This window comes from Alligator mississippiensis, chromosome 5 (genome assembly GCF_030867095.1).
Source record: "Alligator mississippiensis isolate rAllMis1 chromosome 5, rAllMis1, whole genome shotgun sequence".
NCBI classification, from domain to species: domain Eukaryota; kingdom Metazoa; phylum Chordata; order Crocodylia; family Alligatoridae; genus Alligator; species Alligator mississippiensis.
This window is the reverse complement of record NC_081828.1, coordinates 3601228-3714943: the sequence shown is the minus strand read 5'-3', so window position 1 is coordinate 3714943 and position 113716 is coordinate 3601228. Positions and strand designations below refer to the sequence as shown.

The 113716-nt window shown below is 49.9% G+C and overlaps 5 protein-coding genes across 15 annotated transcripts; 4 read left to right on the top strand and 1 right to left on the bottom strand.

Moving 5' to 3' along the window:
* Window positions 1-6867: 6867 nt before the first annotated feature.
* LOC106739540 (fatty-acid amide hydrolase 1-like) lies at window positions 6868-35247 on the top strand. Of its 4 annotated transcripts, none has more exons than XM_059727798.1 (15): window positions 6868-7132; window positions 8958-9071; window positions 12412-12555; window positions 13360-13493; window positions 14622-14828; window positions 15602-15642; window positions 20447-20571; window positions 21531-21656; window positions 24141-24238; window positions 26579-26678; window positions 28858-28898; window positions 31744-31783; window positions 33335-33443; window positions 34668-34813; window positions 34911-35247. In XM_059727798.1, exons 1-15 carry the CDS (start codon window positions 6941-6943, stop codon window positions 35037-35039), a joined length of 1746 nt encoding a protein of 581 aa, XP_059583781.1. In that variant the 5' UTR covers window positions 6868-6940; the 3' UTR covers window positions 35040-35247. The 4 variants fall into 4 exon arrangements, with proteins under 4 accessions (XP_059583781.1, XP_059583783.1, XP_059583780.1 ...); XM_059727797.1 differs by lacking the exon at window positions 6868-7132 and adding an exon at window positions 8386-8764; XM_059727799.1 differs by lacking the exon at window positions 6868-7132 and adding an exon at window positions 11187-11250 and having other exon boundaries at window positions 8960-9071.
* Window positions 35248-42455: 7208 nt separating this feature from the next.
* Window positions 42456-67832, top strand: LOC102568858 (vitamin D3 hydroxylase-associated protein). Of its 2 annotated transcripts, none has more exons than XM_059727789.1 (16): window positions 42456-42566; window positions 43555-43812; window positions 45516-45629; window positions 46796-46939; window positions 49207-49340; window positions 49709-49915; window positions 53033-53073; window positions 53799-53923; window positions 54222-54347; window positions 55044-55141; window positions 57163-57262; window positions 60039-60082; window positions 63174-63213; window positions 66177-66285; window positions 67206-67351; window positions 67607-67832. In XM_059727789.1, the coding sequence occupies exons 2-16, from the start codon at window positions 43603-43605 to the stop codon at window positions 67739-67741; spliced, it is 1773 nt and encodes a 590-aa protein (XP_059583772.1). In that variant the 5' UTR covers window positions 42456-42566; window positions 43555-43602; the 3' UTR covers window positions 67742-67832. The 2 variants fall into 2 exon arrangements, with proteins under 2 accessions (XP_059583772.1, XP_006267412.1); XM_006267350.4 differs by having other exon boundaries at window positions 43484-43812.
* Window positions 67832-90232, top strand: LOC102569094 (vitamin D3 hydroxylase-associated protein). 3 transcript variants are annotated; one of them, XM_059727783.1, is made up of 16 exons: window positions 67832-67914; window positions 72941-73402; window positions 75348-75461; window positions 77115-77258; window positions 79103-79236; window positions 79714-79920; window positions 80813-80853; window positions 81235-81359; window positions 83467-83592; window positions 83977-84074; window positions 84444-84543; window positions 84790-84833; window positions 86979-87018; window positions 87719-87827; window positions 88735-88880; window positions 90020-90232. In XM_059727783.1, the coding sequence occupies exons 2-16, from the start codon at window positions 72968-72970 to the stop codon at window positions 90149-90151; spliced, it is 1995 nt and encodes a 664-aa protein (XP_059583766.1). In that variant the 5' UTR covers window positions 67832-67914; window positions 72941-72967; the 3' UTR covers window positions 90152-90232. The 3 variants fall into 3 exon arrangements, 2 of the variants coding, with proteins under 2 accessions (XP_059583766.1, XP_006267413.3); XM_006267351.4 differs by lacking the exon at window positions 67832-67914 and adding an exon at window positions 68984-69077; XR_009462298.1 differs by lacking the exons at window positions 67832-67914; window positions 86979-87018; window positions 87719-87827 and adding an exon at window positions 68984-69077 and having other exon boundaries at window positions 90020-90106.
* Window positions 90233-91723: 1491 nt separating this feature from the next.
* Window positions 91724-104850, top strand: LOC102569324 (vitamin D3 hydroxylase-associated protein). Of its 4 annotated transcripts, none has more exons than XM_059727784.1 (15): window positions 91725-92093; window positions 92335-92448; window positions 94296-94439; window positions 94716-94849; window positions 95512-95718; window positions 96245-96285; window positions 96469-96593; window positions 98123-98248; window positions 98838-98935; window positions 99930-100029; window positions 101142-101185; window positions 102755-102944; window positions 103459-103567; window positions 104380-104525; window positions 104652-104850. In XM_059727784.1, exons 1-15 carry the CDS (start codon window positions 91884-91886, stop codon window positions 104778-104780), a joined length of 1917 nt encoding a protein of 638 aa, XP_059583767.1. In that variant the 5' UTR covers window positions 91725-91883; the 3' UTR covers window positions 104781-104850. The 4 variants fall into 4 exon arrangements, with proteins under 4 accessions (XP_059583770.1, XP_059583767.1, XP_059583771.1 ...); XM_059727786.1 differs by having other exon boundaries at window positions 91726-92093; window positions 102905-102944; XM_059727787.1 differs by lacking the exon at window positions 104652-104850 and having other exon boundaries at window positions 91724-92093; window positions 102755-102904; window positions 104380-104498.
* Window positions 104851-105327: 477 nt separating this feature from the next.
* On the bottom strand, window positions 105328-111736 carry NSUN4 (NOP2/Sun RNA methyltransferase 4). 2 transcript variants are annotated; one of them, XM_006267347.4, is made up of 6 exons: window positions 111615-111732; window positions 111143-111456; window positions 109529-109683; window positions 108769-108923; window positions 107964-108088; window positions 105328-106296 (listed from the first exon to the last, which is right to left on the bottom strand). In XM_006267347.4, exons 1-6 carry the CDS (start codon window positions 111711-111713, stop codon window positions 106020-106022), a joined length of 1125 nt encoding a protein of 374 aa, XP_006267409.2. In that variant the 5' UTR covers window positions 111714-111732; the 3' UTR covers window positions 105328-106019. The 2 variants fall into 2 exon arrangements, with proteins under 2 accessions (XP_006267409.2, XP_014462480.2); XM_014606994.3 differs by having other exon boundaries at window positions 106072-106296; window positions 108017-108088; window positions 111615-111736.
* Between the last annotated feature and the right edge of the window lie 1980 nt (window positions 111737-113716).

The following is a 113716-nucleotide window of genomic DNA, read 5'->3' as shown; positions in this document are numbered from 1 at the left end:
GTCATCCTGGAGACCACACTGAGGTGGGGAAGGCTAGGGAGAGCCAAAGCCATGTCCACCGCATCTCCCTATCGAGGGAGAGGAACACATCAAGGGCTGGAGAGACCAAGAATCAGGCCACACTCCAGCTGTGCTTGAGCCTGACAGCTGGACAGCTCGGAGGGGGCCTGGGCACATGCCCACCCCACTGCTCTCCATCTTGGGTGTGGGTAGAGGTGGTCAGTGGTGCTGGGCTCAGCGGGGAGCCTGTATCCACCTGGGTTATATCACACCAGGGCTCAGACCTAGACCTCGGGAGCTCCAAGCACTCGCAACTCCGGCCAAAGAGGTGAAGACTCACATTTAAGCATCTTCTTCCCAGCGGCTCTTGGAAAGCTCCTTGGAGAGTGGCCACGTCTGCCATCTGGCCACACAACGGTCCCTTCTATACACCCTCCGCCAACCCAGCTTTTCCAGCACTGGGCTACAAGGCATAAGCACATGGGACTGTTAGCAAGGGTCAATGCAAAACCACACAGGTTGCAAATGTCTGGGGAAGGGAGAGGGGTCCGAGCGACATGGAAAAACATTGTGTGTCACTTTTCAACAGCCCCGAGGTGAACGCAGTGGAGCTGAGGCCCAATTTTGGCTCAGTTCAACGGGATCAAGCCTTAGCTAGGTGCCTCTTTAGAAGCATCACCTCTTTCGCAGGCCTTAGACTGCTGCAGACCAGCGAAATAAAAATCCCCGTCAACTCTTCTGTTCATTCGGTGAACCAGTTCAGACTCTGCTATATAAGAACTATAGCACTTTTCAGCAGTAGGCCTCCACGTGCCTGGTAATGAGGGGCAGCAGCATTGTGCCCGTTTTGCAGACAGGGAAACCGAGGCACAAAGAAGTGAAGTGACTTAACCAAAACGATCTACCAGGCTGGTGGGAGATGGAAATAGGAGCCAGGTCTCGTGTTCTGCTCATTAGAGATCCATTGTTGAGGATCACGGAGTTATTCAAGCTGATGGGACAGCAGCGATGTGTGCAGTTAAGGGGTAACATGGCAGGCCCAGCATCTTATGGATGCAATGATCAACAGCCAATGCTACACGGTGAGGCTAAGAGCCAAGATTGGCTTAGTTTGAAATGGGATCTTAAAAAAAACAAACAAACCTGAGGCTGTGGACACGAAACACATGGGTACTGGGATCGTCTGTCCTTACCCAGTATGAATGTGGGGGAGACACATGACATGCAGCCCTGCACTGAAATAAGGGCCTTGTTATACATCGTTCTTCAAGGGGAATCAGTGTTAGTGTCGGAGTAGTTACACCTTCTGGCTAAAATCCTTCCCTGTCCCCAACCTGCACAGCTGTGACTTGCCACTGCCTGCAGGGGCCTGCCTAGGAGCCACAGCTGTGAGCTGTCCACCCAGGGCAGGAGGCTGAAGGGAGGGACACTTTAAAAATAAAGGAGAAGCTCTACTAATATGCCAGGGACTGGGGCTATATGACTCAGTTTCAGACTGAAGCCAAACCAAGCGTAACATCATTGGAGTGAGTTAAAAATCATCTGCAGGGCTGTGAAATAGGAGCTTTGCGGCCAGGAGCAGCCAGCAGACAGCAGCATTGTAGAACAAAGGATAGCGTGATTGGTCGAACATCAAGACCATTAGAAAGAAGAGACAGTTGTTAGCACCTGGGGTAGGAAGAGTTTAAAAGGGATCAGTTAGATTATAATGAACCGTGAAGTCAAGGGACTCCATCTTGACTGCCTGGATAGAAACGCTGCTGCCACTGCCAGGCAGTTGGGTTTAAATTTTGGGTGGAGCAGGAATCAAAGGGAGGTGCAAATGCAAGCCCCTGGATCCGTCCCTGTGCCTGTTCCCTCGGAAGTCACAGATGCAAACAACCCCAATGCCAGAAAGCTTTTGCCATGGCAGACCACACTTGAGGGGTCCTTTTCCCCCTCGTTCTCTTCAACATCTGCTTAATTCTTTGCTGGTATTTCATTGTTTTTTAAACGGCTGGGAAGAGACACACAACACCAGTTCCTGCATTTCACTGGTTTCCCAGTATTATAGAAAAACCCAGCATTGACAAACAATGACACGACGGGGTAAAGCTGTTGCCCTTGAAAAAGCCCTTTTCTGAGACCCCTACGCTGGGGCAGGGGGGAACGGATCTGAGCTGACAGCTTCCGTCTTTTTAAACACAAGCATATTTTCCAGTGGAAAACAAAGAAGGGTTTTCCCTGAAAATGTTCAACCAACCTTCTTCCTGGAAAATTACTTCAGTGCCATCTTCTCCCGTGGAGACTTCTTGAGGGCGAAGACGGCACTTAAAGAACAGGAACTTGGACACTCGAGACCATCCATTAGAAACTGCAGAAATCGAAGACTCTGAAACCATCTTGTTTCTTTTACTAGGGAGAGAGAGAGTTTTTAATACTTTCTCTGACCTGTATTACTTTGATTGAGAACCAAACCTGAGGTTAATGTCGATTGTGTAATGAACTGCACACGATGCTTTTCCGCCCTTATCCATCACAACTATGAACCCCTGGAAACGTTGGGAATTTGCTCAAGTTTCTCCCGGAAGTGCAGAGGCCTCACTGCAGTGCTAATTAATTTGTTAATCACTGCTCTCTTAGGTGCCCTCTGGGAAATTTGCCGTTCTCCTTATAAAGGTATTACTGTCGCAAGGTGCTATGGTCACATAGGGGAACGGAATAAAATACAATGTTTTTAACTGGGACGGGGATAGATGGTCATTAGAACAGATCTCCCGGGGCTTAAATCAAAATTGGGTATCTTTGCCAGTCTGATGCACTTCAGCTCCAAGTCAGATTTGACTCAAGAGTTTAAACCAATCTATTTACTCAAAACATTCATTAATCACTTCTAAGAACATCTAGATCTTTGGAGTCCCTCTGCCATTTCGCAACCTGCGTTGTACTTTGCACTCTGTGCCTGGGATCCTATGAATAAAAACCACACGTGCTCTTAGGGCAAAATGCAAAGGTGAAATCATTCCTAATAAAAGCTTTGTCGGCATACCTGGAAAAAAAATAAGCAGCTTAAAAAAATAAAAAAGAACTCCTCTGACATGCTATCAGTTTGAACCCCTGGTCACCATCTCCTGATGTCTCTATGTAGACCCTTGCCTGGATTTTTGGAAGCAAGGGGTGGGGATCGTCTTGATTTTGTACCTGGAAACCCCACTTGGTTTTGTCACGCTCCCTAGTCCACGCCGGTTGAGAAATTCTGCGCAGAAGAACCAGATGCTGCCAAATCTGCCCCTACCGGGGCACATGGGTGAGGAGGAGAGAATCAAAAGCCCCAAATTCACTTAACCCTTTGCTTTCACACGGTCTCCCTCTTCTCTATCATGTTTGAAGAGATGAAAAAAAACCCCCACAACAATAGTTATTTATATGCAAAGCCAGAAAGCACTATTGCGATCAGGGCTGGATTAGTGCATAGGTAAACAAGGCATGTGTCTAGGGCCCTATGGGAAGAAGGAGCCCAGTTGTGCTTATTTTACATATTATAATTACTGAGTGTATATATATATATCTCATAGATAGATAGATAGATAGATAGATAGATAGATAGATAGATAGATAGATAGTATTAAGTAGGGGCCCATGACTTTGTTTGCATAGGGCCCACTAAAGGGTTAATCCAGCCCTGATTGTGACCATCCATTTGGGCATCCTGCATAGCAAAAGAGAGCAAACTCTACCTATTTGTTTCCAAGTTATTCAGTAAAGCAGATTGTGTAGAAAAGAGTCTGGTCTTGACTTCAAAAAGGATGGCGCATTCTGTGCGCTCCCAGCCAGCTTGGCCCTTTCTATTAAGAACTTACCCTTAGGGCTCATTAACACCGACTGTGTGTCAGGTGGAGGCATAGGCAAGCTTCAAAGAGCTCAGCACGGAGCGAACAGAAGGACTTCTGCAGAAGGAGGATTGTCAAGTGCTTAGGGAACTTTAAACAGGGCTGTCTATGGGGTTTAGGCACCTCCTGGGTTCGGTGAGGGCTGAGCAGAGGTTGTCAGCATCACCACTTCGGAGTCTACCATCCCCTCCCAAGCCCGTTTCTGGCTTTAGTGACACAGCTGGGAATGGAGCGTGGCTCTCCTGAGTCCCAGCTTAGCATCCCAGCAGCCAGCTGCTCAGCAGAGATCCTAATCCTTCTTCTGTCCCAAGGGACCTTAAACATGTCCCTTCATCTCCACCTGCCTCAGACTCCCCCCCTCTATAAAGCTGCAGCAAGTCTACCTTTCCCCCCTCCGTTGCTGTTCGGAAAAGCAGGCAGAGACCCCCCAACAAAAAGGGTCCCAGGAAATGGAGCCTCTTGATGACTGGCTGGGAGTCACTTCAGGTAGCAATCGTTTGGTTCTCAAGGGCCACGTCTACACGTTCGTTAATCCACAGTAGTTACTGCGCATTAATTCAGTACTTGCTTAATGAAGTACTAAATAAGTGTGCAGTGACTACAGTTACTGCGCAGTCGTGCCAGCGAACGCCTTTTGAGTGCTGCTACAGCGCATTAGCCTGATGATACGGTGCAGTCGTGTATTAGCACCGTCTGTGCTGTGACGCACTACCACACCGTGTGATTAGGCTACTGCACATTATGTGTCTCTTATAGACGCGGCCAAGTGGTCCTTTCCATCCAGGGATCTGCACGGAAGGGAACACCCCCCTCTCCCCCCTCCCCACACACACACTTTTTGAGGAGCAAATGAAGGATGAAGAGGGTGACCCTTACCCCGGGGCACGTGGAGTTAATACCGGAGCTGTGCACAGAATACAACTAGCTAGTCCAGGGGTCTCATCTATGGGCTGTGTCAGTATAGTTCCAGGGGGCAGGTGTCTGCATCACACAAACCCACCGTGGACCCCCAGGTCAAGGGCTACACCAGCCTGAAAGGCTTCCTCAACATTACACTATACCTATGATGCGACCGCACTCCGAAATGGGTCGTCCCAGCCTCCTCTGCACCTCTTCTACTGAGGAGACAAGCGTCACCACTCAAGCGAGGCCTGACTCGGAGGTCAACGGCTCCATGTAGACCAGGGTGCTTGTGCCCAAAAGTTTGCAATGAAAGAACTGTTTTCTTTGCAAAAATCTAGTTGGTCTAATACAAGATAGCACCTCTACCACAAGTTCGGATTCCCTTTGCCTTTAGACCGATGCGGCTACAACCTAGCCGGGGTCGTCTGACCCCAGCGCTCTTTCCTGCCCAGGGCAGGGGTCAGACTCGATGACCTACTGAGGTCGCTTCCGACCCGAACATCTATGAATCTATGGATACCTGACACAACGGTTCCAGGTATCACATAAGCTACCTCTGGGGGGTTATTCAAAGGGAAAAGGCCTCTCTGTATGCAGGGGGGCTGGACAATGATCTGTAAGGTCCTTTCCAGCCCCTAACAACTACAAAGTACAAAGCGCAGAGTGGAGACAATTCAAGAGCTCCCCACTGCAAGGAGCCGTGAGGATCATGATATGTACGGCTAGGGCTTGCTGAGACAAAGCTGATGGCTCCTGGAGGGATTCAGTTTGCTCTCCTTACTCCACGCAGGGATTAAGGCAGGGTAGGGAACGCTCCGTGAGGACACACGTTGCTTAGCCCTAGATCCACCAGCCCTGGAGCATTCACCGTGGGTGCAGCGACGCAGAACAGATGCAGCAGGTCAGGCCTGAGGGGACTTTCGAATCAGAGAGCCCTGGGAAAAGGGTAAAGGGCCCATCAGGTTTTAGCAGCAAAAAAACCCTCCAAAACCTTCCACCTCGTTGGCATGGTCGTGCTACCTGAGCCACACAGCAGGACATGAGATGAGCAGAAATCCCTGCCAAGCAGCACCCCGAAAGCCGTGTCTTCGACTCTCTGCATTCCCCTTTGAAATCCCGGGGTTGAAACCATGGGTCCCATGTAGCTGTTTGCATGAAGAGCCTTTTCGAGAGCATGGTGCCAATCCCATACAGTTACCAGCTGAAGGTCCCACCTAGCAAAATAACTATAGTCTTCTGACCTGAGCCTTGGCGGTAGCCTCCTGCGGTAGCCTTGTCCGTGGTACCACAGGAGAACGGAGGAACCAAAAGGCAGAAAACAGCAGCAAAAGCCCTGCTGCCAGCCCAGCCTCCACAGCAGCTCTCCCTCCTGTTGCTGAACTGCGAAAAACCCAGGCAGAAGGACATCCCCTTGCACCTCCCAGCTGCTTCTCACTGCCTTGCCTTGCCCCTGGGTGGGCCCGTGCTGCACTGGATGATGATTTGGACTCTCCACGATTCCCTTGCCCCCCGCTAAAATAAAAAGGTATAACTGCCTGCAAGGGGTTTCTTCTTCAGAAGATGTTAGCAATGGGCCAGGTGCCAGAGAGCATCAGGAACCTTGCTGTGGGCTGCAGCGCCTGCATCTTCCATTGCCAAGAAAACGAGGAAGGCTCATTTCCCCAGCAGATGGGAGGAAGGGAGCTTGCTCTTTTATTGTTTTTCCCGTTGCTTCGGTTTATGGCAAGACTGGCTGGCCAGGGCGAGTCCTCCGTAGCGCTTAGGAGCAGCTGACAAGGTGCTGGGGGTCGGGTCGAGCAGCAGAGCCCCTCTGCAAAGAAGCACCAGGGGCTTGCCAGCTTCTACCTGGGAAGAGCAGTGCCTTTGAGAAGCCTCTTTGCAAGCCATCTCTACCCCTGTCTGCAAGACCTCGCAGTGTGCAGGCAATCTGGGGTGGGGGGAGAGGCCGGGGGCTTCCAAAGGATGGCACTGAGGAGGAATTAAAGAGGATCTGGAGGCTTTTGCAGAGGCAGAGAGATGCCTCCATCCCCCTGTGGATGGCAGCATTTCACCTGTGCCTTGGAGAGGCTCCAAGATCCCTCCTGCGGGCTCCCTGCCTCGTGATCCAGGGCTGGGAAGCGGCAGGGACAGGTCCAGTACCCAGGCCTGGTGCTCTCTGTGGGAGCAAGATGCCTTTCCCCGGAGAGACGTGGCTCAATCCCTACCTGGGCACTGCGGTGCTGTGCTGCTTGGTGGTCACCATCTGGCTGCTGCGCTGGAAGAGGAGAGCAGCGCTCTGGAAGCAGGTGGAAGAAGCCAGGAGGAAGAGAGAGCAGAGGCTGGAGCGGATGCAGAAGGCTGCCTTGACATTTAGGGAGCAGGTAGGTGCCCCCAGCAGGGCTGCCATGAACCCCCCCAGGAGAGACCACAGGCTGCCCAGCACCCTGCACCCTCTCCCAATGGGCTGGAGATGACCCTTCCCTTAGTCCGGTGATTCTGTCCCCTGGGGGGCTGTGAGAGCCTTTTAAGGGGGTCACACAATATTTGGGGTGCAGCTACACACAGCTGTGGGGGCATTGCCAGTGGATCAAGGGCAGTGATTCTTCCCCTCTATTCAGCACTGGGGAGGACACATCTGGAGTCCGGTGTCCAGCTGTAGGCCCCCACTACAGAAAGGATGTGGACACATTGGAGAGAGTCCAGCGGAGGGCAATGATAATGGTTTGTGGACTCGGGGGCATGACTGGGGAGGAGAGGCTGAGGGAACTGGGCTGATTTAGTCCGGAGAAGAGACGACCGAGCGGGATTGAATAGCAGCCTTCACCTCCCTGCAGGGGGGTTACAAAGAGGATGGAGCTGGGCTGGTCTCAGTGGGGGCAGAAGACAGGACAAGGAGCAATGGGCTCCAGCTGCAGCAAGGGAAGTTGAGGTTGGATATTAGGAAAAACTCTCTCACCAAGAGGACAGTAAAGCACTGAAGCAGCCTGTCCAGAGAGGTGCAAAAAAAAAAAAAGTTTTAATATTGCAGATATATGGGACTGGCAACGTTATCAATTGAGGATGAACTATTTAAAGACATGGATACCACAGATATGATAAAGACTTTTGCAACAAGTCTGATTATTATTATCATTATCTCTGGTAAAAGGGGTTGCTGTGGTCCCCCAGCTTTACCTGTGCCAGGTTAGGGTGGCAGGTCTGTGTTGTGTCAGGGTTGAGGGCAGTCTTATGTAGAGTTTAGATTATGGATTGTATGGGATGGTTTGGATAGAGATGATCCTGCCTGATGGCAGGGGGTTGGACTAGATGACCTCTGGAGGTCCCTTCCAGCCCCACTTCTCTATGATCCTATGAAAAGGGATCTGGGTCCCTACTGAATTCTCCAGAGCTTCTCTGGAATCGTAAGGGAAGAGGTGATTCCTGGGGCAACTGGTAAAGGATGAACCATGCAAACTTCATGGCTTGTTTTCTTGGCACCTACTGCATGTTTCTTCACTGCCTTTGACCCTACACATTCAGGTTGCTATCACGGAATCAAGCTGGAAAGAACCCAGCCCATTGTGGGAGCCAGAAGGCATGCCGTGGGTAGGAGGAGTTAGAAACCTGCAGGTCTAAAGTCCTGGGGAAGGTACCGGAGACATCAGAACAGCTGGAACGTATTCAAGAACAGCCCGATGCAGACACAATCAATGCAAACTGGCATAATAGATAAGGAAAGCATACAGCAGAGGAGATCAACTGTTCTGGCAGGCGTGCCACCGATTAGCCCTTCAACCCTCCCTAAATGCCATTCATCCTCTCCCCCATCTGATCTGCTGCTCTGCTTTCTGCCCCATCTACCCCTGTGCTGCCTGTCCTCTCCCCAATTGTCTGCACCAAGGCTACCTGTGTCCCTTCTGGCTCAAGTGCCACAAGTTGGGCACCCCTGGCCTCTAGGATGGTCCAGCCAAACCTCATTTAATAGGGATGTTGTATCCTGGCCTCCAGGATGGTCCAGGCCAACCTCAGGGGTGGTATGTAGGTTGTCTTTATTGCACGTGTATTTAACTGGGGCAACACAGAAGGATTGTTTCACCTGCTGCTGAAATGCAGATGCTTCTGGGGTGGAACACAGCAGCTCTTTCAAACCTCTGTGCTGTTGTACGGTATTTCTTTGACCATAAAGTCCAGCTCCTGTGTTTTCTCCTCCCTCCCTCCCTCCCTCAGAATCCTGGGGTAGAAGCTGATCGCATCCTCTCTCTCCCTCTCGTGGAGCTCTCTGAGGAACTCAGGAACGGGTCTCTTCCTCCAGAACATGTCCTTTACACCTACCTGGACAAGGTGAGAAATGCATGTATTTGCAAGGCTGGTTGTCCCCCATGTTATACCTGACTTGAGGGTCAGGGGGAGGGAGGGACAGGTGTCTAAAAGGAGGATGCTCTTCACTGCAAACAGAGCCAATTCCCAAAGCCCCCTACATTGTCTAAAGTCCAACAGAGTGAATGCTTTGGGTTACCCCAAATTCAAGGTGGCCCCAAAGAGAGGGAGTTGTAATGTTTCTGCCTACAGAATTAAGAATCCTTGTTGGGTGGGGGATTTCTACTTGTGCTATATGACAATTCCTACTCCCCTGAGGTCATGATGCTCCTTTCCTGATGTGGTGTGTCCTTAGCCTCTTCACAATCTGACTCCTGGCTTGTTAGGACTTGCATAGTTGTTCATTACTCCCTGCTACAGAAACTGCTGGGGAGCCTTCAGCAGCTTGGGAGAAACAAAGGTCAGCAAACCATACCTGTGGGTTTGCATATAGACTCAGACCATGCTAAGGGCACTTATAAGATGAGCGATCACATGTTAAAGCTCATGCTAAGTGCCTTCTGAACCCCTCAAACTTACACCACTTCAAGAGAGGGTTAACTCTGGGCTGTGCGACGTAGCTTCTGTGAGGGTAACTTAAATGTGCTCCAAGGAGGTAAAACAAGCAAATTGCAATTCTCTGGCATCCCAGGTTGCACTACTCCCAGCACCCCACCACCCATAGCAGGGATAAGACCCAGGCATCCTGGCTGCTCACCAGCTCGGTAGTGGCAAGTCAGAGCGATGCAGGAAAGAAATGGTATTAACTTCTAATGTGCAACTGCTCACAGCATGTGCTAACTTTAACACTGGCTAACATTACACAGATTTAGCATGTCGAAGTGTAACGTGTAACTTCACCCTCAGTGAAATCACCAGTGAGACCTCACCTTGACATCCGTATCCATGAGTCATATGGGTATGAGTTATCTGGGTTAAGTGAGCAGTATTTTATGGAGATGTAAAGCACTTTGGGTTTTTTGTCTTTTCATTGTCCTCCATGATCAAGAGGGAGGGAAAGAGAATAAAAGAGCATTGAAAAAGGGCTGGGAGACACTCAAGGCTGAATAGATTTACTGTATTAAAACCATATAGCTAAAATAGTCAATAGCTGATTCATTACGATGATTATAAAATGAGATTCTCAAGAATCTTATCAAAAGCAAACTCCTGGTCTGTGCCACACCAGCCGGTGCAACACTTCATAGCTCTTCTGAGATGCATCATTTTATATAATTTGCGATGTGGCCCAATGTTCTTTCCCTTGTGACCTTTTGGCATAGTTAGGGGGAAAATTGTCCTCAGTAAACCTGTCCCAAAAACCTGGGGAATTTGGCACTACAGTGAAATCTGGTTAATCACTCACTAGCATAACTCAGGACACTGTGGTCTGCCAATGTATTTAATCCCTGCCAGAGTCCTGTGATTTGTACACAGAACAATTTGGCTAATTTGTCAGCTGTTAAAGCGATATTAGTCTTGCTACATGGGCTCCCAGACTAAATCACAGTGGCGTTTGCTCCTGCTAATTAGTCACCAGACCAACCTGGTAGCCTTCTATGACCACAGGCGACGACCGGGTGAGGGGACTGTGGGTGCTCGACTACCTGGGCGATAGCGATCATTGCCTATTGGAATTCACCATCCAGCACAGAGTGGCAAAGGCCTGCAGTAAGGCCGCAGCCCTGGACTTCAGAAGGGCGGATTTCATTGAGCTAAGGAGACTAGTCAGGGAGGCACTGAGGTCCTGGAGGGGTGGGGAGTTGAGAGTTCAAGACGAGTGGTTGTTCCTGAAGGAGACGATCCTCCAAGTCCGAATGGTAGCAATCCCAACATGGATCAATGGGGGAAAGAGTGCTCAAAAGCCCCCATGGCTCACCAAAAGCATCCAGGAACGTCTCAAAACTAAAAGGGAGGCATACACCCGATGGAAGGGAGGGTCTATCACCAGGGAGGACACCTACAGGCTGGAGAACTCCCTTCTCATCAGTGCAGAGGCAGAAAAGGATCTTGGAGTCGTTATAGACTCCAAAATGAACATGGGCCACCATGTAGGGACACAGTCAGGAAGGCTAACCGCACCTTGTCATGGATCCACAGATGCATCACGAGCAGGTCCAAGGAGGAGATCCTCCCCCTCTACGCGACACTGGTCAGGCCGCAGGTGGAGTACTGCATCCAGTTCTGGGCACCGCACTTCAGGAGGGATGTGGACAGCACGGAGAGGGTCCAGAGGAGGCCACCCGCATGATCCGGGGGCAGCAGGGCAGGCCCTACAAGGGGAGGCCACGGGACCTGAATCTGTTCAGCCTCCACAAGAGAAGGCTGAGAGGGGATCTCATGGCCATCTATAAACTTACCAGGGGGGACCAGCAGGCTATGGGAGAGTCCCTGTTCCCCCGAGCACTACTGGGAGTAACAAGGAATAACGGCCATAAGTTGACGGAGAGCAAATTCAGACTAGACATCAGGAGGCGCTACTTCACGGTCAGGGCAGCTAGGATCTGGAACCAACTTCCAAGGGAAGTGGTGCTCGCTCCTACCCTGGGGGTCTTCAAAAGGAGGCTAGACAGACACCTTGCCGGGGTTGTTTGACCCCAACATCCTTTCCTACCATGGCACGGGGTAAGACTTGATGATCTGCTCAGGTCCCTTCCGCCCTTACCAACTAGGAAACTATAAGTTTCTGCCATGCATCTTCAAGCCAAATGGTGCCCACAAAGCATTAGATATTCTTCAGCTTTTCTGGGCTCTTCTAGCAGACAATCAAGCAGTCAGTTTTACAGAAGTATCTTCTCTTTTGGCCACAAGTGCAGAGCAAAAACCTTTGACTAATTATTTTACTCCATCATCATATCATTTCTATAGAAAGCAACCTCATCAAGAGTTTGTCTACATCATCTTGGCAGGCAAGGTTCTTTGGGTAGATGTGGTATCTTTTATTAGGCCAACAAAATAGTTGGGAAAAAGCTCTTTGTAAGCTTTCGGGCGCAATAACCCTTCATAGGGAGTCTTCCCTATTCCTGGAGAAGGGTAATTACACCCAAAAGCTTGCAAAGAACTTTTTTCAAGCTACTCAGTTGGTCTAATAAAAGATACTCAAAGAAACTTGCCTGCTTATGTTCTTAGACCAGCATGGCTACAACCAAAAACTCTGCATCATCTTATAATTGGGTAGTTAGGCATTACTACTAGTGCCCTTAGAGCCGCAAATCAACCAGATTTTACTGTGTTTCTTGCTCAGAGGAAACCAGCTTCAAAATTCAGCTGGCTTCCGCCTCCAACCTCTATCCCCCTCCTGACGGGCTTTGTCATCTTTTCAAAGGCCTTTCAAGTGAACAAGGACATCAACTGTCTGACTGACTTTCTCCAGGAGTGCGAGTCTCAGCTTCAGGAAGTGAAGAAGCAGGAGAAGAAGGGCTTGTTGTACGGGATCCCGGTCAGCGTGAAGGATTCCATTGAGTGCAAGGTATAGCACGCATCGCTTTTGTGGCTGAAATTCTCAGAGGAGATCAGTCAGTTTGGACATTGAGATGGATTGGTATCATCTTTAGATCTTCATGGTTTCAAATCTCAGTGGTAATCCCCGCTTTTGACCTATATGAGGATCACAGTGGTTAAGAGAAGTCTTCCTGACAGTTTCCCTAGGGCAGGTCATGCTCATGAAACAGTCTCTCTGTCAAAAAGTTCCCTTCTCGTTAAGAACCAGACTGCAGGCATGTGAACGGCATGACTCAGAAAGTGGTATCCTAAGGACAGAGCTATGTCCAGGTCACAATATTCCTGTTTGCAGTATCCCAGCAAGTGGGAATATAGCCAATTTTCACATTGTCACGTGCCTAGCCAAGCCAGTTACAATACCTTTCTTGGACTTGCACAACCTATGTGACAGGTTGTCTCCATAGGCATATCCGTTTACTCAGTGCTTATTAACACAGTCCAACCGCATCATAGCCAACCCCATTCATCACCAACCCCCATTTGAACAATCCCAACAGCAGAGAAGGATTTCTTTTCGCATTGTTATGATGCAGCAAATTGGTTCTCGCTTTTATACTGAAGGTTCTCCTTTAACGAGCTTTTCTTCTGGTCCCATTGCGGGTGGGGAGTCGTTATGTAGAGCTTGTACTGTGAAAATATCCCAATTCACATTTCATTAAAACCACACCACAGAACTAGCTCCTATGAGTACATGGTGCCAATCGTTGCTCTTGAGGCATGAAGGAGGTTTCAAATCGGGCCCGGCTACCTGTGTCTGCTTTCTGCTTTTCAGGGACATGATTCCACAATGGGGTTTCTGAAGAACCTCAATCGTCCTGCTGCCGAGGACAGCGTGGTGGTCCAGGTCTTGAAGAGACAGGGCGCCATTCCCTTTGCGAAGAGCAACGTACCTCAGGGCTTGCTGAGGTAAATTGGAACAACTTTCGAATGGATCCAGTTTTCATGGGCAAAGCAAATATCTTCTGCCGACTTTTGGGCCAGGATTATTTTGACCTAGATTTTTAATCAGTTAAAAAGTTTCCTAAGAGCTGCTAAGGACACATCTTGAAAACATTCCAAATGTCACTGAAACCGTAATGGGTGGGGTCAGCTATTTCTTTTCCCCCTCCAATTTCCCCTATTTCTCTACCACAGGGGTGGGCAAAACGTGGCCCAGGGGCCACATGCAGCCTGCCTGGTCATTCTATCCAGCCCGCGGGGCCCCTACAAAATTTAGAAACTTAATATTTATCTGCCCTGGGCTGCCTGTCACGCGGCCCTCGATGGCTTGCCAAAACTCAGTAAGTGGTCCTCTGCCCAAAATAATCGCCCGCCCCTGCTCTACCAGCGACGATTCCAGCTGTGAAGGTACTCTAATTTCAATCAAATAAAGGAGATGTTATTCACTCTACTATTACCATATCTCCTTGCATGCCATGTGCCCTCAAATTAGATATGCACTGTGTTTTGGGAAGGCTGAATGAAATACAAAGATTTTTCTTGTGTCATGGCTAAATCCTGACCACGGGGGATCCTGACCACATGGCTAAATCCTGGGCAGAGCTGCCTGGCTAAAAGCTACTGCCAATTTGGCAGCAGCTGTGAAAGGGTTAAAATGAACAATGATGCTGAACAGTGCACGCCACCCCTCCCCTCCCACGCCAGGCAAAGAGAGCCAGTCCCAGCAGGCATTATAGCATCCCTATGCATCATTAAGTGCAGAAATTTGCTTCCTTGCTTAAGACAAGCACCTACATTTTGGAAGGCACATTTTTGGGGGGGAAAAGGTACACGTGGCATGCAAGTAAATACAATATTTTTCCCATTTTAAGGCCTCCCCCCCCCAGTAAAAAACTGGGGAAAAAAAGACTTAATGACAAACAGCTTCTGCTTGCACAACATATGCCTTTTTGACAAATCTCAAGTAAAAAATACTACACTGCAGAAATTTCTCAGCCCTATACCAAGGACCTGACTAAAGGCTCCTTTGGACTTCACTGGTCTCCAGACCAGATCACGAGGTACGTAAACACTGAAGCTTCTTTCTCATTCTAGCTATGACTGCAGTAACGTCATCTTTGGGCCTACAGCGAACCCTCTGAACCACACCAGATCGCCTGGTGGTTCCAGCGGTGGAGAAGGGGCCCTGATCGGGAGTGGAGGATCCATCCTGGGCATTGGGACTGATATAGGAGGGAGTCTTCGAGTCCCAGCTGCTTTTTGTGGGATCTGTGCATTTAAACCCACTGGGTCCAGACTCAGGTACCCCAGACACCTTGGTCCTTTGCCCTGGCAGCAACCTGGGCTTCAATGAAGATCACTCTAAAGTGAAATCTCAGTGAGAGGGTCAGGAATTAACCCATGGGTAGGAAGTATCCATGCCTGGTAGCAGCCTGACAATGCCAGCACGTTCAGTGAGAACATCTTTAAGGATATTTTCATGCTAGTCTTTTATAGACGAGCTTTCTGCAACTCAAAGGTCTCTTTTTCCCCCAACTAAAAAAAGGGACCCAGGCAAAACTCTCTTCCAGTGCAGTTCCCTTCACCCCATGTGTCCCTATGCAAGCAGAGGTTTGCATTTCCAAAGGAAACCAAAGGCATTAGGAAGACCACTTCTATTACTGTAGAAGATGAATAACTAGTTTTCCCTTGGGCCTCTTTGCAAGTTCCCAGCTGAAAGCTTTAACGTTCAGTCTTTTTTTCATATGCCAGGGACTTCAACCTAGGACATTTCAGTCCCAGATAAGAATGTTTTTGGGAAAAATGTCCTGGCTTGGGACTGCGAGAACTTTGGCTTTAGTTTTTGCTACCTAAATCTTTTTCAACCAGGCCTGAATTATTTTTCCCTATAATCTCAGGATCTCTGTTTATTTTGGGGTTATTGCAAGCTAGAACACACATTCTAGTCTGCGTGTTTGTAGCATGTGCCAAGGAAGGGCAAATGTCCCATTTGTTGTCAGTCTTACTCACAACCACCCTTCCCTGTTAAAAGCAATCTTTCTTCTGCTGTTTGTGCTTCTGTGTTCTTTCCACAGCCAGAAAGGAATGGTTGCCATTCTTCGGGGGCAAAAATCAGGTAGGATTTTTACCACCAATGGTCTCCTGAAAACTAGAATCATAGAAAAGTAGGGCTGGAAGAGACCTCTGAAGGTCATGTAGTCCAACCCCTGCCTGAGGCATGATCATCCCTATCCAAACCATCCCATACAAATCCACTGTCTAACCTAGTAGTGACACTACACAGTCAACCCTGACACAACCACAAGATATAGCAGCCTAGCCTACCACAGGAAAAGGAGGGGGACAATGCCAGGAAATGGGCACATCTACACATGCGTTTAATTTTAATGTGCATTAAGCTAACGTGCATTAAACAATTTTTGGCAGGTGTATACACGTGCAGAGACTTGGCACTAAAGTTAGTGCCAAGTCCCTGCAGCCCTGCCATGTGCCCCTAGTCACCTGGGCAGACCCCGCACTAAAGTTAGTGCCAGGTCGCATCTACACGTGCATTAATACGCTTTGACTAATCACACCTAAATTTGATGCCTGAGTTCCTCCTGTTTGTTCCCCATACTCCGAGCGTTGGTAAAAAGGCATTTAAGGCCTTGCATAGCTGTGCTTGCCACCCCCCAATTAGGAAGACTATCCGGACCCCTGTTTCTTCTGCCAAAGGCTTTGTGGTCTCTTTCAGGAGATCAAAAGAAGAGCCTGGCAAGCCAGAGCCAGAGAGCTTCCTTTGGTATCCTCTCTAAAAGCGATCTTGGATGTATTTGGCTTGGGCTTGGTTGACCATGCTAATGATGTATGGGGAAGTGGGACCCAGCAGGTCTCAGAAAGCAGAAGGTCTCGGACCTCTACCCTTGGTCCTCTGCCCAGTACTTGCTACCATAGCCATGTGACCAGGTTCACCCTGACAGCGAGTATGTCTCTTTGTTAGGCTACTGGAAGTGATGTGTTGGCAGCATGCCTATGGAGACAAAAATGGAAAACTCCAATCCAAAGACACATGGATATTTCCATCTTACAACTGGGGTTTTTTTGCTGAGAAGTGTACACCCGTTTTAGAGCAACAGCTACTGTGCCCATCACAAACATAGTTTGCTTAGGTTAGCAGTTATTTGAGCACTAGTCTGCAAGTGTGGCCCTTCTGGTTCTACACAGCTGGTGTCTGTGAGATATTACCCACTTCCCCTTGGCCTGGTTCAAGAGCATTCAACTTGTTCATGCTCCCAGATGTACGGCCTACTCATTTTGGGTTTAGCGTGCTTGAAGCCAGGGAGCAGTGTAGACATACTCTTGCATGCTTGGGTGGTGAGTACCCAACTACATAGCATGAGTCTCATCTGAAGAGTAATACCCACATTGGCTTGGATTGAGTCATTTTGCCTTGTACACTCTGTCTATACAAAGGGAAACCTTGGCCTGTGACCCTCAGGGAAAGGTGTTCTGCTGTTTTTACCATTGGTTTGTTCTAGCAAAAGTCAAGTCAGTATAAAACACCAGATCTGGGTAAGCCTAAAAGCTATTCTTCCAGGAGAACAGATCTGAACTACTTGCAAGAGCCATAGACACATCTGAAGGTGTCCTGAAGAGTTGCCTCTTCTCTTTCCCTAATCCTCCACTTACCTTAACCAGCACCGGCTTCATGTCCCTTTCCCAGGCCCAGCTGTGGGGCTTGTCTCCTTGCAATAGAATTGGTCGTGGGGCTGGAGCTAAGTCCACCTCTTTCTGGAATTCTCATCTGATCATAGATCATAGATTCATAGATTGTAGAGTCGGAAGGGACCACAATGGATCATCGTGTCCGACCCCCTGCCCCTGGCAGGAAAGAGGACCGAGGTCAGATGACCCCACCTAGGTGACTATCTAGCCTCCTCTTGAAGACCTCCAAGCTAGGTGATAGCACCACCTCTCTTGGAAGCCCATTCCAGATCCCGGCCACACTTACTGTGAAAAAGTTCATCCTAATATCTAACCTAAATCCACTCTCAAATAGTTCACACCCGTTGTTCCTAGTCACTCCCTGGGGCACCTTAGTAAACAGCGCTTCCCCTATTCCCCGTTGACCTCCCCTAATAAATTTATAGGCAGCCACAAGATCTCCCCTCAGCCATCCCTTGTGGAGGCTGAAGAGATTCAGCTCTCTCAACCTCCCCCCGTAAGGTCTATCATGAAGGCCACTAATCATGTGAGTGGCCTCCTCTGGACCCTCTCCAGATTTCTCGTGTCCCTCTTGAACTGCGGTGCCCAAAACTGGACGCAGTACTCCAACTGTGTCCTGACCTGTGCCGCATAGAGGGGGAGCATCACCTCCTTTGATCTATTAGTCATGCACCTGCTAATGCAAGGCAAGGTGCGATTGGCCTTGTTAATGGCCTCATTACACTGCCGGCTCATGTTCACCTTGGAGTCAGTTATGACTCCAAGATCCCTCTCTGCCTCCGAGCTGCTGAGAAGGACACTTCCCAACCTATAGATGTGCTGGGGGTTCCTCCTTCCCAGGTGGAGTACCTTACATTTATCTTTATTAATGCTCTCCACACCCTCGTCCAAATCGCTGATGAAGATATTAAATAACATCGGTCCGAGGACTGAACCCTGCAGGACCCCACTTCCCACCTCCCTCCAGGCTGAGAAGGAACCATCCACCACCACTCTCTGGTGCGGTCCCTAAGCCAGTTGGCTACCCACCTGACCATGTAGGCATCCACTCTGCAGTCTGCTAGCTTCCCAATGAGGATAGGGTGCAAAAGTGTGTCGAAGGCCTTCCTAAAGTCCAGGAAGATGACATCAGCCTTGGCTCCCATGTCCAGGCAGTATGTGACCTGGTCATAGAAGGCTACAAGGTTTGTCAGGCAGGATCTACCTGTGACAAAACCCATGCTGGTTTCCCCTCAGCATTGTTTCCCTTGCTGGGTCTGCACAAATGTGTTCTTTGATTATTTTCTCTAGCATTTTCCCAGGAATAGAGGTAAGACTGACTGGCCTGAAGTTACCTGGCTCATCCCTTCTCTCGTTCTTGAAAATGGGCACCACATTGGCCCTTCTCCAGTCCTCAGGGACCTGGCTGGAGCACCACGAGCACTTGAACAGTTGTGCCAATGGCTCAGCTATGACACTGGCCAATTCTTTCAGCAGCCATGGATGGAGGTCATCCGGGCCTGCTGACTTGTACCCATCCAGCTCCTTCAGGAACTCCTTAACTATTTCAGAACTAACTGTAGGTAGACTGGTGCCATGTGGACATCCATCAATGATCGAGGTGGGGGGATTGGCTTGGTCGGTACGTAGAAATACTGAAGCGAAGAACTCATTGAAGAGCTCTGCTTTTTCCTCACGTCAACCACCAACTTTCCTGATTTGTCCTGTAGGGGCCCTATGTTGTGCTGAGCTTTCCTTTTGCCCGCTATATACCTGAAGAAGGACTTTCTGTTGTCCTTGATTGTTGAAGCCAGCCTCAGGTCAAGCCCCGCCTTGGCCTGTCTGACCAATTCCCTGCAATTCCCAAGCCCAACCCAAATACATCCAAGATCACTTTTAGAGAGGATACCAAAGGAAGCTCTTTGGCTCTGTGTTGCCAGGTTCTTCTTTTGATCTCCTGAAAGAGACCACAAAGCCTTTGGCAGAAGAAACAAAATGAGTATTAGATTCCTCCAATAGCATGCCAGAGAGAGAGATTCCTCTTTGGTGGCTGCTCCCTGCTTCCATTGCCTATACATCTCTTTCTTTGCCCCCAGACTCTCCTGGAGTTCCCTGTTCAGCCAAGGGGGCTTTTTTGCTCCCTTACCTCCCTTCCTACGTAATGGGATAGACTTCTTTTGAGCCCCAAGGATCACTCCCTTGAGATACCTCCAACCCTCCTGGACCCCCATTTGCTCTATGTTCTTGAGTTGCATCCCTTCACTAACTAGCCTTACTAAAGTTGGCCCTTCTGAAGTCCAGCACCTTAGCCCCACTAGTTACCCACCCTTCACTGGATAGTGAACTCAACCAAGTGATAGTCACTATCTCCCAGGCTACCATGAACTCGCATGTTCCCCATGAGATCACCCCCTGTTGCTAAGACCAGGTCAAGCAAGGCGTTACCTCTGGTGGGACTGGACACCACCTGGGATAGGTGGAGGTCCTGCACACAGTGTAAGAACCTCCATGAGTGGCTTGTTTTGGCTGTCTGCTCCTCCCAGCAGATATCTGGGTGGTTTAGATCTCCCATGACCACTGCCTCCCTCGCTTGTGTGGCATCTGCTAGCTGCCCGGAGAATATAACGTCTAGCTCTTGATCCTGATGAGGAGACCTGTAGTAGACCCCCACAACCAAGTCCTTTTCCCCTGGCCCCCCCTGGATCCTGACCCACAATGCCTCGTGTTCCCCTCCTCCACCCCCGCCTTAACGGTGGAAGACATATACTGCTCCTTAACATAGAGTGAAATCATGGGATTTCTTCATGTATAACAAAGACTCCTTCCAGCTTTTTAACCCCATTGAAGGAACATTCTGTACAGCTCAGGAATCTTTCTCATTTGCAAATCAAATGGGAAAATAATGCAGAGCTCTTGGGTTTCTCCTACACTACTTTGTATGATGAAAACATCCAGAGTCGCTGCAAGGACTGAGGGAAGAAGGAAAAGAAATCCTCATGCTTCAGGGCACCAGTAAACCTCAGAATAAAGAGCATCAGAAAGATGATTCCCTGGACGGGGGCTATCCCAGAGTGGCCGGCCTGTTCTGAAGTAGCTGGTACTAGCCACTGTCGCAAATAGGATAGAATAGACCATGGGTGTGCTTCTGCCCAACAGCCCCCACATAGTTTTCTCCCTTTGGAGGTTCGTGGGGACCTGATGCTTGTCTGCACAAATGGTCTCTTGATTTATTTCAGCAATACCAGCAATCGGGCCCATGGCACGGGATGTGGACAGCCTGGCTCTGTTCATGAGGGCACTCCTGTGTGATGACTTATTCCGCCTAGATTCTTCTGTGCCTCCAATGCCCTTCAAGGAGGAGGTAAAGTCCCAAAAAGATCTCTGTAGAGGGAAGAAGGGGTCCAGGAGTGTACCACTGATGAGCAGCTATTATTCTACACCTTTGAGTACAGAATGATAACATGGGAGCAAACTAAGCTTTGCAACCTCCCTGAGGGTAATACTGTATTTCCTTGTATACAGAAACTGCCATTACCATATTTCCTCACTCATAGCACGCACTCCAGTTTCCAGCAGCTACACTTGGGAAAAAGGGGGGTGTTGTATGCAAGATCACGTGGTATTATCCTCCCTGTTTTTCCAGTTTCGAAAGTGAGACACACAGGGTGTGTCTACATGTGCATCGTTCCTGTGTAGTAACTTAGGTTACTGCACAGTAACTGAAAATCACTGTGCAGTACAGGTGCACGTCTGCATGTGCATGCCCATACTGCTCAGTAAGTATGGTGACTTACACTGACTCAGGAGTAAATTTGCTACCTGCATTATGCAGGTAGCAAATTTACTCCCAAGTACTTACTGAGCAGCAAGGCACGTGCAGATGCCTTACTGTGCAGTAACCCTGTTTGTATGGACTGACTTGCAGTAACTTTACTCCCAAGTCAATGCACACACAGCATTACTGTGCTGTAACACCTACATTTGTAGACGCCAGGCTAAAAACCATTTATTGCACAGGAATTTACTGTGCAGTAAGTGCACATGTAGACATGCCCACAGAGAAGGACTTAGTTGCTTGAGCCTTTGACCATAAGGCTCTGCCAATCTTTTGCCTTAAGCTCTGAGTTCCTTTTTATACTCAATGCACCCCTGGCTGTGAATTCTCTGCTTTTCAAAGCAACAAGGGGAACCTATTGGGTTGATTTTGCTAAGTGTATTACATTCCCAGTATTGAGACATTAGAAATGACTGTTCCTGCCAGTTTTGAAAGCCTTTCTTTGGTTCCTGACACCACAAATGACTCCCTTTCTTCCACCCCAGGTGTATGCCAGTTCAAGGCCTCTCCGCATAGGGTATTACGATACAGATAGTTTAACATTGGCCACTCCTTCCATGAGACGTGCAGTTCTGGAGACCAAGAAGCTTCTAGAGGACGCCGGCCATACGGTAATCCTTGGAAATATGGCACTGTCTGGGAGAGGGCACATGAGCATCAGTCATGCAACAGGACCCCTATGGTGCTTGGTGCTGTAAAAGACTTCTTGGTCTAAAGACTTTTTGGTCTTAGACAAGACAAAGATGAATGGCACAAGGAGGCAACGAGGTGTTACTGCTCAGCATTCAATGTCTCGTGTGCCATCTTGGCATCCATGGGAAACTTGCCATTTACATTTAAGCAGGCTTTTAGAACCTCCTTGACAGGGTGCATAGAGGTGTGACTGAACCATGTGGACACCCCTTGAATTTACAACAGAGTCAGACCATACTCATACGTGCCAACCCATGGCACATAACTGCAAGGTCAGCCTGTGATGAAGTCCATGAGGCTTTGCTGCTATTAATACTAAAGCAAACACATATGCTTTAAAATGTTGCAGTTGGACTGGAAGCTGTAACATGGACAAACCCCATAGGTTCATTCTGTAAGTACCTCAGTGAAATTATCACTTTTATATCAACAGATTTGTCTATTAACTTGTGCATCTCGTGGGTGGGGGTGTGTTTCATAGTTTCATAGTTGTTTCACAGTTGGTAGGGTCGGAAGGGACCTGAGCAGATCATCAAGTCCGACCCCTGCCATGGGCAGGAAAGAGCAATGGGGTTAAATGACCCCAGGGAGGTGTTCGTCTAACCTCCTCTTAAAGACCCCCAGGGTAAGAGCCAGCACCACTTCCCTTGGAAGTTGGTTCCAGATCCTAGCCGCCCTGACAGTGAAGTAGCGCCTCCTGATGTCTAGTCTGAATCTACCCTCTGCCAGCTTGTGACCGGTATTTCTAGTCACTCCCAGGAGTGCTGGGGGGAACAGGGACTCCCCCAATGCCTGCTGGTCCCCCCTGACTAGTTTGTAAATGGCCACTAGATCCCCTCTCAGCCTTCTCTTGTGGAGGCTGAACAGGTTCAGGTCCCTCAGTCTCTCCTCGTAGGGCCTGCCCTGCTGACCCCTGATCATGTGGGTGGCCTCCTCTGGACCCTCTCCATGCTGTCCACATCCCTCCTGAAGTGCGGCGCCCAGAGCTGGACGCAGTACTCCAGCTGCGGCCTGACCAGTGTCGCGTAGAGGGGGAGGATCACCTCCTTGGACCTGCTCGAGATGCATCTGTGGATGCACGACAAGGTGCGGTTGGCCTTCCTGATTGCATCCCCACACTGTCGGCCCATGTTCATCGTGGCATCAATAATGACTCCAAGATCCTTGTGGGGGTGTGTGCGGTCACTGAAAAACAGAACTTTCTTAAAACCCTCTAGTGCCTTTTCACAGAATGATAGACAATGAGGGCTGGAAGGGAGCTCAGGACGTCACATCTAGTGACAACCCCCTGCTCCAAGCAGGACCAGCCCCAACTAGATCATCCCAGCCGAGGCTTTGTCTACCCGGGTGTTGAAAACCTCCAAGGATGGAGACTCCCCCACCTCTCTGGGCAGCCTGTTTCAGTGTTTTACTACCCTCCTCATGAGACAGTTTTCCCTAATATCCAACCTCAACTTCCCTTGCTGCAGCTTGAGCCCATTGCTCCTTGTCCTGTCGTCTGCCCCCACTGTGAACAGTCCAGCTCCATCCTCTTTGCAGCCCCCCTGCAGGGAGCTGAAGGCTGCTATTCAATCCCCTGCAGTCTTCTCTCCTACAGACTAAATAAGCCCAGTTCCCTTGGCCTCTCCTCACGAGTCATGTAAACTCAACTCGTTTGGAAGAGTTGAGTTTAAAAGAATAGTATGTGCTAAATATTTTTTTCTTTTAATTTCCCCACGGAGAAGGTTGTATTACAGTGACAGAATTCCAGAGGAAACAATAAAACCCCAAAAAACAAACTTGAACTGCTGAACAGATCCTCTTTCCCAGCAAACCCCTTGTGACTTTAGAGGAATTTCTTTCAAACCCTGCTCATTTCCCCAATGTGTGGGAGATTGCATACGAAAATACTCACGTATGACATCAGAACTCTTGTTCCCGGTCTTGCTTCCAATGTGCTTTCTAACAACAGCACAGGGTGCATGGATCACTTGATGCCTGTACACCTGTTTTTATGATGGCCTAGGCTCTCTGGTGGAAATCAATACCACTGTATCCAGATCTAAAATGTCTGTGGACTCAAGCTGACAACTGTGCAGTGCTGAGTAATTAGCTTTGGAAATGGTTCCTATCCCTGTTTTTCAAATGCTGGGTGTAAACAAGCCATTCAAACCTAGAAGTGCTTAGTTAACTTCCGTCAAAAGTCTACATTTTAAGTAAAAAACTCACTGGCCCGCCCAAGCAGTATCTGCCAGCCTTTCACACTCTCAAACCCTGATACCATCCCAGGCTGCAGCAGCCAGCTGGACTAATAGCAAGAGACATGAGCCTTTGATCATTTGCATTTGTTCGTCTCTGTTCTGTGCGGCTCATGGTGCTCTTATCTCTAGACTCACTGCCTTTCCCCTTGTTTGCTTTTTTAGCTGGTGCCTTTCAAACCCCACTTCTCAGAGGACTTTTTCTTTAATGTTTGCCTAACGGGATTGTTTGCAGATGGAAGTTCCACATATGTGGACAACTTGTAAGTACAACCTTCAGCAAGTGTGTGTGTTTGTGTGTGTGCACATGCACACATCTATCTCTAAGTAAGTGCTCAGGCATATAAGATGTGAGTAGGCAATATTTTTCCTATGTTTAGTTCAATATAAACAGGGATAAAGGACATTCTGTGGGTCAAGGCCAAATGACAAAGTTGGGAGGGGCAGGGAAGGGGCAGCCCATGAATTCAAGTGCTGGATTGGTATGTGGTGAACCTGAGTGGAGTGCTAGCACCATTAGGCAAGTGCTAGCCCCACTAGGCAAGGCAATGAATTTCTTTTTGCCTCTGTTTCCTGTTTGTGAGGGAAGGATCAGCTCATGGGGTTGTGAGCAGCTCCAAGAATGTGGTGATGGTGGCTGGCAACCACCAAAAATGAGCACCTCCAGGGCTAGGGACAGACATTCAAAAAGCCTGAGCCTGAATTGATTCAATCATTGCAGAGCCACTGGCGGAAATATTCGAACGCTCGTGGCACACGGGCCAAGTCCCGGAGGACTGGAAAAGGGCTAACGTGGTCCCCATTTTCAAGAAGGGGAGGAAGGAGGACCCAGGCAACTATAGGCCAGTCAGTCTCACCTCCATCCTTGGTAAAGTCTTTGAAAAAATTATCAAGGCTCACATTTGTGAGAGCCCGGCAGGACAAATTATGCTGAGGGGAAACCAGCACGGGTTTGTGGCGGGCAGATCGTGCCTGACCAATCTAGTCTCTTTCTATGACCAGGTTACGAAACGCCTGGACACAGGAGAGGGGGTGGATGTCGTATACTTAAACTTCAGGAAGGCCTTCGATACGGTATCCCACCCCATACTGGTGAACAAGCTAAGAGGCTGTGATGTGGATGACTACACAGTTCGGTGGGTGGCGAATTGGCTAGAGGGTCGCACCCAAAGAGTCGTGGTGGATGGGTCGGTCTCAACCTGGAATGGTGTGGGCAGTGGGGTCCCGCAGGGCTTGGTCCTTGGACCGATACTCTTTATTGTCTTCATCAGTGACTTGGACGAGGGAGTGAAGTGTACTCTGTCCAGGTTTGCAGATGACACAAAGCTATGGGGAGAAGTGGACACGCCGGAGGGCAGGGAACAGCTGCAGGCAGACCTGGATAGGTTGGACAAGTGGGCAGAAAACAACAGGATGCAGTTCAACAAGGAGAAATGCAAAGTGCTGCACCTAGGGAGGAAAAATGTCCAGCACACCTACAGCCTAGGGAATGACCTGCTGGGTGGCAGCAGGGGTCTTCAAGAGGAGGTTAGATGAGTATCTAGCTGGGATCATCTAGACCCAGCACTCTTTCCTGCTTATGCAGGGGGTCGGACTCGATGATCTATTGAGGTCCCTTCCGACCCTAACATCTATGAATCTATGAATCTTTTCAGGTTAGTCTAACCTGTCTAGGCTGAACCAGCTTATAACATACAGACATCCCCTGTGGACTGAAGAAATGCAGGCACATGCTTGCAGTGGATCAGGCTAGAAGTTGGGGGGTGCTAGAGTAGCCCTCCCTTCCCTTCCCCAGTGCTGAGCTGGGGGGTGGGGAGGCACGTGGCCAGGCCCTGACAGGACCTCTGGTTAGGGAGAGGTGTAAACCCCCACCGTGGCCTGCACCATCTCAGGCTTTTCCCGCACTGGCTGCACTCTGAGGCAAAGGTGGGGTGTGCAGTGCATGCATCTGTTGATGATACAAAGCTTTTCAGTCTCCCAATCTCTGACAGGGCTGCAAACCTGCAGGTGGGCTAATAAAACCACAACACTGAACTTATGTTCTGTTGCAGGTTTAAACCAGTCTCTGATCACTTCAACCAGTCTGTGTGTAATGCCTGTCCCTAGCCCAGAACACCAGCAGGTTAATTTGAGTTGGACCGTGGCTCAGTTGATTGGTTCAGGGATGTTACGTATCCAGGCACAAATTCCTGTTGGAACCAAATAGGTTTGAGTATCTGGAGCTACTGCTTTCCAAGGGAGAACGTCCTGGTGTTAAGAGGCTGGAGAAGAGGCTCAGTGATAAAGCAGATGAAATGTCCCACCCTGGCAGCAGAGGGGCGAAATACCACTGATACAGCTGTCAGTGGGCACTCAGTTATTTGGGCAGAGGATTTGAAGTCAGACAGATGTGATGCTGGATATCCCTATCCTGTGTGCCCTTGACTTAGGTGGGCCGTCCTGCCCAGGGGGCTGCTAGACTCAGGTAGCCCAGTGACCTTGAGACACCTAGAGAGCTCAGCTGAGAAACGTGATCCTTTACTATACCCTTCCAAGAGGCAGCTAGTGAAAGAGCTGAGGTGGTAGCTACTGCCTGCTTCAACAAGTGCACTGTTCTCTTTCAGCAAAGGGGAGTTGAAGGAACCTTATGCCAGACAGTTTCTCCTGATGACCAAGATGCCTGATTGGTTTAAAAAATTCATATCCTGGATCACCGGACCAATAGTAAGATGTGTTTAACCTGCATTGACTTCTTAGCTGGCTGGTGACTAACCTGAGTACTGAGAGGATGACTCAGGGGCTGTCTTCCTGGCTGGATGCCGTGGGCTAGCTTGGGCTTTTGGAGCAGGATAGCCATGTTAGCACTGCGCTCCATCTGGGCAGATATCCCCTGATTCTCACCTACCGCTTCATGTGGCACAGTATTGCACTGCATAGACATCCTCTTTTTTTACAGCTCAAAGGCATCTTACTACTGGCATAAATTCAGCACCATCACTATCAGGCAGTGATTGTCAACCAGAAGAAGTGCTCTATTGGGCATAGACAGAAGTGACAATTTTCACCCAATCTGGCCACAGAAAACAATTTATTACTGTGACCAAACACAAGCGCACAGCTACAGGCAGCTTCAAAAATGGTGCGCTGGGTGAAAATCTGACCCCTCCCTGGATGAGGTATCACAATAAGGTGTTTCAAAGTGTAATGTCTTCTGTAACTTCTGTCTGTGCTGCGTGTGTCCTCTCTGACTCAGTTCTCATTCAAAGAGCTCCTGAGATAAATATCATACAAAGGGAAGAACAGAGTTAAAAGACAAAAGGAAAAGCTAATTTTTTGATTGCCTTTCACAGGCAAGGGAATAGTAACTATATTCCATACATGGTTGGTTCACTTTTGAGCTTGACTGATTTCCAGCTGAGTTTTTTTTCCATCAGGTGAGAGAGGAAGTCATTCCACTAAGCCAATGCCAGGGATTTTTGTCTGTCAGTCTCTAGGAGAACTTAGGACTCACCTTGTGTCTGCATGAGATACACAAAGAGTCATGGCCACCTCTAGTCTACTTTGAGTAGAAAAATGGGTTCACCTCTCTCAAATAGGGGGAGTAAGGCACTTTCTTCTACTTAAACACAACCCATACCTAGTGCTACATGAAACACTTGTCTCTGAAGTAGGTAGAATAATGTAGAAATGGGCTGACGGAGGGGTGGGAACAAATACCAATAACTTTGTGGGCGAGTGTTTTTTGTCCCTCAACAGAGTTGGCTGAATATGCAAGGCCATATTTCTCCCAGTGCATGGTTAATCACATGCCTGGAAAGAAATCAGTTCAACAACTTGGGGAGGACAAGGGAGGAATGTCCTTTTAATCTTATTTGTTGTATTTGCAATGACACCAAATTAAATTCATGCCATTTGAGGTTTCGAGCAGCACTCGGCCCATCTTTGCTAAAGTTTCGCCATAGTCACAGCCCCTTGTAGGCTGGGTGTGTTGCTGTAACACATCTAGACCCCAGCCTGGTAGTTCTGTAAAGACACTTCATAAAAAAGAATAGAATCATAGAAAGTGAGGGTGGGAAGGGAGCTCAGGAGGTCACATCTAGTCCAACCCCCTGCTCCAACATGGACCAAGCAGGACCAGCCCCAACTAGATCATTCCAGTCAAGCTTTTGTTGAGCTGGCTTTGTTTAAAACCTCCAAGGATACACACTCCACCACCTCTCTGGGTAACCTGTTCCAGTGCTTCACCACCCTCCTAGTCAGAGAGTTTTTTTTCCCAATAGCCAACCTCAACTTCCCTTGCTGCAGCTTGAGCCCATTGCTCCTTGTCCTGCCATCTGCCCCCACTGAGAGCAGTCCAGCTCCATCCTCTTTGCAGCCCCCCTGCAGGGAGGTGAAGGCTGCTATTCAATCCCCCTCCATCTTCTCTTCTGCAGACTAGCCCAGTTCCCTCAGCCTCTCCTCACAAGTCGTGTGTCCCAGCCCCCTAACCTTTTCGATTCCCTTTGCTGCACTCTCTCCAGTGTGTCCACATCCTTTCTGTAGTGGGGGACCCAAAACTGGACACAGGACTCTGAAAGTCACTGTCCCAAAGAACATCCGGTTCAAATGGACCTGGCAGACAATCAGTGAGAGCAATGGAGTAGGGGTGTTCTTTCCAAGGTAACATAACCAGAAAAGAAATCAAGGGATCCTAACCCTTCCAACAAGCTGGAAATGACATTGTCTCCCTAGGCTGACAACAGAACCCAGGAGTCCTGACTCCCATCCCCTGCTCACACCAGTAGGCAACCTGCCCCATCCATAATTCATATTTGGTTTAGCCAGATTCATCTGAGATGTTCAATAAATGAATTAAACATACAAATGTTCATGTTTCATGTCCTCCTTTTTTTCTTCTTCTTAGATACCTCGGTTATCAAAAATATTGGGAAACCTGGTGACCAGGTGAGTAACTCCAGGAGGGCTGAGTAAATGTATAAGGGCACAGCTTGACATTTGGGGTTTAACAATTAACACCATAACATTATATATGTAAATCAGGCTTTTGTTACTTAAAATAATAATCAAACCAGCACACACCAAGGGAAGCTGCTACTAAGTGGGTGTGTCTGCATGAGACATTTACTGCGGAGCTGACTAGTTAACGCTGCAGTAAATGTTTCAGCGTCTTCACGTGCGGCCTTCTTAGGCCACAGTAAACTAACAAACTCTGCCGTAGGATAGTACTTGTAAGTAATGTATGTGTAGATGCTGACCCAGCTGACTGGAGCATCCTCGTGGCCCAGCCAGCCCCTCCACAGCACGTTGAGCCAGATCTGTTCCAACCCAGCTTACCGTGCTGCACTCCCCAGCACGCATTCAAACGCAGCGCCCAGGAGCATTAAACTCTGGCGCAGTGTGCACCAGAGTTTATTTTTGCACCTTACTTGCACATGTAGACGCATTCAATTGGTTCCTCAGAAGAAACCCAACTCCTAGCCATGCCAACAAAACTTCCAAGCTTGCCGCCACAGGAGATTTGACAAACAAGTCCTAGTCTTGTGAAGAAATACTCTTCTCAGTGGATTAGTGGTTGATTTGGGTCTATGCTGCCCTCCCCGAATAAGGTGTAGTGCTGTGTGCAATGAAAAAGTGATTATAAGCGATTATACATTAAGGAATAAAACTGTTCCCAGGGCAATATCCCAACACTGAACCCCTCCTGCTAAATTCCTGCTCAAATAGGAAGGCCTTATAGCACTCATGAAAGATATCCAGACTTGCGCTATGGCAAGACTCAAGGGGAAGGAAGTTCCAGGTTTGAGGTATGGCTACTGAGGATAACCTCCCAAAGTGAACTTGCCCATTCATGGTGTTTGTGGGAGGTCTCTCTAGGCTGACCTTAGGTATCGTGATGGTGCATAAGGGAGGAGACAGTTCCTTAGTATGACGTCGGCGGGCCTCATGTCCGGTACCGCCCTTCAACCGGTAGCCCCTCCCCCTCGTCCCGCCTGCCACGACTTTGATGTTATAGGTGATTCGAAGTAGGGGTTCAGTGGAGATCTTCTACTAGAGGGGCTTACCTGACGTGGGGTACTCACAGTTGAGGTCCTCCGGTGTTCCATGGGGATCCGCCACCCCTACACCCTGTCCACTCGCCAACCGGTCACTGGCTGATGAGATGGTTGTCTGCTGTTACCTGCAGACCTTCTTGCTGGCAGGCACTCCCAACCGTAGGGTCCGAGGCCAACGGTCGTCTTCAGTCAGCCCGCCTTAGACTCTGACTGACCCGGCTGCTAGCTCAGGTTATTTCTCTCTCCTCTCCCCTGATCTCAGAAATAATATTCCTCCGGGATGGGGAGGCTTCCCGGATCACTGCCCTGGTCCCGGCAACCCCTGGGGACCACTCCTTCTGCCCCTGCCAGAGTTTCCGGCTCTTCCCTCAGCTGCTGGGTTGACGCCGAGTTGCCTGCCTGAGACTCTGGCTCCAGGGAAGCCGCAGCAGCAGCGATGTGCTGCACACCTTCTCTCTCCCTCTCTGGTTGCCCTCACCGCAGGGTTTGCTGGGGTTTTTAAACTCCCCACGCCTGCCACTGCAGCTGCCACCATTGGTGCAGCTGCTCCCCTTGCCGGGAACAGCTGTTTAAACAGCCGGCGTAGCACCGGCTCACGTGGCCGTAATGGCGGCTGCGGCTGCGGCTGCTGCTGTGGTCCTGGCTCCGATGCCGCCGTCCCTCCCAAGGGTGAGTAGCTCAGCCCGGGGCTTTCTTGAGAAGGTGCTGCTGCCCCCCAATCCTCTCCATGCCCTTCCTGCGCCCGTGACAGCGGCATGCCGCCGTCACGCTTAGGGATATAGGACCCAGGCCATTTAGGGCTTATAGGTCAAGACCAGCACCTTGAATTACACCCAGAAAGCTATTGGAAGCCAGTGCAGACTGGAGCACTGGAGAAATGGGTTTTTTTCTGGGGACCCAACCCTCTCCTAAAGCAAAGCACCTCATTCTGTATCTGCTACATCTTCCAGAGGGTTTTGGAGAGGTTGTAGTAGCCTCTTCTGTAGAACTGGGAGAGTCCCCTGGCGCCTGCCTTCCCATGTTAATTGATTTCCTAGCTCATTTCTTGTCTGTCTCAGGCATTTGAATGGGTCCATCCCCCTCATTTCCCAGGAGAAGAAATACATATTCTGTGCATGGTCCTGTCTTTGTAACTGCATCTTAGACTTCCGCTTAGTGAGTTTAGTCATCAGAGTGGGATTTCTCAATATTCAGAGTTTTGCTAGAAACAGTTAGTTTCTCAAGGACAGCAAGCACTCTGTCTGCCTGGGTAAATGGAGACATTACGGGAGTCAGCCATGAATTTGGTGTTTGAACCAGGCATGATGAAGAAGCCTCTGATCTCCTTAAAATCATAAAAATCACAGGAAAACAGGGCTGGCAAAGCCCTCAGGAGATCATATCTAGACCATTCCCCTGCTCCAGGCAGGATCAGCCCTGACTAAACCAGCCCAGATGAGTGTCTGTCCAACCTGTTCTTAAAAATGTTCAAGAATGGAGATTTCCCAACCTCCCTGGGTAGCCGGTTCCAGGACTTGACAACAAGATCAATGGGTGAAAGACTCCATGATCTCTGATGGGTGCACTGATGGAGGTGGGAAAGCTAAGGTAGCTTTCAGACAACTGTGGGTCATCTGACCCCGTCTTGTTGGGGGTCTCCTGGGGTTGCCCTTTGGGAGAGAGAGAGAGCGTGTGCATGAGAATGCAAAATGGATGAACTATTTTGGCTTCCTTTGCTTTTCTTTTTGAATGTTTAGGTCTGTGAAGGAAGTCTGGGCACTTCATAGTGAGATTGAGGTAATGTACCAGCCAGAATATCGATTGATGTCTCTCGGTAACTTTGGCTTGATATGGGCCTTATGCAGCAACAACTGAAATCAGTAGGAGGGCTACCAACGGGTGTGGGCAGGTCCTAAATACATGGTAGTCAAAGGTGCAGTATAGACAGAGTGCAGCATATTTTGGTTTAGCTAATAGGTTTTGGTAGGGCTGAAACTACTTTCTGGAAACTGAATTGGGTGGGTGAGGTTCCCTAAGGGCCCTTTAAATGGAAGAGGGATTCTTCAGAAACAGTTGAAGAACAAAATTGATGGATCACACTTTTTTTTTTTTGTCCAGCACACCTACAGCCTAGGGAATGACCTGCTGGGTGGCACAGAGGTGGAAAGGGATCTGGGAGTCCTAGTGGACTCCAAGATGAACATGAGCCGGCAGTGTGACGAAGCCATCAGAAAAGCCAATGGCACTTTATCGTGCATCAGCAGATGCATGATGAATAGGTCCAAGGAGGTGATACTTCCCCTCTATCGGGTGCTGGTCAGACCGCAGTTGGAGTACTGCGTGCAATTCTGGGCACCACACTTCAAGAAGGATGCGGATAACCTGGAGAGGGTCCAGAGAAGGGCCACTCGTATGGTCAAGGGCCTGCAGACCAAGCCCTACGAGGAGAGACTAGAGAAACTGGACCTTTTCAGCCTCCTCAAGAGAAGGTTGAGAGGCAACCTTGTGGCCGCTTATAAGTTCATCACGGGGGCACAGAAGGGAATTGGTGAGTATTTATTCACCAAGGCGCCCCCGGGGGTTACAAGAAATAATGGCCACAAGCTAGCAGAGAGCAGATTTAGATTGGACATTAGGAAGAACTTCTTCACAGTTCGAGTGGCCAAGGTCTGGAACGGGCTCCCAAGGGAGGTGGTGCTCTCCCCTACCCTGGGGGTCTTCAAGAGGAGGTTAGATGAGTATCTAGCTGGGGTTATCTAGACCCAGCACTCTTTCCTGCCTATGCAGGGGGTCGGACTTGATGATCTATTGAGGTCCCTTCCGACCCTAACATCTATGAATCTATAAGAGTGCAGCATATTGGTTTAGCTAATAGGTTTTGGTAGGGCTGAAACTACTTTCTGGAAACTGAATTGGGTGGGTGAGGTTCCCTAAGGGCCCTTTAAATGGAAGAGGGATTCTTCACAAACAGGTGAAGAACAAAATTGATGGATCACACTTTTTTTCTTGCATTACAATTTTGCCTAAAGGACTTGGTTACTTTTGGGCTTCATTGTGTTAAGCATTTAGGCATGGCAAGAAAGCCATTGCCTTCCCTTCCAATCTGAATTCATAGGGAAATGTCTGAGAAGAACCGTGCCATCTTCTTGAGTCAGGTTTTGATCTGACCTGAGGGGTGTTATTTTAAGGGCACTCTTTGGGTAGCAATCTTTCTGATCCTAGTGAAGCTCAACTCCAGGTATGAGCAAGCTGGGGCTGGTCCTGCTTGGAGCAGGGGGTTGGACTAGATGTGACCTCCTGAGCTCCCTTCCCACCCTCGGTTTCTATGATTGTATGTTTGGCTCTTAGGAGTATAAGAGAGAATTCATGGCTGACTGGAGGAAGCTGGATCTGGATGTGATGCTGTGTCCCATGTTTGGCCCTGCTTTTAAGGCTGGATATCCTTCAAAACTCTCAGGTATAAATTCATGGAGCAGGAAATGTGCCGGTGCACTTGAGGCTCATGTCCAGTCCTGACTCTTTGGGTGGATCAAGGAGCTCTAAGGCTTCCTGTGGATGGATGGCCTTTCAGTTCACTGGAGATAATAGAAGAGCACTTTTCAGCTTCATCTCCACTCCTATCTCCCCACACTTCCTAAGCCCATCTCTCCACTTAGCTGGGATCTATCCAGGACTGTTTCCCACTTAGCAGCAGGGAGGCACCAAAATACCTTCTAAAATTAGGTCCTTAAACCAATATGGGAATGGGGGCTCCTATGTCACTTAGGCACTTTTGACAATTTTACCCATGATGCTTTGGTGATAGCTCACCCTCTCCAGCTTGATGTGGTACTTTAATACTGTTGATGCTGGGCAAAATGTTCTGTGCATGGCATAGGTTTGGGGACAGATACCATACCCCATCCTCATAACCTAGGACTTGGACAGAGTAGTGTAGCTGAGAGAAGAACCGTATTTTCTGCCATACAACATGCCTTTAGAATAAGATACACACCCCGGTTTTGAAAGGATGAAAGAAGAAAGACAAGCTATTTCCTTGTAGCCAATAAATAAAGCTAAAAACAGACCTTGGGTTTATCCCAGATCTGATCATCCTGGCCTTTGACCTGCATCAAACCAGGCGATTTACACACACAACTTGAATGGCAACTGACTTGGATTAGCACAGACTATCCTGGGGGGAAAGGGCTATTGTGCTTCTTCCCAGGTGCTTAAAGTGGGACAATGAGTTTGTACATCTGTAGGATCCCGGAATAAAAGGCCTGGGGGAAATCCAACCTCTGCTTTTAGCCTGAGTCATAGCAGCTAATGAACTGAGTCTGCTTATCATTCTTCTCCCTGTAAACTGTACTTTCCCTTTTGCCTTGTAAGTGGCAGATACTGCACTTACCGCATTTCTCACATGTAATGCGCATTCCAATTTATAGCAGCTGGTTTGGGAGGGGAGGGAAGATGCATGTTGGGTCCTGGGAAGGTGTTATCCTTGGAGGTAGCGAATTCCACAAGAGAAGATGGAGGTCGAGGGACCCTTTACCATCTAGAGCTCCTGCCATGCTCCAGTTGTGCTCCTACAATATCTCCGTCATTGCTCCCTCCCCCAAAGGAATGATTTTCCAGTGGGGAATGCGTCATTTCTCCGGCAGAGGTAATGATCAGGACCTGAACACGTTCTGTTTTACAGTGCTTGTGAGCTATACTATTCTGCATAACTTCTTGGACTTCCCTGCCGGGGTCGTGCCCGTCACTACAGTGACTGAAGAGGATGAGGAAGCACTGAAGAGCTACAAGGGATACCATCACGACTGGTATGACAAGCTGCTTGTGAAGGTTTGTAGCTGCCTGGCCTTAGGATGCTTGTGTTGCCTTCCGCCTTGCCTTGACTTCGGATGTCAAGCTGTTTCCTTCTTTGTGTTTCCATGGACAGGCTACTTGTGGAGCTGTGGGGCTGCCCTTGGCAGTTCAGTGTGTGGCTTTGCCATGGGAAGAGGAGCTCTGCCTTCGGTTCATGAAGGAGGTGGAGAGACTGACCCAACGAAAGCAAAAGCATCTGTGAACAACGTGCACACCGCAGCGCACAGGATGAAGAAGGCCACCCTCCTCCTCAGTGCATCCATCTGTTTCAACCCGTAGGGGCACAATGTCTGTCTGGTTAAATAACTCAAGGATTGCTTTTGGTTGGTGAGGTAGCGTTTGTCTATCTGCTCTGTTCCCTGGGTGCTCTCCAGGGACACGCGCTCTGCTAATATACTAATACACACTTGGCTAACGTCTCTCATTTGAGGTTCTCCATAGCAATTAGACACGTCAACTAACTACACCTAAGAACAACCCCTTGTGAGGTGGGGAATGGGGTCTATGCCCAGCTAACTGGATATGACCAACGTGTGGCAGACCAGAGACTCCAATTCCAACTCGCTTTATGCTTTCTCTCATAACTCCTCTAAATACCACTAGTGTATTTTCCTACAGGGGTATAGAGGATGCACCTTGTTTTTGACAGGCAGGATGAAGAAAAACAGATATTCCCTGTAGAAAGTGAGCAGCAGCAGACAAGGAGCTGAGTCTGCCCCCACACCGACTGCCAGCTCTGTGCATTGGAGGGGCATGGAGGGTCCAGAGCCATGTGCTGTGTCCAGGGCTGTGTACCTAATCTGGCATGCCGGACCATGTCATCTGGCTGAGGGCCTAGACATTTGGCAGCACGGGGGCAGTGGCAGTTTTCCCGTAGCTCCTAAAATCAGGGCAATTAACACTGCTACTGCCCCCGCACTGCCAAATTTCTGGACACGTTGGGATCCAGTTTTCTCACAAATAATGCACACCCCAAGTTTCACCAGGTGGTTTGGGGGGGGGAAGGGTGCAAGTTGTATGCCAGAGAATACGGTACTCCATCTTCAGGTGAGGTTGGTCACTGCAAGTCCAGCTGGGAAGCCACAGAGACCAGTCAATAAAAGCATTTTTAATAGGGGCATATCCAGGCCAACCTGTTCCCATATCTACTCTACGTAGGGAGCAGGTCTCTTGGGCAAAGCCAGCTTGCTGCCGCTACAAACCTGAAGTAAAGGAAGTGAAGTTGACCCAATGCATTGCATGCAGGTCCTTGAAATGTCCAAGCTATCGTCCCCAGCTGGTGTTGGATGCTGTCACTTGGGGAGGTAACAGTACCAGGTAAAGTTATTCTAGGAGAGTAAGGAGGAGAAACTCTGATACTAAAGTGATGGGTGTGCAAAGGGCACACCGCCACCCTAGCTATATATCCATCCCATTTATCCAAAGCAAGGTCTGGGGGGGAGGTGAGACTACATGGTACGCAGCCTTGAAGGCAAAGGCAAGATTCAGTTTGATAAACCATGCACAGGGAGCCAGCGAAGGGATTGAAGATGGGTGATGTAGCCAAAGCAATGGGCAGAGCAGGGGAGGACAAAGCTAGCGTGGGAAACTCATGGAATGGGGGACCTGATGCAGGCACACGTGAGTTACTTGGCCTGGGGAAGGGGAAAATAAATAGGGGCTGAATGGGCAACAAAATATTTTGGAGGAAGAAAAAAATGTGTTGATCACAGGCTGGCTGCAACAATGGTCCCTAGGTCACAGGGTGGGGTGATGGGAAAGCAGGTAGCAGAGGCAGTTTTAGAGAAGATACTATGTCCAGCACACAGACCGCCCACAGTTGTACTAAACTTAGTTCAGGGGTGGGGTGAATGGAAATAGAATGGGCCAGTGAGACTATTCCATTCTTAATCCTAATTTATTAAATATCTCAGCAATGCCAGTATTTAAGCAAGGCTTTAAATACAACACTCAGCTTCTAAGCAGTAACAGTCAACATGGATATTCTTCTGCAAGCCTTCGGATGAATACAAGGAGTGCACCTGGCCAGGCATCCATCACCGCGCCGGGATTTGAGTATCTATTGTTTCGTTTCTTCCCTGTGTATCACTCTCCCCCAGCTTCTAAGTTTTTTTCCTAGGTTTTCATACACTTTTTTACAGATTTCTTCTGTATGTCCCATGTCATAAATATCCACCAGTCATTTTTCACCGTGGCTGTTTTTCTATCAGGCTGCTATCTCCATTCTGCTACTGCTAAGCCACGTCCTCATTCAACTTTCCTTTCGGATGTGGACCATGACCCACTTGCTTTGCTTTTAGTTAGTGGTGTTAGTTATGTCAAGGCACAAAATGAAGTGGCTTATGCTAAGCATTTTGCTACGGTGGCTTTCAGGCCTGCACCACAGGGAATGGGTCTGGAAGAGACGAGTATCTCTGAGAGGCATCAGCTTCTCCAGTGCTGAAAGGAGCAACTCGGCAGCTTTCTTCCCACGTGAGTGTGTCCCCTTTCCAGGGTCCAGAAGGTCACCATGTTGACAGCCACTCTGTTGTCTGCCACCCAAACATCATCTCCTCAACCTTCATCCTTCAGGCCTGACCTCGGCTGTATCTTGGTGCTCTGGCACCCACCCACTGGAACAACCTAGGTGGCATTTGATAAGAGACGCAGGATGGTTCAGCAAAGCAAAGGAGCAATGAGATACTGGTGGTGGAGAGGTGGAGACATCCTCTATTTTACTCAGCATGAACGTGGAGAAAGGGTTGGGGGGCCTGGGCTCTGAGCAGGCTGCAACGAAGATGGTGCTCAGACCCTGGCGATGCCTTGATATGCCTTCCTTTAAAGAATAGAAGTTGCCCTTTCACTGGCTTGCTTGCTATTCCTTGAAAGGGAGGCACCGAGCTAAGTTAAGCAGGGGCAGGGCTCTCTGTCTTGGCATTTCCCTGCTACAGCCGGCTGCTAGAAGTAATGGCGCACGTCTCTGCCAGTTCTCATGCATGCACCAGGGAAACTCGGGAGAGTCTCGGTCGCTCTGTGAGCCGCTGCAGAATACCTCTGTTGCTTACGCAGGTGTTTTGTCTACACCACATCCCTCTCCTGTGCATGCACAACTCTCTCCCCCAGATTCAGTGGTGCTTTCACCTTGAGCCAGTTGGCTTCTTCCACGGTTGGAAGTGAAAATCCTACGTGCTGCTTTCACTCATTTCCTCTACAGCAGCAATTCTCAGTCTGGGATGCCATGAGATCTTTTTAAGGGTGATAAGGGCTGCCGCACAGGCTTAGCACTATTAGGTGTGCAAACACTTGCACACAATTCACAAGAGAAACCCAGAGATTACAAATAGGAACCCACCGTGTCCAAGCCATTCTCCCTGCTGGGGTCCTTCTGAGTTCTGTGCAACAGAGGGATTGCTCTATTACTTTCCCACTGTCAAAAAGTGAGGGAAAGCGAAGAACTGGCATTTTCTGAGGGGGACCTTGAGAATAACAAGGGGTGTCTGGAGTCTAAAATGGTTGAGAAGCAATGCTCTACAGCGAGGGCACTAGCCAAGTCAGGGCCTGATCGCACGGCATCCTTGGCGTGTGCTAACTGCACTTAAAGCACTAGAATCCGAACTTCCATACAATAAAGAAACATGCAAAGTGCTTTTGTGTCGCTAAATTAAGCCTTTTCCTGTGAGGACTATCTCCAGATCATACTACCTAACACCTGTTGAATTAACATCAGGCTGCTCTAGGGAGGCAACACTATTAGGAGACTCATGCATTGCTGAGGCTAGGACTGACAATCCGTTCTTCTTTGCTCCCTGATCCCTCCTGAAACACAGTCAGCTCAAGAGCCCGGGGTGGTGAGAGGATTGTGTGTCAACTCTTTGTCAATCCCAGCCCCCGCAGCACACTAAAGCCCTCCAGCCTTCAATGGCTCTGCTGCTTAGGATGGGTTGTATTTCAATTGTAGGAAGCATTGCTGTGTGACTGCTCAGGAAACTTTTTAACTCATAGATTCATAGATGTTTGGGTCGGAAGAGACCTCAATAGATCATCGAGTCCGACCCCCTGCATAGGCAGGAAAGAGCACTGGGGTCAGGCACCCCCCAGGTAGGTGCTTGTCCAGTCTCCTCTTGAAGACCCCCAGGGTAGGGGCGAGCACCACCTCCCTTGGAAGCCCATTCCAGATCCTGGCAACCCTCACTGTGAAGTTACTTCTGATGTCCAACCTAAATCTGCTCTCCATCAATTTGTGGTCATTGTTCCTAGTTACTCCAGGCAGTGCCCTAGTAAATACAGCATCTCCTATTCCCTGCTGCCCTCCCCTGATGAATTTATAGGCAGCCACAAGATCACCTCCCAGCCTTCTCTTGCAAAGGCTGAAGAGATCCAGGTCCCTCAGGCTCTCCTTGTAGGGCCTTGCCTGCAGACCCCTGACCATACAAGTGGCCTCCTCTGGACCCTCTTGAGATCTCTGCATCCCTCTGTCTGCTTTGCACTCCATCTTTCTCTCCAGCCAGGATGGCAGCAGGCATAGGCTGTCACCAAGCTACCACCACTGTTGACAAAAAAGGCCCCAAGGCAAGTGGGTGTGTTTTTATAACCTTCCTATCAAGGGTTCATGCTTCCCATTGGTTCCCTTGAGTCACACACATGGTTCTTCATGGGGAACCTCATAGGAGGGCCTGTGTTGAACTGATCCCAACATCCAGACTGCTGTCTGGTGGTGCCACAGCCCAGGTCTCTACCTATGATCCCAGAAGACCTGGGTTCAATTCCTAGGGAGTCTGACACAGTGAAGTGACTGATGTCCAGGGATCCTGGTTTTCTCTAATTTAAAAAACTCCCCAATTTTCAGTTAAAAAAGTAACCCCAAATCCACATTTTCCATGATTAAAATGAAACACCACTATATGTATATCTCTATATGAGTGGTGTTTCATTTAAATTATGGAAATATGTGAATTTGGGGTTACTTTTTAACTGAAAATTGGGGATTTTTTTTTATCGGAGAAAGCCAGGATCCCTGCTGATGCCAGTGTAGGGCTGCACTTCATTGCATGTCCAATTCACACTTTGTCACACATCATACCAGTGTCTGCTCCCCTGGACTAGTGTCTGACCAGTCAGACTGTCCTTACCAGGATAGCTAGAGCAGGATGGGCTAATTTGGGAGAACCTGTGGACTGACTGCCATGCACATTAACCAATTAGATAGTAAACCCTTTTGAGGTAGAGCCAAGTTGTCCTATTGGAAAAGACCCAGGACTATACTGGGCACTGTAAAATAATTAGTACCATATCCTGAAATAGCAGAGGAGTAAGCTCTACTGGATATGCTCCTCCCTTGAAAACAGAATATGTCTAATAGCTTTTTGGGGTTCACTCACCCCAGGAGGCCAGAGGTCAAACCAAACTTGGAAGGAACTCATCCAAAAACTTGGCATAGGACAATGCATGTGTGTTTGCCGTGTTCAAATTTGACCAAGACCAGAGTTAACTGCTCAAGCCTGAAACAGACCTGGGGTTACACTAGACTGCTTGATTTCACTTCCTTCCTGGCATGTTGCCTGAAAAATACATGAGAGTCACCCCACTATCAAAATAGTGACTTAGGTCCAGGTAAGCCTTCGAGTGCCTGAGACTGCAGGTGGGCCTGAGGCTGATGGGGGTGGAGGTGGGGGAGCAGCGGCAGGGAAGGAGCAGCAGGGAAACAACAGGGTAAGTCAAGAGCCCCTTGATTGAGAGCATCTGGGTGAGTGACCCAATGCGAGATCAGAGGCTATCAGACCAGTGTTCTGCGAACTGCCCAGTGCTCGCTCAGATGAGGATAGTGGGAGATACCCAAAAGGCTGCATGCCTGCTGGCCAGGGAGTTATGGGATTCAAGACTGAGGACCCCCCCCCGGGATAAGGCAGGGTGAGTGTGGCCCCAGGGAAAGGACGGGCAGTACGAGCGAGGCCCAGGATGAGCAGTTTGAAACAGACCTGGCGAGAGTCAGTGGAGTGAGAGGCCTCAGTGAGAGGGAAGTGGTACAAGTGTGGCCATAATAAGGCAGAATACGAGAGACTTAACACTGTGCTGAGTTGGGCGCGGCCTCAGGCCAGATCAGAGCACAGCTGTTGGAAACATCTATGAAGTATGGGACATGTTAAGGAGTGATAGGAGCATGTACTTACAGCTCTTAAACATCAGGGGCCTCGAAGGGCGGCCTCCCGCCTCATTAAGACCATAATTACTTAACAACAAGGCGTGGCAGGTGAGAGAGGCAGGCAGTGTGCCCAGAGGCAGTGGGAGACCAGCACTGTGTCTGGTTGGGGACCTCCCATGTTTGCCACAATAACTAAGACCCGATCCACACCTGGTACTCTGAACCTCAGCTTCAGGGCCTGCACCTCTGGTATTGCATACTGTCAGTTCCTGAACCCTGACTCCCCATGCCCAGGTTGTACCCATGACCCTCTGTGGTAAAGTTAACCCTTTGAGAATCAAGTTACACAAGCATATAAGGCATAGGCCCACGGCTCTAGTTGCTTTTTTCCCAGGGTAACTCTTTGCTCAACTGAAATAAGTGCTTATCATTTTCTTCCATCAAATAATAGCCAAGCACTGTAACAGCAGCTACTGCAGGCAGCACACTCTGTAAATAGTCATCTGTCTGCTTCATGTTCACACAAACCGGTGTAAATGACACTCATATAAATATGTTATTTGTCTGTACCTTGGGATATGGGATACCTGACTTCGATTCCTACCTCAGCTTCTTGGGGAACTGAAGTACAGAATAGATTAAAAGACAGGCATTGGTCTGTAGAAGAGACCTAGTACTATGTCTGGGATGACGCAGTTGGGGCTGGTCCTGCTTGGAGCACAGGGTTGAACTGGATGTGACCTCCTGAGGTCCCTTCCCACCCCCATTTTCTATGATTCTCTGATTTTATTCTATATACCCAGCCAGGAGATCAACCATCCTTGGATGTTTTGAAGACCTGGGTAGACAAAGCCTTGTCTGGGATGATATAGTTGGGGATGGTCCTGCTTTGAGTAAAGGGCTGGACTAGATGTGACCTCCTGAGCTCCCTTCCCACCCTCCATTTCTATGTCCATAACCTTTGGAGCCAGACAGCTGTTGTTGACAAAAATCTGGAGGCAAAAATTAACAAACTTGCAGATACCAAGGGGTTAAACATGTTTGCACTGGAGTCTGGGTAAGACAGAGCGTCTACTCCTACTGTAACCGCTAGTTAATGGTTTTAGGTAGCCTATTAATTATTGTGAGAGCTGTGGAGATTTGACTTCAAGAATCTGGAGTTTGAACATGGCAAGCTTAGAGTTGTTCAGGGCACCTCTTGATTTATATAGAGGGAAAGGATGGTTCATGTGAGGGCACTAGCCAAGCACTTGCAAGCTGTGGGTTCAGTTACCAGCTCTGCTACAGCCTCCCAGCATAAACTTGGAGAAATCTCCTTATTTCCATTGGTACCATAAGGGGAACAGCACTTCCCTGCTTTGCAGGGGGGTTGTGTGTAGCAGGATGCTGCTCCTGCTACTTTAAGAGGAGGCAGGCTGCCCACAGCCTGCATGTGTGCCAGTGGGCAATTAGGAGTCATATGACCTACAAGGGCTGGGGTATCAGGATATAAGCCTAGAGCTGAAGCTGGGCAGGAAATTTAGCCCTGAGAGCCATGGGGAGAGGAGCTCCTGGGTAACATCTGAGTTCGGAGAAGAAATATTGGTATTTTGGTGAAGGGACTAAGAGGAGGTAAGGCAGTCACAGCTGGCCAGGGAGGGAAGGGCCAGAGGGCTCATAGCCCAGAGAGGGGCTGGTGTAAAGATGAGCCAGAACCTTGTAGCCCATAAGGGCAATTATAATTGGATCAGGACGTGTGACATCTGTGCAGCATGAGCATGGGTACTGGGGAGGATGGAGCCCATGTAATTGGGCCTTAAGGTAATGAGCAGCGACGTCAGCACTCACAAGAAAAATCTGACTTGGGAAAACCTGAGCAGCCTCCCTTTTTCTAAAAGTATCATGTCATTAAGTCATGGCAGGCGAGGAGGAGGAGAGAGCCAGGTTGGCAAGGGCTGTGGAGTCTCCAGGGGCATCATAGCCACCCTGGAGTGGGACTGTTACATGGGAACAAATGCATGGGAAGAACTGGAGTGGAGAGGAAGCCAATGCAAAGATTATGGGGAGAAAGAAGGGATTTCAGTTTTCAACTTCCCAGCCCCAAAGTTCAGGGGTGTTGAGAGCTGGGGACTCATCTGAGTTCTACCTCAGCTTCTTTCTCATTTTGACTGGGTTACCAATGTATTTAGTTATGCTCTGAATCTCCCAAGGTCTCCCTTTTAGTCCTACCCCAAACCCTATTGGATCTGCAGAAGACAAGCAGTTGGTACTAGGGCTGTGTGACTGAGTCTTGATCTGAGAACCAAGAAGTTGGAGGAGTCCACCATGAAGAGGGAAGCTCAGAGAGAAAGGGGCTAGGGACAGCTCCAGTCACTGTGATGCTATCACTGTTCCCATTGATATTGAATTAGTTCAAACAAGATGAACCCAGGGAGGACAAAATTAGGTTGTCATTTGCCTCTTGCCCAGCCAGGGAAAGTTCAGCACCTAGTCTAGTCTGGTTAAATTTAAAAAATCCAGTCTTGAATTGCTATGCTCCACTGTTTCAGAATGGATCGTCTCGGACTGCCCTCTGGAGATGATTAAATAGCACACCCCTTAATCACCTGTTTTCTACCAGCGTGCGGATGTTCAGGGTACTGCCGGGTTCCAGGGAGAACGTCTCACCATGATCCAGGAGAAGCTGAGGCAGCTGCTGCCTGAGGTTGAGGTAGATCCCCGTGCCATCTCAGCCTTGCTGTGTGGTTCAGCCACAGCCATCCTGGTGCTGAAATGGGTGGGGAGGAGACGGATCCAGGAAAAGATGGAAGAGGCAAGAAGGACACGTGATCTGGGCCTGGAACGAATGGAGCAAGCGGCTTGGAAGTTTAAACAGAAGGTAACTCTTTACTTTTACAGGCCAGTGGCTTCTTGTCACCTGGAGAACGTGCAGGGAGGTTGGCCTGATCTGATCCCAAAAACCTCCGTAGGGAAGGAGCAGAGTGCCACACTCCCAGCAGAACCTCCCTGACATGTCAAGGTTGCAAACCACTGTTCCCTTCTATCTGTGACAACCTATTCCCCAGCAGTCCAACACCACCCCACACAGCTTCATCTCTGCTCTGTGCCTCCCCTCCCACTATGGGATGCAAAGCCTGTGTCTCTGCTCAACACTTGCACACAGGTAGAAAGCTCTAGGTTCCTCCCACCTAAGAACACACCTGGCTTTTAGATGCTAAAGTCCTTCGATCCAGGATGTCAAACCAGCTGCAGAGTAATCCTGGCATCAGCCTGACCACACACCAGCACAGTCTAGCACACAGGGCCATGTTAACAAGTCCACATGCTCCCCACAGATCTGAAAACTTGGCAGCAGGGGAGTGGCAATTAGCACTACCAGCATTCCCTCACCACCAAATTTCTGTACCCATGGGAAGCCCTGTGGGCTGGATGACGTGGCTCCAAAGGCTGGATTCGGCCTGCAAGCTGGAGGCCGAGCACCATAGAGTTAGTTGGGTGTTTGTGGTGGTATAGTTCTGTATTTGTTAGCAGGAGCTTGTGTGTCGGCAGATTCCTTAGTTCTGCTAAATGGTCTTTTTGTTTTAATACTCTTTTTTGAAGTTATCGTGCATCTAGTTGAAACCCATTCTGCTAACATAGAGCTCATCATCTATCAGGAAGATGGCTTCACGGGGCAATTTAAAGTCATTTCCATTATTCCAGGGCCCAGCTTGGTACCGTTTCGCATTTCTTTCTAGGACTTTGTTCCTTGCTAGATTTTTGATTGACAGGTAGTTGTTGTTTTGGGGGGGTTTTTTAGGAATACTATATTTTTAAATCATTTATTGTTTCTTTGTTTTTTCTACCACAGACTTCTTGTATTGAACGCTTATGTTTTGGGAAAGAAATAAAAAGTCAGCAATGGTTTTGATGTAAAATAATACCTAAAAAATATTGCAAAATATATATATTTTGCAAAGTGTACACACACACACACACATATGCACGCGCATGGTTAGACTAGGTGGTCCTTCAGGTTCCTCCCAGCCCTGTGATTCTATGATACTAATACAGCTACTTCATGTCGTGAGGAGTCCCTATGCTGTACTAGCAGTTTCCCTATCTGTAAAGTGGGAGCAATGATACCGACCACCTTTTTTTAAAACAGATTGAGGCTTATATCAAGGATGTACTTTGTCCAAGAAAGGGCATTATTTCTAATCAGCTGGGTGGATGGTCATCCCACTGAGGGCTCTTGCTTACTGATGTACAACCATGGTGTTGTTTTCCCGATGCCTTCCTTCCCTATCCCAGACTAAAATGCCTTCCTGGGGGTGAACCTATATGGGATCCAAGAGAAGGAATCTTCCATGTCACTGTAGGAACACACAAAGCTATTTAGGAGGAAAAGTGCATGAATAAATCATTGGTAAGGGTTTCTGAATACTCCTGGGTGTTGATTGGAAGCTTATCCAAGGAGCCAAACTCATCCATGATGAAACTCCACGTTTCCTCACTTACACCAGAGTCATGTGGGTGCAATATGAACACAGCCCTTGACTCGAATCCTTCCCCATGAAGTGATGTTTCTACACCTTGCAGAACCCAGGAGTTCAGACCAGTTTCATCCTCTCCCTGCCGCTTGTGGAGCTGGCTGAGAAGCTAAAGGAAGGTTCCTTGTCTCCAGAAATTGTCCTCTACACATACATAGATAAGGTGAGTTCAACCCCATGTTCAGGCAGGAAGGAAAAGCCCCCTGGTTTCTGGGGGGCCTAGTAGACTTGGGTGGGGAGCAATGGGATTTCCTCAGTGATGGGCATGAAACCCCAAGATAATTCATGTCGAGGTCTAGAATTGGCAGCAGTGGAAAATGGATCCTGCACGTGTTTGCCCAGGTGGAGGTGTGCGTGGAGGAGGCACAGATAGGAAAGTGAGCAGGCATAAGGCTACACCCACGGATGGCTGGTGGGGCAACAGGGACCTATCCCAAGGCCTCTAGATCTAATAGCATGTGCTTGAGATAAAAAGACCCAGCTCACTTACCAAACCCGAAGCAAGGTTACCAACCTTTGTATGTGGTTCAGCCAGAAAAGGAAGATAGCGGGTCCCACAAAGAAGTACCACTTACACCATCCAGCTACGTGCTGGGGAGTGCTGCGTTATGTGGGGGTTGGTAAGGAGATACAGCCTGTGACCTCTACCTCACCAAGGCGACTTCAGCCTGGAGCAACCAAAACCCAGTCTTGCCAATCCTTGACCATCAGAAATTGGAAGCAAGACTCTAAAAGTTTTTGAAAAAAAAACAGGTTCGTTTTAGTGCCTTCTAATGCCTTATTTCCACATTTTTCTTGGCCTACGAGTGGCTATAAATGCATTGTTTGTTTAGAAATGAAAGCTGGAAGTCTTATGCCCATGAGACCAGGAGTGTAACTGGGCAGGGGGTGGCAAACGAGGCACCAGCCCTGTGCACCGATTTTAGAGGGGATCCAGAATGGTGGGGTACCAGCCCATGTACCGTTAATCTCCTTATGCTTTCCCCACCCCACCCCAGGGCATCTCTGCCCAGGGCACCAAAACTCCTAGTTTTGCCTCTGCACATGACTCCAGGACTCGGCCTTTGAAAGAAATGAATATATTGAGGGACTCTATCAGCCCCAAGTCTTCACCCTCATAATGGCCTATGGAAAAGGAATAGAGTTGGCCTGGAGCACAAACCTGCCCTCATAAGAGACCCCAGTGAGTATCTTTCTTCATGGTCTCTCCGGAAGGACTATAAGACTGACTATAAGGTCTGGCAGGAGGGAAGCCCAGAAATTTGCAAATGTTTCAAGCTGAAATCTATCTTTATGCCCTGCTCCTGTTCTCCGTGTGTCCACCCACAGGCCTTGGCAGTGACCCAGGAGGTGAACTGTGTGACGGATTTCATCCAGGGTTGTGAGGAGCAGCTGCAAGAACTCACAAAGCAGAAGGAGAAGGGTTTGCTGTACGGTGTGCCCATCAGCATCAAGGACCACATCGGCTGCAAAGTAGGTCTCCCCTTCGTATAGACTGTTTCTCTGTCTCTCCTTCCTATAGACTGTCGAATACTCTGTCATGAGCAAAGCCGCTGTGGTGCCCATTACAACCTGGAGTTTGAAGGCTTTTAAAAGGAGAATTTTGTGCCCCAATGAATAATGGTTAAACTTTCGCACTCAAGAAACTAATAATCGTTAAAGCCGACCTTTGGGCAGCTTTCACTGAGAATTTTTAATCATTGATTAGTAGACCTTTACCTCTTACCTCTGTGGAAAGGACAGATCTTCTGGGCCAAATACTTAGCTAGTATTAATAAGCTAGCAGAGCTTTACTGATTTACATCAGCTCTGTGTTTGGCCCCTTCTCTAACACAGAAAAGTTTGCTTTAATAGGGTGCGTCTACAGGAGACACTTAATGCCCGTTGGACTAATTCTACTGCGCATTAGTGTGTCATGTAAAAACCGTGCTAATGCCCTAATGCACAGTGAATTAGTCCAATGGGCATTAGGCATCACCTAAGAAGTGTTCATCTCTGCTAATGTGATTGTGGTGCTATTGTCATTAATTATTATTAATACTTATTAAGTATTAATATTATTGATATTAAGTATTAAGTATTAATAAGTATTATTAATACTTGTTATTAAGTAATAACAGGTACTAACTTAATGCACCATAATTACACCATCATTGTGCATTAATGAACGCACAATGTGGACGCACCTATGGTTTATTAATCCTAGTGCTGTATAGTCCAATTCCCTGCAAGAGCCAGATTAGCTGTATGTTGTGTCTGCATTAGACAGGGGAGGTGGGGATTGAATCAGCTGCTTTTAACGGATGGTTATGGAGACCCCATCCTCCAGCCAGTAGAGCAGAAGCCATGGTGGGATTACAGCCTAGTTCACATGGAAAAAAAGAACTTCAGCAAGAAATGGAAACTTGTGAATACAAGAAGCCACGGAAATGAGACTCACATGAGCAAGAGACCTCTTGGGATGGGTAGTATCATGAACTGGATTTCACCAAACTGAAGCAAGGGGCTTTGCTGTGTGCGCAGAGGCATATGAAGATGGAAATATTGACTGGTTCCAAGATGAGGGTGCGGAGACTAAGCTGTAAGCAAAGGAAGCAAAATGTATATGATGCTTGATATCTCTTGAAAGTCACCTGGGAGTCCATAAGGCTAAAGAGGCTCTATACCAACCAGCCAAAAGGTGAAGCTACCAAAATTGAGGGAGACAACGTTGTACAGTTACAACTCCAGGCTGAGATACAGCGTGCCCACTCCGTGAACACTACCTCCCAAACAGGGAGTCACGGCGCCACATTAACGTGTTGCTGCACATGTGCTGACACACCTTCAGCCCAATCCAATCCTGGCTGCTCTACTGAGCATCAGGACCTGAGGTTTTCTACTTCCAGCCCATTCAGGGGCTGCAAGGACAGGAAATTAGCCTGCAGCAATCCCACAAGTCCCTGTGCCTGACTTCCAGTCCTTGTGCACCCCACTTCCTGCCTTTCCTGCCTGGAGGAGAGACAAGTAGTGGGAGGGCTGATTCCTGCTCAGGAAGCAGGAAGTTTCTTCAAGTAGAGTCCTTAGACTGGACATTAGGAAGAACTTCTTCACAGTTCGAGTGGCCAAGGTCTGGAACGGGCTCCCAAGGGAGGTGGTGCTCTCCCCTACCCTGGGGGTCTTCAAGAGGAGGTTAGATGAGTATCTAGCTGGGGTCATCTAGACCCAGCACTCTTTCCTGCTTATGCAGGGGGTCGGACTCGATGATCTATTGAGGCCCCTTCCGACCCTAACATCTATGAATCTATGAATCTACTAGGAAGCAGTCTGTCCACTGCTCATCTCTCCTTCTGTGTTTCATGCTCAGATACTACAAGACTGTACAGATGAGGGACCAGCTCAGAGAGGCCAGGCTTTTGGGGGGCAACCCTCAAAGTCAATCCCAAATTGCTCCTGTAGAAGAAGGCTGGGCACGTGATAGCAGACACGACCAGCAAAGAAGGTGGCAATATCCACCAGTTACTTTGCATGGCTGTTTTGTTGCTTGCTGGTCATGTGGCAAGGCCGCTTTCCTGCATTTGCCCTTCATCAGGGTTAGCTGCATGACGCAGAGCCTCAGACTTTAGGGAGGGGGAGTGTTGGCCTATTTCCTTTCTACTGACATGGCTGAAAAATCATATCCTGGCAGGAAAAAAGAATCAAAGAGTTCCAAGCCCATTGCCATGATGTGTCTCATGAGCTTTCTTTCCCATTCCCCAAAGGGACACATCTCTACTGGCGGCTTGGTGCAATTTCTCAGCAAAGTGGAGGAAGAGGACAGCATGATCGTCAAGGTGTTGAAGAGGCAGGGGGCAATCCCGTTTGTGAAAACCAACGTCCCACAGTCCATGATAAAGTAAGCGCTGGCTCTTACCATGTACCACTCCTCTTTCTCAATGACAACCACCTCCTTGTCTCAACTCATTGTGCAGATCAGACATTGGCTCTACCTCCTTTTCCCTCTTGATACGATTTCCAGAGCTGGCTTAGCCTACCTGGCCTGTGCATATAGTACAGGAAAGGGAGATACAACTTGCCTTGATTCTTAACCCCAACCACTTTCACTCCCATCCTTTAATCTAGCTTCATCACCAAATCTTTCACAGGCTGATTTGCCTCACCACTGTTGCCCACTCTCTTGAATCTTGAGCCCCTGCTCTGAGTCTTATATTTGTGCACCTTTAAATGCAAACAGCCTTAAAACCTGCTTTGGACCTCTCCCAGCTACGACTGCAGCAATGTGATCTTCGGCCAGACAGTGAATCCTCTGAACCATAAGAAAAGCCCCGGTGGCTCCTCTGGAGGGGAGGGGGCACTGATCGCGGGAGGAGGGTCCCTCCTGGGCTTTGGCACAGATGTTGCCGGGAGCATCCGCCTGCCCTCCAGCTTCTGCGGGCTTTGCGGGCTCAAGCCAACAGGCAACAGGCTGAGGTAAGCTGTTTTAGTTGCAAAGGAACATCTCATGATGTCTGTTTTTTCCTCAGCTAAGGAACAGGGTATCAAACACTCCCAGGGTCACAAAGCCCGGCTTTCTTGACCATGCTATTCCTAGGGGGTGTCCATCAGAAGCTGGTGGTGATGCTGGGTGGTTAGCTTGGAAATAGCTAATGATGCATAATTACACTATGGACAGCAGATTTGTGGGCTGCAGTTGCTAAGAACTGATTCAGGACCTCCTTCTCTCCGGGAATCTCTCCAGTCTCTACTTGTCAGCAAGGAAAGGCTCGGAGGGCTGCTTTGCTCCTCTGAGCTGGAGTGCCATTGGTCTTGGTAACAGATGAAATTGCACCCATGAAATAGAGGAGCTGATACAAAAGTCTGGCTGCCCAGTGCCTCCAACTTTTCCAGCAAAGTCATTCCCAAGCATTTCCCATCTCCAACTCCCATTGTAATTGAGGTTCAACAGGACAAGCTGTGCTCACTGCACCCATGCATTGCACAGTTACCCTTCTCGCAGCAGTCGGTGGAAGACACGTTCTGCGTGGACTTTGGCTGCTTTGGCACGTGCGGGACATTGTGCTCTAGAAATCCATCTGCATGTTTTTAATTTGCTTTAGTTCTTGTGTCAAGGAAACCTAGTGTTACTGGAATAGGCTTCCCTCAGAAGCACCCACTCTGGATACCTTTAAGAAATGCTTGCTGAGGTGACCTGACCCCAGCTGATTTCCTGCCCCTTGAGCAGGGGGCTGGGCCTGATCTTGCAAGGTCCCTTCCAGCTCTAGTGGCTATGAAATCTATTAAATCTACTGGAGTGGAGAGAAGATGTCTAAGTTGGAGTCACAGAAGCATTTCCTTCCACCCACAACGGCATCGAGTGTGACCAAGGGAAAACAAGTAACTGAGTCACTGGGTTCAGGGACTCCTGATGCACCATCCTCCTAGTGGAAGCGACTCATGATGTGTTCACTTTGGCCTCTCCCAGCTACAGACATAAAGTACCCCCAACAAATGGAGGATCTTTAGTACAAAAACCCAAAAGCAGCAACAAACCCCACTACAATAAAGATAAAGAAAGAGCAGAGGGGGCAGGTGAAGTGAGGGGCAAGGGCACTGCCAATGCATTGGCTACTGCTAGGGTGTGGGATTGTTAGATTGAAATATTATGATGGTCCTGGTTGCAGAGGGCTGTGCTCTTGGCTCCTGAAGTAGGCAAAAACCTCTCAAGAGTCCTTGTCATCCTAAAGGGGAAGGAAGGGGAAATCCTTCCTGACCACAAATCTGCTGATTGGTTTAATCTCTTATTCTTAGAGCAACATCTAACCTGAGAGGTGTCTGAGTACTGTATGGAGCACCATCACATTCAAGCCACTCTCCCATCTCTAGCCATAGCCAGTGTCTAGTGGTCCAAAGGACAGCAAAAAGACCTCAAAAGGACAGAGGGAGAAAGAAATGGAGTGATGGAGAAGTGCAGAAAGTGTGAGCTTTTGAAAGGGGGTAGGATGGGAGCTTTGGGCCTTAGATTAGTGCCCTGGTATAGCTACAGAGCAGTCAGCACACCCATAAATGATGACCCTAATTGCCATAAAGGATCATCCACTGCATTCTGGAGAACCCAATGTGATCACTGCAAGCTTACTGAAACATAAATCATGTCCAAAAGAAAAGATATGGGCCAGCTTAGGCTAGATCCCTCTTTGTACCTACATACCTCAGCTCCAATCTTATCCCTGCTTCAGTGAGAAATAGGTATGTAGGACATTAGGCCTGGAAGAAACTCTGGGGTCATCGATTCCCAGCACCTTAAAACTTTGCATTGCCTGGATACGTGCCCCCCATAGCTCCTCTATTCTCTTTCCATGACCAGGGTAGTATGTATCACAGGCAGGGGTGGATTTGGGGGGCAGGAGTGCCCTTGTGCACTTTCATCCCACTTTGATTTCTGGTCCAGCCAAAGTTCAAAGCCAACTGCCTGGCAGCGGCAGCAGCATTTCTATTCAGGCAGCAGAGAGGGAGTCACTTGACTTCACGACTCCTTATAATTTTCTTGGTTCCTTCTAAACTCTTCATTCCACAGGTGTGAAGGACCCTCTTTCCTTTCAAATGGTCTTTAATGGTCCCACTACTCCAGCTAGCCTTCCTTCTGCAAAGCGGCTATCTGTTAGCTGCTCCTAGTCACGTAGCTCCCATTTCACAGCCCTGCAGGCGCCTTTTTTAACTCTAGCTAAAAACATTCACTCAGGCATGGAAATATTAACTCAGGTGAACTTTAGCTCAGGTCTGGAAATCACGTTCAATGAAGCATTGGATGTATATTGTCAAGAAGTCTTGATTTTCTTTTTATGAATCTGAAAAAAAACATATATTTAACTACAATGACTCCAGGACTAAGGAAACAACTTATTTGGGTTATTTTTGCCTAGTTTCTTCTGTTTTATATATAATATATGATCTAGCCAATTCACGCACATTCGAATAAAGGTTTTTTTTCCTTTTGCTTCAATCTTAAATTGAATAACCTAACTCTAGGCCCCTACTTCCTAGTGAAGCATCTAGTTTCTTTTTAACTGGAGAAAAATGTGTATTGTGTTTTATGTGATGATATACCACTCCCCTTGTACCCCACTTTTCAAAATCCTAGATCCACCCATGATCTACAATCACCTGAAGGGTGAAATGGTGTTCGAAAGAGGAAGAGGGGCTAGAAACCTGAAGCAGGGTTTGAAAGAGGATGGAGCTGAGCTATTCTCAGTGGTGGCAGATGACAGGACAAGAAGCAATGGTCTCAAGTTGCAGCAAGGGAAATTTCAGTTGGATTTTAGGAAAAACTTTCTCACTAGGAGGGTGGTGAAGCACTAGAACAGGTTACCCAGGGAGGTGGTGGCAGCTCCATCCTTGGGGGTTTTCAAAACCCGGCTGGACAAAGCCTTGGCTGGGATGATGCAGTTGGGGCTGGTCCTGCTTGGAGCAGGGGATTGGACTAGATGTGACTCCTGAGGTCCCTGCCAATCCTAACTTTCTATGATTCAATGACGATCACAGGCAGAGGGCCTTCCTATCCAAACAAGAAGCTGCTGCTAACTTATTTCTCCCATTTTATGTATTTCTCAGCCACGGTGGTCTTGTTTCTCCTATAATGGGCATGAAATCAGGTGAGTCTCTCCAGAGTCGAAAACAGAGCCAGGAACCACTGTGATGCTGAGTTACCTGGAGAATAGCCTTGTGCTGTATGGGTGCTATTGAAAGGGTTGGTCCAACAGTATGTTTAGATACCAGTTCAAAACACTGGAAAACAGGTAGGCATGGTGGGCCGGATCTTGGTTTATGCTGCGGCCAATTTGTACCAGCTGTTTCTGTTCCAAGTGGTCATTGATACTCGTTTCTTGGAGGGTTGCTTTAACAGCAGCTAGGCTATGGCAGCACAAAGTGTCCAGACCAGTCCCGGGATTGCCCATTTACTAGGATGGCTAAACGCCATGTCATTCTCTGCTACGCCAAGGGAAGGACTAGAGCACTTTGGGTCGATCCTCAGTTGTATTCAGCTGGTTCATAGGGAGAGAGCTGAAACTGGTTGCACTGGAGCTCTCCCACTCCAGGGACTGAGAAGTAGGGAAGCTAGACGCTCCTTTGCTTTGCTGAGGTCCCCTCTCTGCTAGAGGTATCACTAGCATGGAGGTTATGACCACTCCTTTCCCCTTTCGTACTGGCTGAGTAATGCAAAGGACGCAGGGATGCATCAAGGGCCTGGCCTCCAAGTCCTTAGAAACCCCATTACATGTTGTTATAACTGGGGCCTGGAGAGAGATAACGGAGTCTGAAAGAACGAGACTTTCTGCCCCAGCAGCAGTGACCGGGATCCTTGCCTTTCCCATTGCAGTGACAGGAACGATTGGGCCCATGGCGCGGGACGTGGACAGCCTCGTTCTGTGCATGAGGGCACTCCTGTGCGAGGACCTGTTCCAGCTGGACCCCACCGTGCCGCCCATCCCCTTCAACGAGGAGGTAACAATGGAAAGGGCATCCACGAGATGCAGCCCACAGGCTTTGTGGATCTTCATCTTTTGCATACCCCAGATAGTGCAAAGGAAGAAGTGCCTTCACTGTGGCTCTGCTGTCTCAGAACATGCTTTACTCTTGCCTGTCTGGGCAAAATCCCCATTCAACCATAGAATATGCTGATACTAAGCTGTTTGGGGTTTACCAGTATCAGAGACAGGCTATACTGGTCTTAAGTGGACCTCCATTCTAACATGCTCCATCAATTCCCCTGTTTATAAGCAAAGGCTCCTTGTCCTTCCAGGTTTACTCCAGTTCAAAACCTCTTCGCATTGGGTTTTACGATGGAGATGGCTATTTCCAGCCCTCCCCCAGCATGAAACGAGCTGTCCAGGAAACCAAACGGCTTCTCCAGGGGGCAGGGCACACGGTACGTTTTGTGTCCCGACTACCAGCATGGGGGCAGGGCTTCTTGAAGCTACACTCCCCACAGCAGTGTCCACTCTCCAGTGGCCTTGACCAAAGCTTTCTGCTGCCCCAGACTTATTTCCCAAGCTGTGGTGAATAGTAAGAAAGAGAGCGAATTTATTAGGATAGTCTCAATTCCCACCCAGTGCAATCTTACAGGTTGGGTCAACCCAGCTGCTTTCAGTACCTGAGGGAGCATCAGACCACAGTCCTTTTCCTACCTTACATTACAGCTTCCTAATAGCAGAAGACCATGGTTTCTCTCCTATATTTATCAGAATTTCTGATTTCTTTGTCTCCCTTTGGGGAAGGAAGAAGCTGAGGAACCTCAGGTCGTGGTTGGGTTTCATATCACCAGTGTAACAATATGCACTATCTGAGCTTGGACCTGGGGCAGTACCTCTGTAATTTGAACTAAATCAGTAGTTTCATTAGTTATTAGCAGTTAGGAGTTGTTATCCTCTCCAAATCAACCACTGCAACACAGGCTTTGCAGATGTGTGCATGTTCAAATTTGGAGGGGCCTGGATGGGGACACCCATAGATCATCTGAGTTTTTGGAAAGACCTAGGAAATGCCTCAGAAGTGGTTTTCTACTTCCACTGGACTTGGCTTTCCTCACTTTGCTAACCCTTGCACAATGGTGGTTTCTGTGCAGCTCGTACCCTTTTCCCCACCTCGGATCGATTATGTGGTGGATGAGCTCTTCACCAAAGGCCTCTTCTCTGATGGAGCTGCAAACTTGTTGGACAAACTGTGAGTAAAGCCTTTCCATTTTGCAGCAGGCTGGGGGTTGATCACTGAGAGAGAAATGCTTTGCAGGGTCCAATGCATTTTTGCCCATAAGGATGTAGAAACAACAGGCAGGGTTGTCTTAGGTTGAAGGCAATCTGTGGCTTGGTCCACCCTGGAGAACAATTGTATCTGCCAGGTTTGTCCAGCCCTCTTGAAGCTGATCCAGGGCTACTAAGAAACTGAGTTTGGGACCTCTTGCTCTGTACTTGCTATAAAATCACAGAATCACAGACAATGAGGGTTGGCAGGGACCTCAAGGAGGTCTCTTCCAATCCTTTGCTCAAAGCAGGACCACCCCCAACTAGATCATCCCAGCCAAGGCTTTGTCAAGTCAGACCTTAAAAAACTCCTAGGATGGAGCTTCCACCACCTCTTTGGGTAGCCTCTTCTAATGCTTTACTACCTTCCCGGAGACAGAATTTTTCCTAATATCCAACCTCAACTTCCCTTGCTGCAACTTGAGCCCATTGCTCCTTGTCCTGTCATCTGCCCCCACTGAGACCAGTCCAGCTCCATCCTCTTTGCAACCCCCTTCCAGGGAGTTGAAGGCTGATACTAAATCCCTCCTCAATCCTCCCTTCTGCAGACTAAATAATCCCAGTTGCCTCAGGCTGTCCTCATAACCCACGTGCCCCAGCTCCCCAACCATTTTCATTGCCCTAAACGTGACATGCTTGGGGCAATCCATGTGAAGCTAAAGATCAAACAGACTGTACTATTCCTACTGTAGTTGCTCTTTTCAATGAAAGCTAAGCTCCTATTCTGTTGGACCGAGATCCCCAGTCTTTGTTTCCTCCATCATTGTAAATAGTGCATAAAGTACAGCAGGTAGCCCCATTCTCTGCCATCCTTTGTCAACATGAAGAAACATGGATCCATGTGAAGTAGCATTTCCTGCTGTCATGAGCAATGTTGGAAGCTCTCACAGGCAACATGTTGCCCTCAAGCCATAGGTTGGGGACCACTTTTTAAGACTAACCAGACTGTTTGTCTGTCATACCTGCCAGAATGCACTAGCCCGAGTAGCTATTTGCATTTCCAAAATGCCTGATGATGTATTATCAAAGCATCATGTAGACGATTGGGATTCTCATCGTTCCTTTATGGAAGGACCATCTTCTCTACTTCTCTGGCACTCACAATACCCTCCAGAGCATGGGGTAGTGGCTTCTGGTGCATCTCCAAAGCTGTTCTGCTCTTGGCTGGTAGGATGTTCTATACTAGAGATAAATCCTTTGCCGAAGATGTACAACCTCCACGAGTTTCTTTCTGGGTTGTGTAAGCTTCAGCTTTCCTATTAGCTAACAATTGTCAAAATAAGGTGCAGAGATTGATGTCTAGGGTCCTGGTTCTGCCATAAATTCTTGTCTGGGGTGATCTCTAGTTGGCGATGGTCCTGCTTTGAGCAGGACTATGGACTAGAGGACTATAGACTAGGACTATGGAGCAGTCCATGGACTAGATGTGACCTCCTGAGGTCCCTTCCAACCCTCATTTTCTAGGATTCTTTATGTGGCCTTGGATGAGTCTCTTAAGCTCTCAGTGCCTCCATTTGTAACATGTGGAAGATACCGCTGGAATAACTGGGAATTAGGAAGTGGTGTTCAATAATCATTAAAAGGTGCCCAGAAGCTCTAGCAACTGGGAACATGTAGGTAAATGATTAGCTGCCCACAAACTAATTCCCACATAAGCAAAGTCCATGGACAAGTACAATATTCCATTAAAAATGTTGATATGAATGTGGGAAATTAATCCTTCCTGGCCTTATACCTTTTGCAGAGAGAATTACCCAGGCCATAGATACTCCAGAGTAATACTTTATGCTGTGCCTTAAGGGCTTGCCTTAAGTCAGTGTATGCAGAAGCTGTCTTCTTATTATTTAAAGCTGCTAACATTATGGCCAGGAGAAAAGCCTAGATTGCAGTGAGTTTGAAGCTGTTGGACTGGTCTGACAACCTTCTCTCTTCATGACCTTCCAGCAAAGGGGATATCGTGGATCCAAACCTGAAGTCTCAGGTTAACACTTACAGGCTCCCCGTTGTGCTGAAGAGGATCGGGGCTCTCCTCCTGAAGCCGGTGGTAAGTCCCTCCACATTTATCCTCTTCCAGTGCTCCTCACGATGCTCACACAGTTACAGGCAGGGGGGAGGCATGGTCATCCATGAAGAAGGAAGATGCTGTATTTGGTGATGCTCTCCTGCTTTATGCTGGTTGGCATAAAGGGCACAATCTGCTGAAGTAGCACAGAGGCTGAATTTCACCCAGATCATGTGCCTCTTTCATACCCCTCTGGGCAACAAACATCAGGCAACCATGGACTCTGTGGGCAAATACATTGTATTGACATTAGGGTATAAGCAAACATCATCTTTGGAGCAGGATCAACTGTGACTTGGGGCACGGCGGCCTGATGCACTGCACTGCAGGGAAAAAACATCATGTGCTTTCAGGTGCATAGCCAGCTTCTCATCAAGCAGCACAGTCACTCCAGGGTGATAGAGCAATGCTTGCAAACCTCACGGCACCAGTGCTAGAGCTGTGCTTCACTCTTGCTGAGCACCAAGAGCTACATTCAACGTTGGGTCGCAAAAGTCAGAAGCAAGTCTCAGTGTTTCACAAGGGGCTTCTTTTCTTTGCAACTCAAGATCAAAAGCAAATGTGCAATACCACATCTTGACCTCAGACACCCTAAGGCCTTGAGGACTTTGGTCCATGCCCATGGCTAACAAAAAGGCATAGCGTTTCATCCTGATGACAGTCGCATTTCTTTCTTTGTTGACAGCTATTTAACTAGGTGGAGAAGCATCCTGATGGCTGCAGAATAAAATATAAATAGGACCTGGGATTTAAAACATGCAGGAAAGTGGGTAGATGTGGCAGGAAAGAGTTGGAGAAATGGGTAATCCTCTTGTTTAAATGGGTACTATGCATGGCATGGAGTTGATACATAGAAATCAGCATTGCTGATTGCAGTGATTTCAGTCAGCTGAAGGCTGGCTGATGGTAAGACTGGTCACTAATCAGTGGAAGGAACACATTAGAGGCCTCCATCTTGTATACATCCTCCATTATATAACATTTGGAGCAAACTTTGGGTAACCTTGCATAGAGACAGGCTTGGAAGCCCTAATTCCATGTTTTTGCTGATGTGAACAAGAAAGCACTGACTCAAGGGTTTGACGACAGTCGCGCAAACCAAGCAATCGAAATGCATAACCATAAGGAATAGCACTCATTGTCAAGAGCTGGAAACCCAACTGATGGCACTTGCGGCCATCCTAGTTATACAGTTGTTAAGTATTTATCATAAATTCTTCGCTTAGCTGGGGAGGGGGGTGGTCTTCATGATCAACCCCTTCCATTAACATATACCCAATCGGGTTTAGATACATGCATAGTACTAATAACTTTGTGTGGTTTACACAGAATGGGTGCATCCAGACACGTGTAGATGTGTGGTATGCAACACCGCAGACCCATCTGCAACACTGCACATGCAAATTAGCAGCACAGGGGGTGTTTTTTGGGCACTGGGAGATCCTGGTGTCAAAAAAACCCGAGCCCTAAAAAAGCAGAGTGGCACACGTGGTGGCAGCATGCGCTGCTGGGAACCGGAGCCAGGCTCCAGCTGCCGACCAGGCTTCAAGCTGCTGGATTGCCATGGCTGCAGCCCCCAGAGGCCCTCAGGACCCAGGTAAGGCTGCCCAGATGCTGACCCAGCCTCCTACCCAGGGCAATGTACCTTGCACCAGGGCGAGAGTGCACAGGCATTTCCTGGGAACAAGCTGCAGCAACACATCTTGTGCCGCTGCTGTTTGTCCCCAAGGAAATGCACCCAATGATCGTAAACCTGGGGCAGTGGGGAAGCATGGACCTGAGCTATTAGGACAAGATCTCAGGGTTCCTGGGGTCCAGCCTACACCCATCCTCCCAGGCGTGAGTGTGTGTTTGCATTTCCATTGCCTGATCTGAATGCTAGTTAAACTTATGTTCAGCTTTCCAATAAAGTGATTCTCTTGAGAAGAGCCTGGCGAACTTGCGCTCTATATTTGAGGCCCTATCCAGAAAAGCAAGCTCCCTTTGTCCCAGTTTGGGGATAGAGGGCTTCCCTTCAGTCCAATCTGGTCTCACTGGGCCTGGATGACATGTTTACGGTCTTTCAGCAGTCCTCGTGAACAGTGCTGCTTGGACTACACGGGGACGAGTTAATTAGTTCTCTTGGAGAAAGCGGCCCTGAAATGCAGCCAAATAAATGAGCAGAGTGGAAACTTTGGGCATCACAGGAGTTTGTTCTGCCATTGCCAGGCAGCTGCCCTATTCATGATGGCTCAGTGGAAGAGTACAGAGCATAGCACGAGAGTGTACGAGGGGACTTTTCTTTGACTTAGTGCTTCTTCAAATGGACAAATGGAAGTGGCGCCATGCCCAGGTTTGCTCATACCACGTCCTGTCAGGGAGGGCAGGACTGATCGTGCCTAGTCAACCCAGGTTTGCTACGGTGCTCCAGAGTCTGAAGGTTGCGTGTGAACCCCTTGCTTTTAGACTCAACATAGGGGAACAAATCCAGAACAGCCTTATGGACTGGCTTTGGACTCCAGCGGGTGTGGGATTCGCACTCCCATCCTCTCTGTGACGTGCCACTGGCATGGAGTAGACCAGTCCTTGGACCACCCGAGATGAGCATCGTTGGGCCTCGTCCAGCCTTGAGTTTCCTTGGAGGGTTCTTCTCTCCTATTCAGGTTACGGTTTCTTTCACTCAAGCATGCTGTTGAATGAATACCCCTGCTTAGAGGACTTTGCAGGATCTTGACTGTTCTGCTATCGACTAATCCCAAATTTTGTCTTCCCTTCTAAGTACCCGCGAATCGCCAGAGATCTGAACGCGCTGTGTGGCGTTGGGTAAGTGGCTTTGTGCAAATCTCGTCAGCAGCATGCATTTAAGTTTGCTCCATGTGGGGAGGGTCCTTTTGGAGCTGTATGTGCTATGGGCAGGAAGACCGGGCTCCCCCAGATGCAGCTTCTGTGCATTCAAGGAACTTGGTTATCAGATTTGTAGCTGTGCTGATGTGACCTCACGGGACTTAATGCTCCCTGGTTTGCACCCTGAGTTCAGCCTCTCCTGTACCAGGCTAGGGTTGCTATTATCTTAGCAATGTCTGCAGATATGTTCATACCAGGATACGCCTTTCTGTGTCTCCCCATGGTCTCTGCAAGAGATAGGACTTCTGTACCACAGTGGGATGCCTGAGTTCCATTTGTATCCCATGTGCTTCACATCCACTTCTTAGCTGGTGTCTAAGCAGGACATTTAAGCACTCACACATAGTCCTTAGGGTATTATATTTCACACTCCAGTGTGTAGATTCAAAGGCCATTGAAGTTAATTGAAAGACTCCACTTAAGGTCAGTGGGCTTTAGACCAGGCTCTGGAAATATAGGCCTTCACTATAATTAAGGCTTGACCCACCTCTCCTGAAATCAGCAAAGGTCTTTCCAGTTGAATTAGGGGGATTTTAAATTGCCTTCATGCTTTTATTCTGGCTGAATGGAAAAGCCATACCAGATATTTTACATAGAAATAGGTATTCTCACACCCCTATTTAGGGCTGACCTTTGGGGTCAACCTTAACCCAGCCTGAGCTATCTGAGCTGCCCTTCCTCATCTCTGTGTCTTCCACTATACTTCGTCAAGTAGCGCCCTTCTACGAATCAGCTCACCCACTGCTCGTCTCTCCTATGCTTGGCTCTAATTCCAAGCAATACAGATAGAAAGTGGGGCGCAGAAGGGCTGGAAGTCAGGAACGTGGAGTTGTGGGGTTGCTGCAGGCTGACTTAATGCGTTTGAAGCTAAGTGGTTTCCAGACATGTTACAGGGAGGAGATAGTTGAGAACCAGGCTTGACTTTAGCCCTAGAAGTTCAGCAGAGCTTCAGGGGAGCAAGCCTGGAGGTGTCCCATGTCTGAACCTGCATGCTAGCAGTGTGGACATGCCCATTGCTTTTCTCTTACTCCTATCCCAAAAGCATTGCGCCCATCTCACTATAGCATGCATACCTGCCTCTTCTAGAGTGTGTTTAATCAGTTGATTTCAAAGTACTTCATACAGGAAATCAAATGGAGAAACTGAGGCAACAGGAAGTGAAGGAAGAGACGCAGAATCCCCTAGCAGCAAAATTGAGAATAGAATCGAGTTTCCTGATTCCCCACCAGGTCTTTTTTTATCTTGTTGGGCATTCTTCATATTTTAGGAGCATAAACTATGTCAACGATGGACTTTTTTTAATCCATTCTCTTAAAAAGAATAGATAAGGAAGTTTTTTTAAGTGATGGTGCCATTGAGATACTCAGCAAGTGATCAAAGTCTTTGCTTGTGCTCGTGTGCCTTCTTTTTTTGAGCTTTCTTTTTAATATTCCTTTAAGATAATTGCAAACTGTAGCAGTTCACAGGGGGTGGGGAGAGGGGGGCGGGGAATGAAGGAAGAGGTGAGATTTTAAAATAATAACATGCAAAGCCATTTATTAATCACATTAGCTGATCTCTGCTCCAGAAAACTGAGGGAAAGACCCATAAAGATGGTTAGACCAAGAGGTGTTCTAGCATAGGAGAATTTTTAGCTACATGATCTTTAATCATTGATCTAACGCATCGGATAATGGTTAACTGACCTTCAGCCTGTCTCTCTGGGCTAAATGTTACCTGTCTTTCATTTTGCATTATTTTTTCTTTTTAATCATTCCAAACGATTTGAAGGTTCCTGAGTAGGCTGGAGTGTGGGAATAAAGCCCAGGAGAGATGGATCTGATAGCAGGAGTGAGAAAGATATACAAGGATCAGGATGATGAAAGGCTTCATTAACGGCAGTGTAGGTTTTCCCACACCCTGTGTATGTATCCACATGGATACTTTCCACAAGGTAAGTATGCTGCCAGTTGCAGCAGAACGTAGAGATGCCCTGTGCTAGTACTTAACCAGCTGCTAACTTAATGGAAATGATCTTGGCAAGCAGCATAGAGAGACGTGCAGCTAATTACTCCTGCCAAGAAGCAGAGTAAAAGCAGGTCACCAGGGGCACCTGTACATGCAATGGGGTTTAATCCTCATTACATTACATAGGTTTATAAAATTTAAACTTATTTATTTTGGAGCATTGCATCAGTGTTTGCACGTACTAGGTTTTTGAACTAATTAAGTCTGGTCCCCAGCCAGTGCTGCAGGACAGCAGGACAGTCCCACACTGTCCCACACCCTGTGTCCTGCCACACAGCTGTGGGAGCAGGGAGCCAGCACGTGGCACAAGAGAAAAAAAATGCAGCAGCAATTAGAAAGCAGGAGCAATTCAAGAGGGTGAACTACAAAAAAGTTGCACTGCCATCTGGTGGACAAAGTGGCTCATTACACATCTTTGAATGCCTTTGTATTTGCACACAATGAATCCATGGATGTGATGCTTTAATTCACCAAACTAAACTATGTCCAAGGAGTTTTACTTTAATGTGCTAGAAAGTCTTTTAACATGTCCAGAAAACCCACTTGTGCAAACAGTCACACTGTTGTGATGCAAGAAAGGGCAAAAAATGTGGCATGTACAAATGCCCTATGACCTTTGTCTGGCTATCTTGGACTCCTTCCAGCACCTGCATGAGCTTGCTTTGAAGCCAGCTCTGTATCTCTCCTGCAGCACAGACCTACACAGTGTGTGTGCTTGCATATGATAGAATCTAAACCTGAAAGAATTAATTTGAGGGTAACCGGTAGGAATTTTACTTTCCACGTCCACCACCTAGACAACACAAGGATATATCTTCTAAGTACACTAAATACCAAAAAGCTCTTTAAATGCTTGCACTGGTTGCAGGAAGGCTTGATCCATAACATGGCTTTAGTCGCTCGGCCTGGAATCATCATAGTCTTTTTAATAGAGCTTGTATGTGCATTTAATTAGTTTCTAGGCTGCAATGGCATCAGCTAATTAAGTCCCTGCATTTTCCAGGTCAGCCAAAAATCTGTGGAAACAGCATGCTGCGGTGGAGGTAATATGCTTTTTCTCACTTAGAAGTGGCAAGTGCTCACTGAGTTTTTGTATGATCTCACATCAAGGTTTTTAAGCAGCATTTTTCACTACTGCACCGGGTTGTGTGGAAATAAAGTAGACATTAAAAAGGAAGCCTTCTAGAGGAAACCATGAGATTACAGAGATCTAATGCATGCACAAGCCTTCAATTCACTGCAGGAAAGGGAGAGATTATGTGCTGTTTGGACTTTGCCCAGGCAGGAAAACACTCTGTAGTATGCTTTTCTTTTCTTGTTGAAGCAGTACACAGCTTCAGGCACTGGATCCTACTGGTAAATCACATGCATGTGGGAATGAGGATCAGCTCCAGGACCCACACCTTCAAGCACATGGCTTTCACCACTTGAGTGAAGTCCAATTCTGCTGGCCTTGCTTAAAATTGGGAATCAAGGATAAAAGGTCCAGGCCCTGCTATGGCAAGTGTGGCAAAGTGGCAACTCCCTGACTAGCCACAGTGCTTTTCTCGTCTGCCACGCCTTGTTGTTCAAAAATTAAGGTCTTAATTAGGCGGGAAGCTGCCCTTTGTATGCCCTGGTCCCCTGGGCCTATGTATGCAGCCCAAGCCTCGCAGATGTTCCTAAGAGCATGAGGCCGGGCTCAACTCATCCCAGTGTTAGGCCTCTCACTTTCCGCCCTATTACGGGCCACACTCATACCTCCTCCCTCTCACTGAGGCCTCTCTCACTCCACCACCTCTCACACAGTGACTCTTATACTGCCCCTCCTTCTCCCAGGGCCACACTCACCCTGGCCTTGCCCGGAGGGTCCTGGGGCTTCTTTCCCTGCACTCCCCAGTCAGCACACCCACGGCCTCTTGGGCCTCTCCCACAACCCTCATCTGAGCAAGCGCTGGGCGGTTCGCAAAACACTGGAGTGACTCTGCCTCTAGCCCCTCACCGGGTCACTCACCCAACTGCCCTGAATTAAGGGCTCCTGACTCACTCTGTTGTTTACTCCTGGCAGTTCCTCAGCTGCCCCACTGCACCCCACTCTACACCTCCACTTCCACTGAGGCGCATAATTTGCCCCCTACTCTGGGGCCTGGGGTCAAACACCTGCCGCAGGCTCAGGTGCCACTCAGTGCATCTGGCCCACCACTCTCACTCCTTGGGGTCTTGCACCCCACATGGGCTCAGGTGACCTCCACCATGCCTGGTCCCCCAACTACCTCCAATGTTAAATGAGCCACCTGAAGGTAGGGGCTGGGATTTAGGCATCCCTACTCACCTTCCACCAGGTGGTAACTGGCCTGGCATTTCTGGGGGACTGTTCTGCCACGAACAGCCCCACCAGGCCACCCATCCCCAGCAGGGTGAAGTTTTACGTCATGCCCAGGACCAAGAGCCTCCTAACCATCCCCATGAGCTCTTGCCCTTACCTCCTAGTGTTACCGGAGCAGCGGCTCCACCAGGAGATGTTGTTTCCTCGGTGCCAGGCAGCAGTGTGCTGCCTCCAGCCCTGCTGGCCTGGCCAGTTGACTCTTCAGGCTCTTAGAATAGTTCCTGGGGGATGTTTCCCCTGCTGCTCCACCAAAGCAGGCTCCGCTCAGAGCCTGTGAAAGCCCTCGAGTGGTGAACACCCCCAAAGGTGCTCCGCCACAGCAAGAAATCCCATTCATAACCTGATCACTCTTAATTCCCAAACTAGTTAGAATTCCCGTCCAATCCCACAATTGCTATGGGAAGGCTGTCTAAGGATCTCATTCATCTGATGGCTAGGAAAGGCGTTGCCATTTCCAAACTAAAATGTATTCATACAATGCTTCGGCCCATCTGTCCTTTTGCCAGCATAGTCCATGAGCCTAGATAGCTCTACTCCTTCCCTGGTGTGTACCACCATCATGTACTGATGGAGAGCAATTGTGTTACCTTTCAGCTTTTTAATCTCCTCTTGTAATGGATTTTTTTCACCCCTCTGCTCCTCCTGTTGGTCCTCTTTGTGACTGGACTAATCTGACTCTGTCTTTCCAATTAGCCATTAGCTCATGCAATGATAGAAAAGGCAGGCAGGCAAGACCATCACAAGGCCATCTAGTCCAAGCCCCTGCTTGAGGCAGGACCAGTCCAGTGTCTGTCCAACCTGAACTTAAAAACAGCCCAGGATGGAGATTCAACAACCTCTCTGGGTAGCCTGTTCCAATGTTTGACCACCTTCATTGTGTGGAAGCTCCTCCTAATCTCCCACTTACATTTGGAAATACAGTCATGCTTCAGCAGGTCCTGACAGGCCACCTAGTAGAGGGCAGTTGGGCAGAGACAAGCCAGTGGACCAAACTAAAATCAAAATCATTGCAACGAGGACAGTTTAAATAAAGGATAAGTCCCGCATTGCTTTACTTCAAAGGACACTTTTTCTCCAATCAGCTGGAGTTCAGAAGTGGTCCCATGCAACTGTTTGATAGAGCTGTACACGGGTGATCCACAAGCCCTTATCTTAACCCTACTTAGCTCTTACCTGGATTCTTCTGCAGGGACAGAGATGAGAAACTCTTGGACTGCAAAGTTTTTTCCAAGTTGAAACTTGACCTTTATCAAACGTGCACTAGGACTCAAAGGCTTGTTTTGTTTCTTCTCAATATCTTCATTGAAATGATTATCAAGTTTGGTGTTACTAGGAACCAGAGCTCTTCAGGAATTATTTTTTAAAGCATTTTTCCATCAAAAAAAAAGCATTTTTTTTTTAAACCATTTTTTAAAATTAAAAAACACCGTTTGATTAAACTGCTGTTAAGGAGGATCCTCCAGCCAAGGATGGACTTTGTGGCTGGTGTTAGAGAGACCCAGGGAATAGCCCAATATTTAGATTTGTATGAAAATTCCGCGTTTTCTTTTCCCCCTTTCTCCTTTGATATCAGAGCGACTGACTCTACCATCAACTAACATGCAAGAGTTGTTCCTAATGCTGTCTCCCCTTCCCCTCCAGGCTTATCGTAAAGAATTCATTGCAAAATGGAGGAAGCTGCAGCTGGATGTCATTTTGTGTCCCGCACTGGGCCCGGCTTTTAACGCTGGCTATCCTGGAAAGCTCTTTGGTAATTCCTCGATAGCATAAAAACACATAGAAAAGTAGGGCTGGAAGGGACCTCCATTGAGTCCAACCCCCTGCCTGAGGATCAGCCCTGTCCAAACCATCCCACACAAAACCATCATCTAACTTCTTTGTAAAACTACCGTCAGCCCTAACATGACACCAGGCATCACACCCAAACCTGCTGCAGATGAAGCAGGGCGACCACGGCAGCCAACATCCTCCTTCTACCAAAGAGGTTGTTAAAAGACACTCAATCAATCCAAGGTAGAGGCCATGCTTCTGCTAGTCTGACCATGGGCTAAACTTCCTTCCTGACCCCAAGTATGGCATTGGTGTGACCCCAAATGGAGAGGCAAGACCCTCCACCTTTAAGTCCCAGAAGGAGCACTGGCACAGCCCAGTCAAAATCCCCAGCCTTGACTACAGCCAGCACCCAACGCCTCTGAGGAAGGCATAAAACCACCCTGACACACAGCAGAAAAGGGGGAAAGGGCAACCAGCAAAGCCCAGGAGCCTGGGAAATACCAATAGCAGAACAAAGGCATCACTACACCTAGGTTATCCCCCACCAGTGGTTGTCCAGCGTCTTCTTGAATGCCTCCAGTGATGGAGAGTCCACAGCTAACCTTGGCCTCTATTCCCCTGCCTCCCGGTTCTGTCAATGAAGAAGTTTGTCCTAATATCCAATCTGACCTGACTTTGCTGCAACTGCAAGCTACTGGTCTTGCTCTTAACAAGAAGTTATCTCAGAGGTATTGGCAGGCATGCAAGCCTTCTTTGCAAGGTGGCCTAAACAGGTCCCCTGTAATCTGTCCCCAGCAGGATCCTCTCTGTTCAGAGAGTTCGCAAACCTAGGCAGTGCCTCTAAAGTAAATGGAGCTAAGCCTGATCCATGATTAATCTCCATGTCATCTCTTCCAGCTGCCACTTCCTACACCAATCTGTACAACGTCCTAAACTTCCCTGCTGGAGTCGTGCCGGTCACCACTGTCACCCACATTGATGAAGAAGAGCTGAAGGATTACAGGGGTCATTATGGGGACCTTTGGGACAAGCGGCTGAAAGAGGTCAGTTTGCATTGGAGGGGACAACCGTGCCTCGGTGATAGGGGACCTGCCTTGTCAGAATGATTCTCTCAGTGGTTCAGAAGGGAAAGCGGGTGTTAAATTTCTTATGCCCCCCACTGCCGGGACTGTCGGCTATGAGGGCTACAAAATGAGGCAAAGGGCTATAGAAGGGAAGCGCCTGCATGAAAAGAGATGGTAATGAATATATCTCACCAGCCCCTGGGTAACCTTATGCCACTCGTGTCTCTGCTGCAGGCCGTGGAAGGAGCCGTGGGGCTGCCCGTGGCTGTGCAGTGCGTGGCCCTGCCGTGGCAAGAGGAGCTGTGCCTCCGCTTCATGAAGGAGGTGGAGACACTGGCCCATAAGAGAAAGCAAAGCCTGACCTATTGAGACCCGTAGCACTAAGCACCTTCCTACTCATCCATGAAACATTCACGGCAGTCGCTGTCTCTGTTAATGGCCAATAAATGCCTTGAAATCCCTTTGTCTTCCTGAACTGGTCAGACACATCCCAGCTCTGGTCAAACACCACTGTGTTCGTCTGCATCAAACTGAAGCAAGGGGTAAGAAAGGATGGATACTTGGCAGATAGACTGATAGCTAGCTGAGAAGCAAGGGAGTTTTGGGGTGGGGTTTAGAACAAATATTTGCTAAAGAAAAACAATCCCCGCATCCCACTGCCCTGAGTTTGCTTTTTAATCATTCTCATCATTTGCACCGTGCAGTGTAGCATCGTCTGTGGATCTAACCCTCGCAGTCAGCCTCTTGCCAAGAGGCAGGGAGAAGGGTGGACACCACAGAGGAGAATGAAATGGTTGGGTTTGGGTGAAAATGTCTGGGAAATGGTTGAAAGCATCCTCAGAGCTGCAGTAATGGTTTGCTTCACTGCAAGTCCTACCCACAGTGGAAATGCACCTTCCCTGCCCCAGCTAATGTATACAGAGGGCCATACGGCAGTGGCGATCCCTCAAGGTTGAGGACAATCACTCCCATGGGTCGGGACCAGTGGGAGAAGCCTGCACATGATTTATTTTATGTGAGGAGACAGTTGTGCATCTTGGCAAAGGAGAAACCTGTGTCCAGTGGCAAGGAGATCCAAGAAAACCGAGGTTCATAGGTTCATAGATGTAGGGTCGGAAGGGACCTGAGCAGATGATCACGTCTGACCCCCTGCCCTGGGCAGGAATGAATACAGGGCACATATGACCCCTGGTAAGTTTAAGCTCATATGACCCCAGCTAGGTAGTTATCGAGCCTCCTTTTAAGGTAGGAACAAGCACCACTTCCCTTGGAAGCTGGTTCCAGATCCTAGCCACCCTGACTGTGAAGTAGCACCTCCTGATGTCTAGTCTGAATCTACTCTCCATCAACTAGTGGCCGTTATTCCTAGTTACTCCGGGAGGTGCTCAGGGGAACAGGGTCTCGCCCATTCCCTGCTGGTCCCCCCTGGTAAATTTATAGACAGCCACCAGGTCCACCCTCAGCCTTCTCTTGTGGAGGCTGAACAGGTTCAGGTCCCATCACCTCTCCTCGTAGGGCCTGCCCTGTTGACCCTGATCATGCGAGTGGCCTCCTCTGGACCCTCTCCATGCTGGCCACATCCCTCCTGAAGTGTGGCACCCAGAACTGGATGCAGTACTCCAGCTGTGGCCTGACCAATGTTGCATAGAGGGAGAGGATCACCTCCGTGGACCTGCTTGTGATGCACCTGTGGATGCACAACAAGGTGTGCTGGCCTTCCTGACCGCGTCCCCATACTGTCGGCCCATGTTCATTTTGGCATCAGTAATGACTCCCAGATCCTTTTCTGCCTCTGCACTGATGAGAAGGGAGTTCCCCAGCCTGTAGGGCTGCTGCTGGTTCTTCCCCCCCAGATGCAGCACCTTGCACTTAGTATTGAATCCCATCTATTCTCATCCACCCACCCCTGTAACCTGTCCAGGTCCAGTTGTATCCTGTCCCTCCCTTCTAGCATGCCCACCTCTCTCCACATCTTGGTATCATCTGCACATTTGAACAGGGTGCTTTTCACCCCCTCATCCAAGTTGCTAATAAAGAAATTGAACTGTGCGGGCCTGAGGACTGAGCCCTGGGGGACCCCACTGCCCACATCCCTCCAGGCTGAATAAGACCTGTCCACCACCACTCTCTGGGTGAGGCCCTCCAGCCAGTTAGCGACCCATCTGACTGTGTAGGCATCAATGCCACAGTCACCTAGCTTTTTAATGAAGATGGGGGGAGAGACAGTGTCGAAGGCCTTCCTGAAGTCCAGAAAGACTACATCCACTGTGACACCTGCGTCCAATGCTTTTGTGACCTGATCATAGAAGGCCACCAGGTTGGTCTGACAGGGCCTGCCTCTAATGAACCCGTGTTGGTTGCCCTTGAGCATCATCCCGGCTGCTGGTCTCTCCCAGATGTGCTCCTGGATAATTTTCTCAAAGAGCTTCCCCAGGACCGAGGTAAGACTAACGGGCTTATAGTTGCCCGGGTCCTCCCTCCTCCCTTTTCTGAAAATGGGGACCACATTGGCCTTCTTCCAGTCATCTGGCACCTGGTCAGAGCACCACGAGTGCTCATAAAGCCATGCCAAGGGTCCCACAATGACCCCTGCCAATTTCCTCAGCACCCTGGGGTGGAGAGCATCTGGACCTGCTGATTTGAACACGTCCAGCCTCTCCAGAAGTTCTTGATCCTTGTTGCTAGCCCTAGTTCTGTCTCTGCCTTAGCCTTCCTAACAGCCCCCCTACAAGACTCACACGATGGAGGTATAATCCTCTTTGGTGATAGCACCCCCCTTCCACTGGATGTACCCCTCCTTTTTGGCTTTCAGGAGTTCCTGAATGGATTTGGCGAGCCAAGGGGGCTTTTGAGCACTCTTGCCCGCTTTGACTCATGTTAGATTATTCTTCCACTACCGCCTTCATCTGCCTTTGCAGACATTGAGAAGTTTGCTTTCTGCCTCCCCCTACTCCACCACTACGGTCTTTGCTTTGCGTTGCATTGCGTTGCGTTGGACTGCTCATCTGATACCTCCCCTTTGACCTTACCACCGTGGGTGACCCTACCAGGAGTACAAGACTCCCGACAGTGTCGCTCTTAGGATCCTTGGTACATGCAAGCCTCTTCACCCCACCAAGGTGGCAGTCCATGGAGAGGAAGGAGGAGGAGGGTATGAACAGCCAGTGAATGCCAGGATTGCATTGTCTTAGCTGGGACTGCATTAGGAAAAGGGCTCTTTACAGTCCTGGTGCAAGGGACAATTTGTGCTTAAAAAAAGATCTGGTGTTGGTATGAGACCGGGAGCAAAGCACTTCCAGGTCAATGTTTGCTCTCCCCAGATGGCATGCGCTGCTGTCATTTGTGAAGACAAGAGTCCATGCAGCTCTTTAGTTTTATTAGAGATGCAGTTGGGGCAGTTGGGGCAGCTGTAGTCTGAAGGAGGGTTCGACTGCTGGGCATTGACTCTCACTGGACCATGTTTGCATCCAACGAGAGGTTGGCCTTGAAGCCCCTTGGAAACAACTCTGCTCAGACCTCAGCCCTGGGGTTGATGCAGACATTTCAGGCTCTGGGAAAGCTGGTCTGCTCATCTGGGGCTCAGTCACGCTGATGCCTGGGGCTAGAAGGAAGATTAGAACCAAGGGCAGCATTTTCCTGGGCTAGGGGTCTGCAGCGGACCTCCAGTCCCAGAGCTGCCCCTGGTGGCATTGCTCTCTGTCTCCCACGGGGGGTCTGTGCCCTTCCAACCAGGTCCCTCTGAAGTCCTGTTTCTTCCTAGACATCAGTGTCCCCAAGGCAGGGTGTCCAGTGCAGATCTGGTCCTCCGGGCAACATCTCCCATCCCTCCACTTTGGCTCTACTCTTCTTTCAAAGTAGCAGCTCCTGGGGCACCTCTGGGATCTCCCCAAACTAAACAACGCTTGTCTTTGGCTTGATCCTAGCCCATTTTCTCTTCCCCTTATTCCTCCATGCTCCTTCAGAGCCTACCCGACAGAATGGCCTTCCTGGAGCCCAGGGCTTGTTTCTACAGCCAAATCCTACACATGCAAGCGCCACTTCTACCACATTGTAGTTCCTGTTCCCATAAAAAAAGAGCTTCAAGCCAAGAGAGCACATGTTTTATGGCCTCCTCAGGTCCTCTCTGCCAACTTTCCAGACCATCTTCCTTTCTGAAAGCCACCCAAATCCTCTCCATCAGCATCTGGTTCTGAACCAAGCCTGATGTTCAGGTGCAGCAAGATGAGGATGAGCCCTGGACAGGGGGTATAACCCCTTTCCTTCCCTCCATTCTGGGCACACAGGTTGGATGACCCTGAGCCCTTGTGTTAGCAGCTGTGGCCTAGGCAATGGTGACCCCTGCTTTCCTGCTCTATTTGGTAATCCTAGCCCAGGATCAACAGGCTGCATGATAGGATGATCCATCTTCCTATGTTGTCAGGAAGCCCTCCTACCCCGATGTCCTTGCCGTCCCTCTCCCTAGCAGGGCTATTGCAATGGCAGGCTCAGGAGGTGCGGGGTTATGAAGCGAAGGGCTCGCAGGGACTTCCAGTACAAATGGCTCATGAGCCACCTTCGGCAGGAAGGAAGAAAACGACTCTTGTACATGGTCATGTGGGACCGGGCAAGGAAGAGGCCGTGTGATAGCATGGCTGTGGTGCGTGGAGGGAAGAGGTATCAGAAAAGGGAATGGCTGAGAGGAGCTGGTGGCCTGTGGATGGGAAGTGATTTGAGAAAAGGGTTAAATATTCCCGCAAACGGCCATGGCAGGTCCCGCCACTGGAGAAATGCACAGCTGCAAGGCCACTGCCCTCGGGAGCGCCGAACCCTGTGAGCAGTCAATGGTCCTGCTCTGAAAGGGCCTGAAGCTCCCCCTCGGCCGCCGCTTGTTTTCGCAGCGATAAGCTCCTGCCACCAATAGTAGCATTGGAGCGGCTGAAAAAACTCGGGTTATTTAATCTGGAGAAGAGGAGACTGAGAGGAGATTTGATAACAGCCTTCAAGTACCTAAAGGGTGATGGCAGAGAGGATGGAGATAGGTTTGTCTTTGTAGCTGCAGGGGACAGGACTAGGAGCAATGGCCTCAAGCTGCAGCAAGGGAAACTGAGGCTGGAGATGAGGAACTTTCTGACTCTGAGAGCAGGCAAGAATTGGAGCAAGCACCTCGAGAGGTGGGGGATCTCCATCCCAGGAAGTTTTCAAGAGCAGGGTGGACAGACACTCAGCTGGGATGGGTTAGTGAAGGGTGCTCCTGCCTTGAGCAGGGGCTGGGCTAGATGTGGCCTCCTGAGGTCCCTTCCAGTCTTACTTTCCTGTGCCCCTGGGTGGTTCATATTGTGCTGCACAGGGAGGGAGAGCTAGCCTCCTTTCTGGGTAGCAGTCCTACCCCTGTGTTTCTATTTAGGGCTGATTCACTGGGGCCTGGTTGACCCAAATCATGTCAATCTGATCCTACATCCAACCGGGTTTATCTCAAACCAGCTTCTGCCATTTTCAAACCAGTTTATGTGCACTGAACATCTGTTCTGTTACAGGTTTAAACCTGTTTCTGATCCCTTAAACCGGTTTATGTGTAATGTCTGTCCCCAGCCTGGAAGGAAAGCCCCATTGGGGAATATGAAGTGGACCTGCGGTGGCCTCTCTGAACAGCAGGGATTTGGTTTCCCGGAGGTGTTTTCCTCTTGTGTAAACGCTTCTGTTTTCCCATTGCTCTTTGCTCACGAGTCCCGGGCGGGACTAGAGTATCCCTGCAAAGCCCCCTCCGGCCTCCCGCGTGTCAGTCGCTCTCTGGAGCCCGCAGCAGTAGCACCAGCAGCTCCCAGGCAAAGGGAAGGGCTCACCATGATCCAGGGGAAACTGAGGCAGCTGCTGCCGGAGGCGGAAGTGGACCCTTGCACCATCTCAGCCCTGCTCTGCGGCTCGGCTGCAGCCGTCCTGGTGCTGAAGTGGGTGAGGAGGAGACGGATCCAGGAGAAGATCGAAGAGGCGAGGCGGTGGCGGGAGCAGGGCTTGGCTCAAATGGAGAAGGCTGCTCATCTCTTCAAGCAGCAGGTAATTCTCCCCCGAGGGGCGGAGAAGAGGTTGCCCTCAGGACATGATGGGGCCAGGTTCTCGGTAGCAAAGTAGAGCAATAAATCCATGGCCCAGCTGATCCAGGGCTTCTGAGCTTGGGAAGGAAAAGTCCCTGTTTGCCATGCGGGGTTTGCTGCAGGTTTCTTACCTTCCAGCCTGATGCAGGGACCCCCGGGAAGGACAGGGCATCTGTTCCTCTTCAACCTCAGCCTCCACATTGCACTAAATCTTTCCACCTGCTAGTGTCACACCCCTCCTAATCCACTTCATGCCCACCCATCAGCTCCGACTCCCTCTGTAAAAGGACCCTGCGCTGCCTCCTTGATCCGTTTGCAAGTATTTGTCTCCATCCTAGAAGCTAAGCACTGATCTGCTCCTTGATGTAAAACCTAATCTAGGCAGGATTATTAGGCCAAGATACAGAGCAGAAACTGAGACTCCAAATTGTCACTACTGTATCCCAAGCATAAGCAAGGAGCCTCGATCGCTGTGCTCGGGACTCCAGTATGAGGTTCAATTTTCTCCCTCTTTCCCGGTGCGGGTGAGCACTGAAATCTGCATTTCTGCACCCCTGGATTTCAACTGGGGGACACAAACACTGAGCCGTCAGACGTCAGGCTTGGCTTTATTATGAAGCAACCTGGACTTTTCCAATTGTTGATCCCCCCCCCAACGTTATTCCACTTGGCAAGCTAGACGTTATCTAATTACAACATCAGGAGCAAATAAACCTGACCAAGAGAGCAGAGGCTAGCTGCCTTAGCATGACTAATCCTGCACCTTATCACATTGCAGCACCGGGAGCAAATAAAGAAGCCCCTCTCACTTGGTCCCCATGCAAACAGGCACCTGGGGATTTCCATTTGTCTCTTGAATATATTGTAGAGGTTGGTTAAAGTCCAGAGAAGTGCACGTGCACAAATGCACACACACGCATGGGCACACATGAGCACACATGCGCATGGGCATACATGCACACGTGCATGGGCACGCATGCACAAACCCAGAAATACATGCACACACACACAGGCACAGATGCACACACGTGCGCATGTGTGCACACACACACACACATGCATGATGTAAAAAAACGTTATCAAGGCTGCAATGTCCAGCCTGCTAAAATGAGGAGGTGTAACTTTTCTTTGGCCCCCTCGTGCATACTGCATTCAGACAGGGTCCATAAGGCCAAATCCCAGTCTCTCCAGACTCCTGGCCCCAGCTGACACCCATCCACCACCCCCGTCCATCTTTGATCCCCTCTACATTCAAGTCCGTTTCCTCCCTGCTGTCAGTAGAAGGTCACTGACACGCAGGGGAGACAGGCTGCCTTCTCCCGGTCCCACAGCCTGGCTCGGTGCCGCGGAGCAGTCTTGATGAGGAACATTCATCTGAGCTCCACCCTGGAGCCCAAGGCTGTAGGATGCTCTGGATCAGTGTTTCTCGACCTTCAGGTCACGGCCCAAAAGTGGGTCACAAGAATATATGAAAGGGTTGTGAACAAACTTTAAAACTGAATTCTCCTTTAAAGGAGAAAATCATGGGAAACGGTGGGTTTTCCCTTGCAGGCTGGCAGAGTTCCTGCCTGAAATACACCCACCCCCTGCCCCACACACTGGGGGGCTGATGCCTGGGGGCAGGGGGCAGTGGGTTGGGAGTGAGGGGCATCAGCAGGGCCAGGGGGCTGTTTTCTACTTAAACAATTTCCCAGGTCAGGACTGGCCATCAATGTTTACAAATGGGTCCTGGTACAGAAAAGGTTGAGAATCACCGGTCTAGGCCAACACCCTGCTCCAAGCAGCACCAGCCCCAACTACATCATCTCAGCAACAGGACTCCACCAGGGGTGAATTCACAACACTGCTTATAAACCCAATGTAGCACCATCTTCCTTCTGCAACAGTAATATTTATGCTCCATGCAGAACCCAGGGGTCCAGTCCAGTCACATCCTCTCCCTGTCGCTGGTGGAGCTGGGTGAGAAACTGAAGGAAGGTTCCCTGTCTCCAGAAAGCGTCCTCTACACCTACATGGACAAGGTCAGTTCTTCAAAAGACCGTAGATATTGATGCATAATAAAACTGTTTGTCTCTCTGCACCTCCCATGCAGAGATCTCAAAGCCTGTAGTGCTTTAAGACCCTCTGTAGCAACTCAGAATTGTTATCCCCAATTCCCAGATGGGAAAGTTGAGGTCCAGGCCATCATGGCAAGGTGCTGGATGCTCCTGCACTAAATCATAATACAAAAGGCATGAACAGCAGGTGCCCACCTCTTATGTCTCTCAACTACAAGTAGCACATGATCTCTGGGAGATATGTCAATATGTTGAATCTATATTTGTGAATCTAGGTTGGGGTTTTTTTGTTCAATCAGCTACTGCCGATGCAAGTATAGTTTTACTTTATGTTCACAATACGTTCCGTACCTGCCAGACATATGGTATTGCCAACTCTCGTGATTTTTGGTGGTGTTCTTAAAGTCTATGTTTCGGGAATGTGAAAACCTTTGCTCTTTCTTTTATGTGTGTACACACACACACACACACACACACACACACACACACACATATTATATAGCTATATCTATTATATAGATATAGATATAGATATGTGACAGGGGTCCATCCCTGGGCCTGTCTAATGTAGGCCTAACCTTCTGTCTCTGGGCTACTCACCACCTTTCTCTCCTGCCACGCCTTGATGTAACAATAATTATGATGTTACCCAGGTGGGAGGCTGCCCATTTACTACCCCGATACTAGGGGTTGCTATCCACTGCTCCAAACCTTCCCTACATGGTGGCCCATGCCTCATAGATGGTATATAGATGTTGACTTGAGCCCTAAGGCACTGTGTCTGCTCACTCTCTATCACCAGGCAGGACTCCTGGTGCTGGGGTCTGCCCACCTCCTGTCGCTGTGGCCCTTGGCATTGGGGTCTGCCCTCTGTCTCTGTGCCCCCTGGCTCTGGGGTATGATTGCCCCCTGTTGTGGTGCTCCCTGGCACTGGGGCTCTGCACAGTAGTGTACCCCAATGAGGCCTCTTCCTCCCACAATAGCCTCAGCCCAGTCCACCGGATAAAAGAACAACATAAATATGAGCCCCTGGGCCATAACATGATACAAGTCCTACACACCATACTCTGGCTTCTTAAAAACCCCAAACTGCTCCTCAAGTATTGAGTACCTCCCAGCTCTGGGTACCTTGTAGACTCCTGGAGCCTCATTAGCCACAGCAACCATCTGGCCAGCAGCCACAGCCTTCCCGGGTAGTTCTGCCATGCAGGAGCTCCCTTCCCCTGGCAGCTTGCCAGAGGTCTTCCCCCGCCAGCAGCCCTGAAGTTTATATGGGCCTAGAGCCCTATCTCCTTCCTGCCAGCTGACCGGCCTGGGTGGTTGGGTTTTTAACCCCTACCCTCCTAGTATTGGATGTTCCTCTAGACTCAGATCTTAAAGGGGCAGCCCTGCCTCCTGATAACAGGGCTACGGTTCCCTGTTACTATATATATATATATATATATATGAAAGAGCTTAATTTTTAAAGTTTTTTTTCACATCCCTGAAGCATAGACTTTAAGGACAATGCCAAAAATCATGAGAGTTGGCAACACTGAACATACCAATTTCAAAAATAAATGTGATTTTCCCTACCTAATTCCACCCACCCCCATCCTTTTCTATGTCCATGGAAAGGCCTTGGCAGTGACCCAGGAGGTGAACTGTGTGACCGATTTTATATCAGAGTGCGAGGAGCAGCTGAAGGAACTGAGACGGCAGAAGGAGAAGGGCTTGCTGTACGGCATTCCTGTCAGCATCAAGGATCACATCGGCTACAAGGTGCTTCCATCTTTCCAGCCCATTTCCTGTAAATGTTGGGATTCCAGATGATCCTCTGTTTTTTTTGTTTTGAGGACAACAGGATGCTTGTAGATGAACCAACGGTATGCATCTACAAGTGAGTGACAGCCTTAAAGCAACCACTGCCTTCTAACAGCTGTAGGTGCAAATCTTCCATTAGAGTCCCAGTCAAATTAGTGTCATTCATGAGGGTATGTAATCAGGCCAGGGGTGCATGTGCTTCCTTGGAGGCTCCATGGCATGAAGGATGCTAAACAAACAAATACAAAATCACATCCTCTTTGATAGTGGCAGAGCTCTCTTTTGCCTGAAATGTTTGAACTTGCAACATTGCTAACAGGAGTTTGTGTGCTGCTTAGTTCTGTGTCCATCGTCATCATCATCAATCTGTATCATGCTAGCACCTAGGAGGCCAATCATGGACCAGGACACCAGTATGGGTGGCTGTTGAATCCACTGTGGATAAGTCTTCATTGTGGTCTTGGTGTGTGCTCCTGCATGTATTTTTTGCTCAATCAAGCCTAGTGGTCACACACAACTCCCTCAAGCCCATGCTTGTTTGAACTTTGAGCCCATACTTGTTTGTGTGGCTGGAGATATGGGTCAGCAGATGGACTGGAGTCAGTCCCCTTGGTAGTGACGATGCTGGCACGAGTTTTGAGTCCTTCAGGTCTCTCAGTGCTGCTCCCATAGTCCCACACAGCAGGATTTCCTGAGATGATGGAAAACCTTCAACTGACCCTAGTCGCCTTATATTGTAGACTCATCACAAAGAGCATTTGAAAGATGTGTTGTGCTTTCAATAATCATAAAATCACAGACAGTGAGGGTTGGAAGGGACGTCAGGAGGTCACATCCAGTCCAACCCCCCGCTCAAAGCAGGACCAGCCCCAACTACAGCATCCCAGCCAAGGCTTTGTCTAGCCTGGGCTTAAAAACCTCCAAGGATGGAGACTCCACCACCTCTCTGGGTAACCTGTGCCAGTGCTTCACCATCCTCCTAATAAAGGGCTTTTCCTAATATCTAATTTAAACTTCCTTTGCTGCAACCTGAGCCCATTGCTCCTTGTTCTGTCATATGCCATCACTGTCATTAGCTCTCCATCTATAGGATTCCCATGCTTCAGGGTTTTTCTTGGGTACCTGCAGTGAATAGGAAGACATTTTTCTTCTTGAATGTCTTGGCTTCTGAGGTCTTTTTGCCTTCCTCTGAACCGCTAGACACTGGCTGTGGCTAGATGAGAGATTGGCTTGAATGTGATGGTGCTCCAAACAGTATGAGACAACTCTCAGGGTAGATCTTGCTCTTACTCTTAGAGATTAAACCAATCAGCAGATCTGTGGTCAGGAAAGATTTCCCCTCCCTCTCCCCTTTGGACTCTTGAGGGATTTTTGCCTACTTCAGAAGCCAAGAGCACAGCCCTCTGCAACAAGGGCCATCATCATATTTCAACCTAACACATCCACCACCCTGGCAGTAGCCAATGCATTGGCAGTGCCCTTGCCCCCCCACCTGCCCCCTCTGCTCTTTCTTTACTTTATTGTAAGGGTTTTGTTGCTGCTCTTGGGGTTTGTATAAAGATCCTCAGTTTGTTGGGGGTACTTTATGGCTGTAGCTGGGGGAGGCCAGAGTGAATACTCTTGTGAACCCTTTTGGAGAAATGTCCCTTACATAGCTCCTGCTATCGCAGGGGATTGGACACAATGATCCACCTGATCCATCCCAGTGCTATGCTCCTAATGGCTTGTGCTTTTAAAATGGTAAAAATGGAGCAGATCCAAAGGACATGTGGCCCATGTCTCTATGTCCCTTGGCTTCCCAGGGCCATGTCTCCACCTGCGGCTTGATCCATTACCTCGGGTCCCCAGAGGAAGACGACAGTGTATTAGTCAAGGTTTTAAAGAGGCAGGGAGCGATTCCGTTTGTGAAGACCAACACTTCACAGTCCATGATCAAGTAAGACTTCGGCGTTCTTTATTCAGGTGTTACTGAACTCTTCCTGCCCACTCACATCATTAGATCATAGAGGCAGTCACCAGCCTAGCAAAAGGGGCCTCAATAAGTAAAGCCCACACTTGTTCTCAAGTCTTCCCTAGTGAGGATGAGATGATCCTCTGAGCTCAGACTGACCTTCACAACCCTTGATTTTTGACTTCTTGACCACAAGGCTTATCTGTTCAGCAGCTGTACCTGGGGCAGCCCATAGTGAGCTGTAATCTGGAAGGCCCAGAGATTACTTCTTGACCGGCCTCTACCCTTTGACCTGCCCAGCATGGATGGTCTTATCAGGTCTGCATAGTTGAGCAGGTCAGAGAGGTTTGCAAGCAGTCCTGGCAAGGTCTCCCCTAAGATCCAAGCCCTGTTTTGCTGGGTGATTGAACAAACACCCCAATAGATGCTAATAACTAGCTTATCCCTTTGGACCTCTCCCAGCTATGACTGCAGTAACGTCATCTTCGGCCAAACAGTGAATCCTCACAACCATAAGAAAAGCCCCGGCGGCTCCTCTGGAGGGGAAGGAGCACTGATCGCAGGAGGAGGGTCCATCCTGGGCTTTGGGTCAGATGTTGCTGGGAGCATCCGCCTGCCCTCCAGCTTCTGCGGGCTGTGTGGGTTCAAACCGACGGGCTACAGGCTGAGGTACATGCCAAGATCTGAGTCCTTCCTGGGAACAGCTAATATGGGGTTACAAGCAAGCAGGCCAGCAGTGAAGTGCAAGAGGCAAGGATTTCCAGAGTGATATTTTTCATTGGACCAATTGTATAGTTGGGATTGAGTTGACAAGCTCCTGAATGCAGGATGTTCTTCAAGTCACTTTAGGGTGACATCTTTTATTGGGCCCTTTGTATAATCCTTGTCTCTCATATCATTTCTGGGCTATCATGGCTCCAGCATCACTCTCACACTGCCATAACACAGTAGTGATGTCTGATTTAAAATCTACCCATTTAAAAACAGCCTGATGCACTGGTTCTTGCTGTTCACACACATGCATCAGGAGGGAAGCTAAGAGAGGATAGTTTTCTCTCCACCAGTGCTGGGATTTCACCTCCATTAATGTATGCAGCTGCAACAGAAATCTCTGGAGGCAGCCTGGTCATGATTTAGGAGTCAAGGAAAGCTCTGACTCTCTTTTCACGTAGACTCCAGACGGTATTTCTGCAATGTTTTAAGTCAGATGCAAGTTCGATGGTGACCTGAATACATATACCTTGCTAGCTGGTTAGTAGTCAGAACGTCTAACCATGACTGACTGCATCAGATCCATCAGGAGACAGAAAATATACTGTGTGGGTAAGGTCTGGAGAGCCATGAAGGTCTTAAAATAAGACATAGGGGCAGTGAAAGTCATTGGTATCCTTGCACAAGCTGAAGGCCATCTGTACTCAAGCTCATTCCCACAGTCTTCTAGCAGCAAGCAACCTGTTTGGGATACTTCACCTGCCCTTCACAGTTTGACCTCTGGCACGTTCTTCACATCACTGTTTGAGTTCATGAATGTGCTTTGTTTTGCATTTGCCTTTTTCTGTAGCATCTCGGGTCTCGCCAGTCCCATAGATGGCATGAGATCAGGTAAGTTGTTGTCTTCCTCCTAAGATAGAAAATTCACCTACAGGCATCCCCTTATGTCCCAGGATGGAAGGGATAAACCTCATCTTGCAGTATGGCGTATACTCAGATGCAGTGTCTTGATTTGTGTTAAGCCAGGATGTCCAGAGGGTCTGGAGCAGGGAGGGGAACAAATTGTGGACCTCAGCTCCCAGTCTTGGAGTGTCATGACTAAGCCTCTTTTCTAGTCACGAACCAGGATGGTTTAATGTCCTTAGATACCAGTGATCTGACATGCACCCAAAGGAAATGGGAGGGTGTCTTCCTAATGACTTCAGTGCTCCCTGAATCAGGCTCCCTATGTCTTGCTTCCTGAAATTGTGGACGTCTACGTTTCTTTTCCAGTTAGTTTCATGGTGGGGCCCATAGCGAGGGATGTGGACAGCCTCGCTCTGTGTATGAGGGCGCTTCTGTGTGAGAAGTTATTCAGCTTGGACCCCACCGTGCCACCTCTTCCCTTCAATGAGGAGGTAACAGAAGCAGACTGTGCCAGTGGTACTGGGTGGGGAAAGGCTTTGGATGTCAGCTTTGAAAATACCCACAAGTCGAATGCATTACAAAGGGCCTGGGCAGATGACACATTGGCACTGTTGAGTGTTACAATGTTTTTTCTTCCTACGTGGGAATAATGATGGGCGGGGGTGGATGGGGGGTGGGAGTGCAGTGGTCCCCCCCAGACTTTAACCCCAACTGCCTGGGAAGGGCAGTGGCATTTCTAGTCAGGCAGTGCTGAAAGAGTCAATTGACTTCACGACTCATTATCATCTACCTGATTCCTGCTAATCTCCCTCCACTGTATAGGTGTTAATGACCCTTTCTCCTTCTTTAATGGTCTTGATGTTCCAAAAACCAGTTATCCTTTTGTCTGTCATTTTGCTATTAGCCATTCCTGGTAATGCCTTTCTCCTATTTCACAGCCCTGAACATTGTTTTAGCTCTAGCTAAAAACCTTAACTCATGGTCATATTAAACTCGGGTGCACATTGACTCACGTGTGCACATGACTGACAAGTGTTAGGTGCAATGTCAAAAAGGTTAGTTTTTATTTTACGAATCTGAGTAAGAGATGAACATTTAACTATAATGACTACAGACTACTAAAATAATATCTTTGGATTATTTTGGCCTAGATTGTTGTGCTTTTTAAATTGACTATATAACCTAGCATATTAGAGTGCATTCTGATAGAGTTATATTTGTCTCTGTTTTGATCTTAAACTGAATAATATGGTACTAGGCCATCTAGCATATTAGTATGTCTTCTAGTTTCTCTTCAACTGGAGAAAATGTTTCATGTTATATGTGACATTTATGCCAGCTTAAATTTACTGCGCAGCAAATTAGTGCACAGTAAGCGGGAATAGGCCGGCGTCTACATGTGCAGGCGTTAAAGCACATTAACACAGTGTGTGGACTGGCTTAGTCCCAAGTCAGTCAACACACACAGTGTTATGGTGCAGTAAGGCATCTTCATGTGCGTTACAGCACAGTAATTACATTGGGAATAAATTTGATACCTGCATGATGCAGGTACCAAATTTATGCTCAAATTGGCATAAATCACCATATTTACTGCACAGTACAGGCATGCACATGTAAGCACACACCCATACTGCACAGTATTTTTGGTTACTGTGCAGTAAATGTGCACATGTAGATGTGCCCCCAGGCTAGCTGTTCACAATACAATACCTCTCCACCTATGTGTCAAGGAGGTGATACTTCCCCTCTATCGGGCGCTGGTCAGACCGCAGTTGGAGTACTGCGTGCAATTCTGGGCGCCGCAATTCAAGAGGGATGCGGATAACCTGGAGAGGGTCCAGAGAAGGGCCACTCGTATGGTCAAGGGCCTGCAGACCAAGCCCTACAAGGAGAGACTAGAGAAACTGGACCTTTTCAGCCTCCGCAAGAGAAGGTTGAGAGGCGACCTTGTGGCTGCCTATAAGTTCATCACGGGGGCACAGAAGGGAATTGGTGAGGATTTATTCACCAAGGCGCCCCCGGGGGTTACAAGAAACAATGGCCACAAGCTAGCAGAGAGCAGATTTAGACTGGACATTAGGAAGAACTTCTTCACAGTTCGAGTGGCCAAGGTCTGGAACGGGCTCCCAAGGGAGGTGGTGCTCTCCCCTACCCTGGGGGTCTTCAAGAGGAGGTTAGATAAGCATCTAGCTGGGGTCATCTAGACCCAGCACTCTTTCCTGCCTATGCAGGGGGTCGGACTCAATGATCTATTGAGGTCCCTTCCAACCCTAACATCTATGAATCCACTAGGTGACAGAGATAGGGACTAGCCAAATGATTCTTACCCAGAGTGTCTTCAGATCCTTACAATGGTGTAACACGGGAGTACTGTTTCAGCGTCCCACCTATCCCCTTTGCATTTCTTTCCCACAGTACCTTTGAATGAGCCTCTGTTACCCATTGAATCCTTGTTGGGCTTCCCCAGTGAGACTATAGTATGATGAACACCCCTGTCACTGCATCTTTCTACATGCTTAGGCTTCTTGGAAGAGTCTTTTAACTCAATGCACCTACAGTGGTCAAGGTACTAAGTGAAGGTGTCTCTTCTTTCAGGTGTACTCCAGCTCCAGACCCCTTCGGATCGGGTATTACGATGGTGATGGCTATTTCCAGCCCTCTCCTAGCATGAGACGTGCTGTCCAGGAAACCAAAGTGCTTCTCGAACAAGCAGGGCATACGGTATGCAGCCTGACTTGGAAGGTCTTATTAGGATCTGTGGATAGTACCAACTCCCTGTGGCTCCTCTAGCAGATGAAAGAGCATCATTCCTTGGTTTCCATCCCATGTTCAGAGCAGTGTAAGGCCACTGAGATTTTGGAGCTCAGCATGACATGGACCAGAACATCGATGAGTCCATGTCACTGGCACAATGCGAAGGGTTCCCTCATGTGAGCTTCACATCCTTTCACTGCCATGATTAAAAGGTGGATGTGGAACAAAGTCACCCAAGCTGAATTCCCAGCCTGAGCAAACTCAACAGGAATTTTGTCATTGGCTTTGGCGGGGCTGGGATTTCACCCACATCTTTGCTACCTGTTGAACCATGTTGGTTTTGTCACACAGCTGGTCCCTTTTGCTCCCCCTCGGATCAATTTTGCGGTGGATGAGCTGTTCACCAAAGGCATCTTTTCTGATGGAGTCTCCACTTTGCTGGAGAAGTTGTAAGTAGACTCTGCAATCTGTTATCAAGAGACCTCTAAGCAACACAGCTTTCAGCTCCAAAATGCCTATGGAAATCTCAAGAGAAATAAGTTGCCATTTATTTTACTCATGCAAGTGGAAGATCCAATAGGCATGTTTTGGACAGGAAGTCGGTTCTTTGTTGGGAGGAGTTAAGATTGACATTGAGTAGGCTATGTCCACCCATTTCATCCATCTGTCTATCCTGAGATTTACTCCAATGTAAAGATATTGGCTTAGGGCTGGGCTGGAGATAACATATTTCACCAGGATTCATATACAATCAAATTGACATTGGTTGCAATAGGTAAGTAGTGCCTCAGCATCTTGCTTTCTCTGTTGCCTTCCAGTGAAGGAGATATTGTGGATCCCACCTTGAAGTCCCAGATTAATTGTTACAGACTGCCGATTCTAGCGAAGAAGATTTTGGCTCTCCTCTTAAAACCAGTGGTGAGTTACATGGGGCTCATTTGCTTCTACAAGGAAGATATTATGGAGTAAAGTTAGTGCATCCTTCAACTGGATTAACTCCTGGAAGATCTGCTCTCAGTCCCTCAGACAAAGCACTCTAGAGTCCACCAGCAAAATCACAGTGACCATGAATCAGTGGCTTTCATCTCTGATCCAGCTGGGTTATTCCCGTGCGTCTCCGACTGCTGCGCTATGGAGCTAATATAACATTTTTTTTCCTTCCAGTATCCTCGAATTGCTGGAGATCTGAAAGCACTCTGTGGAGCTGGGTAAGCAGGTTTTCTTTTAAACATCATGTTCAAATAGGTATGTGGGGATGGGGAGCTTGTATGAAGGACAGTAAGGTTTGTAGCTCTCCTCTCTCTGACTGCAGCAGAGGAAATTTAGGCAGATTAGGATGGGTAAGCTTTGGAGCAAGCTACCCAGGAATTTCCAGCCTTAGAAATTTTCAAGAGATGGTTAGGCAGAGACTTGATGGGAAGGTTTAGTCAGAGCTGATCCTGCCTTGAGCAGGGGGCTGGACTAGAGGACCATGTGAGGTCCCTTCCAGCCCAGCTTCCCTAAGATCCCAGCTTAAAACACAGTGTCAGCTTCACCGACCTTGGGATGGGTGGTTGATGGCTGATAACAGGATACAACACATGCACAGATTGAGGTATGGTCTATAGCTGTACCAGGTAAGGACTTTATTTAACAGCGGCTCATCGAGGAAGAGCTCAAAGAGCAGACTTTGCATTGGTGCATGCCAGCATCCAGCCTGCTGTGCAGGTGACCCAGCTCTTGACTTATGGCTAGGGGTGGTCTTCTTAGGCTGGGATCCTACAGGTTGATTTGTGAGACCTTTTTCTCCAGGTGTACTGATCATTGGGGGCTGGACTTGATGATCTTCCGAGGTCCCTTCCAGCCCTAATGTCTAATGTCTGTGAAATCTTATGGGTGCATCCAGACGAGCATGCATGTGCGGTATTCGGTGCCGCAAACCCATCTGCAGTGCCACACGCCACATATGCCACACCTGCAGGTGTTTTCCACTCTGCTAATTTGCAGGGGGGGTTGACACTGAGAGATCCTGATGTCAAAAATCCCAACACCTGAAAAAAAAACAGGGTGGTGCGCATGGTGGCAGCATGCACCGTCCGAAACCAGAGCCCGGCCAGCCAAAGCCACACTCCAGCTGCCGGCCAGGCTCCCTGCTCCGGGATTGCCAAAACTGCAATCCCTGGAGGTCCCCAGGATCCCAGGTAAGGCTGCTGGGACCAGCTCAGGTGCCGACCCCAGCCTCCCCTACCCCACTGAGGACAAAGTGCTGCACGCCAGAGCGTACGTGCATGGGGTTTCCCGGGGACAAGTTGCACCAGCACACATTGCGCCACTGCTCTTTGTCCCTGGGGAAATGCATGTTCCCACTCATGTGGATGCATCCGATGTGGCAATGTGTTCCACCATCTTGTTAGCTATAAACCCCTATTTCCCCCCAGGGTCTTGGTGGGATTTGTTAAATGCTTGAATTTCTCCACCCACGTAGGTGCTTTGCTGGATGGCAAAGCCTTTGCGTTTCAAGCAAAGGTTAAAAACATGCCTTGGGGGTTTCTTGGCCGTGTTAAGAATAACAGTCCTCTTCCAGCTCGGATGGAAGAATCTTGTGAAGATTGCACATACTGCAAGAGAGATTAGCCCCTTCTACCTCATTGCAGCGCTTGGGGCTGCAGAACAGTGGCACTCAACCTTTTCAGACCCAAGGCACCTGTCATTAGGTTTGAGGCCCCTCTCAGACAGTGCCAGCTCCTGGTTTTCACTTCTTTTCTGACTACAGAAAAGTCCTAGAGCTATTACTCTATGGCAGAGAGCTCAGCAAGCCTACTGCAGGGCAGAACGGTTGTAACACCAGGGATTCCCACTTGAAATCTCTGGGTTTGGCTTGTGATTCGTGTTAGCACCTCTAACAGCGTTAACACTGTGCGGCACCCTTGAAAGGGTTTCAAGGCACGTTGGGGTGCTGCAGCCCCCTGGCTGGAAATCACCGCTCTGGAGAGACTCGAGTCAGGCAGAAGTGGCTCATGGGCATCAAGTAACAAACTCGATAATGCTTGTGTCTTGGGAGCCTAAGAGCTCGAAGCCAACCCTTAAGGTGAACAAGGTCTGTCCATTGACTTGAATGGATGCTGGGTCTGGTACAGGGCTGGATTAACCCTTTAGTGGGCCATAGGCAAACAAACTCATGGGCCCCAGGCCGGTTGAGACCCCCCTCCCCACCCCGGTGCTGCTGCCTGCGGGAAGCAGGGCTCTGAGGTGCTGCTAAGAAACAGCCCCCATGGCAGCGAAGCTGGTGGGGGCAAAGGGAAGGGAAGGGAAGGGACCAGGAAAGAGCTCTAAACACACCGAGTTTATTTATCTCAGGTCTGTGCCTTTTCCAGGTCAGTGAAAAACCTGTGGAAGCAGGACGTTGCCCTGGCGGTAATTCCTTTTTGTCTTTTTCCCTCACTCTAAAGAGGTTTTTTGGGGGGAGAGAGTCGATGTGTAACTGCTGGTGGGGCACACAGCTGGAATGGCTCACAGATTATGTTATACAGATGCGTTTTCCCCTGGGAGCTAGGCCATTGCAGGAGGGCTGATGCATGGGGAGGTGTAGATTGCAGAGGAGTGTGGGGTTGGACTGGGCATATCCTTGATCTTCATGGGTTTGTCTTTAAGGAGTCCTCTCTTTGCCAAGCAGGGCTTCACAGTCCCTTGGGCAGCAAACCCTGCTGTCTTCAGTGACTGTGGAGGGTGCAGTCATGAGGGCTTGAAGGTTGGGGAAATCCATGCAACGCTACGTCTGGAGGGTATAAGCCTGGCTGAATATGCAGCAGGATGGACCCAGGGAGAGCAAAGCTGGGAAGTCACCATTAAGCAGATACCCACCCCATTGCCCCGGCTGCCCCTGACTTGAAACCGCTGGCATGAAGCTGCAGGAGGGTGGCATGGGGGCTACATAATGGCCCCATGGCCTGGAGGAGAATTGCTCCCTTGTCCAACCCTGTTTCTCCAAAACTTGTCCAGAGACTTATCACAGCCCAGCTGGAACCAGTTAGGCTATGTCCTGGCCACAGGACTGAAGCTAATGGTGGTGTTCTGCAGGTCTCAGTTGGTTTACATTTGCTCTCCATCCCACTAGGCTTACTGTAAGGAATTCATTGCTAAATGGAGGAAGCTGCAGCTCAATGTCATTTTGTGTCCTGCTCTGGGCCCTGCCTTTAATGAGGGATATCCCGGGAAGCTCTTTGGTAAGCCCCCCAGCTGGGTCCACCTTCGGCAGTTCAGGGTCAGCCAAGCAGTATGAAGAAATAAATCAGGAGGGTGACCTTTAAAGATGGACAGGGCTTTATCTGGCCCAAACCAAAGACCCACAAGCCATTGTGTATCAAGCAGACCTCGTTGTTCAGATCCCACTTGTCTGTCTCCAGTTCATAGCATCAAAGGAAAGGAGGGATGGAAGGGACCTCACAAGGTCACATCTAGTCCAGCCTCCTGTTCATAGCAGGACCATCCCTGATTAACCCATCCCAGCCAAGTGTCTGCTCAACCTGGTCTGAACGTTTCCAAGGATGGAGATTGCACAACCTCTCTAGGCTTGTTTAGGTTGGAGATTTCTGGCTAAGAGTGTGGTCAACCTGTCCCAACACTTGACCACCCTCTTAGCCAGAAATCTCCAACCTAAACTTCTCCTCCTTGTCCTGTCCTCTACTGCCACTAAGAAAAGCCCATCTCCATCTTCTCTATCATCACCCCTTAGATATCTAAAGACTGTTGCCAAATCCCCCCTCAGTCTTCTCTTCTCCAGACTCAATGACCCTGGCTCTTTCAACCTTTGCCCCTAAGTCTTACCTCCCAGACCCCTCATCATTTCTGTTGCTCTGTGCTGAATTCTCTAATTTGCCATGGTGTTTGGGGTGACTTTAAGGAAAATAGCATAAACTTGAGTGGAAACATCTAAGGGCCAAACCCTGTTCAGTTTACTCAACCGGGCGGTCTTGTTGGCACCCTGATCAGTGGCAAAGGAGTAGAGGTGTGGGGTCTTTTTGGCAGGGATGTGTCCGGGAGCTGTTGCCCTTTGCGCTGGGTTGGTTGTGGGCCTCCACAAGACAACCCTGTCGAGCTGCCAGGCAATGTTCTGCCAATTGTCTCTTCCAGCTGCCACGTCCTACACCAACTTATACAACGTCTTAAACTTCCCTGCTGGGGTCGTGCCGGTCACCACCGTCACGGAGGCTGATGAAGAGCGGCTGAAACATTACCACGGGCATTACCGTGATCCCTGGGATAAGAGGCTGAAACAGGTCAGCCAGTAGGAAGGAGAGTAATGACCTAATGAAAGTCTCTCTGATGAAATATTGTGAGGTTGGGGCTCTGGGGGCTTGATGTGATGTGTGGATGGGAGAGATCAGCCATGGGGAACACTTGTTCTATCGGACGTTTTCCTGAAGACTCAAATGTCTTTCCTCTGGCCACGCTGAAACTGTCCACAAGCAGTATAAGAGTGACGCTGTAGCCACGATGGTCCAGAAATGATGCAAGAGGCAAGGATCTCTCTTATTGGACCAACTGTGTAATTGGGATAAAGTTAGGCAAGCTTTCGAAGGTAAGACATTCTTCCTTAGGTCTTCTTTAACTGTATCCCAACTACAGAGTTGATCCAATAAAAGAGATCACCCTATGAAATCCTTGCCTCTTGCATAAATAGTCCTCACGGCAGTGCCCCTGGATCCAAGAGGACGAACCCAGTTTTCTCACTGGAGCTGCTTGTGGTTCAAGTCCTGTGGTCCCACCTCAACTGCAACCAGCTGCAAATCATGCCCATGAATGGCATCTTCCCTCAGGAAGTCACTGCAGTCAGGTCCGCTTGGCTTTTTCCCTTCCCCTCCATGGGAAAATGGGGTATAGGCTGGTCCATCTCCTGTGCTTTCAGGGCAGGCATCGGTGGCCTGTTCTGAAGGCTTCAGTGGGTGCATCTACATGTGCAAATTTACTGTGCAGGAACCCAAATTACTGCACAATAACCAAAAATGACTGTGCAGTATGAGCAGCGTCTACACGTGCACGCCTGTACTGCACAGTAAATATGGCAACTTACGCCGACTTGGGCATAAATGTCATACCTGCATCATGCAGGTCTCAAATGCAGGCCAATTAGTTACTGCGCAGCAATGCACGTGTAGACACCTTACTGCACAGTGACACTGTGTGTGTGGACTAACTTGGGACTAACTTTAGTTAGTATTATTGCGCTTTAATGCCTGCACATGTAGATGCCAGCGTAAACCTGCTTACTGTGTAACTTACTGCCCAGTAAATTTAATGCAAAGTAAATGCATGTGTAGACACGCCCAGTAGGACCTAACTGGTGTATTAAATCTTGTGCAGCCCTCGGAAACTGGGGCATCTGGGTAACATGATGCTGCTCCTGTCTCCGCTGCAGGCCGTGGAAGGAGCCGTGGGGCTGCCCGTGGCCGTGCAGTGCGTGGCCCTGCCGTGGCAGGAGGAGCTGTGCCTCCGCTTCATGAAGGAGGTGGAGACGCTGGCCCGTGGGAGGAAGAGGGAGCACGTGTGACCGCTCAGAGGATGCTTGCCTAAGGGGAGCCGGGCTGTGTTTCAATAAAACCTTGTTGCATTGCTGAGTCTGTTCCACCGCGGTGAGGCTGGTCTCTGTTAATTTTTTTTCCGAAAGTCTAAAGGGCAGACTGTGACTAGGTGAGTCAATGTGTAGCCAGGAGCCACCAAGCCAAATAACCCTAGAGTAACACCAGCAAAAACAGCATGGGTGCTAGGCATTCACACCACGGTCGGTATTCGCATATCCAAGTACCATTTTCCATGACGGGATGGGATGCATTTGGGTCCCTGGGTGCTGACCTCGGCCCATGGTAATGCTTGTGTTGCCTGGCCTTGCTATTTTAGGTAGCCAAGCTGGCTAGATACAAGCCAGCACTGGGTATGGCTACAACTACACCATTGACCACTGTGTGCGGGTGTCTACATTAGTGCAGCACCCTGCACCGCGGGCCCCTGATCTTGGTGGCAGCCAAAAGACACCGACATCGTAGAAAAAATAAACTAGCAACACGCATTCCCAGATCCACGCAAGAGCGATTCTTCTATCCTCTACTACCAAGCAATGTGCAGAAGATCACAGGTTAAAAGCCTTCCTACACGCTTGTTCTTCTGTGATGCCTCCTCCAGGTGTTGTAATTTTACATCTCACCTTAAATTTGGAGAAGAAAAAGAGGCTGGAGGTCCATCCACCCCTTGTTCCAGGATTAGCAAAAAATACTTGGAAGGCACTGTATTTTTGCAGAGTAGAAGACCCTAACAGTGTTTCCCAAGGACCAGGAACAGCTTGCATGCTCCTTTTAAAAGAAGCAAGTCTGTCTGCAGTTCAGCGGGGGTGCGTGGCTACATCTGCTTGTTAGCTGCCGGGGTGAGGTGTCCACCTACCGTGGATATCGTGATGAGGAGGGTGGTAGACAGATGGAGATGGATGCAATGTCCATAGAGGTTACCAAGTCATCCGGCCTAAGGAGAGGTTCGGGTTCAGCGTGAGGTTACACCAGTGCCCTCTCATTGATGTGTGTCTGCAGTTATCTCTGGTAGGATCCACCCAGGTGGAAATGAGTCTTTGGGGCACTGCCTCCCTCCGACAACTGTGGGAATTTCCCCTCCTAAGGTAGAATCATACAATCACAGAAAACGAGGGTTGAAGGGACCCCAGGAGGTCACATCCAGTCCAACCCCCTGCTCCAAGCAGGACCAGCCCCAACTACATCATCCCAGACAAGGCTTTGTCCACCTGGGTCTTCAACACCTCCCAGGATGGAGACTCCATCACCTTTCTGGGTAATACCAACATGCCATAATGTCACAGGCCCCTTCTCCCATGGGACTCTGCGTGCACACGTGTGGGGAAGAGCTCAGCCATTGCTGCCAGAGAGAGACCCTGGTGCCCTGCTGCCAAAGCCTCGACACCCCCTTCTCAGCCCTCAGGGTCCTTGAACTTGGCCCAGGGGAGGGTTTCGGCTCCATTTCCCAGTCAATCATTTCCCCACCACACACAGGTCAACCTGCAACCTTTGAACCATCTTCAAGTTTCTCGCAGATGGGCAAAAAAAGAGCCCTGCCTCTTGCAGGGCATCATCCAAGACCTGAGAAATGGGCAAGCCGGCTTCATTCCCAGCTGCTCCGAGCTGGTGGCGAGGGGTGGAGTGAAACAACCCAGCCTCCGTCTTCCTCTCGGTGCCGTGTCCCGCGAGCTCTTGCAGCTGCCCCGCAGCTGAGTGGGTCTCACCATGATCCAGGAGATGCTCACGCAGCTGCTGCCCGAGCTGGAGGTCGATCCTCGCACCGTCTCCGCCCTGCTCTGTGCCTCGGCGGCAGCTGTCGCAGCGCTGAACTGGATGCAGAGGAGACGGATCCAGGAGAAGATGGAAGAGGCCAGGAGGATGCGGGACCTCGGCCTGCAGCGCATGGAGAAGGCCGTTCAGCGGTTCAAGCAGCAGGTAACGTTTCCCCATAGGGAGCGGGATTGCAGGTACTTGGAAACGTGCGTGGAGATGGCAGCTTTCACGGGTCGAGGTTGCAGGAACGGGGCTGTGAGCTGTGTAGGGCCAAGCTGCCGCTGGCCACCGGGTTTGTAGACTTCGTAGCTTGTACGCTGGCAGCCTGGACCTGCTGCTCTGGGGCGAGACGGGGCGCTTGGGGTGGCGGGGCACCTGTATGTGACCCTTGTCATGCGTGCAGAACCCAGGGGCCGATCCCAGTCGCATCCTCTCCCTGCCGCTGGTGGAGCTGGCTGAGAAGCTGAAGGAGGGCTCCCTGTCCGCGGAAAGCGTCCTCTACACCTACGTGGACAAGGTGAGCTGCCGCCGTAAGAAAACATTAGATGCAAAATGCTTAAATTCTCGCTTCCCCGTCTCGGCCTTCCTGGGGGCCTTGCACAAGTTTGGCATTTCCAAAGTGCTCAGATGCCAGGGTGATGGGCTCCTTGGTCACGGGGAGATCCCGGGGGTGAAGGGCACCGTATAAACCCATGCCGCTGCTATTCGATTGCTTGTGGATTAAGCTTCTGGGACTGGTAAAGAGGGATTACTGAAAAAGGATTTTTGGTGGAACAGGAATCGAGGTGCAGCTGGTTGTGACGCCTGTTGTTCGAGGTGGTGTGTGCATGTGTGCATGTGTTGAAGCCTCAGGGAGTTAGGCACCATCATGCACCTACTGAGATCCAGTCTCTCCCCAAGTACTACCTGAAATGACTGAGGGTGGAAGGGGAAACTGAGGCAGGGAGCATGGATGTGACTGCCCAAGGCTCCAGGACAACCTGCTAGCCACCGTGTCGCACTGCCGCCCCCCTACAGAGGTCAGGGACAGCAGCAAGGACCTGGAGGCTCAGGGAGACACCTGATGTTTCTCCTTCCCTAAACCCAGGCTCCCGGTTTCTTGCTGCTCCCCTCCACGTGAATACCGGAGAAGCGATCCCCAGAGAGCTGCAGCTGTTGTTGCCTCGGGCCTGTCGGAAGGGGCGGGTGCCCGGGGGTGGGCAGGCAGAGGGGTTGGAGGAGGGCGTTCGTCCCACCAAGGGAAAAGGCAAGCCGGCCGAGCTAAAGAGCAGATCCGAAGTGGGTCTGAATGGCTGCAAATGTATTGGTGCGGTATCAGCCCGCAGGAAGCCAGGGCTCACGCCCAGGCTCTGTGCAGCGACCCAGAGGACACGTGTTTCACTCCATGTGCTGGGCAAGCCACTGTCGGCCTTTTCTGCCTCAGTTCTTCCTTCTGTGAAATGGGGATACTAAACCTTCCCATTCCCCACCCCCTCGGCTTGCTTGTTCTAGCTACACTGTGAGGTTTTGTGGGCAGTTACTGTGTTTGACTCTGTGTGTGCCTGTGTTTTGCATGTGCATGTGTGTGCACATCTACGTGGTTGTGTGCATGGTGTGTGAATATGTGTGTGTGTAAAGGGGGTGTGCTCTGTGGGTGGTATGTTTGCAAGTGCATGTAGTGTGTGTGTGCATGTGTGGTGTGTGTGTGCATGTGGTATGCGTGTGAGTGCATGTGTGTGCATAGTGCATGTGTGCATGTGTGCGTGGTGTGTGTGATTTGTGTGCGTGTGTATGTGGTGCATGTGAGTGTGTGGGGCCCATGTGTGTATGCATGGTGCATGTGTGCATGATGCATGTGGGTGCGTGCAGTGCTCGTGTGTGTGTGCATGTGTGTATAGTGCATGTGTGGTTTGTGTGCACATCTGGTGCACATGTGTGCATGTGTTCATGATGTGTGTGCAGTTTGTATGTGCATCTGGTGCACGTGTGTGTGCATGTATTTATACTGCATGTGTGTGTGGTTTGTATGCATGTCTGCTGCACATGTGTGTGCATGTGTGTATAGTGCATGTGTATGGTGTGTGTGGTTTGTGCACACATCTGGTGCACGTGTGTGCACACATGTATACTGCATGTGTGTGTGGTTTGTATGCACGTCTGGTGCACACATGTGTGCGTGTGTGTATAGTGCGTGTGTGCATGGTGTGTGTGGTTTGTACGCACGTCTGGTGCACGTGTGTGTGCATGCGTGTGTGTGGACACAATGCACGTGCCCATGGTGCTTGCATACATGCATGCACGTGTGTGTGCGCGCAGTGCACGTGTCTGCTGATCCTCTACTCCGGCTCTCACGAACGAACGCTTCTCCCCCGCGTCCCCGGGAAGGCCTTGGCGGCGACCCGGGAGCTGAACTGCCTGCGCCAACTCATCCCCGAGTGCGAGGAGCAGCTGCGGGACCTGCAGGGACAGAAGGAGAAGGGCTTGTTGCACGGCGTCCCCATCAGCATCAAGGACCACATCAGCTACAAGGTGCGTCCTTTGCCCCGGGGAAGCAGCTCGCTGTGCAGGCAACGGAGCCAGGCATGGAGCCAGCTGGAGCACTGCCCACCCCTTGCTTACCCCCACGCGGGGGTTAGGCCCAAAGCAGAGGAGCATGGAGGGGCTTCAGCAGGACAATGGCCCCGTGATCTCTCCCGGGGGCTCTTGGTCCTGGGTTTCTATCCCCCCCACGATGAGAGGAAGCCCCGGTCTGCAGCTGGCGGGAGGTGCAGCAACCCTAACGAGTGTCGTTTCTCCTCCCCAAAGGGTCACCTCTCCACCTGCGGTTTCGCCCCGTTCCTCGGCCCGCCAGAGCAGGAGGACAGTGTGTTAGTCCAGGTCTTAAAGCGTCAGGGGGCCATTCCCTTCGCGATAACCAACATCCCGCAGTCCCTGTTCAAGTAATACGTCGTTGCATGTTCTCCCCTCCCCATGCCCTGCAACTCAAAGTCCTGTGCCCGGAGGAATCCTGTTTCAGGGGTGTTGGTTGTAGCCGCGTTGGTCTAAGGACATAGCATTTGTTAAATCCGCTATCATGGGAGTTCAATGATTGACTCTGCCTCCTGCTCCATGAGCTTGTTTCCTGAATGATTCACTCTTCCATGAGCTGACGATTGTTTCTATACCCAGCAATGATTGATATCCTCCTTCTCCGTTCAGCTGACACTGGGCTTTGTTTGAAACGAAGGGAAATGGCAAGACCGGTGAGAAAGAGAGAGAGGAGAGAGCACTGCGTGTGTGTCTCCTCTTTGGGACTCTGCAGAGGCCCTGGGGACAAAAGCAGTCACCTCCGTGCACGTAGGGCAGAGCAGCGTTAAGTATTTTCAGTGGTGGGGGACAGGCCTGGGTTGCATTCCCTGCTCCGCCACCGTTTCCTAGGCCTCTTCCATGTCTCTTTCTGCTTCAGCGCCCCAACAGAGGTGTGGGTCTCACAGGGATGTCGGTATATTTGGGGGTGAGGGGCTGTGCCCCCAGGGAAATGGCAGGTTCCTCAGGGTTAGGACACACGGGGAGAAGCCGGGGCCTTTCCAGCATCGGGCTGACTCCGGCTGCTCTCTCCCAGCTACGACTGCAGCAATGCAATCTTCGGCCAGACGCTGAATCCCTGGGACCATCGCAAGAGCCCCGGGGGCTCCTCCGGAGGGGAGGGAGCGCTGATCGCCGCAGGAGGGTCCATCCTGGGCTTTGGGTCCGACCTAGGAGGCAGCATCCGCCTGCCGTCCAGCTTCTGCGGCCTCTGCGGCCTCAAACCCACAGGCAAGAGGCTCAGGTAGGTGCCGAGCGCTGGTCCCGGCAGGCTGCAGGTGACCTTGGATGGGTCACCGGGGCCAGGCAGCTTCACGTTCACTGCTTCCACGCGGGGCGTGCAATAGTCGGCGATGTCCTCGGGACCATCGCTCTTGGCGCCCGCATCCTCCGCTCCAGCTGCGAGGTGTCCCTCAGAAACCAATTGCAAATCCATCCATTTCCCACCAAGCTGGTGGGATCCCTCCAAAGTCCTTGCTGTCCACTTCGCCCCCTTATCCTCCAACGTCTCATTGAAAAGATGCGGGGAAGAGTTGGTCCAGTCCATCCATCCCTGCAAAACCTGCCGGCTTAGACGCTGTAGCCCCTCACCCCGCTGCAAGCTGTAGCCTCCTCCTAGAGCCGCAAGCTGGATGCGGTAACGGGGGCTCCATGGCCGGTGCCATGCGGGGTCCTGGGGGGTGACCACAACAAAAGCAATGCCCTACAAAATAATGAAGGAGCCTGGCTCCCTATACACCCCCTTCCTGCTTTGTGCCCCTCTTCTGCAGCCTCTCCGGAGTGACGAGCCCGGTCCCGGGGCTTCTATCAGGTATGTCCCTGCTCAATAATTTTTCCTTTAAAACCAGGAAGGAGGATAGGAGTGGCTCCAGAATTGCCCAAAGTGGGGCTGGGTCCAGCCGCTCGCTCATCAGCCCGGTCCTTTTCCTTTCCTTCCTGGCTGGCCTCCAGCCCCCTTCGTTTAAGTGCTATGCGCGTCCTTCCCTCCTTGCAGTGACGGGAACGATCGGGCCCATGGCGCGGGACGTGGACGGCCTGGCTCTGTGCATGAGGGCGCTGCTGGGGGAAGACCTGTTCCAGCTGGACCCCACCGTGCCGCCCATCCCCTTCAATGAGAAGGTAAGGCGCCCAGGAGCGAGCCGGCCCGGTGACGTTGAGATGGCTACCGCGAGCGGACGGACACCAGGCTACCGTCTCACGCCAGCGAGATCGCAGCTCGCTGTGCCGTGCATCCAAAGGGGCCCTGGTAGTACGGGACAAGCGCTCTCCAGCTAGGAGGTGGTGCAAGAGAGATGCGGTACGTCCCTGCAGGGCGGGGAAGCTGCCACGAGTGCGGACAGAAAGCCAAAAAAGCCGCTTTCGGACATCAGGGAGCCGAGCTGGGGGTCCCTGCAGAAAGCAGCCACCTCTAGAGAGCAGGGAGTGGGGTGGGGGGCAACATCCAGCCACGGATCGGTGCCCAGGTGTTGCAAACAGGCTCCGGGGGGGCTAAAGAGGGCTGTTTCCCATGTGGGGATGGTTGGTGGCCCAGGTGGGGAAAGGGAAGGGGGGTTGTACCATGCCCGAGGCCCCCAGCGCCTGCCCCAGCAACGAGGGGGACGGGCCCGCCTGCGCCCGGAGGTTCAGGCCCAGCAGCTTCTGGCCCCAGCAGCACGCGGGGGCGCGCGTGTGCCCATGAGTGTGCACGACGGGGCTGCACACCCACCCAGCTCCGCCTCAGCCTGAGGGCCCAGCGCCCACCAGCCCTGGGCGCGAGGCCAGAGCAGGGCTTGAACCCGCACCTCGGGAGCTGGAGCAGGGCTTCCCGTTCCTCTGCCTGATCTGCTGCTCTGCGGTCTTCTCCCAGTCCCATCTGCTGCTCTGCTTCCTGCTCCCTGGCCTGTGTTCCTTGACTGCTCTGCTTTCTGTTCCCGTGCACCGTTTGATCTGCTGCTCTGCTGCACGCTCCCTACCCTGCACTCTGTTTGATCTGCTGCTCTGCTCCCGACCCTGTGCTCCCCATTTGATGTGCTGCTCTGATTTCTGCTCCCTATTTGATCTGCTGTTCTGCATTCAGCTTCCTGCAGTGCACACCCTGTTGGGTCTGCTGCTCTGCTCTATGCTCCCTACCCTGTGCTCCCCATTTGATCTGCTGCTCTGATTTCTGCTCCTTGCCCTGTGTTCCCTATTCAGCCCGTCGCTCTGCTTTCTGCTCCCTAGCTGATCTGCTGCTTTGCTTTCTGCCCCCTACCCTGCACTTCCCATTCGATCTTTTGCTCTGCTTCCTGCTCCCTCCCCTGTGCTCCATTTGATCTCTTGCTCTGCTTACTGCTTCTTGCCCTATCTGTCACTGTATTCCCTGTTCCCTCCCCGATCTGCCATGTGCCACGCACAGAGGCTGCCCGTGCCGGTGCCGCTTGTAGCACGTGTGCTCTGGGATGGCCACCCTTGCCGTAACCTTAGCAAGTGCCGTCAGGCTTGCAGTGGCCGCCGACCCAAACGGGGGGTTGAACCAACCCCCTTCCCAACATCTCTTGAGTCCTGGGGCGCGGGCGGTGTCTGACGCCACTTTGGGGGCCAGGAACACCCATTGCCCAGATGCTTGGGAGTTGATCCAGGCCTGGGGAAGGGCTGGACTACAGTCGTGGCTTCATCCCCTTCGCTCCCAGCTCTTCTGCGCTTCCACCCCCCTTCGGATCGGGTACTACGAGACCGACGGCTACTTCCTGCTCCCCCCTTGCATGAGACGGGCCGTGCGGGAGACCAGGGACCTTCTCCAGGAGGCCGGGCACACGGTGAGCCCCGCTGTCCCCACCTCTTGCTCCGAGGCTGCGTCTCTCCTGTCACCCGCAGCTGCCGTCCTGCAAGGCTGCATCGTCTTTATGGTGCAAGGAACCACCCAGCAAAGGCTGGCAGAGGGGAACTGGAAGTGGGGGTGGGAGGACGGACCTAACCACGTCACAGGCTTAGCAGGCTGGGTCCCCTGGGTGTGCGAGCGAGCTCTCGGGCTCGTCACATGGGGAGCTCCAAGTCCATCCAGCACAAGGGAGCCGGGGTCCTGGGGCCGAGGGGCCGTGCAGGTTAATCAAGTCCCCTCCAGAGGATCTAAGGGCCAAGCTGTGTAGCCCTAAAGGGCTGGATTGCTGCTAGGATTTGTTTCTATGCAATGAAAACCTGACCCCCACAAGGCGCTGAGTTCGAGTCCCATACGCTAGGAGCCTCATGGAGCCACGTGCTCATTCGCTTAGTCTGAGTGGCCCCAGTAGCACCCAGTCACACCAGTGAGACCCCTCCCACCCCAGTAGCAGGCACTCCATCTGCAGCGGTTCCTGAGCTCTGATGGTGTCCTGCTTGCCTACGGACTCACCTTCTGCTTCGGTGCAGCTAGTGCCCTTCGCTCCCCCGCGAGTCGACTACGTGGTCAACGAACTCTTCATGAGAGGCGTGTTCGCCGATGGGGGCTCCACGCTCATGGACCTGTTGTGAGTACGAATGCCCCGGCCTGGATCTGCATGCCGGCAGCACTGGGGGTAACGGGCAGGGCAGCTGATGAAGGGTGCTGTTACGGAGCAGCAAGGCGGCATCCCGCTGGGCTAGAAAATAGCCTCGCTCAGCTTTCAGTTGGGACGTGCAATGGCTGGAGGTTGATGTGCTGCCTCTAGGCCACTAGAGGAGTTCTTCCCTTGGCTTAAATAGTAACTGCAGTGGAGATGGGGAGATGGGCAAAACAGGCAGCGGAGCGTTGCCCGTGATATGCTGCGGCCAGCATCGGAAAAAAGGCCTGGCTAAATCTGGTGCATGCAGGAACATCACAAGTGATAGCAGACGGAGCAAGAAATGCTCCCTGCCTCTCTGTCCTTGCCAAAGCTGTCCCATATCAGCTCCCAGCAGCCACAGGACGGCTCATGAGGGGCAGCCAAGCTGCGCAGAGGGTGGAGAAGCCACACGTGCTTTACTTACACCCCGTTGCACACTGCTCCGGTGAGCTCCTCGCAGCGTGCCCTGCTCCAGAGACCCTCCAGCAACCCCCTTAGAGGTGGGCACCCAACAGCAGGCAGATGCCGATCCTGAAGCTGCCAGGCTATGATTGAAATCAAGAGGGTTGGGAGTGGATTTCTTCCTCCCTCGGTGCCTATGAGGATTTGAACAGAAGGCCGAATCCTGCTCGTGTTCACTGCTGCCCAAACCCAATGGAGCACCCCCAAGACAATGGATTTGTGCTGGCAAATCGCACCCTCTGTATTGGATTCTCCTCTCACCCGTTACATTGGCATCACTCCCGGCTTAGCACCATGTGAACCAGAGTCGAGTCAGGCCCGGGCGTCCCGCAGTGTCCAACAGCCCTCTCTGTTGCTGTAAAATGACGGCCAGAGTTCATCGCCAGGAGAGTTTGCTTCCAGCCACTAAGATAGCAAAAAATAGTGAGCGACTGGGTGCAAAACAAATGTTGTCTCCTCTCCGTCCCCTCTTTTCCAGTGCACAAGACCTTGTGGACCCAGGCTTGAAGCCCCAGGTGAATTGCTATCGGATTCCAAGTTTGGTGAAGAAAACACTGGCGCTGTTGGTTAGGCCTCTGGTCAGTCCCTCCTGTATGCGCAGCGGGCGGGCGGGCGGGCGGTGTTGCAGTTCCTGGACCTTCGGATGGGTTTGCACCTCGGCGGTAAGCCCAAGAGAGGCTTTGATGAGAGGTTGGACACAAGCAATGGTGACACCAAGGAATACACTGCCCGGCGTCTCTCCATCCCACCTTCCCATATACATTTGACTCCAGCTTTCGCTGGCTGACTCAAGGGGGGCTGTAGCAAAGGTTATTTGAGGCCTGAAAAAACCCAGAGGCTTGAGGAGCTTCTTGTGTTAACGAGAAAGCAGGTGACTTCAGAGGTGAGCAGGTTTAGAGAGTACAGAGAGAAGGCAGGTGCTAGAAGTACATCCCACCTGGCTCGAATATTGATGGGAAGTGAAGATGAACTAAGCTAGCAAGTGGTGGATGCTCCTCCTTTCAAGCCCTCGAGACTGGAGGCTTTTGTGAAGGTGTGGTTGAGCCAACCTGCTGAGTTTAATACAGGAGGACCCCGGCGGTGTTTATGCCAGAGGTCAGGCCCCGTGGCCTAGCGGTGCCTTCTGGCCTTCAAACACCGCAGCTGCAAATCTGCCCCAGTGACTTACTCCTTGACCCTTGGCCCAAAGTAGCATTGTCCCTGTGAGCCCAACCACGTATCTTCTAGGCCTGTAAGACAGGGAAACACTGGCCTACTTGCACGAGGCATGGTGGAGGCGAGTCCATCCTCACGTGTGCAGCACCAACACAGTGCACGCACAAGGGACCTCTGTGTAGGAGCGACACGGGCATCCTCTGGCCTGAGTGAACTCCTTCAGCATGCCCCACTGTGCATTTCTGGATGCCGTCTTCCACCCCAGAAGTGTGTTTTGTTAGTAAACAGCTTGGGGATCTTCCAGACTAAAAGGAGCTGAGGATGGACCCGAAGCCCACCGAAACCGCGACTCGTTGGGTTTGCATCAGGGCTTATATCCAGTAGAGCTAGGTTAGCCGTGTATTTGAAGTGCCAGCAGTGTAAGTTCACTGCCCTAAACCCAGTGACCACGTTTAGGGTTCACTGGTCCAAACCTTGGGGAGAATGGGTTGCCACACAGATGGGTCCTAATGAAAACTTGTTTGCCCCCTTTCAGTTCCCACGCCTGGCCTGGCATCTGGACGCGCTGTGTGGAGTCAGGTAAGAGCATGTCGCATATACAGGACTAGGGAAAGGGCGGGTCTGCAGCCAGGGCCTTAGTGCAAAGAAGAGGAAAGCCCTTTCTGGACTGAGATGGAGCCTGACCCTCCACTGGTGCCGCTCAGCCAGGTTTCTAGTATCCGTAGATCAAGCCGCTCTGGGGTGCTGCCCCGTTAGCTCCAGGTTTTTGTTCCATTTTGCGTTGCCGTGGGTAAATCAACGTGGATTATAGCACGTGCTGCTCCCCCAAGGCTGGAGAGGGATGACGAATCAATAGATTCATCCTTGGGTTGCACGTGAGCAACAGAAAGTCAAGGCCAGGCTCAGACTGATCCAAATGAATGCCCAGGCAGCTACGAAGCCCTTGAGCCCCTTCACCTGGCCCACCTCGCACTCCACCTCACCAACACTGGGGACAGCTGGGAGGTCCTCAAAGCAATTCCTCCTTCAAGCCCGCAGACGTGGTAGTCCAGTAAGGGCCCTGAGGTCTTCCTTCCAGGTGAAGATGATGAAGGTAAAGAACGGTATCCACTGAGGCCTTGGGATGTAGTATATGAGCAGCAGATGTGGACCCAGCATGTCCCTCCAAGGCCAGGAACCGGTCTGTGCTTTGAGCATCATGAGACAGCGAGCAGGAGTGCTTGACACGGAGGTCTGAGGCGCAGCTCCTGCTGCGACTTCAAGCTGGAGGTTTCTGGCTAGAGGGTCTTGCCCCTCTGCTCAGGATCAGACCGACACATTTTGGGGTCAGGAAGGAGTTTTATGCCATGATCAGACTGGCACAGACTGGGGGAGGAGGGCTGCCTTTCTCTGTAGAGGGGGCATGGCCTCTATGGGATTGCTTGAATGTATATTAACGTTTGAAGCAGCAGCTCACGGACTGCCGTGATCCCCCTGCTTTCCCCGTAGCAGGGTGGGGTGTAATGGCTTGCATTGCATCAGTTGACGGTAGTTTTACAAAGCTGAGCTGGTTTGCACAGGGCTGATCCTGGCTCAGGCAGGGGGTTGGACTAGATGTGACCTCTGGGGGTCCCGTCCAGCCCCGTGGCTCTAGCAGTCTGATTAACCCAGATTCCCTAAATCTTAACCTCATACCTCCGCCCCGGATGGTCCTTTCTCTCTCTGACTCTCTTAGAGACTGTCTCATTTGCATGTTTGGGCCATTCAGACAGAAACAACTGATGGGAATTTGAAGATTAAATTGCCACCATTGAATTACAAGGATGCGCTTACCAGCACGCAGTGGCAGCACATGGGCAGTGCCCCTGCATCACCTGTGAGCAGTTCAAGGGCGGTTTTGATGTTTCGGGCGCAATGCCCAGGGTTTCTTTGAGAGGGTTGCTAACAAAGTGTTTAAGAGCAAGGGAAGATGGATGCTTGGCTGGCACAGTTCAAGACCGGGGCAGACCGGGGCGGGAGCAGACAGCAGAGCAGCAGATAGGGCAGACAGCAGAAGCCAGAGCAGCAGATGGGGCAGGGGAAAGGGGAATCAAAGTGGCTCTTGGGGAGCGTATGGGGCTAATTCACAGCACACCAGCCAAAAAGGTTGGTCCGCACTGGTCTAGACAGGTCTGATCCTGCCTGGAGCAGATGTGAACCCCAGGGCCCTGCCAGTCAACGATTCTCTGATCCCAAACGGACGGCGCTGCTCCCACCTCCAGCTGCGCTGCCTTTCCGGCTGCTTGAACCTCATCTACATCCCTCTGCTTCGAATTCCAGGTCAGCCAAGGCGATGTGGCAGCACCAAGCCTGCGTGCTGGTAAATACGAGGCTCCGCACGCGCAGAACACAAAGCGCGAGCCCTGCCAACGAAGCGCGGTCGGGATGCACCGGCACTCGCCGTGGCCAGCCCCGGAGGCCCCAAAAGCACGAGTCGGACCCTAGAAATCCTGATTTGTCCTGCTGTAGAAGTGTTGGGCTCTGTTTTATTGGCCTTTGGCATCTGGAGCCTCTGAGCTGCCCTGGACTCAGTCATGCTGTCTCTGGGCACTGACCCCCGAGTTAATTTTCCCATACCCGGGAAGGGGCTGAAGACACCTGGGCTTAAGGCTGCTGAGCTTCCCTATGCACTGAGCTGCTCCCAGCCTGAGCCGGGGACACATTGCTCAGCACGTCGCAGTTGTCAGTGTGGTTCAGTCTCATCCCCGGGGCTCTGTAGGGCAGGCGTATCTCCCCGCTGCGCTCCAAATGGCCCTATGCCATAGTATCACCCCCACACCACAGCTGGGCAGCTCCAGGTATTTTATGGCTCCCTTCCCGCACTCTCCCCCCAGGCCTATCGCACGGAGTTCATTGCCAAATGGAAGAAACTCCAGCTGGACGTGGTGCTGTGTCCGGTCCTGGGGCCAGCCTTCACCCTTGGCTATCCAGGGAAGCTCCTGGGTAAGGTGGCAAAGGGTGTTTCTAGGATATGGGAGGCTGTGGGAGTCATCCTGCCAAAGAGGGTTGTTGGCCACCAGTGCGATGACCACCTCCAGGTCTAGTGGGTAGGACCCCAGGCAAGGGGATAGGAAGCCAGAGGCCTGGTCCAGGTTCAGCTATTAACCCTGTGTATGAATCTGGATGTACCACTTGGCATCTCGCAACCTCACCTCTCTGCCCCGTAAGGTCCTTGGGGCAGAGACTAGATGTGGGCGAGACCTACAGACACCACCCTATGCCCTGAGTAGCAAAACTACTGCTTCTTAATAACGTAGCTGTTTCACCCGGCGCTGACACCGCGCTGCTTTGTGCAGCACAGCAGAGTTGAACATTCACTGGAAAAAGACGCTCTCCTGCGCACTTCAGTGGTATTAGGCAGATATAATGCTTCATTTGACACAGGAAGAAACCTAGGCACAAAAGTTAAATGCTTTGCCCAGGGCCTTTGAGGGAGTCAGTGTCAGAGGTGGGATTAGCACCCATGAATTCCCATCCAGTCTGCAGGACACGAGCATGCTCTCTACCCATATGGCTGAAGGCACTTTTTGCTGACACCATCATGTTGCACGCGTGCTGTGCTAGGAGGGTCCATAGTGACCATCCGTGACCTGCTTGGAGAGGGGTTGAGCTATGGCAGGTTTCCCGCTAGGGTGACACATGGCATGTGTTTGAAGGAGACGTACTCAGCAGCCTTTGTGCACTGTTGGGTCCAAACCCCTGCACTGCCTTGCTGGCCTCCCTGTGACTGATCTTCTGCACATTGCTCCTCCCAGCGGCTGTCTCCTCCACCATGTTGTATAACACCTTAGACTTCCCCGCTGGGGTTGTGCCAGTCACCACAGTTACGGAGGCTGATGAAGAAGAGCTGCTACATCACAGAGGGCACTACGAAGATGCATGGGACAGGAGGCTGAGAAAGGTCAGCCAGCAAGCGGGATGTGGGGTGGGGGCTGAGGACACACGAGGGTCCACTCCTGCAGCTGAAGAACTTATTAGATGGGAGGTGCCCCTGGATAACATCACACTGCTCCTGTCTCCACTGCAGGCCGTGGAAGGAGCCGTGGGGCTGCCCGTGGCCGTGCAGTGCGTGGCCCTGCCGTGGCAAGAGGAGCTGTGCCTCCGCTTCATGAAGGAGGTGGAGACGCTGGCCTGTGAGAGGAAGAAATGCGTGTGACTTCTTGGGGTCTGTGACTGCAAGAAAGCCAGCTGGGTTCCTCAATGGTCAATAAAAGAATTACAAAGCACACCCGCCTTTCTTTGCCTTCACGGGAGCATTCAAATTGTTCCAACACCTTCACACACATCTCTGTTGCGACTGTCCGTGTTGGACGTGTGGAGTAAAAGTGAACGAATCAATGGAGCCCAGCCACTAACCTATCTGGAATAGTCCTGGCAAAAACCAAGCGAGCAAAAATAATCCATTCCCCTAGCACACACCAGCACAAACGCTTTACACCAAAATCTAGAGATCAGTCAGTCTAAAAGACCACCTGCCTGAGATAAAGGAAGCAGCCCAATTCCTCTAAACACTGGTTAAAGGCTTGAGCATGAGCCAAGCCCAGAAAGATGGATGTGGGGAGGTGTTTGTTCGCATGTGCAAGGTTACATCCAAGAAGATGAAAGCAGAGACAGGAAATGCTTTCATCCAAGCTCAGATCATCCTCTGAACAGCTGGAGAACCAGGTTCCTTAGTGAGAAGAGAGACAATGACAGCAATAAGCTGCTTCAAAACCCTGTATTTGTAAGGCAGCTCTCCTGAAGGACCAGCTGGCAGGGCACTGAGCTGGGACTCAGGAGACCTTGGTTCTATCCCCAGCTCCTCCGGTGACCTGCTGTGTGAGCTGAGGCATGTCACTGGTGTGTGCTCTGTGACTCAGGTTTCCTCCCTGTAAAAACAGGGCTGAGGATGTAGCCCTCATCTGTGAGACCCTTGGGGATTTCTGGCTAAGCAGTGCCTGGTAAGAGTTGAGCATTGTTAGCACTCAGCAAATCCTCTGAAGAATCTGAATGGGCAGGAGGCTGGACCCGATGATCTTGCGAGGTCCCTTCCGGCCCTAATGTCTATGAAATCGATGAATTCAGAGCATTTGGAGAGACCAAATTACTGGTTTCCTAGTCAAAAACACAAGTCCCCACTCTCTTTCTTCAGTCATAGCTGCTTTTTAAACCAGCAGCAGGTTGAGGAAAGAGAAGGAGTTACAAACTGCAGCGAGATACCAGAGTCCAGTGCCCAGAAAGAGGCACAATACATTTCTCAAAGACTACATCTGCATCATTTAGTCTCAGTGACTGGGGATGAGTGGCCGACTTCCTTCAGGAGGTTACATAGCAGTTCCTCTTTCCATCTCTACTCAGATGTCACTAGGTGAACCAATGCCCCGATCTTAACTCCCCCTGGGAGGAGCTGTCATGCTCACTGGGCCCGGCGTAATTTGCAGAAGTACGTGGGCCCAAAGTTGGCCGTGAGGTGAGGAAGGACAAGCTCCCCAACCCTGCATTCAGCATAGAAAGAAAACGTGTCCTGGAAGAGTCTCCGGAAACAGCTCAAGTCTTCAACGTGGACGCCAATGCTGAACTGGGTTTCTGCCACTTTGATGGCGCTCTCGACGATGTACTCGTTCTGCAGCTGAGAGAGGGTGCACGTGGAGTACACGACTTCCCCTCCTGGCTTGGCAGCAAGGATTCCAGCGCTAGACATGAGGAGAGCAAGAACAGGGTGACTGGATGTAAAGGACTGAGCCCTCCCTGAGACTGCATGTGCGCGGGGCATGAACATGCATCTAACAAGGGCTGCCAACATGAATAGGAAGGGCTGCAGGCTAGATGGTCCTGCCAGCACTGCAGCTGCAGGAGAATTTAGCACTGCAGTGTTACTAGTGCTTCACCAGATGAGAAACTGGAGCAGGATGGTTTAATCTACTAGTCTAGTTTAGATCTTGCATCACCAATGTACTCCAGGCACGTGGGACAGGCCAAGAGTCTGTACAGAGGAAGACAATGATGTGGGTAAGACCATACGTTGGGAATCCAAATTTTGGCTTTGTTATCTTTGTCATGGGCTCCAGGTGTGGCCCGGACAATTCATATAGGCCCCAGTTCCTCATCTGAAAAAAGGAGGTAATAATATTCCTGCTCCCACCACGGGGTTGTGAGGGTACAAGCCCATTACATTTTATAACCTCTTTGGATATTGCAGTTACAGGAAATTGTGTGAATTCTCTGAACAAGGTATAATTTGAGTCATGGTTCGTCTAGGCTATGAACAGACGTTGCGTTTGTCCCTGGACAAGCTGTGTCTGTGTTTGTCCCAGAACAAAAATATCCCAGGATTGGTCTGTACACACATCACCCTTCTAAATAGGGTTTAGTGAGCAACTGAATGCACTGTTGCTTTTCTACCATTGATTCAATAATGCAATCCCAGGATAACTGTACAGACAACTTTGCAATACCCCAGGATACTATTACTGCCTCTTATGAGACTAACTTCCTTAGGACTTTGCAATATCCCAGCACAAAGCACACACGTCTGTATAATTGCACTTTGTCCCAGGATAGAATGAATTTATCCCAGGATAAATGTGATGTCCGTTTGCAGAACCAGACATAATCCCATGCACTAAGGACCTGGAGGTTACAATGGAAAATAAGATGAACATGAACCAACAATGTGCCCTTGCTGCCAAGAAGAGTAACGGCATGCATCAGTAGGAGCGCTGCCAGCAGATCGAGGGAAGTGATTATTCCCCTCTGCTCAGCACTGGGGAGGCCACATCTGGAGTCCTGTGTCCAGTTTTGGGCTGCGCACTACAGAAAGGACATGGAAAGGGGAGTCCAGTGGAGGGCAACAAAAATGGTTGGGGGGCTAGGGGACATGACTTGTGAGGAGAGGCCGAGGGAACTGGGTTTATTCAGTCTGGGGGGGTATTTAATAACACCTTCACCTCCCCGCAGGGGGGCTGCAAAGAGGACGGAGCTGGGCTGTTCTCAGTGGGGGCAGAAGACAGGACAAGGAGCAATGGGCTCAAGTTGCAGCAAGGGGAGTTGAGGTTGGATATTAGGAAAAACTCTCTCATGAGGAGCGTGGTGAAGCACTGGGACAGGTTACCCAGAGAGGTTGTAGACTCTCCATCCTTGGAGGTTTTTAAGGCCCAGGTTGACAAAGCCTTGGCTGGGATGAGCTAGTGGGGCTGGTCCAATTAGAGCAGGGGGTTGGACTAGATGTGACCTCCTGAGCTCCCTTCCAGCCCTCATTGTCTAGGATTCGAAGAAACACCTTGTCCCGCTGAGCTCGGAGGTCCCTTTCATAAACCAGAAGCACTGACTGATCGCATGACTCGCGCAGAGGGTCACTCACACCAACAACTGCATTTGCAGCATCGGCAACTGCTCACGCTCCTTCTTCCTCACCCGGGTGAACAGGTTGTTGTCATGCTCCATGACCGAGTGCCTGTCCGTTGTGCAGGGAACATCCACAAGCACCTGCATGACCGAAAACTGAGAACTTAGATCAATTCTCCACCCCATTAAAGTCTGGCGAGTTGCAGTCCTTTCCCCACTTCCTCTCCTTTCCCCCTCCCCACACATTTCCTCTGCTATTCCACTCTTTAAGCAGTGTCCTTGGCCACAGCCTTAGAGGGCAGGTACACGCACACTCTGCACTGTTACTGATGGGTTGCTCGTGGTGGCTGGGAACTCTATGGAAAAGACTTTCAAGTCTTGGGTAACTTCATACATTCCCCTTTATCTCCATGCATTCCCCTTTATCTCTAAGGCCAAGATTATACTGACAGCACAGAGTACTAAAGGCTCCGCATGTAGTTGTAGATATGCTTTTAAAAAAGCATACTGTCCCCACATTGGGAGGCGGTTCCACTACGAACGCAGCAAACTGTGGCAACAAAACCACACTTATACAACTGACTGCAGTTGGTAGTACAGACGCAGGCTAAAAGAAGAGAGAGTAAACCTCGGGCTTCAGGGCATCGCCTTCAGTACATGATCAGTTAGAAAGAAACCCCCCTTTCCCCTGCCATGCCGAAGCCTGTACAGCTGGACAAATGGCTGCCTCTATCTGAAGCATCCTGTATTTTCCCCTCTACCAAAGGCAAAAAATTAAATCAGATAGTTACAGCATTTTGGCTGCGTTTCCAGTCACTCACCCTATCGAACACGTCTCTCTCCACTTGCTCCCAGTTCCTTCCATCCTCCACGCTGACTGACACGTTGTTCCTAGCTGCCTTGGGGAGGTAACTGTGGAGAATCCCATGCAGCCGTTTAATTCGGGAAACAGAGATGTCTTTGGCTGTCAGGTGCCCTGTGGTAAGGAACAGCACATCACACAGACACTGAGAAAGACATGTAGGAAAATGTAAAGTCAGCTCCATAACCCTAAGAGAAGGGTGTCTACGATATGGGGTTCAGCCCACAAGGTCAAATGAGATCAATACCCCTGCCCCAGATTAATAACAAATGGGTATTTTCCTAGAGTGGCCTTCTGCTTGGCCCATCATGAGGAAGGCTTGTGTCAATACATCTGTGAGCCCTCCATTTAGCCACCGCTTCAGAGCTAGGAGAGCTAGAGAGAATCATCAGATTAACATCACAAGTTGCAGCAAGGGAAGCTGAGGTTAGATAGCAGGAAAAACTTGCTCACTAGGAGGGTGGTGTAAAGCACTGGAACAGGTTAGCCAAAGAGGTGGTGGGGTCTCCATCCTTGGAGGGGGTTTAAGACCCGGGTAGACAAAGCCTTGGCTGGGACGATCTAGTTGGGGACAGTCCAGCTCTGAGCAGGTTAGACTAGATATGACCTCCTGAGGTCCCTTCCAGCCTTCATTTTCTATGATCCTACAACTGAGATAATCCTAGTTGTTCCCCAAAGCACCAGTTGTAGACAGAAAAGGAAAGCCAGGGGATACGTACGGCAGCATCCGGTTTGTAAAAGAGCCAGGGTCTTGCCACCTGGTGCCGCACACAGGTCAAGGACGAGGTGCCCAGGCTGCACGTTGAGAGCCAGGACAGGCAAGAGCGATGCTGCATCCATCAGGTAGTAGCCAAGGATCCCCACAGTGTCCGGTCTAGAGATCGGGAGAGAGTGAGGGGGAAGGAAAAACCCAAGCTGAGGCAAAGCATGCAGATTTAAAAGCAGCTAATACTAACACACGTTCACGGCACCCTGCCCACACTAATTACACCTGTCCTACACTTCGGATAAAAGACACAGTCTGGAGGAATACAACGGTGTTCCACGCTGGGTGGAAAAGAGCAGGGAGTTTTTGTTTTAGACTTTGTACTAGTTTCATTTTGTGAAGCCTTGGTCCTGTCTGGCGAGCAATGCCAACCGCACCTTGTCGTGCATCTCAAGCCGGTCCAGAGAGGTGATCCTCCCCCTCTACGCGACATTGGTCCAGCCTCAACTGGAGTACTGCATCCAGTTCTGGGCACCGCGCTTTAAGAAGGATGTGGCCAGCCTGGAGAGGGTGCAGAGGAGGCCACCCGCTTAGTGAGAGGGCACCCTACGAGGAGACTGAAGGACCTGAACCTGTTCAGCCTCAGCAAGCGGAGGCTGAGGGGGGATTTGGTGGCTGCCTACAAACTCATTAGGAGAGATCAACAGCAAATAGGTAGAGTCCTTTTCTCCCCAGCACCACCTGGGGTGATGAGGAACAATGGCCAGAAGCTGCTGGAGAATAGGTTCAGGTTGGAGAGTAGGAGGCAATATTTCACTGTCAGAGTAGCTCGGATCTGGAACCAACTTCCCAGGGAAGCGGCCCTCGCTCCGACCTTGGGTAAATTCAAAAAGAGGTTGGATGATCACCTGTCTGGGGTCGTGTGATCCCAGCGTCTGCTCCAACCAGTGACGGGGGGTCAGATTCGATGATCTATTCAGGTCCCTTCTGATCCCTAACTACTATGAAAGAGACAGCGAATAATAAATCCTTGTTTGCTTTCTCTTTGCCATTCAGTATTTTGTAAACCCTTCTCATGCCCCGCCTGCCCCTCCAGCATCTCCTTTCTAACTCGACCCATCAGGTAACGATCGAGCTCATTTCCCAGTCAAAGAACGATTCCTTCAATACCATTTCCCTGACTCCGGGCCCGGCCGCTTGTAAAGAGCTTGATACAGCCTAGACTAAAATCCTGCCCTCTTGCTCCCGTCTTCCCCAGACTAATAACGTATGTACAACGGGGGTCGGACTCGATGATCTATTGAGGTCCCTTCCGACCCTAACATCTATGAATCTATGAATGTGTCCCACAAGCTTCAAAGCAAGCTCCACAAAAACCAACCGCCGAGCCATCAAAGCAACCACGAAAACACCCACCAAAACACACTTCCAACACAGCCCAGCAAATCCGCTGCGCGTCGCGGCCGATCCGGGGTCGGGACGCAAAGCGCGACTTCGGCTTCTCCTCTCAAACAGTCCTCGAACGCGGGGACCGAACCTCCGCGTTCAAGAAGAGGGAACCGAAGCGACCGCGCGTGTTCGGCGCGAAACCCCTCTCTTTGCGCCGGGAGAGCGCCGCCGTGCCCACCTGGCGGGAGGAAAGCGGCTGATATCTCCTTTGGGGAAGGTGTAACACTGGATGTTGGGGCTCAGGGGTGCCGGCCCCTGGCCCCCCGCGGGGCCGTTTTGCGCTGCGTAAACGAAGTCCGCGGCGCGCAGATCCTGCAGGTCGTGGACGACGTCGTGGACCCGGGAGAAGCTGTTGACGAGGGCGCCGTATTTCGGCTCCGAGAGCAGGCTGACGCGCGCCGAGGGCCACAGGGGCCCGAACTGCATGCCGTAGTTCATGTCGAAGAGCTGCAGCGCCTGCTGGGTGGCGGGGACGCGGGGCAGCGTGGTGGCCTGTGGGGGACAGCGGAGAGCAGGCGTGAGAGAGCCCCAGCCAGCTCCCCCGTGGGGCACGTGTTGGCGGGGGGACGCCTTTAGGCAACGGACAGGGCCTGGCGGAAGCCGGGCAGCGCGGCTGCGGGCGGGCGGCCTCCCCGTGCCCCCGCACTCACCCACTTCTCCTTGTAGCGGCAGCGGCGCGGGGCGCTGCCCAGGCCCAGCGGCACCCGCCGCAGCAGCCCCCGCGCCGCCCTCGCGCTGAGCGCCGCCATTGCTGTGCGCCGCCCGGCCGCCTTCCGGAAGCGGAAGTACCCCCCCCTCTCCGCCCACGTGTCCGCGCGCGAGCGCACCCCTCGGCCGGGAGGCGCGCTGCCTCAAACCCCGCGTGTCCCAGCCGTGTCTACACCCAGAGGGACGTGCACGGTTATCGCATCTGGTTGCTAGGAGATGGGATGGGGCGTCTCCCCCCAGCACGTGACGTCTTCATGTAACCCAGGATGTATGGATAGAGCGTCCCACCTACAGCATAGATTAGATTGTAGATTATATACCCGATATAAAGACATAGAGGATAGATTTCTAAATGTATACTTCTAGGTGTCTAGAGATATCCTCATAACTATGTTAGGGACTGCATCCCATCTTCCCCAATATACATACACATCTTACAGATGTGTACATCCATCCAATATATAGGTGTACATCTATCCAATATATAGGTGTGTACATCTATATTGTATATAGATGTATATATATGTGTATATCTATATACCTACAAATCTACAATATATGTGTTATATGTATATAGATGTATATAGGGTGTATATATGTATATAGATGTGTACATCCATCCGATATATAGATGTGTACATCTATGGATATATAGATTTGTACATCTATCGGTATATAGATGTGTACATCCATCCGATATATAGATGTGTACATCTATATATATTGTATATAGATGTATATATATGTGTATATGTGTTATATGTATATAGATGTATATAGGGTGTATATATGTATATAGATGTGTACATCTATATTGATATATTTCTAGATGTCGAGATGTATCGTAATAAATATATGATCGATTCTATAAAAGAGACGCAACTACCCAGTATAAATCAATATATGATAGATTTGTAGCTAGATCGCTATATTTCTAGATGGAGCGTAATAAATATATGATAGATTATATAAAGGTATCGCGTCTTCCCCAATAGAAATAAATACAGGATAGGTTTCTAGGTATATAGGTACAGCATAATAAACAGACTATATAAAGATATCGATATAGCATAATAAACATATTATAGACTTTATAAAGATTTCACATCTTCCCCAATATACATACATATATTGTAGATTTGTAGATATATAGCATCTTCCCCAATATACATACATATTTTGTAGATAGATTTCTAGATATATAGTAATAAATACATGATAGACATAGATTATATAAAGATACACATCTACCCACTATAAATACGTATGATAGATTTCTAGATATATAGATGTATTTCTAGATATAGCATAATATATGATAGATTATATCAAGATACACCTCTACCCAATATAAATACATGTATGATAGATTTCTAACTATATACTTCTAGACTTCTAGATATATAATAAATATATTATAGATTATATAAAGATACCCCTCTACCCAATATAAATACATATATGATAGATTTCTAGCTATATAGATGTATTTCTAGATATAGCATGATAAATGATAGATTATATAAAGATATCACATCTTCCCCAATAGAAATAAATGAGATTTCTACATATATACTTCGAGATATATAGATATATCATAATAAACATATTATAGATTATATAAAGATATCACATCTTCCCCAATATACATATATTATAGATTTGTAGATATATATATTTCTAGATTTCTAGATATATAGTAATAAATATATGATAGATTATATCAAGATACACCTCTACCCAATATAAATACATATATGATAGATTTCTAGCTATATACTTCTAGACTCCTAGATATATCATAATAAATATATTATAGATTATATAAAGATATCCCATCTGCCCAATATAAATATTTTAGATATGTGATTATATTTAAGGTATATATATATGTATTATATTGTATAAATTTTTTATTATATTTATATTATAACCTAATATATGTTTATATTACATATTTAAATATAATGCATATTATAATAAATATCTACCTACATGTCTCTTGGAGGCATCAGCTGGCGTTTGGTCGGGTTTGGCAATTTAC

Coding starts and splice junctions, on each gene's coding strand:
- LOC106739540 (XM_059727797.1), top strand. CDS start 8,426: ATGCAGACACAATCAATGCAAACTGGCATAATAGATAAGGAAAGCATA. Junction 14,829..15,601: donor CCCACTGGGTCCAGACTCAG/GTACCCCAGACA, acceptor TTCTTTCCACAG/CCAGAAAGGAATGGTTGCCA. Junction 15,643..20,446: donor TCTTCGGGGGCAAAAATCAG/GTAGGATTTTTA, acceptor GATTTATTTCAG/CAATACCAGCAATCGGGCCC.
- LOC102568858 (XM_059727789.1), top strand. CDS start 43,603: ATGATCCAGGAGAAGCTGAGGCAGCTGCTGCCTGAGGTTGAGGTAGAT. Junction 49,916..53,032: donor CCAACAGGCAACAGGCTGAG/GTAAGCTGTTTT, acceptor TGTATTTCTCAG/CCACGGTGGTCTTGTTTCTC. Junction 66,286..67,205: donor CTATCCTGGAAAGCTCTTTG/GTAATTCCTCGA, acceptor CATCTCTTCCAG/CTGCCACTTCCTACACCAAT.
- LOC102569094 (XM_006267351.4), top strand. CDS start 69,054: ATGCACCTGTGGATGCACAACAAG. Junction 84,834..86,978: donor AAAGCACTCTGTGGAGCTGG/GTAAGCAGGTTT, acceptor TGCCTTTTCCAG/GTCAGTGAAAAACCTGTGGA. Junction 87,019..87,718: donor AGCAGGACGTTGCCCTGGCG/GTAATTCCTTTT, acceptor CCATCCCACTAG/GCTTACTGTAAGGAATTCAT.
- LOC102569324 (XM_059727784.1), top strand. CDS start 91,884: ATGATCCAGGAGATGCTCACGCAGCTGCTGCCCGAGCTGGAGGTCGAT. Junction 98,249..98,837: donor TCCAGGAGGCCGGGCACACG/GTGAGCCCCGCT, acceptor GCTTCGGTGCAG/CTAGTGCCCTTCGCTCCCCC. Junction 103,568..104,379: donor CTATCCAGGGAAGCTCCTGG/GTAAGGTGGCAA, acceptor TGCTCCTCCCAG/CGGCTGTCTCCTCCACCATG.
- NSUN4 (XM_006267347.4), bottom strand. CDS start 111,713: ATGGCGGCGCTCAGCGCGAGGGCGGCGCGGGGGCTGCTGCGGCGGGTG. Junction 111,457..111,614: donor GCCGCTACAAGGAGAAGTGG/GTGAGTGCGGGG, acceptor TGTCCCCCACAG/GCCACCACGCTGCCCCGCGT. Junction 108,089..108,768: donor AGAGAGACGTGTTCGATAGG/GTGAGTGACTGG, acceptor TCGGTCATGCAG/GTGCTTGTGGATGTTCCCTG.